The sequence below is a fragment of the Lissotriton vulgaris genome, chromosome 8, assembly GCF_964263255.1.
Source record: "Lissotriton vulgaris chromosome 8, aLisVul1.2, whole genome shotgun sequence".
Taxonomy (NCBI): Eukaryota; Metazoa; Chordata; class Amphibia; order Caudata; family Salamandridae; genus Lissotriton; species Lissotriton vulgaris.
In genome coordinates, this window is record NC_141696.1 from 1,376,143,828 (window position 1) to 1,376,288,006 (window position 144,179).

Here is a 144,179-nt window from a genome sequence, read left to right on the forward strand (position 1 = left end):
GACACTAGGGAAGGTGTTGGATAGTAAATTAAACTTATTCCTTATCCTAGACGCCCCCCAGTGTAATGCGTTGTAATGGTTTTCGTTGTAATACTTGCGTTGTAACAGCACTGCGTGGTAAAAGTTGCGTTGTAAAGGATGTTTCCCCTTCTCCCACCAGTGACTTCCACACAGCTATAACTTGACACAAACATGCCTGTGAATGTAAAAAGAGCACAATCGGTAGCTGAGAACATCACACACACACACACACACACACACACACAACACAGTGGCCAAATATTAGCACTTTAAGAGTAAGATAGACCAACATCTATGTTGGGTGCTCGAAGGAAGAAAAGTCACCACTTCCTCTTTAGTTGAATTAAACCTACCAAATGCAAAACATAATTCCAAGCACTCCACGACGTTGTAGTAATCTCCAATCAAGTAATTCTTACTTGTATGAGATTTGATCCTCAAACAAGTTCCATGATCTCCAATTTCAATGCTGGATAATCATAGCAATTATCACAGCATTTATAGCCAACACGTGTTTAGTCTGCGTCAATGATATCGTTGCAGACTTCCTCAGGGATATAATGTTAAAATGCAAGTTTTAGAAAACATTCTACAGTGTTTGGAATGCTAGTGCCTCCACCAAAATTTGCCACTCATACCACCTTGTGTGAAGATCGGAAAACATGCAGAAGACTTCACTGTGCCACCAATTCACGGTGCCCAATTATCACGATCGATGTAGCTATATTCAGCAAAATGAAAGTCTAAGATAGTAAAGGAGATTATAAGGGTAGTACAAACAAAACCAGAAAAGGAACCACCCTATTATGAAGATAAGCGTAAAGCAGCAAAACCACTCACCTTATACTAAATATCCAGCTCAACACCTAGTACAGTAAATTAATGGTCATTGGTGATGTAGAATAAATATATCACTGAAACGACAAAACTATACTAAGCTAAGTCTATTGAATACTCCCAAAGTATATGAATATCCATATGTGCTCACCTAAATCCAAAAATATATCTCACAAAAGTCACATTGTTGTCACTCAGTCTCTGTACATAAATGGATAAATCAGAGTGTATATATTACCCCAGTCTTGGGGCATACGCAAATGAACATCTGTAAAACAGTGTTAAATCCAGTTGTAAAACCACCCATTCACCCGTCTTTGATGCAGACAAAACACTTGTTGGCTATGGATGCTGTGAAAATTGCTGTCATTATCCTGTATTGAAAATCATGGAGTATGCCGGAGGATCAAATCTCATGCAAATAAAACGTACTTGGTTGGAATTTACTACAACGTCATGGAGTGCTTGGAATCCCTTTTGCATGCCTGTGAAAGTAGCAATAACACTAAGCAATTGTCATGAAGTAAAGTGCGTACAGTAAAATGAGTATTATGAAATAATACTGTAAAAGCATTTATATGGTTTCTAAGCCATAAGATTCTTAAAATGGATAAAATACATACAATGATAAAATAATGACTAAACGTACTCAACTGGTGTTTCTAAGATACGCCTACCCCAGTGTACCTAACCTAAGCCTAGTACAGGGAAGGAGTAGATGAGTTATCGGTTTTGCCAAGAATCTGAATCAAGAATTCTCTAAGGGTCTAATCAGCTCCGTACCTTGGTTATAGAATGAAGGAGGTCTTGTATCTTTCTCATGACTATCTCCCAGCAACGCGCAAGGGTGACAGGGAAACACAGGAGCTGGATTTCTCGGCAGGAGAGAAGACAGCGTCTCTCTCAGTTCGTCAGTGGGAGGGTCGGCTTCCTTCGGCACTCGCATCAGCAGGGCGTCGGGCAAGTAGATAGCCGATCTGCTCCAAACCACTGTGTGTTGCTTAAGGCAGATGCTGGTATATTTATACCTGGAAGGTGCAGAGTTTGACGTAAGGTTGGACATAATACGTCATTAAGAACTCACAGTTCTTTCAGGACTCCAGGAGTTCTACGAGAAATCAATACAGAAGCAGGGGGAATTCCCGGGCTGCTGGAGGCTTGGTTTGTTTAAGAACGCGTTGTGCTTTCCAGGAGTAGCCTTGCCGTATTTGGACTGCATTGGCTATGTCTTAATATGGGTATGATTCTTATGACTATAAGGATATGGTTTGATATAACCACATAAGGGCACGAAATCGGGAATATTTACTAGAGTCTTAGAATCATCTACAACAAACAAACTTCCCATTCTCTCCTATGGGGAACCGGTAGCCTTGCAATAGTGAAAAACTAACTTGGCTGTAATTCACTATCGGGACATTCCACACAAACCCGGGCATGTCCCCACTTTCGCATACACAGCACCCTGCCCACAGGGGTACCTTAGGGGTTCCTAACATGTAAGAAAAGAGAAGAGAGTTAGGGACTGGTAAGTGTGGGCACTGGCCAAGTCGACATGGCAGTTACAAACTGCGCGCAGACTCTGCAATGGCAGGTCTGAGGTACCTTTTCAGGGCTACTCACGTGGGTGGCAAAATCAGTGCTGCAGACCCAGGAGTAACATTTGATTCACAGGCCCTGGCACACTCAGTGCACTTTACTAGGGACTAACAAGTAAATCAAATACCCAATCGTGGAAACACCAATCCATAACACAATTGACACGGAGAGCGCCTGCACTTTAACACTAAGCAGCAGTGCGAAATGTGCACAGAAACGTTACGCCAGCAAAAATCAGAGTAAAAAACACAGAGGTCAGAAAGTAAAAATTCGGGGGAAAAGCGCCCAAAGATGCCAAGTCTAACACATGTTCCCTCCAGCTGAAACTAAGGCCGAAGAACCTGGACAGGCCATCTGCGTTGGTGTGCTCTGTGCCAGGGCAGTGTTCCACAGCAAAGTCCATTCCCTTTAGGGACATGGACCACCTCAGCAGTTTTGGATTCTCCCCCCTCATCTGCATTAACCATCGAAGGAGCCTATGGTTGGTCTGAACTCGGAAGCAAGTCCCAAACAGGTAGGGCCTCAGCTTCTTCAGTGCCCAGACCACAGCGAAAGCTTCCCTTTCTATGGCACTCCACCTCTGTTCCCTGGGCAGTAGTCTCCGGCTAGGGAAGACTACATGCTGGTCTAGGCCCTCTTCCTTCAGTTGCGAGAGCACTGCTCCCACTCCATGCTCTGACGCCTCAGTCTGCACGACAAATTCCTTTGAGAAGTCGCGGGCCATGCACATGGCGGCCTTCAGAGCATTGAATGCCTTCTGGCAGGACTCAGTCAAGATCACCTTTTTTGGCTGCTTCTTGGAAGTCAGCTCAGTTAAGGGGGCAACAATGGTACCGTATCCCTTAACAAACCTCCTGTAGTACTTGGTGAGTTCTAGGAAGGCACTCACCTCTATCAATCTTGGGCTGCAGGGGCACCACCTGGCCGCTCCCTACCTCGTGTCACAAGTACACCACCGAACCCTGTCCGATCTGGCACTTACTGGTCTTTATCGGGAGGCCTGCCATCTGCAGCACCTTCAACACTTCTACAAGGGGCTGCAGGTGTTCCTCCCAACTGGAACTGGACACCGCAATGTCATCCAGGTATGCAGCCCTGAATTCCTCCAGCCCAACCAACTCCTGGTTGACCAACCTCTGAAAGGTGGCAGGGGCATTCATCAACCCGAAGGGTATCACACTGAACTGGTAATGTCCCTCAGGGGTTCGAAATGCGGATCTTTCTTTGGCCCGCTCGGTTAGAGCAATCTGCCAGTATCCAGACATTTAATCAAACGTACTAAGGAATTTGGCAGCTCCCAACTGATCGATGAGCTCATCAGCTCTGGGGATGGGGTGTGCGTCCGTCCGAGTGACGGCATTGAGCCCCCGGTAGTCCACACAGAACCACAGTTCTGGTGTGGCACTGGGTGCTGTAGCCTTTAGGACCAAGGCCACGGGGCTGGCCCATGGACTGCTGGACAGCTCAACCACCCCAACATCTTCGAGACCTCCTCTTTGATGCTGGCTTTGACCCGGTCAGCCAACCTGTAAATCTGGTGTTTCACAGGGGGGCCGTCACCAGTGTCCACATGATGTGTACACCAGTGAGTAACACCTGGGATCAAGGAGAACAGCAGGGCAAACTGCCCCAGCAAATGGCGACACTTGCTCTGTTGCTCAACGGTCAGGGTCGGGAGAGGATCACACCATCCACCGACCGATCCCACTCTTGGAAAAACAAGAGGTTCGGTAGAGGCTCACTCTCTGCTTCCTCCCCGTTGTCCGTCGCCAAGAGCATGCTTACTTCGGACCTCTCAAAGTGGCGCTTGAGGCGGTTCACGTGGAGGACCCGTAAAGGGTTCTGGGGAGTCTACAAATCCACCAGGTAGGTGATTTCACTTTTGCACTCCACCACCTCAAAGGGCCCAGTCCACTTGTCCTGCAAGGCACAAGGTTCCACTGGGGCCATAACCTACATTTTTTGCCCAGTTGAAACTCGACCAGAGTGGCATTCTGGTCATACTACTTCTTTTCTTCCTGGCTGGCCTCGAGGTTCGCCTGAGCGAGTTTTCTGAAGCGGGCAGCTTGGTTTCGGAAGGCCAGCATGTAGCTAAACCCATCCTGAGGGGTTTTCCTGGGAGCGGCCTCCCAGCCTTCCTTCACCAAACTTAGAGGTCCTCGCACTTGGTGACCGTTCAGAAGCTCAAAGGGACTGAACCCGAGAGACTTCTGGGGGACCTCCTGGTACTCAAAGAGAAGGCATGGTAAGTGGACGTCCCACTTACGCCTCATGGGTTCAGTGGGACCCTTGATCACGCCCTTCAAGGTCTGGTTGAACCTTTCTACCAGACCATTACCTTGGGGGTGGTAAAGGATGGTGACCACAATCCTTCCACAGGGATGTAATATACTTCGAGAGGAAGTTGGTCCCCCTGTCAGAAAACACCTCTTTGGGGAACCCCACACAGAAAAAGATCCCCGCTAAGGCCCAGCCCACCACTGGTGCCGTCGTTGTCCTGAGAGCGATTGCCTCCTGGTACCGGGTGGCATGGTCCACCAAGACCAGGATGTCCCTGTTGCCCATGGCTGTCTTGGGATCCAGAAGCCCCACAATGTCTATGCCTACCCGTTCAAAGGGGGTCCCAACAATAGGGAACGGTTGGAGAGGAGATTTGACATTGCTCCTACTCTTGCCACTTGCCTGGCAAGTCCGACAATGCACATCGTACTGCCTTTGCATTTGAGGCCAGAAGAAGTGGGTGACAAGCCTGTCAAAGGTCTTTTCCTGCCCCAAATGTCCTGCCAAAGGCACATCGTGAGCCAGAGTCATTAGGAAGGTCCGGAAGCACTGGGGTTCCACCAGCACAGGGGCTGACCCAGGCTCTGTGACATAAGGCTCGCTGTACAGGAGATCATTCTCCCAATAGATCCAATGTGATCCAGATTGATCACCAGTCGCCTGGGCTGCGGCCTGCCGCCGCAGATCCTCAAGAGAAGGGCACTCTTTCTGCTCCTGGCAGAACTCCTCCCTGGTGGGACCCCCTTCTTGCTGCCAATGGGTCCGCTCAGAGAAATCCCCCAGTTCGGTTACCTGTTCCCCTGTAGGCACTGGGGCGTCCCCCTCAAGGTCTGCCTCCTCCCGGGCCGTGGGAACTTCGATGGCCAGTTTCCCGTGCCCCAGCCCTTTCTCTTGGCAGGGACCTGGGAACCTGTTTCAGGCTCTAGGTCCCTCTGATCACTCTCCCTGACCGCCATGGACAGTGTGGACACGCATGCCCACTCTGGCAACTCAAGCATCTCCAAGTGGGCCCTGAGCTCAACATCCTTCCACAAGGACTGTCCAGGTCATTACTGAGCAGACAATCGACAGGCATGGAAGGGCACACAATTACCCTAAAAGGACCTAAAACCCCCTATCCCCTCCGCCCCCTCGAAGGGAACCTGCGCCACCAGGCACTGGCGCTCTGAATTGTTGACTGCAATTACTTGGTGGAATGCCCCGGGGAATACCTGCCTCCCAGCGACCAGGTGACACCGAACAGAGGTCACACTGGTCCCAGTATCCCTGAGAGCCTCCACCCTTTTCCCATTGATGGTCACTCAGGTGCTGTATTTCTTTGTGCTAGGGGGCACCTGGGCCCATCTCACTGTCCCATAGTGAGACAAGGGTCATTTCTGCAGGGTCCCCACCCTCCAATGGGTACTCCTCCTCCTCAAGCGCTACACTAGCCAACACCTTGGACTGCCCACCGGTGGGTGGCTGTACCCCCTAGGAGCACCTAGGGTCTCCCTTCATGTGCCCAACCTGGTCGCATGCAAAACATTTATGGGGGCGGGTCTCAGCAGGCTTGCCTTGAGACCCCTTGCTTCTTAAGGATTGGGGGATGGGAACCTTTACCCTGGGTGTTATATTTTAGGGCCCTTTAGAGAACGTCTGGGTTTTGCCCTTGTTCTCCCCCCCCCACCTTTCTGCTAAGGACCCTGCCCACTTTTAGCTGAGTCTCCCCCAAACGCTTTCTTGTGGACCATGGTACCGCATCCATAGCAAGCTTCCTGGGGTCACTCAGCTTAGAATCAACAAGGTGCTGGCGCAGATCTGCAAAACAGACTGGACAGGTGCTCCCATGCAATCAAATTGTATAGCCCCTGAAAATCTGTCACATTACTGCCCTTTACCCAGCCATCCAATGATCGGCAAAACACATCCACACACTCCAACCACCTGTTGGCATCAGACTTCTTACTGGACCTAAACTGATCCCTGTACTTTTCAGGAGTCAGACCATACTTGGTGAGGAGGGCATCCTTCATGTCTGGATAGGTGAGGTGAGGTGATACCTTACCCAAAGTTATTAAAAGTATCCCTTGCTTCTTCGTGGAAGAGGGGCATAATCCTGCTCCCCAATTCTCTTCAGGGACCCCATTCCTATGGATTGCGGCTTTGTACCCCTGGAACCACCTCTGTACGTCCTCCCCCTTCTTGAACTCCTTGCCTACATTCTTGGGGATGTGCACGATTCCGTCTGCCTGCCATGATGAGTTACTGCCACCATGTGAGCTAGTTCTTTTCTCCCGATCCAGCTCCTTCATTCTGATTTCGTAATCTAATACCATTCTCTTCTCTACCATGGCTAATCAACTTTTTTCTAGTTCTGTGGCTACTTCCCTTGCTTCCAGTCCGTCCTCCAGCTTCTCTGGGGAAAGGCCACTGGTCTATTTAGCCCTTTCCTGACCCACCTAGACTATCTGGAGCCCCTCTGGCTCCCCATCCTTCTGTCATCCAAAACCCAGATATGCAATCTACATTCAAGTAGAGGCACATGGGATGACTGAGCAAGAAAATACCTACTTCCTAAAAGTGGTATTCTCAAACCCAGAATGTAAAAATCACCTTCATTAAAAGATGCATCTTTAGATTCTGAGTTCAGGCATACGATACTCCATTTTCCTACCGAATTCCCTGGGCCAGTTACGTTTATAAGAGGTTATAAACAAACCTCCCATTCTTTTCTATGGGGAACCGTAGCCTTGCAATAGTGAAAAACAAACTTGGCTGTAATTCACTATCGGAACATGCCACACACACCTGGGTATGACCCCCCCCTTTCACATACACTGCATCCTTCCCACAGGGGTACATTGGACCTACCTTAGGGGTGCTGGACATGTAAGAAAAGGAAAGGTTAGGGACTGGCAAGTGTTGGCACTGGCCAAGTCAACAGGGCAGTTACAAACTGCGCGCAGACTCTGCAATGGCAGGTCTGAGGTACCTTTTCAGGGCTACTCACATGGGTGGCACAATCAGCGCTGCAGGCCCACGAGTAGCATTTGATTCACAGGCCCTGGGCACACTCAGTGCACTTCACTAGGGACTAACTAGTAAATCAAATACCCAATCGTGGAAACACCAATCCATAACACAATTGACAAAGAGAGCGCCTGCACTTTACCACTGATCAGCAGTACACAAAGTGTACAGAAACGTTACACCAGCAAACACAGTCAAAGACCGGGAGGTCAGAAAGCAAAAATTCAGGGTAAACATTCCAAGTCTAACAATGATGTTGTGGCAATTCGTTTTTGCTCCTTTCATCACGCTCATTGTCACTAATCTATCCGGTCTCTTAAACATGGTGCCTCATCGTACGTGTACCGCATTGTGGAGCTGGTTGGTAAGATGACGGGACATATCTGTCAACCTTCTCATATAAACAGAGAGAAAAGAGGCCAGCTTAATCATTTCATCCCCTCAGAAGAAACTGGGCGGTGGGGTGAACAGTCTCCTCATGAAGCAGAGGTCAAAGCTGTGTACTAAAGAATAATACATTCTTAAAACAAACTAGGACGGTGTTGGGTCTCTTGATGTGCACCAAGGGGTGATCATCACATAAGTATCTTGCTAACAAAGAAAATCGATTGTACACACTCAACCTTCACAAGGTACACCGTCCTGCCCTCTGTAGAATACAATGAAAACCAGCAATTGAAGGGAGTATGGAGAGTAAAACACACTAGTTTATATACATTGAGGACATTTGAAAGTGTATAATTATTTGTAAACACAAATAAGGTTTAAAATTGGTAATTCTTTAATTCTGAAATTTGTATTCAATCTAGTCAGCTTCCAGAAGATAATAATAATTTTACATGATCAAGAATTTTTCAGTCAGCTTCTAGATGATATAACATTCATTTACAAGAAAAACAAAATTATGTAAGTATCCAGCAAATTAACAGCTAGCAAATTACCAGCCAACGCGTTTCGTCCCCAACTGGGACATCATCAGGGCTTATGTTTTTAAATTCGATGCGTAGTGTAACAACTGTTTAATTACTTCCAAGTAGTCGATTCTAATGCTTCTATTAACCGGTGTTGAGCACAGTCCTTAAGAGACAGCAATGAAGTGAGTCTTCTAAGTGATTGTTCCTCAATCATTCATCACTCGAATTGGTTTGAAAGTCTATATCCGCCTAAAATTAGTTCAAAACACTAAGTTCATCCAACGATCATCTTTGTTCCAGCACAAGTGTAGAGTCAAATTAAGCTGCCAGTCAAAAAGTTTTATATGCTCTGTTAAGTGTTTCCAAAACGTCAGCGTCAGCATCCGAACACCCGGTTCCCGGCCATGATAAATCCGGATTTATCATGGCCGGGAACCGGGTGTGCGGATGCTGACGCCGACGTTTTGGAAACACTTAACAGAGCATATAAAACTTTTTGACTGGCAGCTTATTTTGACTCGACACTGGTGCTGGAACAAAGATGATTGTTGGTTGAACTTAGCAGTGTTTTGAACTAACTTTAGGCGGATATAGGACTTTAAAACCAGTTCGAGTGATGAATGATTGAGGAACAATCACTTAAAAGACTCACTTCATTGCTGTTTTTTTAAGGACTGTGGACAACACCGGTTAATAGAAGCATTAGTATTGACTATTTGGAAGTAATTAAACAGTTGTTACACTACGCATCGAATTTAAAAACATAGCCCTGATGATGTCCCAGTTGGGGACGAAACGCGTTGGCTGTTAATTTGCAAGCTGTTAATTTGCTGGATACTTACATAATTTTGTTTTTCTTGTAAATGAATGCTATATCATCTGGAAGCGGACTGAAAAATTCTTGATGTTCATGTAAAATTATTATCTTCTGGAAGCTGACTAGATTGTTAATTCTTTCATTCTGAAATTTGTATTCAATGTTAATCCTTATTTGTGTTGACGAATAATTATATACATTGAGGACATTTGAAAGTGTATAAACTAGTGTGTTTTACTCAACATACTCCCTTCAATTGCTGGTTTTCATTGTACTAAAGAATAACACACTTGCTTGTCCTGGAGGAAGTGGCATGGTCATAAGGGTGTGATGCGATTAATGCTCCATGTAATTGCCAGTCATGAAATTGGTGCTGATCATACAGATGGGAAATACAAGTATTAGATGGCACAGAAGATCAACTTTGTGGTCAAACTGGAATGACGCCTAGCAACCAACCAGTGCAGAGGAAGCTACAGGATTTCTTTGTTAATGAATTGGCATATCACACAAGTTACACATGATCCTATTTGCCTTACTGCAACACTAAACCAACTCACTCATACCTAGTGTACATAGTAATCATAGCTTCCTTTGCAATACACCTCAGTGTTAGCCATCAGGTCACCAGCTCACGTCAGGTACCCTTATCTGGCTATGTATTACCCAAGCCTTGAGAATTAGTATAAGAACCTTAGAAAATAAATATTTCCTTTGGCAGAAGCCTAAATTCTTCAGCCCTTCTCCGTTCAGATTATCATCATTAGCAACTGGATTTGGACCTCAGTGAAAGGAGGGCAAAAGACAAACTTCGTTGTTGGGAATTTTAACCCCAAAATTCAATGCACTATAAAACAAGGTTTTGAAGAACAGGCATCAAGGCATTGTCGAAGCAGCACCGAAGTCTGTGGATAAGAGCACAAACCGATGGCTCATCGCTTTCCGATGGCAGTGGCCTAATGCTGGGGCTGCAGAGGCCACTGTTAAACCATAGGCTCACAAAGATTAATTTCCTTGAAATTGATCAAATGAGCACCTGTGATTGGGGAAACAACTGTATGTTAGCTAACCATATGGTACTGGAAGCAGAACTAGGTCTTTGTCATAAGCATCCATCTGTTTTTACCTAAACACACATATCGAGAACATTTTGTATTTTAAGAGTAAAGAGTAAAATAGATTATGTTTAAATGCTTTAATTTTTCATTGTGTACCAAAATTGCTCATTAATGTGTATATAGTGAATTAAGGAAACAGAAAATAAAGATATCTTGAAAATATAGTATCAGAAGGTACCAGTGCTGGTACTGCATAAGAAATTATTTGCACATCAAAGTAGCATACTTATTTCTACATTCTTGGTAATCTCTGGCAGAAAAGACCTCCCACTATTTGTAATAGGATTATATCTGTATATAAATGTAATGGGTTTAGACTCCCATCTAAAAATATAAAAGCAGGTGATGGAGAGAAACTAGAAACTTGTAATTCCACTCATGATGTGACAGGAGCAATGTAGAATAGTTTATTCCTGGGAGAAAGATCAACACACTCGTCTAGAGCAGCTGCATGTAGATTTGTGCTGGTAAGACAGCAGATACCTGGTTTCGTGGTTTCTGTAATACCTTGTGCAGCGGCAGGCATACAGGGAAATTTTTTATTTAGAGAAGAGAAACTTCCATGTACTGAAGTGGTCTCCGTGATAGGTTATTGCAAAAATATAGTAGCTGTAGAGTTCACTCGGCCTTTTTAAAAGGTCCGGGCTAGTGAGTCACACAAAAATTGGAAAGGGGAAAGATGAGTGGACACCATTTGTGATGAGAAAGGGGTTTTCATGAACTTCAATCAAGCTCTCGAGGGAAAGCTTAGTGTGCTTAACTCTGTGCTGAAGGTCTAAATACATTAGAATCCAGGTGACTATTGCAGACTGACTTGGTTAGGAGTCACTGGAGACTGGCTGAGATCCAGGTCAATGGAGACAGGATCATGGCTCACAACAGGTCAATCCCAAGCTCCACAAACATCATGACTTGGCTAATGTACGCTTTTGACTAGAACACGTATTTAAAAAAAAAAAAAGTGTGTAAACTAGTAATTCGCTTTTGTGGAAGCTTTTTTCAATTTCTCTATTTTTTTTTAAAGTGACCCAATAAATAAATACTTGGAGATCGTGACTGCCTAGAAGAACTCCCTCCTCTTTTTGTCCTACCAGAGAGGGAGAGGTACAGACTTGATTGTCACTGACCATCAGACAACCCTGCGGCTCTACACCTGGGCAGCCTGCAGTCCCAGCCCGCCCGAATGCCATCACACACCTCCAGAGACCAAAAGGAGGAACAACGGTGGAAGTTGTTGAGAAACTTGTCAATTTGACTAAGTGTTCATTCACTCCCTTAGTAGAACACACCAAGGCATCTCTAAAATGTCCTCATTAATTTGAAGTACAGCTGCATTAGGGTGTCATAAACACATTATTCCATCTACAAGCAAACCAAAGTGTATGAACATTTTTTTAAATTAGCAGATGTTTGTGCATCACGTGCATGCTAGACAAAGCAAATAATTGTAAAGAGTTAAATCATGTAAAATTAAACTTGTGCTACAAAAATGTAAAGTATTTGTGTATACATTCACATACTAATCAAATGTGTGACTAAAGAGAATGGAGTACACCATTGTGTTTGGAAGATTGCAGTAAGATGCACCCTATAAATCCTTAGACTGGTGTCCAAATCAATATGTGAGCTCAATGAGACCTTCTTACACCAGTGATATGGTTCTGTTGGCCGGGCTGTATAAGAGAGCCCGCATGTTTATGCTGAAGATCGGAGTACTGGTGCCTCTGTTGAGTTGGTTTGGTTCCATGAATGTAAAGACATCCTCAGACCCCTTTCCAGAGTGAACCGGTGGCGAATTGGCTAACATGGAGAAGGTATCACATGATGTCGGCGAGTCAACTGGTAGAGAACTGCTGCTCTCCATATTCTCCAGCACTTTCGCCATTTGCTGAACCAAGGTTGTGTCGTGATGCTCGGCTTCAGCATTATAAGTCATAAAGACATGGTCATCTGGCTTGTTCTCCAGCATAGTATTCAGCGTCATTAATGTCTTTAGGATAATGAAAATTCCAATCAGTCCAAAGACATACAGCCCATCGCCGATGAACGCCTGCAGTGGATATTTAATGCCGGTCTGGTTCTTCGAGTCAGCGGAATCCCTCTGGTTGAAGCAACTCAGGAGTGTGGGAGGCAAAGTGGTTTTATTCTTTGGATCCATCTTCAAAATCATCTAAACCCCAAACTGAAAAGAGATAGAAGTAAATGATGATGGTACAACCTTGCTATGTAAAGGCTTACTGGTGGCATTTCATATGCAGGTGTGTTTTTAACAAATAGCAACTGTAAAAATCTGTGCATTTGTTCAACATCCATTTTGTTTACCCCTCGCCCCAAATCTAGTGTTTATGCTACAGACTCACACGAGGGAATTTATGGTGAAACCCTACAGTCCACTGCAAGGCTTGATGCTACTACTGGAATGGAAATATTCATTATGAGGCACTAAAGACAGAAAAGGTTAAGGTTTTCTTTAAAAAATTTAGAGCCCTCTCAATTTTTATTAAAGTGGTAGGTTCTGTAAACTAAAGCCACTTTACTTCTTGCAGCGTTCCCAATACACTGGAAATAAAACCACACGCAGGGATTATCAAGTTGAATTAAAATGCCTACTGAGAGAAAACGTATCTTAAAATGGTGCATGTAAGATTATCAAAGGACTACAGGAAATTTAACAATCAGCACTACACCTCGTTCTCTTCCTCGTCACATTCCTTAAAAAGCAAGGTCGATCCTGACTTTAAGACAGGTTCCAGAAGAGAATGGCCAACACTTTTTTTGGTCATGGTCAGTCATGGCCAGGAACACACAGGCCAAATTCTCATTAGACTGAACCTATAGACCGTACTGTCCACCCTCCCTAATAAAAGAAACAGCACAAATAGACCTAGTGAGGTCCAATCAAATACTGTGGGTAATTGTGGCATTACTTTCTCAAAACTTTTCCTCATTCAACCCTTTATAAAACCAGGCAAAACGCAAGCTTTTAAACCTGGAACCCAGACCCGAAGGAGGATATCTTACCTCTTCCATTAGCTCTCTGCAGACACGCATGATTAAATCCACCACTGTAGGATCATAGCAAACAAAGAAGGTAGACTCCTGGCTGACCATTCAGGACAGTTCTGGCCCCTCTCTAAACCATGGATAACCCTGAATCTGCTAACACGTGCTTCGGACTATAAAGTTTAAAAAAGACTTTTCTAAATGTTTAAATAATATTTTTGGAAGCTACATTTGGACCACAAGTCAGACACACTCAGGTCAGGCACGGAAGATTGAAAAAGGGCTTAGGGGAACAGGGTGGTAACCATTACCTGAACCAGTAACGCGACCACACCAAAGACCTAGTACCAGATACGTCAACACCAATATTCAAACCATAAGTAAATAAACTTTCCTTCTGGGTATAAAGAGGGACACAAAGTCAGAGAAAGAAATAACTGACCCACGAAGGAAGGCAATTCCCCATTGTAACAGGATGCGCCTGCCTCAAAGTATCAGTCATTTTGGGGACAGCAGTTGGGAAAAAAGCCCATGCAAAGCAGAGATCCAAAGTGTCCCATTCTTGAAGAAATAACCTGCAGATATCAAAACCTTGAAAAGAGAATAAAGACAAATGCACTTATGTTGACAGCCCAAAACAGAGCAACCGATGAGACAATGTCCACACCCATGAACGGACAGTCTCCTAAATAAAGAATGGGAAAACCAAAATCCTAAAGATGGAATTAAAAATTTCCAGATTAGGAACCTGCCCTAACGTCCTCTGAAATGTCATATTTTCCGTACCCTGCAGTCTACGTATCAAATCCGCATAAACGAACAAGAAATTGAAGTAACAAAAGAATACCTGTGAAAGGGATTCCATCCCTGGAAGAATTCCACTCCTGTAGAATCACTGAAGATCCGCCCAACTCCATTGCAGATGACTGATTAAATGCGATCTGTAGCCCTCTGGAGAGTCATGGACTTGAAGAATACACCCTTGTAAGCTTGTCTCAAAAGATTATGGAGAGGAGGAAACAAGTAATCAAAAGATACCTCCGCTCTACCAGCACCAACACCAGTCTCCGCTCTAAGAACCAGCCAATCCTCAGCAAAAGAGGGACCAAAAAAAAGAAAATTAAATTCACTTGAGCTTCTTTGGTCCTAGTGCCAGGATCCGAGTGGGACCAAACACAAAGAGAAACCAACCAATACAACGGATTTGGGGTTCCAAATACCGCTGGCTGATTGACACCTGTTGTATATGTAGTAATACCACAGAACTATTTAGCACCCTCAGTGTTGCTGCTGCTCTCAGACCTCACCAATCTAATGCAATAAAGACACAGCAGAGAGGGTAATCCACAACAGGAACTCTGGAGTAGAAGCTGCTGCAGGCCATCCTTCACCGGGCTACAAAAAGGAACACATTGAAATACAGGTAACGAAGACTCAACTGTACATATAAGCACCCATGGAGGGGAACAAAGATTGACCCAAATGCCTGGCATCGCAAATGTAGGCACTGAAGTACATCTTAGGCACAAAATGAGTCATGCCAGGCAACATTCAAGCAGTAAAACAAGTGCCTCAACTCGAGAGATCATGGGACTTGCACAAAGAAACAAGTGGGCACATTTCCCCCACAGGGATCTGCAAGGCTTCTTCAAAACGACCTCTCCCGTACTTTAGTCCAGCTTATCTCAGCTTAACACAAGCAGCCCAGTCACCAGACGCCTCTCTAGTGGAGCAATACGACCTTCCCATTCCCTGCTTCTACCCTGTCCCCTACTTCAACAGCACACAGTGAATCCTAAGGCACTCTCACTTTCTAGTGGGATGTTCATGGGGGTCAAAAAAACATAAGAACTTAAAAGTATAAGGGAAAATGGAAGAGGGGAGGTAGAATGACGTCCTGAGTGGGAGGGTACGAAGGGCTTTGAGCATCTCTTATTCATGCCAAGAGACAATAGTAAAAGGAAGACCATAGAACAACTTATAAATTACTTTATGACATCTTGCAGAGGGTGAGATAGAGATAGAGATAGAGTTGACATGAAATATATATCCACATTTGTCACTTAAGGAATTACATCCAGGATGGACTGAACTACAGTGGTCAAACTCCTGTTGGTTTTAGCCTGGGACTGTGCCTGCCCTGGAGTATTACCTGTAAACTAGCTTGGACAAATACACCTGTACCATGCCTACACCGGTGAGGCCCGTACAGCTTAATAATGCAACTGTTGGATATGCCTGTAAACAGAATTATTCTGGGAGGGCTTGAGTAGTAGCTAAGACCCAAAAGAAGAAAGGGAACAATTAGAGCGCGAATGGCAGTACTTAATTTGTGCAGGTGTTTGCTGCTGCTCGGCCCAGGGGCTCTTTCTAAACACAGACACATTTATCAACCACATGGAGGCACTGTGTTTCTATATTTTTTTGGGCAATGTAAAATACTTGTTGAAAAGTATCATGTACGTACTGTTGTCACTGTCATTTTAAAGCAGTGGCAAGAGCTGGGGAGGAGCCAGTGGACTTCTGAGAAATACTTTGGACCCTGCCATTTAGCTTTTTTACAGACTGCCCATGCCAGGATGCTTTTTACCAGTGCTCAAACTGCCACAAAAGGAACATCTTAATAGAAACATGGATAAAATAAACTGAGCAACTAAAGCAGGTGCTCAGCAGCAAAGCAGATCCATAGGCCTAGTTTCTAATAAAGCAAAGTCACAGATTTAAGAAAACAAATCTTGCTTAAGTAAATTCGCATAAATCTTCATATACATGATAAACTGACCATGGGCCAAGTGCCCTATTTAATGCTCCCCCCACTTATCATGGGTAAATATGCTAAATCCCTTAGCTATTTACATAGCTCTGTCTCTGCGGAGAAAAGGGCAAGCAGCTACTGCCCATCCCCTAATTTAGGCCAAAGTCATAGGAATGTAGGGGTGTTATGACCCACCCCAGGACACTCTCGCAGTAGCTGCTGCATGCTTTATAAAACCCATCGTTCATTCCTACAGACTTGCCAGAGATTCTCTCGTAGAGTATTGATGAGGAACCGTAGCCCAGACCCTACTAAATCAGAACACATACACCTAGGTATTTATTAATTACTATTTTGATATGTGTATTTGAAACCAGGTTAGTGTTGAAACTGGAGACCTAGCAAGGTTGTTCAACAAGGAAGGTTTTATCTCCTAGTTGATTTTAAGAACAAACATCTGCAATGCAATAGGTCTTGCATTTACGAGCGTTTGAGCTATAGGCATTGTAAATGACAGTGCCTTTTATTTATGTTTTGGTTTTTAAAACATAAATAAAAGGCATTGTCATTTACAATGCCAATAGCTTAAACTCTCGCAAATGTGAGACCTATTGCATTCCAAAAGCTTGAAGGCATTGCTGAGTTGCCCCCTTCTGTCTCCCATGGCCCCTGAAGAGCTTCCAGTTTGCTCAGAGTTAAATAAACAAGCCAGTGGTCACAACTGCGCATGCGAGACCCTCCTGCAGTAAGATAATCATTAAAGAAAATAGTGCTTACAGACGAAAGAAGGAGGTACCGTGTAACAACCGTAGTAAAAGAGCCAGTCCTTATGGGAGGTTACAAATGAAGATAGGGCGGTACCAAGGAGGGACTAACAAACCTAACAAATCAGAAGCCAGCATTTAAGATGGACAGTGACACAAGCCAATGACAAATATGGGTGGAGTGTGGGTAGGCTTTAAGTACATACTCCAAACAATTCAGCATGGCTCGCAGAGCAGTGCATTGCCTGTCAAGGCTCAACCTAAAAACAGTGCAGAAGTCAAAAGTCTCTCTTCAAGTTGTTATTAATAATGAACAGTGTGGAGCAGAAGGCATGTGGAAATATGCAGACAAAGGTAAAAACAATTATTCTACAGTCCTGACCAAAGCAAAGAACAAAGTTTTGTTAAACAAATCCTCTCATTGTAAGGCCAAATGCAGGCTCATTCTAACTGAAGACACTTTGTTAAGGGCAAGTGGCTGTAATAATAGAAAGGGGCGTTGAAACACCACACACTGGAATATAAAAGATAAAAAACTATTTCCAAAAAGTTCAGAGTAAACATCACACGCTATATTCTGGTAGAGAGCTCACCCTGGCAAACATCTGAAGTAGTCATAGGACTGATAACGAATGGATTCAAAGCCTCAATGATCCTAAGAAATAAGTCAAACTAATTGTTTGACTTAACACTTAAATGAATTTAATGTTGAAGACATATTGCGCTCAGTAACTGGCATAACATTATAATAGCGAATGCTCTAAAAGCAAAAAACATGGGCGCCCTTAGAAATAGGACTTTAACATAGTTGAAGGATAACGGTGTTGCCGATGGTAGTTTAGAAACCTAGTCAGATAGGGTTTTAGAAGAGTTTGGATCACAAACAGAAGACCCAAAAATAATTTAGCAATATGGACTGTCGGAAGAGCAAAAACAGGGCACCAGACTACATAGTAATTGGTTGTAGGAAAAACCATGGGCGTTGGAAGTACGGATGCCTTCAATTGTTACTTGGTCATACCTGCTGTGCATTCAAAGGCAGAGGTCAATGTCAGAGTATGTCCTCAGTCAAATCCCTGCTTATTCCTTTAACATTGAGCTTAGGGTTTATAAAAGCCTCTTACTTTGTAGTCAGAAAAAAGTAAAAAGTGAAGTATGTTACAATCTTGCTGGAATACAGTAAAAGGAAAAGCTGGAGGTCAGTTGTTTTTCAACAACACATTTTAAATTTCTGTAAATGAACCCACCTAAGATTTTAGAGTAGATCAGCAGTTACATAAGCATTTGGGGGTTGGGGGTAAACAGTCAAGACCGTTGACATAAATGGCAAAAAAGTCTGGGAGTTTTTAATTCAAAGGAAAAAATCTGACCAAGTGGAAATTGTCCAGGCAACCTAAACACATTTGCGGATCAGTGCTTCAGACGCTTTCATGATCCAAGCAAATCGGTGTCTTCCCCTATAATTTTCAGATGGCTTTCACCCAGATGGGGCCCCTTTTCAAATAGACTTCTTTGCCTTGTGCTTAAACACCCAGCTCACTTTCATTTACAGTTGGACTCAGATCCCCAGGCCCTGGCAACAGGTGCCTTTCTCCAAGACTGGTCCCTAAATCAAAATTATGTTTTCTCCATTCATTGTGATATTTTGGGTCCTGGTTCAGGTTAGTTGACAGCCTCATTAGTGAGTTTGACCCACTTATGGCAAGCTCAACCTACCACTCCGGAGTGGTTAATAGTATACCCAATACTAATACCATCTTTTCTTAATCTACCTCTGGATCCATAGATCCAATTTTTTTTAATGATCCTCAGTCAGTCCCTAGTTTTGGTGGCTTGATACATTTAGGGTAGGCCTGGAGAATCTCAGGATCTCCTAACCATGGGGTCTTGGAATCAAAGCGTACTAATCCACTTGGATTGTATGGAATAGCTGGTGTTTGGACAGAGTTTCAGGTCCCTTTTCAGCAGATGTAATTATAATAGTAATTCTTTTTTTAGCCTCTTTAGCTTACCCAGGGAAAGCATACATACCCATAAACACCTACACATCAGCCATTTCACAGAACATGTGAGTTGATGGTAAACTGGCAGGAGAAGATTTGCTAGTTTGATGACTGTTAAAAGGAATACGATTTTCCAATCCACCTGTCCCCAAGTACAACCAGATCTGAGACGCTAGCCTGATATTGAAGTTGTTTATTGAATGGTCTGATAAAAGCTTTAAAGTTAATACAGCATTATCTCCTAAATAGACCATTCCGTTTTTAGCTTCTTTGAAACATATTTTTGATGTCAGAGCCTTGGATGTCACTTCAGTATACACCTTCAGGCGTTTCAATGTTTATAGATGAACCAAGACAAATTAATGTCGTCCATTATCATGATTTTTACGGTCAACAAAAACTCTGTGTGCATTCGCTTGAAGGCTTATATACAGAAAACAGCAGATCTGAGACTATCCACTTCAACACAGCCTCTTATTTTTCTTTAGGAGACCCCATAAACCAGAGTCCTCTTCCTCATTAGCTTACTCGGTCACATGGGTTGAAGGGCTCCTAGAGCTCATCGCATGAGAGGAGCTATGGCTGCCAAAGCATATTGTGCTTGAGCTGGTTTAGACCGCTTTCTCTGATCAGTAACCAGATCTAAGTAGTTTTAACTTTCATGAAATTTTACTATAAACCTATTCCTCACATAACTAATTCTGTTGTGGCTGTAGGAGAGTAGGGTCTGCTTTCCTATGGTCACCCCACTTCTTGCTTCACTGGTTTTCGACTTCATGTGGCTGTGGACCTGCTAATCAGACCCAAAGCCCAGCTGCGCTCTCTAAATTCACTACAATGTACTTTAGGTACATTACCAATTGGATACTAGGTCACCTTATGAGCCCCTGTACAGAGTACCATAGGTACTCGGGGCAGAGGTGCATCCAAGGCCTACCAGGGGCTGCAGCATATCTTTTGCCACCCCTGGCTGGCCATTCAAATCGACACAACTGGCTGATCACTCAGCTGGGGCTAGGTGGTGTAATCACCCCTTGCTAGTATACCTATATCTAACCTTATGTCAGGACACATATACACCTATAAGTCACTCCTATGGCAGGCCTTAACAATCCTGAAGGCAGAGTGCTTGGTTTTATGTGAGATGGTGCTCTAGCATGAGCTGAGCCTGCCAGCTTATAGCTGTTCTAGGATATTGCCATACCATATACTCTTAAGTGTATTATGAACCGCCCAGTTAAATGCCATCTATGCTTTGGCTTTATCAAAACATGTTGAGTAAGGGGTCATACGATTTGGAATACTACCCCCTGGCCAGTCCTGGCGACGGGGGTAGCATTCCACCCTTCGGGAATAGTAGGAACAACATGTCTTCTCCCTCTAGGTTAAAAGTTAACCAGAGCCTCAGCATCACAAAATGGATGCTGCTGCCACGGACACAAATCTGACCTCCTGCTGCTGGGAGTCCTTCCAGCGAGGGAGGCTTGGACAATAGGTTTCCTGCCTTGGGAGGTGCTAGCAACACCCCAGACAGGACTTTGTGTATTGGGACAGGGAGGGCTGAAATAATTGAGACACTGCCTGGGGCACACAAGGTGTCCCATGCATAGTCCAGTTCAAAGCGGTGCTGGGGCTTCCCTGCCCCAGCTCTGGCGCGAAACTGGACAAAGGGAAAGGGGTGTAACTGCCCCCTTCCCTGGTCCCACCCGTAGGAGGGACTTAGCAGGTAATCCAGACCCTAAGATTCGTATATAGGTAGGAGCAGAGTCTAGAGACTTTAGATTATCCTGACTGAAAGACTGAAACGAAACTCTGGACCTTCATCACTCTACTTTAGAAGAAGACGACTGAAGAATCTCCCTTGTGGTCAAGGAGTGACCACCCTGCACAAGCAGGCACCATCCAGCGATCGACTGGCCGCCGCCTCCCGCTGTTGCCCGAGCCCAGAGCCTGACCAGAACTGAATTCCCAGACATCCAACAGCCCGATCCACAGTCCCTGCAAAGCTGACACCCGTGAAGGCGACGAGAGACGTGGGACCGGCCTTCTTGAAAAGTCTGCGACCTGCTAACTGTGCAGCCCCCCCCCTTCCCCGAGACCTCTTCTAAGCTGTGCATTGGGGATTGAGAAGCCCCAGCCCCGAGCTGCATCTGCACCAAAGATCAGCCCTGCACACTCCATGAGTTCTGCGTGGGGCCCTTTTGCATTTTCCTGCTCGACGCGTGTGCCCGGTCACTTGCCCGTTAGCTAGTGGCCATCTTGGTGACGAATCAGAGAAACTGCACCGCTGGTCTGGTTGCTTCAGACTGGCCCTTGCTTCCCTCAAAAGAAACAGCCCCTCAGACCTTGCTGGTCTGAGTAAGCAGCCTACATAGATTCCTGCATGGGTTGCATTTGCCAAGGCTTATTGGCTCCAATCTTGAAGCAGACACCGCCGACAGCGAGAGCCTTCGTCAGACAGTCTGTGCCTCCATCCTGGTAGTAGACGACGCCTCCTGGTCCACGTGGCTGCAGAGACAAGCATCCCATCAGCACCTGATTGCAACAAGACATCACCTGGTTCCATCCTGGTCACTGGCTAGTGGCCCAGACTCTGTCCCCTCTGCTTTCAGGTCCTCTACATCTTTGGTCCACCCTTGGATCCACCCGGACTCTTCTCTTCTGGCTGCCTGCAGCATCTTTACTCCAAGGCTCCATAGATCTCCACGACGAAACCCGACACACTTGGGACCTATGCACCCGCTTCCTGTGGGTTAGGTAACGAGAGTACTACGGTGCTCCTGTAGAGGTTTACATCCCTAGTGCCCTAGTTTCAAGTGGTTGAGTTCTATTCCAGTCGGAAGACTCCTAAATCTTTAACTTTATAACTTTTACGCACCCATTGACTTCCACGTGTGAACTCGTGTGCTTTTAGACACTGCAAACGTATCCCGTGGGCCGCCTGCTCCCTAACCATGGTTAGTCCAGTGCAGCCCCAGCGATTCCCAAGGCCCTAGGCCTTACCATTGTTCGTGACGTGGCACTTATACCACTTTTTTGATATATGGTTTGACGGGCCACCCCTCCCTATCCATAATTGTGCAACATTTGTCTATTCTATTAAGTTACTTCTTTTGCGCTTGTGCTTCTGTGCTCATAAAGAGTCCTGGGGTTTGTTTAGAAATAAATACATATATATTTTGAATATATATCTTGTGTGGTGTCATTTCATTTGGTATTAAAGGGATTGCATATGGTAAAACAGCTGGCTTCACATGCCCTCTTGAGTTTAGCCTAAGACTGCTTTGTCCATGCTACCCCTAGGATAGCTGGTCTATAAGGTTGACTTTACAACCATCACCATAAGGGTTGTTTGGACTGGTGCATGGTGCTCACTAGAGCCAACTTCTCAGTGGCTATGCTTTAAAAATGAGCAAAATTGAAGTCCCTGGTCTTGTAGCAAAATGGAGATTTTCATAGCTTTAGGAAAGTCTTGATTTTATTAAAGATACAGAAGTGAGTTTTATCCCACCACCGTTTGGATTTTTTAATGCCTTCTCTTGCTAGTTTTATTGTCTTCTGGAACTACTCCCTCAACTTGATGTGGGGTTCTCCCTAATAACTTAGATCTATCCTCATGTAGTAGGGAAAGATGAAAAAACAACAATTGATGGACACTATGCAGAACAATGTTATACATTTACCCCAGCACAAAGATCTAGGCCTAAATCCATTGTTGTTTTGCTCACCATGCCATTCCAGTTTGGACCCAGCCATATGTAAATCAGTCTTGACCCTGCGCCCAATGTGAACAGTCCAGCCCGAACTGCCAGGCCAGGTCCTCACTGTACTGGAAACAAGCATCCTAGGACCGGGTTCAGGCTTCCAGCCCTCATCAGCCAGGATAGCTTGATTCCAGTGGCATGGAGAGCACGGTGACAAATGCTCCCTGTTCCACTATATTCTAGGTAGCCTGGCTGAAGAAGGGTGACCTACTCTGAAACCGATTCCAGGATGCTTTTTTTCCGATTCAGGGAGGGCCTGGCAGTTCGGTCTGAACTGTTCCCAAGGGCACAGAGTCAAGACTGATTAGCATATGGCTGGGTCCAAACTGGGGTGGCGGAGTGAGCAAAAGAACAATGGATTTAACCCAGCTCTTTTGACTGGGGGAGAATGTTTGCATTGTCAGCATTCCCTCCCAAAGTTCGCCAGACTATTGTTCAGGCGTCCATTCTTTCCAGGTTAGACTACGGCAATTCTTTATATCTGGACGCTAACAAAGCCAGCATTAAGCGCTTGCAGAGGGTTCGGAATGCAGCAGCGCAGCTTTTGGTGGCACTACCTAGATCATGCTCGGTGGCGCATGTGCTCCTCAAACTTCACTGGCTGCCGGTCGAAAAACGCATTCAGTTTAAGGTGCTGTGCATTTCACAGAAGATCCTGACGCACCAGGTCCAGTCAAGGTTATCTTGTTTGTTGATGCCCTATGTGCCTGGGCGTTCGCTGAGATCTGCCGACCTTGCGCTTCTTTGCACACCTAGAGTCTGGAGAGTGAGTGCCGAGGGACACTCGCTTTTTGGCGGCAAAACTTTGGAACTCGCGCCCAGCTCTTTTTAGAAGTAAGGTTTGGTCTGAGTTGAAACAGTATCAAATGATTTCCAACAAACACACACTCACCATAGAGTTTTTTTTAAAAAAAGGATGAGTCGGAATGAAAATGCAACTTATTCATTTATAAACATTTTGGCATTTTTGATCATGCACGGTCAGATTTGATCCAAAAACAACAAAAATTGAACAAAACATATTATAGTATCTACATGTACTCAAAACAATACATAAGGTATTCATCGGACGTGCTCTCAGAGAAAAGGAGGTAAAGTGAGTGGGTAAGTGAAAGGGACAGGGTAAAGGTGTGGTGACAAAGTGGTTACATCCAAATCGACACTTGAAAAACCTCTACTAGCAGGTTAATGAGCAAAGGTTCCCAAAGTCACATCACACATAGGGAACAAGAGTCCATCGTTTAGTTGGTTCCTATGGTGTGTAAAGTGAAGGCGTAGTTCTACGTTTCGACCCCTGGTTACGCTAAAGGGCTAGTTCAGAGCCTCCTGGTGGGGTCTTTCACCGTCGGCGTCCTGCATCCGAGTGAGCACACTCGGATGCAGGACGCCGACGGTGATACAGCACGGCTGTGCGTTCCCGTTTTTCAGCTTAAAGCTATACCGATACATCGAGGATCTATTCACCAGTGCCCATCGGCTGTGTGTCAACCCACATGCCAACACTCTGTGGAGCTCGAGGGAGCCCAGATTTCCCAGACTGAACATTTGATGGCCGTTTTTGACGACGCTCTCCATTTCTCTTCCTGATGAAGACCCCACCAGGAGGCTCTGAACTAGCCCTTTAGCGTAACCAGGGGTCGAAACGTAGAACTACGCCTTCACTTTACACACCATAGGAACCAACTAAACGATGGACTCTTGTTCCCTATGTGTGATGTGACTTTGGGAACCTTTGCTCATTAACCTGCTAGTAGAGGTTTTTCAAGTGTCGATTTGGATGTAACCACTTTGTCACCACACCTTTACCCTGTCCCTTTCACTTACCCACTCACTTTACCTCCTTTTCTCTGAGAGCACGTCCGATGAATACCTTATGTATTGTTTTGAGTACATGTAGATACTATAATATGTTTTGTTCAATTTTTGTTGTTTTTGGATCAAATCTGACCGTGCATGATCAAAAATGCCAAAATGTTTATAAATGAATAAGTTGCATTTTCATTCCGACTCATCCTTTTTTTAAAAAAAACTCTATGGTGAGTGTGTGTTTGTTGGAAATCATTTGATACTGTTTCAACTCAGACCAAACCTTATTTATACTGACCCACGGACCCAGGTCCTGAGTGTTTAGGGCCTTCCCCGTTAATACTCATACTTCAGCTCTTTTTAGAGGTATTCCAAACCTTCTGGTGTTTCGTAAAGCCATAAAGACCTGCCTTTTCCCTATGTCTGAGGTTTAATCACTAGGTTGGTCTCTTATGCTCTTGTCTCTGGTTTCGCTGGGACGCCTCGTTGCAAAGGCAGCCCTGCACAGTACAAATCCATAAATAAAAAATCAAACTCCAAATTTGTGCTTATAAAATTGAAAAACTGTACATTTCCACACATACAGCGCCACGAGAAGGCAGGTTTGCAATTTAGATAAATACTTCACGACATGAATTGGTTACAGAGGCAGGTACACTTTGGGTTTGGAAAAGCATGGGACTCCAATGGTGGTACCATTATAGGATTTTACTAAAGATTCTGAACTCAGGCACTATTCATAGGATGGGGAAGTGTTGGGAGCCTTTACAAGATCCCATATACACACAATAAGTTACACAATTACATTAAACATTTACAATTTTATGTGCAAGCTACTGAGTAATGGCTGGTTATCCCATCTGATAGATCATTTGTAAAATGTGTGACATCCAGGCAAACATGGCCTGTGTGAAAAAAGGGCTGTTAAGACAAGTCATGTGCCCTCACTAGATGGGGTAACTAATTCAAGACATGCCCTGCAGTGGCACCGATTCATAATTCATCCCATACCCTGCAGGGGCACCAATTACTCATTCAAATCATATCCTGCAGTGGCACTGTTGATTAATTCAACTCATAACCTACAGTGGCACCACTTACTAATTCAACTAATACCCTGAAGTGGTACTAATTACTCATTCAATGCATACCCTACAGTGGCACTAATTACTAAACCAATTCATGCCTTGCAAAGGCTCTTACTACTATTAAAGCAGTTAGAGTAAACCATTTGGGGTGGGGTGCTAACAATGTACATTAAGTTTGCCATTCAGCAATAGTCTAACTCTTGCAGCAATTTAATACTGAGAAGTACAGGATGTATAATTACCACAGTATTCTGATTTTTTTCACTTATGGCAAGGAGAAATACCAGGAAATTGCTTTTACTGAATGAAATTCTGTATGCAATTTCTGACTGCCAAGCTTTTGTTCGGGACAAACTTTGCCAGGATTCACCTGGTGAAAACTCTCCTCGGAGAAAACTGGATACAGTAAAACCACAACTTACATGTAATTTCCACACTACTTGTCCGATGGATGTGGGCAGGTACTCCCTTTGCATCATCATAATAAAACACGGTTCAATTGAGTAATGCCTTGGCATCGGGGCGTGGTAAAAAGAGTAATTGTATTATCTTGCTTTCCAAATAAAAGCTTTTTCTTATGATGCGCAGATAAAAGTGGAATGCTGGGGTGTAGGGGGTATGGGGGGGGGTGACGAGGCTTATTCTCTGCAGTCTCTGCAAATACCACAACTCAGGGCAATACTCTTATGCAGGAAAGAAGAGGACCTAGAAATGGCTGCCTAGAACTGACATGCAAGTTATGACAATAGGGTTGATGCAAGGGTAATCAGGCAATATTAGATTAACAATGCCTAAACTACTGCTCAGCTGTACTCAGAAAGGTTCTGGGGCTCACAAAACATCAAAATAATGGTCTCCACATCTTTAACTTTGGATGCCAGCACAAGTGGTTTCTTAGCCTTAAAAATTATAGCTCATGCTTCTAAACTTGCTGTATTCCTTTCACTAATGGGAGCAAGGTTGCAGGACAGATTGTGTGCCTTTTTTAAAGTATTCATGGTTATTGCAGCACCATGTAGAAGCATGATAGGAGCTGCAATTAACATGACTACTTTAAAAAAGGCACACAATCCGCCCTGCAGCTGAGCTCCTATTATCAAAAGGAATGGAAGACTAGAAGCATGACCTGTACTTTCAGAATAATTTCCTCAGAAGCTGTTTCTGTGCCATGCTCCCGATAATTTATTTTTAAAATCCCCGTCACAGAAGGGCAACCACAGCTCCTTGAAAAGCCAAGTGCAATCTGCTCCTCACACCAGAAGCGTCTCAAACCTTTACTGGGTGTTAGATCGGTAACAAGTTGTGCAACAATTAACCTTCCACGCAGGCATGAGGTCGTCCCCCCTGTGTCCCTATAAGGCAGTGGTCGAAGTGTTAAACAGTCAGAACAACGCGGCCTCAGCCACACGTGTTCCAGCATCGCAAGCACAACCACACTGGTCTAAACCATGCATATGCCTGGTTAATGCATCTAGCTACTGGAAGCTGGAAGACCTCGCCTGGAAGAGCCAGAGGACAGGATGAGGTAAGTGGGGCTCAGTTTTCAGGGCTGGGGTTAGATTTTAGGGCATGGAGGGTGTGGTAGTTTTTTCATTAGGGGTTAGGGTGTTCAGTCTAAGGGTGGGGTCCAGGGTAGTGTATGTTAAGGGGCAGGGGGAGGGGAATATGTAGTCCGTGTAGTTTTTAGGGTCGGGCGGGGTAGTATTTAGGGCTCCATTTGTATTTATTTTAAATTAGAGCTTAGGGATCCAGGACAAAGTGCAGTGGCAGGGGTGGGTGCAGTTTTAGGGACAGCACGGAGGGAGGGTCGGGGGAAGGTTTTGGGCCTCAGGACAAGGGGGATGTAGCTCAGAGCGGGGTCAGAGTAGTGGCAACCATAGCCAAGCATACCCCTTTACCATTCATGCCTTTACCATAAAAATGTGTGGTAAAGGAATGTATGGTAACGAATGCGTGGTTAAGACGCATTCATGGTTCGGGCTGCATGGTACAGGCACGCTGGGGGCCATGCGTGCCTCTATCATAAATCCGGTCGAAGTGCATTAAAAAAAAGTATGGGAGGTGATGCTATGTGCAAGGGGGTGGGGCAGGGTATGTGGGTGAGGGCGTGGCTAAAAACTAAATATTTTAACAGTCTTTCACCTTCCGGTAACTACATATAAAATAACAGCTTAAATGAAAAATGATATGTTAAAAAAAATCCCCCAAAAAAATCAGTGGGACACACACTACTGTACACTATGAAAGCTCCATTAGTTAGTGCACCACACTAAATCTTGGTGGATGTATTGTCTGTGACAGAAAGCATTGAACATGCAAGTCATTATTTTAAGCTTGCATTACACACAGTATAAGATAGGCTGCTACAAAATGTGCATAAACGTTTATGATAGAAAGTGTGTCCAAAGAATAGATTTTTTGCAGGCTATACATAGTGCAGTTTTTTTCTTTTAATTACTGTTAGACACGGCATCTTTTGGCGCGTTTCCCCTGTATTTTTGCTTTCTGACCTCCTGGTTTTGACTTTGTTTTTGCTGGTTTAGGGTCTCTGCGCACTGTCTCACTGCTGTTCAGTAAATTGGAATATGGATTGGTGATTCCATGTTTGGCATATTGGATTTACTGGTAAATCCCTAATAACGTGCACTAAGAGTGCCAGGGTAGGTAAATCAAATGCTGCTAGTGGGCCTGCAGCACGGTTTGTGCCACCTACATGAGCAGCCGTTCAAAGGGTTCGCAGACCTGCCACTGCAGTGTCTGGGCACAGTTTTACTGCCATGCCGACTTGGCAAGTTTACCCACTTGCCAAGCCCTAACCTTCCCCTTAATACACGTGAAAACTCTTAAGGTAGGCTCAAGGTACTCCTATGGGCAGAGTGCAGAGTATGAGAAAGCTAGGACATGTCATAGTGTGTCTGACATGCAGGGATCGTGAACTACAGTGTAATTCATTTTTCACTGTTGAAAGGCCATCTGTCCCATAGGATAGAATGGGGAATAAAATGGTTTGCCTGAACTCACAATGTCAAAATGCATCTTTTATTAAAGATTATATTTGTGTTCTGGTTTTAAAAATACCACTTTTAGAAAGTAGGTATTTTCTTGTTCAGCCATCCTGTGCGCCTCTGCTGGGTTGTTGAATGAATGTCTGAAGAGAATGCACATCCACAGCCAATGTCACTCCAAAGCCAGACAACCACTAGAGAGAAGGGGGCGGGGGGCATGGTTGTCGAGGTGTGTCCTGCCTTTCTTGGATGAGTCAGGCCAGGGCTGAATAGACCTAGACCGCATTTAGGGTAATGGAAGGAAATTTCCTTGCACCTGAATGGGCCTGGTCTGCCTTGGACAATGTGGTCTCCACCTCCTGCCAGGAAGCTGGGGCAGAGGGGACCAAACTGATTTGGGCTGAATACAGACACTTTCTGCGCAAGAGAACAAAGCGAAACAAAGTCCAAATATTGGGTCCCATACCCAGAACATTAGAACTCGCTTGGATCAAGGAACCTGCCAGGAAGAGCTGAAAGAACTGCCATGAGTACTGCCCCTTTGCAGTGAAGTTGCTTTGCTTGGTTGGCCTGCAGTTGCTGCTTCTGCCTTCGGCAGTGAAAGGACTGGACTGAACATTCTTTACTTGTTGCTCAAAGGGCTTGAAATAAAGCTTGCCTCCTGTTCACGAAGTCTCAGGGACAGCAAAGACTTCTTACCTCTGGGTACTGCCTCTGGAACCGTGGGTTTTAGTTGCCACAGAGGGGCAAAACAACCGACGGTAACTGATACCGCTACGTGCTCTGTGTCCTGAAGGCACAGCAGCAAGCACCACAGCACTTTGCACTGCAACCCTGGTCTTAAGACAATGGCAGAGCTGCTGCTTGCACTGCGGCCTGTGGGCACCACACTCCCCACTGCCTTGCTTCACTCCACCGCCCTGGTCTCACCAACGAGGTAGATGCCCGCGACACCCATGACGCACCGGTGGTTTGAAGGCGCCACTGAGTTACAGGATGCACCGCCTCGTCCCACACCGCAGTCTGGACCGACTGACGCCAGCCCAACGAGCACGGTCACTTGCACCGTGACCCGTTAGCACCACTACGAGCACCTCCTCACTCTGCACCGCAGCCCAGATCTCACTGATGCGGCTGGACAACCGTCACAGAGCCGCTGCCTGCACCGCAATCCTCACAGCTACGCTGCACATCGCAACAGTTGCCACAACCGGCCCACACCAACATGGTCAGCCGGAACCAAAGATATTGTTTAAGAGTCTGCTGACACTAAGGCAGGTCTGCACCAACGCGGTCGGCCGCAACTGTTGGATTCTGTTTTCTGCACTGCTTTAACCCTGGACAGAGCTACAAGCTTCAAGGAACTGCACTTTTAAGTCTTACTTGCTAAGTGTCTAGTATGGATTACTGTATGTTGGTCTTTTATCGTTTTGGTCTTTTATCGTTTTGGTCTTGTTTGCACAGATAAATATTGGTTATTTTTCTAAAACTGATGTGGTGTCCTTTTGAAGTGTTTTCACTGTATTACTGTTGGTTATGTGCAAATGCTTTACACACTGCCTTGGCTATAAGTAGGACTGCCCATGCCAACCTACCAATGGGGAGAGCAGGGGTTATTTAAATAGTGTATCCCCCTATCCTGACTGGAAGGAAGGGTCCCTATTTGGACAAAGGTGCAAACCATTGCCAACTAGAGACCCCCTTTTGAAACAATTACTGGCTTTTAAAAGCACACTTCACATCTTAGTGGTTAGCTCCCTTACAATACCTCTCTAAATTAATAAGTGTCACCAGGAAGGTTCAAGTGACTCCATTATTTAAAGCCACTACCGACTTCCACAAGCTAAGTACATTTGTAGATTGAACATTGAATGTGAAATGCTAGGTTCTTTTCTGCCCCACAGCTGAGCTCATGTGTACAAAAGAAATACAGCAAGTCTACAACCACGACGTGTTCTTTCAGACGATTCTGAAAGCACATGTCATGCTTCTAGACTTGCTGCATTCCTTTTGTTAATATACCGCAGGGCGATTGTGTGCTTTAGTAAACGTATTCATGTTAATTGCAGCGCTTGAAGGTGCTGCAATTAACATGAATACTTTCAGAAAGGCACACAATCATTCTGTAGCCATACTCTATGAAAAAAAGGAATGTAGCAAGTGCAGGAGCCACTTGCTGCTAAGCGCGTACCCCTCCTTAACCATAGGCTGTAGGAGGGACACTTACATGCCTGGTCTCTCGCAGAATGTGCACCCTTTATACATGACACTGCACGCTCGGGTGAGCATAGGTGTGCTCACCTTACAGGGAACAATGGTTATGAATCACTGCTATGTTTCCTCAGTGTGAGGCTGAGCAGGCAGCATTGGAGAAGGCTCAGAGGCTACACAGTGGAGGATTACAAATCGACCTTCCACCGTCTGTGCTCCTTCTCCCCTTCCCAGGTACTTCTTAATGGCGGCTGCAGTGCGGGTGCACTCCTGGCATGCCAATGTCACACCAAAGGCAAGCCAGTCTGCACCCATCACCAAGCACCCTGCTACTCCGCTTACCAAATGCTACCCTACCGCACTGCTGTCCCAGAACACGGAAGGAACACTTACAAGTCTCCTGCAAGTTCTCATGCACTTTGACACACCCTACACCCACTACTCCTGCACGAACAGCACCCAATTCACTCACACAAGCCAGCCACCCATTGACCCTCTCACACCAACCACCACCCACACAACACTCCACACTCGCGTGCATGCTCAACACATGCGCACCCTCCAAACATGCCACAGAAGTGCAAACCTGGGATAAGGGCACTATATCCCTCTAAATGATTACCTGGATATGTTACACAATAAAGTTTTTAACTTTAGAAATGGAAAATTAAGTGATTTGCCATTTAAAATTAATTCCCCAGTTCCAGAATTCGGTTCTACACTGACCAGAAAAGCAAGAAAGTAAGCACTGTGAAAGGTTAGCAGCCCGGTCGTTCTCCCGGCGAGAGGCCGGCAGTGTCGCATCACAACTTCAGGCCAGGCGTGGCCCGAGGGTATAAAGTAGGGAATGATCACTCGTGGTCACTGGCCTACTAATTATAGCATTGCCTCTGCATGTTATTATTGCCCTCACTGCATGAATTATCAGGCCTGCCCCAACCCCTTTCACCTTACAACTGATGACGATGCAGAGATGGGCCCACCAACCAACAACAGCGGAGGTCACCACTTAGTGCATCCACACATCAGCAGCAACAGAAAAGCCACCCGAGTCCTGCATGCGAACACTCGGCTCTCAGAAGCCGGAGACGTGATCATCACTTGACCGGCAACCTCTCCAGCTACAGAACAGGTATGATCCGCTTACACACACGAATCACTGTCCTGCTGCGCTCTGTCTCCAGCAGCGGTCCTGCACATGTGCGCTCATCCAGAATTCTCCTGCCTAATTGAAGCAGCCAGCCTAGCGTGAGCAGAGACACCCGGCAGGGCGCCACGCACTTACAAGCACCTGGCCCAGCGTAGTGAGGAGACCCAGCGCCTAAAGAAAAGAGCCAAAAGGACAGGAAGGAGGGGTGTGAATAAGAGCACAAAGGCTGAGAAAGCATTGGAAAAAAAAAAAAGAAAAAAGCACTCCAAGGCAGAGGACAGGTTGAAGCAAACAAATAGCACATACAAAATCCAAGTGAGGGCGATACCACCCATAAAAGGTCCAGAATCCTACGACATGGGGAGGAAGAGAATGCAGCCCTGTAAGCTAGCCTCGTCATAATGCAGCGTGAACTTACCGGCATACTACCCCCATTTAGTGAGCTCGCAGACCCCACCACAGCGTCCCCAAGGTGGAAGACCTGGTTAGGATGCCAGGAGAATTACTTCGTGGAGACAAGGGAGACGTAAGGTGCGGTCGAATGGTTGTTACTCCTATTATGCAGGAGAGGAAGTGTACCTCCTGTTCAAACATCTCCCAAACACAGGAGGACCCACTGATTATGCCGCCGCAACAGCACTCGATGCGCACTTCGATCCATAGTTAAACCCAGATTGAGTGAATTAAACTACGTGAGTCCCAACAGAGAGAAGGAGAGTCAATTGACGCGTTTTTGCATGACTGAGAGCTGGCAGCCACATATGCGACCAATGACAGGGCCCAAAAAATTTGTGTCCAGGTAATACAGGGGTGCTGCAGCAAGACCGGAGACCAAACGTAGCCCTGGATGAAATACTGATCCTAGCCAGGACACATGACCTCTTGGCGGCAAGTGTGGACGAGATGGACTTCGCCCGGACACGAGTATCAGAGAGAAGCATGGCCGTCAAGACTGAGTGAGCCGACGCTGTGAGATTACTAGACAAAGGAAGCAGACAGAGACAGTCAACCACAAGGTCCGAAAGGGAAGTGCGGGTAATGTGGGAGATAGGAACACCCCAAAGAAGAGTGCCCAGCACAAGTCTGAACGTGCATCCAATGAGGAATCCCAAATAATTTTGCATCGGTGTGCCGGAAGAAGAATCAAAGGGGAGACAACCGGAGCAACAAGCCCATAAGGAAAATGGTGCGCCAACTGTTGAACAATCAATCATGGTATTTGTATAGCGCACTACTCACCCGGAGGGTCTCAAGGCGCTTGGGGGAAGGGGGGTCTGCTATTGCTCGAACTGCCAGGTCTTTAGTTGTCTCCTGAAGGCGAGATGGTCCTGGGTCAGCCAGAGGTGGGTGGGGAGGGAGTTCCATGTCTTGGCCGCCAGGTAGGAGAAGGATCTTTCTCCGTCGGTGGCTCTTCGGATGCGAGATACGGTGGTGAGGGCGAGGCTTGCCGAGCGTAGCTGGCAGGTGGGCGTGTAGAAGGTCAGGCGGTCGTTGAGGTACTTGGGGCCCAGGTCGTGGAGGGTCTTGTGTGCGTGGGTGAGGAGTCTGAATGTGATTCTCTTGCTGACGGGGAGCCAGTGCAGGTCCCTCAGGTGTCCAGAGCTGTGGCTGCGTCGGGGGATGTCCAGGGTGAGTCGGGAGGAGGCGTTCTGGATGCGTTGGAGTCTTTTCTGTAGCTTGGCTGTGGTTCCGGCGTAGAGGGTGTTTCCGTAGTCCAGTCGGCTTGTGAAAAGTGTCTGGGTGACCGTCTTCCTGGTTTCGGTCGGGATCCATCGGAAGATCTTATGGAGCGTGCGTAGGTTGTTGAAGCATGATGAGGAGACGGCGTTGACTTTTCTGGTCATCGAGATGGAGTCCAGGATGAAGCCCAGGTTGCGCGAGTGGTCTGTTGGCTTGGGTGCGCTGCCTAGGGCCGGGGGCCACCAGGTGTCGTCCCAGGCGGAAGGTGATGGTCCCAGGATGAGGACTTCAGTCTTGTCTGAGTTCAGTTTCAGGCGGCTGTTCTTCATCCACTCGGTGACGTCTTTCATCCCTTCGTGTAGGCTAGTTCTGGCGTTGGCGGGGTCACTGGTGAGGGAGAGGATCAGTTGGGTGTCGTCAGCGTAGGAGATTATGTTGAGGTTGTGTTGGCGTGCGATGGCTGCAAGGGGTCTCATGTAGGCAATGAAGAGGGTGGGGATGAGTGATGATCTTTGCGGTACGCCGCAGATGACTTCGGTGGCCTTGGACCGAAACAGGGGGAGGCGGACTCTGTGTTCCTCCGGCGAGGAACGAGATGATCCATTCCAGAGCCTTCTCTTGGACACCTGTGTTGCTCAGGCGTTGGACTAGGGTGCGGTGGCAGACCGTGTCGAACACACCATGAACACAACGCTCATGCCAGGGATCAGTGCAAAGTTAAACGTGTGGACCTCATATAGAGTCGAAGACACATTAACAGAAGACTAGGGTGAAACATACCTAGTCTCTTTCACCCAGGGACTGAATAGGTGGAGAAGGCACTAGCCCATGTGTACTGTGAAGATAGCAGGGTCAGATATGAAGGCGGTCATTGACACAGGGGCCTCCGTAAACATCATGGGGCAGTGGGGATGGGGGAAGTCAAGGAATACAAATGACTGCACCCCAGACACATCCTAGTACCACCCCCCTCCCCAAGACATAAATCCTTGCCCACGGCTGTCAATCACCTCTGCCTCTATGAGAGGAGATGACCGTACCGATCCAGTCAGAGGAACACGAAATCAATGCAACTGTCCATGTCATCAACCAAGAGGCTGACCCACTACTTAGCAGTCACAGAGCAGAAGATCTAGGCCTGGGGACTTTTGCAAGAAGGGTGCTAGTTGATCAAACAAATTAACTACTGGAACAATTTCCGCAACCCTTAGGGCACCTAGGGTGTTTTAAACGACCTCCTGTGAAGCTTCATATTGATCCTCCGGTGACACCAATGGCACTCCGCCACAGACTACTCCTGTTCCACCTCCGGACACTGGTGGAGCAGGAATCACAGAAGCTCGAAGACCAAGGAGTAATCAAGAATGTGTCGGGGCCAACCCCCTGGCTGTCCTCTATGTCAATCTCAGAGAAACCTCAACAGCTGGGGAAAATCAAACTATGCATAGATATGCGCATCCCCAATGAGGGCATCCGTAAGGAGCGCCACATAACACAAACAATGAACGACAGTGGCTGACGTCAACGGATCCTGGTGGTTTTCAAAGTTAGACCTAAATGCAGGGTACCACCCACTAAGCCTGGCAGAAGAGAGCATATACATTACAAAGTTAATCACCCATCTGGGGCTGCAGCGATACAAGCGCCTCAACTTTGGGATATCCTCGGCCGCACAGTTGTTCCAGGACTTGATATGAGAAATCCTGACTAGGCTGCCAGGCGTACTAAACATCAGTGAAGATATTCTCATTCACTTCCCCAGGACGGATGAGCACTATCAGCATCTCACAGGCACTCTCAACGCCTAAAAGACTAGGAGGTCACTACACTGGGAGAAGTGCCGATTCTTCCTACGAGAAAGAGTTATTCGGATAGGTCTTCAACCAGAAGGGTTGATAGGTGGACCAGTGAAAATCTCAAGCCACAAAAGACGCGCCACCCCCCACAACAGTGCTGGACGTGCAGAGCTTCCTGGGGATGGCCACGTACGGTGGCTGTTTCATTCCTGACCTCGGCACCATCGCGGAGCTACTAAGGAACCTCACACTAGGAGACACCAAGTGGAAGTGGGAACAACAAGAGGAAGCAGCATTTCAGAGCATTAAGAGCACTATCCTTGACATCACCCTGGTGTACTTCAACCCCTCCAAGCATACAGAGCTCCTTGTTGATGCCAACCCGGTGGACCTAGGAGCGGTATTGGCACAGGAACAAGAACCAGGAAGATTGGCTGCCCCGGTGTCCACCAGCAAATCTCTCGCCTCCCGAAGCACGGTATGCCCGTATAGAGAAGGAGGCTCTAGCCATAAAGTGGGTGTGCAAGCACTTCCACCTTTACGTCTGCGGCCACCCCGTCAAGGTCATCACCGACCACCAGCCGCTGGTACCCCCTTCAGATGATCGGCACCTCATCCACCCCCTCGGATCGAGCGGGGTCATTGGTCTGCAGCAATACCAGATGGAGGTGATCTATCAACCAGGTGTTAAGAACCCAGCAGATTTCCTCTCTCGAAATCCAGCACCCTAGGAAGACGCGAAAAGGCTACCGGAAGTCGAAGCGATGGAGGTGCACATCAACATGATCTCTGTGGCTGCATGCTCCAGGCCCTAACCCTAGCCCTAGCAGACATTGCGAAAGCAGTATAAGCTAACCCAGTCATCATCAAGGTGTGCAACGCTGTCCAAGGGGAAGAGTGGCAACACTTCCTGAGGTATGCCAACAACTGTACAGGGCAAGAAAAATAACAACTCAGCAAGATGTGGAGATTACAGAGTGAGCCAAGTGTGACCCAGGAGGGAGTCCTGCTGCAGGGGTGCCACATTGTAGTGCTGGCAAACCTGCAATACCACGCCACCCAACTGGCTCATAGAGGACACTAAGGGGCCATGATGATGAAAGATAGAATGCAAGCGAATGTCTGGTTCCCAGGACTGGAGGAACAAGTGGAAGAGATTGCGAGACTGTCCAGCCAGCCAACTGAACATAGAGTCCGGTGCCCATTCAGACAGAAGAGCCTGCAAAGACACCATGGGAGAAAATAAGTATAGATTTCGGGAGCTTTCTGGATGGCTGGATGACGTAGGTTTTATTAGACAGTTATTCAAATTACCCTAAGGTCGAAGTCATCAGCTCCACCGCATTCCCTGTGTTGGAAAAGTTATTTGCGATGTTTGGGTGCCCCGACTAAGTCAAGAGCGATAATGGAACCCCTTTTCAAGGATTGGAATTTTGAGAGTTTATGCAGGCTCATGGAGTGCGACACTGCGGGATCACTTCCTAGTGACCGCAAGCAAAAGGAAAATCGAAAGGTTCATGTAGACACTCAATAAGACGCTGCGGATCGCAGTCGCAGAATGCAGAGACCCAGAGCGCCAACTGCAGCTGTTTCTGCTGGATTACCGGAACACACCCCACAGCACCACCCAACAAGCGCCCTGGACGCTCATATTCAATGGACCATGGAGAGACTTCATTCCCATGTGCCCTGGCTGGATATCAACCACGTACAACAAGGAGAAAGCCCAGGAGCGGCAAAATCGGGCAGCCAGCCACAAGAGAACAGCCAGGTACCGCAATTTACAACCAGGGTATCGAGTGATCATCAAGGATAGGAGGTCCAGGGAAAAGTTCCCGACTACATATGAACCCGGTCACTGTACATTGAGATGTAAAAGGGACTATAGTGATCGTGGAGAGAGATGAAGAACCGGTGACCAGGACTGGCTCCTGGTTCAAAGGAGTGCCCTTGACCCCAGCCTGAGAAAATGTCAGCAATGAGTGAGGGGGAACCAGGGGACGATGAATGCAGCCGGCAGGACGACCAGGGAGGTGGCCAACCCCCACCATTGGTTGAGGCCACCCAAACGCAGACAATGATGGACCCTGAGGCAGCCGAGTGCCCGGATGGCCGATGTCAGCACCCCAGGTACCGCCTGCGAGAAAATCCCCGCCCAAGCTCTCAGCTGAGAGATTTTGCATGCCACACCACAAGCCACTGTCTGAAGATCAGGAAAAAGAGACTGAGTTAGGGATGGGATGTGACAGATTAGCATTCCAGTTCTATGGGTGAGAGGCCGGAAGTGGTGCACTCTCACCCTCGGCCAGGTGTGGCCAGAGACTATAAATAACGGAGAGCATGATCGCTAGAGTTCATTGGACCACTAAATACAGCATTGCCTCTGCTTGTTAGGATTGCCCTCACTGTGTGAATTATCAGGCATGCCTCAACCCCTTTCACCTTACAACAGGCGCCAACCCTCACTATACTATTTTTTTACAGCAGATTAAAAAAGCAAATTATCAATCAAGAGAGAAAGAGAAAATAGAACGAGGAACAGTGGCTCCTCCATCAAAGAGTCGAGACAAAGGGCCCGATTCACAGAATGAATTTAAGACTCAATCCTAAAATTACTACTATTTTGGTATTCACAGAATGCACTTACTACTTTTGGCATTCACAGAGTAAACTTACTACTTTTGGTATTCACAGAAGTTAGGATTTTGTCTTAAATTTGTCTTAAGACAAACCTAATACAGACTTAAGACAAAATCCTAACTTCTGTGAAAACCAAAAGTAGTAAGTGCATTCTGTGAATACCAAAATAGTAGTAAGTTTAGGATTGAGTCTTAAGTTCATTCTGTGAATCGGGCCCAAAGAGGCCAAGTCATACAACTATCAGTCCTTGAGGGCTTACGCGAAGCACAATAAATATCCATTTATATAAAAATGAGTGTTAAAAGTTTTCGTATTTTCTCTTACACTAGGACAGCCCCAAAGTAGCTGTAGTATTGTTACCATATGATAATCAGCAAAGTCTGCTGTGGGGTAGCTCTTGCACATAATTTTTTATTTTTTTGCAATTTTATAATGCGCAAACCGGAACCGAATGTATCAAAGCACTTTACATGAGCATGGTTTGCATTAGACGTGAATATTCAAAGTCGGCCTCTCTAGCCGTTAAGCGACATCCTTTTTTGCCCACTTTACATGAGCATGGTTTGCATTAGACGTGAATATTCAAAGTCGGCCTCTCTAGCCGTTAAGCGACATCCTTTTTTGCCCATCGCCTCCTGAAGTCTTTTCTTGGACTCAACCGGCAGCGCATTTCTTTGATGCGGAAACTGTTTTAGCATTGGTTTAACACTGAAGATGTCACAAGGGTCTGCCAGTGAGCAACATTTTCTATTGATCTGTTTTTTAAAAACAAAAAGCCCCTGCTATATCCCGAGACTTGACGGACAAAACAATTGGAAGTTATAAGAATTTGATACACTTTTGTTATGTTTTTAATTACCCGAGCAACAGGGCTTTACGTGGGGGGGGGGGTCTGTGGGGGGCTGAGCCCCCCCAGTTTTTTTGGAAGACCTCTAAAGGGGGCTCTATTTTCGGGCCTCAAAGGTCAAAGGTAGGGTGAGCAAACGTCCCGGTTTTTGTTTGGTGTTACTAGTGTCGGTAACATGTCTTGATAGTGAAATACTGCCAATTTCGTTTTTCACTATTGAAAGGCTATCTTGCCCATTGGATAACATGGGGGAATGCTGTGTAACATGTTTACCTGCATTTCTTCCCATAACAGCAAGATAGACATATGGAATCTAGTTCAAGTTCAGGAATTTGTATAGCGCACTACTCACCCAGAGGGTCTCAAGGCGCTTGAGGGAGGGGGTGTATTAATTGTCGAATAGCCAGGTTTTAAGTTCCTTTCTGAATGAAATGTGGTTCTGTGTGAGGCAGAGGTGAGTGGGGAGAGAATTCCAGGTCTTAGCCGCCAGGTAGGAGAAGGATCTTCCTCCCATGGTGGATTTGTGGATGCGCGGAACTGCGGCGAGAGCTTGATTGGAGGATCTTAGTTGGCGGGTGGGTGTGTAGAAGGACAGTCGTGTGTTGAGGCATTCGGGTCCTATTTTGTAGAGGGCTTTGTGTGCGTGGGTGAGGAGACGGAACGTTATTCTCTTGTTGACGGGAAGCCAGTGGAGGTCTTTCAGGTGGCCGGTAATGTGAGCTTGGCGAGGGATGTTTAGTATGAGTCTGGCTGATGCATTTTGTATGCGTTGGAGTTTTTTCTCAGACTCAGGCGCGCAACACCCATCAGACTCCAGCCCCCCCGCCCCCCCAATCATGTGTGGCAGCCCGGGATGACTCTTCCCGGGCACACACACAGCCGCACCCGAGCACTTCACAGGTCTTTAAAAGACCATTTGCATATTAATGAAGAATTGTTGTTTCACCCCTTCTAAGAGCCCCTGCAGCTCCACTCTGACTATTGCTTAAAAATTCAGCTACCCCGCCCCCGAAATTTTTTCTTAGGCCCCCCCCCCCCCTGAAATTTGGCTCTAGTTGCGCCTCTGCCTGAACTCAGAATTTAATAACACATCCTTTAGTGAAGATCTTTTTTAAATTCCAAGTTTGGAAATAGCAAATGTTTGTTTAAAGTGTTTGGTATTTTATGGCTTATACTTAATAAATATACTTTTTTGCCTATTTTATTATCCTTTGCTGGATGCGACTTCATGATTTTAAGCACAGAATGCTAGTTATTTTGATTTAGACCACGCCCTTACTCTGGTAGGCCACACCCCTTTAATGTATGCATGTATGTATAGGCATTTATATAGCGCACTACTTACCCGGAGGGTCCCAAGGCGCTTCGACCGCTGCGAAACCCTTCCTGGCTTCCCTGAGAGATGGTCCCTTAATGGGTATCTCCAGGGTGAGACCAGGCGTCCCCGGCGGTCTGGTGGGGCCGTTAGTGAAGATGAGGCAAGCTAATGCCCAGAGTTGCCGAGTGTGATCGCTGATCAGAGTGGGCATCGAGGCGAGAGAATTATCGAGTCCGCTGACCCTGGCCCAGAAACCTGCCGCGCCGGGAATCGAACCCTGGTCCCGGGCCGTCCTCTGCTCTCGGGTCTGCCGCCTCTAACCAGTGAGCCACACTACCTCACTTTAAGACATTTGCCACGCCCCTTTTAGAGCACCCCAGGTTTTTTTCCCCACTTAAAGCCCTGCCGAGCAATACATTTCTCATTCACTTAAGTGCCAGTCCGCACATCTCCTCACTTCCTTGCAATTAGCAAACTGGTCACATAGTGGCCAAAAACATGTGTGTGAATCCACAAACACTCCATAGAGAATGGGCGAGTTCCTGCTAGACCAGCTGAGCAACGAAACAAATGCAGAGGGAGCCACCATGTGGTTGGCTGAGTCTAAGCAACGGAACTCATGAATATGTGCTGGAGCTCGTAAATAGGTACCAGTCTGTCAAACATCTACAATTACGAGGTGGTATCTTTCTCAGACATGTCCCTCGGGATCATCCTGTTATTCAATGCAAGTTCCACACAAGCTCATTTTCCACTGTTAGCAAAAGAGGTGGAATGCATATATGTAGAAGCAGTTCTATCATACTGGTTTCTTGCTGATCTGGTGGACTGATTCATTCATCTGCATTCCACTTGCACACAGCTGGAGTAGGTGAAGTACTTCAATAAATAAATAAAGTATTGGCAATGCAATAAGTCTCGCATTTACAAGAGTTTAAGCTATTGTCATTGTAAATGACAATGTCTTTTATTTAGGTTTTAAAAACGAAAACAAAAATAAAAGGCATTATTATTTGCCATGTCAGTAGTTCAAACTCATGTAAATGTGAGACCTATTGCATTGCAATTGCTTGTATTAGTGAGTAGAAATGCTCCCTTTCGGCCCATGCAGCAAAGTAATTAAATAAACAAGCGCAGTCGCTAAAGTAAAAGCGGACAGCACTGCAAATTTAAAAAAAAATACAATAAAATAAAATTGTGCTTACTGACTTATGAAGGAGACTAACTCCACAAGTAAAATATCCAGTCCTCATGGGAGGCAACAAATAGCGACAGGGCAGTAATAAGGAGGGACTAACCAGCCTCATTATCAATCAGAAGCCAGCATTTACCAGGGACATTGACACCAGCCAATCAAAAATATGGGCGGAGAGAAGGTGAGGCTTCCACAGCATACTCTACTACTGCATGCCTCACAGAGCGAGTAGTGCATGCCTGCTGCCGCTAGGCTCAACCTAAAAAAGGAGTAAAAAAATGAATACAAATATAAGTTATCCCTGATACAGACTGAACAAGGTACGCAGCAGGCATCTTTCCAATGGACCCAACGTCCACGGTAGTGGGCAAACCACAGGTGGCCAGAAACTCCACTGGACACAGTGTGCTAGAATCACACAGAATTAAACTACAATTTTGCGAGATTCAAAGGAATTATGCAAGAACAGCAATTCTGTATGTTTGCACCATTTTACTACCTCAAAAAATGCCCTCTTATGTCAGAAATGGTGTTTAAAAAATAGCACTAATACAAGATAACATGAATAGCGAGCAAGCTATTTGTGCACTTGGTATAGGATTTCCCCTCAACTTACTCCCAACATTTAGCACTATTTTCCTAACCAGTTGCGCTCTCTAAACGACTCTTGCGGGATAAGATCCCCCCCCCTCCCCCAGCCCCCCAAATTTCACGAACGAGCATAATGAGGTTATTATTGGTAACTAAGCTTTCTCAGAGTAATGCAGAATTACTTATTATTATTATTATATTTCAATTTATAGAGCGCACAGCTACCCGAAGGATTCCCGGTGCTAGTGACCTAATGAGTGAGTGTACCAGCCAAGAGACTCAAGAAGAGAGCAGATTATTGGTTAAATAGCCAAGTTTTAACCTCCCTGCGAAACTTAAGATAGCAGGGTTCAGTTCGCAGGGCAAGAGGAAGGGGGTTCCATAAGGAAGGGGCCAAGCAGGAGAAGGAGCGGCCACCCATTCTGACTCTTTTTATCCGAGGGACCTGGAATCTATGCTGATTGGATGAACGAAGGGTGCGGGGCGGGCAGTACAGGTGAACTAGTGATCTCAGATAGAGTGGAGCCCTGCCAGCATTGATTCTATGCATAAAACAGAGGGCCTTAAATTTGGAACGGCTTTCTATACGAGCCAATGCAGGCTTAGTAGAGAAGTGGAAGTGGGAAATTTGTTAGGAAGTTTGCAGAGCAGTCGGACTGCCATATTCTGGACTGTCTGTTGTTTACGGGTCACTTCCTTGCATGCCCCCAGGAAGAGAACGTTGCCGTAGTCCAGTCTGGAAGTAATTAAGGCATGGACCACGGTTTTCTGAGTCTCCTGAGGGAGCATCCAGATAATCTTTCTAAGCCACTTGATGATCGTGATGAAAGTAGGAGAGGTTTTGATCACATGCTGCTTCATGGACAGTTGATCGTCAAAGATGATGCTGAGATTTCGTGCTGTTCTAGAAGGGACAGGTGGTGGGCCCATTTGCGCCGGCCAGTGGTGGGGACCCCATAAGGAAGTATTGTGGCCAAACTGAAGAAGCTCCGTTTTCCCCCGTTCAATTTTAATTTGTTTTCCTACACGGAGGGATGATGGAGAGGAGTGATGACACATGGAAAGAGAGTAGATGATCTGAGTGTCATCGGCATACGAGTAAATGGAGAGCCCAGCTTGCTCCGCGATGGTGGCCAGTGGTCTGACCTGCAAGTAAAAAAGTAGGGGGCTCAAAACAGAGCCTTGAGGGACGCCACGAGCAGATTTATGAATTTGAGAAGCAGATGAAGAAGAAAAAAACTTGAAAAGTGCAGTCTGAAAGAAAGCTCGGAAGCCAGTTGACGGCGGAGCCATTGATGCCAGATGACTTAAGAGCTTTCAAAAGGATGGGATGGGAAACCGTGTCAAACGCGGCACTTAAGTCTAGCAATATAAGGGCCACGGTTTCCCCTTTGTCCACTCGGCATCGAATGGTCTCAGAGACCCACAACAAAGTTGATTCAGTCGAGAAGCCAGACCTAAAGCCGGACTGGGATAGTGAAGAAAGTTACTAGATTCCACATGATGAGTAAGCTGTGTGTTAATGTGTTTCTCCAAAATTTTTGAGAAAATCGGAAGGAGTGAAATGGGACGAAAGTTGGATGGGTTATTAGGGTCAGCATTCGCTTTTTTAATAGGGGCACTATCATCGCATGTTTCCATGCAGAGGGCACTATGGCTTCGCTGAGAGAGGTATTGAGTAATTCCAGGATGAGGTTAAAAGAGGAAGTGTCCAAGGCTTGTAGAGTTTGTGGGGGAAAGGATCCAGTGGGGAGCCAGATTTGATATTACCAATAATGTCAAGAAGTGTAATGCTGGTAAGGGGGTCCCAGGTACAGATCTGCTGTGAGGGGTGTGTGTCCTCTGATCACTCGGATACAGAGGAGATTGCAGGATCCGGCGACACAAAGGAAGGGTGGAGGGGGATCGGGCCTCCAAAATCAGTATAAATGGTGTCAATTTTGGAAATGAAAAATTCTGCCAAGGAGTTGCATTGGGATTTGTCAAGGCATGGGGCTTTGGGCTGACATGATATGCCCGAAAGTTCCTGTACAACCTTAAAAATCGCTTTTGGGCGATTTTGTGCCTTGAGTATAGTTAAGTTCACATATTCGGCTTTGGCTGTATAGCAGAGTGAGTGATATTTGGCTAAGGCAGTTTTATAAATCTGCTTAGAATCTGCGTCATAATGTATACGCCACTTGCGCTCAAGGTTTTTGCAGGTGGTTGTCTCCATTTTCAGCGAGTCTGTAAACCATGGGGCAGGTGGGTGGTGCAGATTATACTTATGCTTACGCTGAGGTAGACACGCGTTAGCAGCAGAAGTTAGCCAATCATAAATGACAGCCTCCTCCTTGATACTGGTAACATTTGTGAGGGGCTTAGTGTCCTCAAGACAGGAGTTAAATTTAGTAACATCCAATTTTTTCCAGTTTCTGGATATTTTTGGTTCAGTGGGGATTACTGGGTTTTTAGAAAAACGATCAGTAGTAACGGAAAAATCTACCCTATAGTGGTCTGACCATGAGATGGGTAAGGACGGCCTACATGTTATGGTATCTAAGTTGGAGAATATAGGGTCCAGTAGGTTCCCGGCCTTGTGAGTAGGGCCAGAGTTATGTAGAGTGATGTTCAATGCCGCTAAATCCTGCATAAGATTGGTGCTAATGGAGCAGGATGTATCGTTCAAATGTATATTCAAATCCCCAACGACCAAGAAGTTGCTGGCATTCAGGAGTAAAGGTGCTACGTGCTCAGGGAAGGCAGTGGCCCAGGTACAGGCTGGGCCAGGTGGGCGGTAGATGAGAACGCCAGAGAGGGTGAAGTTAGGAGATATCAAGAGTTTAAACAAGCCAACTTCACTGTTTGGCATATCCAGATCCTCCCATTTACAAGAATATATGTTCTGTTGAAGACTATAGCTATCCCACCACCCTCTTTTCCCACTAGATTTTTACCAATGTAGGTATAGTTATCGGGGAGGGCAGATGCTATGTTGGGCCGGAGCGGTCTTTTAGCCAAGTCTCTGTAAGAAATAGAGTAGCTGGTTGGGAAGAAGTGAGTAGGTCAAAGATGTCTCATGTTTGGGTAATGACCTACATTTTAAACTGACAAAAGAAAATTCTTGAAGGGGGTCTAGAGGTTTAAACATTAACGGACGCTGCGGAAAGTTACATGTGGCTATGTTGATATGGGAGGGAAGAGATAAAACGGAAAGGTTGCAGTCTGAGCAAGTGGTTGGAGCCTGATCACAACACAGGGGTGGGCTCCGTAGGCAATGTGTGGCCTAAGCCTTAATAGAGCATCTCTAGAGGATGTAAGAGTTACCATAAGATGTTTAATAGGCGAGGGATTGGCCCCTGTTTCCGGCCTGTCGCGGACGGGCGCAGACGGGCAGGACTCTGGCACGACTCCAGCGCGCGACTGTCGCGCGTCGCCCGACACATCGGTTAAGTAGGGAGGCGGCAGTCTAGAAACTAGAACGCTCCCCCCTTCCGCCAGAAGTGAGCAAAGAGAGCAAAGTGATAGAAAAAACTCCCTCCACACAACGAACTCGGCTGGGGGTGGAACGTGGAGTGGGAGGTACACAGGTGAATCCAGTGACTGATAGGAGAGTTGAATTTCGGGCAAGTAAAGTTTTTTTAAAATAAGCGCAGTGCAGGCACCTGAGATCGTGCTTACTGCTTTCTCACAGAAGCAGCGCCAGAGACAGGAACAGGTATTGCACAAGGGAACATGTTAAAAGTTTAGCCGCAGTACGAGCACCTAACTCGTGCCCCCTGCCAGTAGCAAATAACAATTTTTACAGTACATGCAGCAGTGCGGGCACCTAACTTGTGCCCCCTGCCAGCAGCAAATAGCAATTTTTAAAATACACGCAGCAGTGTGAGCACCTAACTCGTGCCCCTTGTAAAAGATAAACTGGCGAAATAATGGCTGTGGTCTCGATAGTGCAGCAGCACACGTACCCTCAATCCGATTACTCCAGCGGAATAGAAATTCCTCCCAGGCCTACTATTTTCTTTAGCCCCATTGCTTAGTCCATAAGCAGGCAGAAATTCAGCAGTGACCAGGTCAGCTCTTCCCATTTTTCCTTAACGGGTGAAGCAAATATGGTCTTGGCCTCTACTGAGCCACCTCCCACCAATTTTTACTTCAGAATGTACGCAAAGCATACAGGACTACTTCTAGTAGGGGGAATCCCACAGATCATATCCAGTCCTAATTAGGACGTTGAAAGTTTATTTCCTAGATAAAAACCAATGGGGGGGGGGGAAGGGGGGGGGAAGGGTTAGTAACCCCTTTGCTCCTCGTCACATCCAAGCAAAGGCCATGTATCTCCCCCACCTAACCCCTCATGATTGTCCAGCAAGGAAGAGCAGATGTTCACCAACAGTCACATCATTTGTTGATGGGCTCACTGTTGCACGCAAGCAATAAAGCCTTTAACTACTGAATCGCTGTGGAAAAATACAAATTGTTTGCCACTTAGAATTTTAGAGATATAGCAATGGTTACAGGTTCTCCAGCCAAATTATCTAAGCATTCAGTCTTTAAAAAACATAACTAAGTGGTGTCCCTGTGAACTAGAACAATTTAAAGTATACCACAGTGGTCCCGAAGGGTTGTTTGTGAGCCTAAAATGTTGCTCGCCAGTGATTTCATAACATATTAGAATATTGGGAGCCCCACTGAAAACAATGTAGTGCTCCGAGCTTCCAATTGCCAGTAGAAGCCTGGAACTCTAACATTCCAATGTTTATTTACAGCTCCTGCTGGTAACAAATGAATTCAAGGAACCCTGTTTTACAAACTAGAACATTCTGCCTTCCATAGCACAAATTATTTGTGTGAACGAAGGCAAATTGAGTCTTTCAAATTACATCCTTCCCGAGGCTTCTCGGACAACTGTTTAGAAACAGTATGTCAAGGCAGAAACAGAATTTTCCAGGTTCTCTGGGCTCTGGGGAGTATGGCTGCTGCTCAGTAGTAGCGGATTGCGATTAAAAGGAACCTGAATCCTTCTGCTGAATTCTCAGATGGAGTCCGCAAGATCGATCAGGTGGGAGACAATAAGACTATAGAACCAGGGTTGGATTGGTAAGGTGGGCACTCTAAGGGCTGGTATCGAAATTCCAGCTGTGGGCGTAATCTTTTGGCAGCCAAAGGGGGCAGATTTGGACTGAATCTGGTGTTTTCAGATGTCATCAACGGCCCAGTGGGGCCCAGAGTGGCCCAGATTGGCCTTTCTGGGGGCAGATGGGCGTCCATTACCTCCCTTTTATCAACGGGCAGAGGTGTCACTCCCTTTCTCTCACTGGGCCGGCCAATTAATGTGTGCGTACTGAGCAGGAGCAGGAGGCCTGAGCCGAAGTGGCATCACTTGTTTTCAGGTGTATATAAAAAACTTCGCTGAAGCAGTGTTTTGCGGAAAGGCAATATGCAAATGAACCCTGTATATAACCCCCTTTCATGTTTGTGTAAAGAACGAGAATATGCTATGATGCAGTAAAAAAAAAAAACAAAAAAAAAAAAAAGACCATTAATACAGACCAATTATATGTAAACTACAAGGTGGATTACTCGTGCTGCAAGTTTCTCTTTTTTTACTACTCATTGATTAAACACCAGACTGTGCTCCAAAAGAACATCTAATGAGCCACGGCCTACCAGTCAGGGTAACATCGTCCATTCTGTTAATTGCAGCAGTAATAACTTTACATTGTGTCCTTATCACCAGCTTTATGGAAAGCCCAGCACAATGTAATAGCTGACCCATTATAAAGATTCCAGTGTGTGTCGAGTTCAGGTTTATGGAAAATGGGTATACTAGAAAACAGCAAAGCCTACTATATGTGGAATTCTGAAAACCTAAAACATGTCCTTACAGAGTCTATGTGGAAACTTGCAGAGTGCTCCCTTCGCAGATGTAATCAGAAGGCAATACATGGTTCTACCTTGGGCACTAGGGAGTTAGGCAAGGGTACATACAAGGAGCATAATGGAAGTTTCCAAGGTAAAACATGCCAAACACAGGCATAATTTAAACCTGCACCTTGAAAGTTGTACCAACATTGGTTTGCTGCCCCAGGCTACGGCCAATTTGAAAGTATTCAGACTATTTGTGCAATGAGGAGTTATCAATGTATGAACCTAAATGCACAGACTCCATTCATTGTAAACAAACAAAGGCCACTGAAATTATGGGACTGTGTGGCGATTTTCGCATTGTTAAAAATTTGCAGCTTAATTCATCATCTGCCTCAATCTGCAGATTTTAACAATCAAAAAAAGAATGGTTTCTAGCTCGTTCAAAATTAATCAAAATGCAGCAACACGTGCTGCCACACAGTGGAAGCCCCTTTGCGAAGCTGGACTGATCACCTTCTGTTGCTTAAAGGTGTGTTTGAGTGCCAAACTGGTACTAATGAGGCTCAACCAATGCCCATACTGTGTTACCAAGTTCAAAAAGCATTTGCAATACAAAAAAAGTTGCATTTGCGAGAGTTACAGCTATTGGTATTGTAAATGGCAATGTTTTATCGATGTGTTTCGTAGTTAAGTAGAGGAGTTGGCCTGACGGCTAGGGCGCTCGACCTCGGACCTGGGGATCTGGGTTAGAGTCTCGGTAACGACGCCAACCATCCTGTAATTCTGGGCAAATCACTTTATCTCCCCGTGCCTAACAAAAATGAATGTGTATGTCCTCATGTAACGTAACTGGTGCTATGTACCAGATTCGGTTCGGGTCAAGTTTGCGCTATATAAAACTCTGAAGAGAAGAAAAAAAATATATATATATGGTTTGTGTGGGTTGAATTGGGTTTGGAGTGGAATTATGTGTGTTGAATTGGAACTGCTATTTGTGGAATAGTGTAGGGTTGAATTGTGTGGTGTATAGTGCATTTGTGTTTCGGAATAATGTGATATGGTGAATAGATAGGTGTGAGTGCTGCATAGAATAGATGGAAGAAAGGGTGATAGGTAGTTTGTGCACAGAATAGTGTATACATTCTAGCAGAGCAGCAGAACAGTGTGTGAGAAAAGAGAATAAAGGGGAAGAGCATGGCATACACGCATCAATAGGGAGCACCTGTGTATGCAGAAGAAAGCTTAAGAAAAAGAGGAGAGCGTGTGTTGGAGGGACGGAAACGTTGATAAAACATAGAAAAGAAATTGTGCTTGAAGACCTGTAGAGAATATTAGAGTGGTGGGAAGAGTGCATGAGAGAGTGTATCAGAGAGAGCGAAGAGTACGAGGGGCACCTAGAGGGTGGAGTGACGAAAGGTGGACTTTTGCACAGTGCGAGGTGGTAGAGGAAGGTAGTATATGGGACCAGGTAGTATAGAGAGGATATAGGTAGTGGGAAGGTGGGATGAGAAGTGGCAGTGTAAAGGAGAGATAAGAAGGTCCGTGGGTTGTGTTGGAGAGGATAGGGTTGGTAGAAGTGAGAGTTTGAGATGTGTTTTGGAATGGTTTGTTGTGGAATTGTGTGGTGTGGATAGTAATTAAATGGTATTAACTCTAGTGTAATTATTTAAAGTGTGAATTTGTGTTATGGAGTTATGTGAAAATGTATTGTGTGTTGTGTAGTAGCATGTTGTGGGCTTGCGGTTACATTTTGTGGCGTGATGTGGGAATTTGTGGTGTGTATTGCAGGTATGTGGTGTGTTGTGGAATTGTAATGTGTAACCCACATCCTCTCTCCGGATAGCAAATGCTGTGGTAAGACAAGATAGAAGGTTAAGGTGTTGGATGCATGCAGAGAGAGAATGGTGAATAGGGCTACTGTGGTGAGAGAAAATGAAGGCAGGAAGAAGATACAAAAGAGGAGAAATGTGTAGGAGAGCGAGTCATGGAGTGAGATGAGGAAAGAGGATGTTGGGAAGAGATGAGAAAGTTTAATAAAGCTGGAGACTGCAGCTAGGAGAAGAACCTCCAACTATGCCCTGCATCACATGGCATGTGGATTGATGTGCTGAAGCCTCTTTTCCACATCCCTGTGCTAGGGAACACTCACCAGAGTTCACTGCTGAAAAAGTAAAGTGAACTCGGTTACTGTTAGAGATGACTAATGAAAGGCCAAGGGAGAGAGGAGCATGGGGCGACATTGGCATTTTAAGGGAGGTCAAAGGGCAAGGAGGGTAAACCTCCCACCCACAGAAAGTGAGAGGAGCAACACAAAGTGAAAGAACTTAAAACTATTGTTAGAAGCTGGTGTTCCAGCATGCACCGTTGTTTTTAAGTGGGCATCACGGACCCCCCGCTCCCACGTTAGGCCAAGAAAGGACCTCGTCCGAGTCAGCCCTGCTCACCCCCTTAGTAGCTTGACATGAACAGCCAGGCTTATCTCCAAGGCACGAGTGTTCAGTATGTGCAACCACGCCCACAGCAATCCCAATGAGGTCACCACAAATGGGCTCCACACGAGTTCATATAAAAAGAGTATACTTTATATAGAAAGATATACGAAATTACCACACAATACAACTTCCACACATATACAATGGGTAATATGGTTTCCGGTGGGTTGGGCAGTTCTAATCCCCAACCACCGCTTCTAACCAATAGTTACGCAGACTTTTAACAGTTCAACAGGTTAGGTACGTCATATCACTAGAATCACACATGTTGCAAAATACAAGAAATACTGCACTAAACAATGGGTTCCTGTACAGTGCCACAGTGAAACAATCAATGCGTAGCGTCACAATCATGTACTGAGTCAACACAAGCTAATGCAACTCAGTTCACTACCAGCATGCCCTGCTCAAGGAAGAAATACAGCAATGAGTCATCTGCAATTACGTACAGTGCAATAAGAAGGCAATGCAATGCATTTTGCCACCAGCATCAACAATGACACCCAAGTTCCTAGCCGTCCGAGTCCAGCACTGGCCGATATCTGGGCCGAAGCAACAGGCCCGCACACAGCTGCCAGCAGCGAGAGGCAGAGAGAGAGTGTCCCTCCGAGCCCCTACTCTGCCCCAGGCGATGATCTACTTTACCTGGGGGGGGGGGGGGGGGGCACGACCCCACTCCTCTCCTGCCGCAGCGGATTGGCCTCACTTCAAAACCTTGTCACTACGGGAAAGGCGCACTCGGGCCGGTAGTTCTGCTCCTGCGGGGCTGCCGGGCCGGTAGTTCAGCTCCTGCAGGGCTGCCGGTCCAGGCCACCAACGTTCAGCACAAACTCCTTCCACGAAGCCTTCCAAACGCTGCTGGTGCCACCCCACATTGCCTTAGAGGGCCTAATCACTTGGCCCTCCTCTCCAGTGTTGTTCGGATTTCCTTGCACCCCGGTGCTCACCGCTCCCGGGTACTCCTCACCAGCACCTCCGGTGGCACCTTCGACAAGCACCCCCGGCGTGTCCGAGACTCACTCCTCCTCCAGCCTGATGACCAGGTGCACCTCACTGCGCCTCGGCTGGCACCTTGACACGCACCCTGTGTGTCCGAGTCTTGCTCCGTCTCCAGGTGCACACGATCTTCAGGCACTCTCCTCTAGTGCCGCAGCTGCACACCCACATGCACCCTGCCTGCTGGAGACCCACATAGTTTCTTGGTGCACACGATGAACCAGGCGCTCTCCATTAACGCCCAGTTCGCACCACGGCCTGCACACTGCGTCTGAGTCTCACCTCTCTTCCTGGTGCTCAAAGGTACCAGGCACTCTCCACTAACGCCCTGGCTGCGCCACCACACGCCGACTCGCATGTCGAAGACAGGTCAAAGCAGCCAGAGACTCGACCAGTCCATGGCGTCTTCAAAGTGCTCCCAGTACTTCTCTGAATGATACAGAGACCGTTCGACATCATCAACATAACCAAAGTCTTGGGGGTTACAGTTCTTTCAGTTATACCCTTCATTATCTTTGAGGTTTCTTTGTGCTCAGGGGTCCCTGAACCCTCCATAAATGAGTCTTGTGTATTCCCCCCACCCCATCCCAGGGTCACCATTTTCTCTTTGATACTGGGGGCCTGGATCTTTATTTTAATCACTCAGAGGAAGATGGGTCTATTGTTTTATGGCTTTGACCCAGGCCTCTTCACCTCGCAAAGCCTCTCCTTCTCCCCACTCCAGGTGCAGGGTAGCCTGGCGCCATTTCTAACCCTCCCCTGGGGCACGACCTCCCTCAGCCTCACACCTCTCCCAGATCCAGGCAGGCAATTCACATTCTTCTCAGACAAAAAAAGGTCTAAAGCACAAACTCTGCCATTTTCGCAAAGAGCGGTTTCTGAACATACAGCGACAAAACCATCTACCCAAAAAGTTCACACATACCAAACTTCACTGTTCCATTTCCAATTCTTGGGAAACTATGCTAAGAATACCACACCCATCCTCCCTCATTCTGTCCTATGGGCAGGATGGCCGTTCACCAGGGAAAATGAAATGGAGTATTTTCCACTGTCCGGGCCTAGCACTCACACTGGCACCGGCCCTGCTTTTTACCTACACAGCGCCTTGCCTAGGGGTTACCCAGGACGTGTGTAAAAGGGAAAGTCAGGCCTTATCAGGACAACATGCTAATTTAGCATAATGCGTGCAGGCCCTACACTAAAGACCTATGTTCCCTCTCTGTGCATTTCTTTAGTACTAGCCCTAGCACACACAGTGCACAGCACTTGGGATCTTGCCAGTAAGGCAAACATACCAACCAGAGACAACCAATCGTCACTACAATTTATACGGGGAACAACTGTACTTGCACACTGATTAGCAGTGGCAAGTACCTACAGCATCTAACTTCACAACTCTGTCAGGAAAACAAGTCTAGGGAAATAGAAAAAAGTTTAAGTGAACTTTAGCCAACAAGGCCAAGTCCAACAACTATTTTTTTTTTTTTTAATATAAAAGCAGGCTCGACCTAAAAAGAGAAAATGAATAGTACATAGTAGGAACACAGAGAAAGAAGAAGAGCAGATCCAGGGACGAGGGAGAAAAGAGAAACAAATAAAGTAGGCTTGGACTAGACATGGCAAAGAGACAAAGACCTGTAGAGAACTGGAGATCAAAAATATTGTAGACCACCAAAAGGATTAGGTTTTACATAGCTTTGAAAGAATTATTGGTGATATATTCATGTAGCTTATTAGATCTTGAAAGGATCGCGAAACGTCATTGCGTGTAATCTTACAGCCGCGGCCCGTGGAGGAAGTTGCGGTGGGGCAGGGAGGCGATGCAGCGCGTGCTACGAAATTAGTTTTATTAATTAAATTGTTTACTTACCTCCAAGTATCCATATGCCAGTTTTTATTACCCCCCCCCCCCACCCCCCACCCTGCCCATCCCCCGTCCCGCCTCCCTGCCCCACCGCAACTCCCTCCACAGACCGTGGCTGAGAGTGGCAGGGGTGAACAATACCACACATATTCAACTAATGGAGAGTTGGCCTCCTGGATAAAATGCATTTCCTTTTAGAGTTGTTAGCATTGGGCAGTTAGATGTATAGCTTAAAAGTAGGTAAGTTGACCAGTGGTTGAACAATACGATTGGTGGGTGGGCGCCTAGATAGCTTAGCAGATAGGCGAGTTAGTGGAGTTTAGAGGGTTAGCAGATGGAGTTGATGGATTGACAGACATAGGATTGTATAGATGCGTGCATAGAAAAGTTGGTAAATGGATACATTAGTAAATGGATGGTCAAAAAGAAAAGTAAATTTAAGTTTCAAATGAGGGAAATATGCAGGAGGGCGAGTAGAAGAACGTCTTCTTGTGCACTTCAACAATCCTAAGACATGTTACTAGTGAAATTGTAGTGTGTCTCTTACGCCAGAAGTTATGGGCTCCGCAGCAGCCCCTGCACCTGTTCTTCCACAAGGAGAACATGATAGTTGTTTTTCTTCCCGCCTGCAACCTTGGATCTGGCAGAACTCCGCGTTCTGCAGTTGGTCCCGGAAGGGAAGGAAGTTGGCAAATAAATGCCTTTGCATAATGTATTCTGAAATTGCCCAGAGCGATTAGTTCACATGCCTGGTGTCATTACATTTGAGGGATAGTTGGGCTATTCATAAACATATTTCAGGCAGTTCAGAGACCCAGTTTTATGTTTTATGGACACGGTCGTGAAATTGTGACTTTTCAAAACATTAATTTGGGGAAATCTAATAATATACTGCAGTGTCTTTCTGTAAGATGGGGCTGTGGACGGAAAAACTCGGAAAAATGACACTCGTGTCAAGGTTATTCAAGTGGGGGGGGGGGTGGGGGGGGGGCTTCAAACCTGGGGATACCGGAGATCTGTGTTCTTATATGGCGTTTTTTCATAGCACAAACCTGTTACCATGAGCATTTGGGAGCTTTACAGCAGAACTAGACTGTTACTCGTAGTTTTCTCTTTTTCGACCACAGTGAGATGGAGTGATTTGTCCAGAGCCACACTGCGTTGAGCCGGCAGCCGAGGCCGGAATTGGAGCTTGGTTTCCCTTATTGCAATGTTGGCATCCGGAGGCTCCCCGTGTCCCTAGTTGAACTGCGTTGTGGGCAAGAGTCGTCAAATTTGCCCAAAGCGGAAACGGCTTCATCTCCTCTTGTAATATTTATAAACCACATCAAATTAAGGGAAATTTGGAGACTATTTTATTGAAACCTTCCAACGTTTGGCCTTTCCTTGCTGTGGAAGTGATAGTGAGTAAATGATTGATTAAATACATTTTGTACTTTAAGCTGAAGAGGTGCCTTTATATCACCATCGCGCTCTTACTTTATCTACATGTAGCTCCCAAAAACACTCACCAGTAGGTTTAAAAACGTGCCGAAATGCCGTACGCAGAAAAGGAATAACGTTTTCTAAATTATTGCTTCGAATAGTGAGAGAACTGCCTGATAGATGGCGTGGTTCGGGCGTGGGAAAATGATGACGGCCAGGCCAGCGACCACAAGCAAGCAGAGGGCTTTGTAGTGTGGCTCCTGTGATCAGGGGCATCGAGGGTCAATTGTTAGAGCGCCAACAGGGGTGGTATGTTTGTTCCTATAGAAGCCCCCCAATTACCACTCGGACACCTTGTAGGGTTAGAAACGTATTTATTCCCCGGAGCGCCGGGAACTACTTCTTGTCGCTTCGCGGTCGGCGCCAATACACAAAATGGCCGCCTTCCGCTTCCTGCCCGGCCCTTCCGTTTCCGGGTGACGGAACGCTAGACGGTCACCACATATCTCCCCCCTTTATGCAATAACAAACAATACAATTCTAATCGTTTACTTGCGGTTCATATCAAAGTCCTTGAACTTCTTTGGTACCTTTACAACTCTCCCGGCTCTCATCTTCGTCACTCCGTCTCCTCCTTCACTTCTCTGTTCCATCATGTCACTGCTCATTCCAGTTCCTTCCGTGTCACTTCTCATCACCTCCTTATCCACTCCTTTCTTGCCCCAGCTTCTCGTTCTTTCCGTCACTCCGTTCTCTTCGTCCTCTTCTACACTCCTCTCATCCACTTGCTGCGTACCTTCTACTTTCTCCCTGTTCCTTTCGCTACTTCCTTCTCCATCGTCTACATACTCTGCTCCTTCCTCGGTCTCTTCTCCCCACTTCAGGATCTTGCTACATTTCGCCATTCTGTCCTGCGACCACACCTTTCCGTCGCTAAGCAGGGCCGACCTGGCATAGGGTTCTAATACTTGTAGGGGAGGTGAGAACTTGCTCTCCCCCTTCCTTTTTAGGATTGCCAGCTTCACCCTTACCCAGTCGCCCTTCTCCAGTGTCACTCCTTGTATGCTATGTCTCTTATTGAAGTGTTCAGTGTACACCTTCTGCGCTCTCTCCAGGTTCCTCCTGACCACAGCAGGTGACCATTTACTTTGCACCACCATTTTCCTCCACACCATGTTGTCTTTTGTAAAAGCATCTCTCCCCCTCAGTACCTTGAAGGGACTGTATCCCGTGCTGCCCGGGGTGATTCGGTAGGCCCATATCATCTTCCGTAATTCCTTCTCCCAGTCCAGTCCATCATTGATGGCAGCTTGAATGCTACCCATAATCACTCGGTTGAAGCGTTCTATTTGTCCATTTCCCGCGGGGTGATATATGGGGGTGTGTTTAACCTCTATCCCATTTCTAGATGTAAACGCCTACAATTTCCCTGAAGTGAACTGCGGCCCATTGTCGCACGTGATGATTTTTGGAATTCCTTCCCTGACAAATATGGTGCGCAAGAAATTCACCACCACGTCGGTATCAACGGTCTCCTTCACTTCCACCTCAGGCCATTTGGAATACTTGTCAATCAGGACAAGGGCATACTTCTGTATTCCTTCTTTGTTGAGAATGGGTCCCATTCTGTCTACTGACACCATTTCCCACGGTCCATCGGGTACTGGGAACTTTCCCAAAGGTGGTCTCAGCATACTCTGGGATTTGTCCGCCTCGGCGCATGACTCACATTGTCTCACGTGTCGTTCTACCTGGGCATCAATGGCCTGCCACCAGTACGCTTGCCGGGCCAGAGCCTTGGTTTTTGTGATTCATTGGTGCCCTTCGTGTAGCAGAACCATTAAGTGATCAATAATGCCTTGCGGTGGAATCACTTTGTCGCCTCTTAGGAGGAATATTGGATTCTCTGCCAGTGATAGTTTGTCTCTTACCTCCCAGTACCGTCTTAGTGCTTCCTTGTGATGTCTCTTTTCCGGCCACCCATGGACGACATATCCTTTAATCGCTTCCATTTCTTCATCTGCTTTGTAGGCTTCTTCCCATTCATGTGCACTGATCACCTTCTCCATATCCTGAATGGTGGCTACTACATATCCTTCCCACCTTGGGCGCTCTTGATCGTCTACCTCCTCCATGTCCGCCGCACGACTCAGAAAGTCAGCCACTTTGTTCTGCGGCCCTGGTATGTGCTCTACATCGTACACAAAGTCCAATAAGTGCAGTGTCATTTTTGCGATTCTGGCGTCGCATGAGCATGGCCACTGGACGTCAGCACCTTGACCAGAGGCTTGTGGTCTGTTCTCACCAAAAATTTGGCACCCCATAGATACTGCCTGAACCTCTCCATCACCCATACTACGGCCAGCATCTCTTTTTCTATGACGCTGAACTTTTCTTCGTTGGGCGCCAGGGATCTTGAAGCAAAGCTAACCATCGATATCTCTCCCTTCTCTGACCGCTGCAATAACACTGCTCCCAGGCCACGGTCATTCGCATCAGTTGTCAGAATGGACTCCGCATCCGGGTCAAACCCCTTCAGTGGTATGGCCTGCTCATCTCCCGTTTCAATGTATCGAATTCTTCTTGTTCCTCCTGGTTCCACTGGAAACCATTCTTTTCCTTCAGAAGTTGGTGCAAATAGTGCGTCTTGGTGGCAAAGTGAGGAATGAACTTGCAATAATATTCAGCCATCCCCAGGAATGACCTAACATCCTCCTTCTTACCTGGGGTAGGCGCATCCAGGATGGCTTTCATGTTGGCTATTTTAGGCTCAATACCTTTCCCGCTCACCTCAAGGCTAAGGTACGTGATCGACTGCACCCCAAATCTGAATTTTGATAACTCTGTCAATCCGTTTTCCTGCAACGTGCGTAGTACTGTGTGCAGCTTCTCATTGTGTTCCTGTTTGGACTCTCCCATGACCAGGATGTCGTCCTGGAAGAACTAAACACCCTCTACCTTCCAGAAAAGTCTGTGCATAAGCTTCTGGAATACCGCGGCCGCTGAGGCCAGGCCAAACAGCATCCTTACGAACTCTTAACAACCGAAAGGTGTGATAAACGATGTGAGGGGACTGCACGATGGATGTAGCTTAACTTGGTGGTAGGCTGACGACAAGTCCACCGTGGAGAACCACTTGATGCCTTTAGTTTTCGCTAGCATCTCATTGATGCGGGGCAGGGGAAACTTGTCGACCAGGATATTTTTGTTGAGTTCTCCGAGATCGACGCACAGCCGCACCTTTCCATTCGGTTTCTGTACTACCACTAAGGGTGAAAGCCACTCCGCGCTCGCGATTGCCCTCATCACACCTTCTCCTTCCAGTCTATCGAGTTCTGCTTGCACTGCTTCTCTACACCGGAAGGGGATATTCCTTACTTTGTGGACGACTGGTTTCACTCCCTCTTTCAGTTTAATGAGGTGTTTGTACTTGGCCAGTTCGCCTATTTGTCCACTAAACACTTTGGGGTATGCCCTGTGCCAGGCTTCATCGTTGTCCTTTTCCTCTATGTCCATTAGCATGATTTGCTCTATGCCACCTGGATTCAACAGTATTCCTAGAGCCTCTTGGTCCTTCCAGCTGAGTACGGACGGGCCCTTTTCGGCAATGTACAGTTTGCAGTTTGCTTGACGGCCTCTGAACTCAAACAGCAAGGGGCAGTACCTAACATTGGAATCCTTTGCCCCGTGTACGTAACCGGTCGTAAGTCCATCGGGCGCAAGTCTCCTTCCATCTTTGGCAGGAATTTCTCTTCCCACACTCGCCTCTGTACTATGGTGATGGGCGCTCCACTGTCTGCGATCATCTCTATAGGCACACCTCCTATGTGCATGTTCAGCTTGGGTTTTTCTGACTCCGCCCCTTCCATTTCCAATATCTGGACATCAATATAGAGTACTTCCTCTAGGTTCTCTTCCTCCTCATGGCTGCTTCTTGTTGTTCTTGGTCTACGTATCTGACCATGGCCCCTTTGGGTTTCCGGCGGCAGACCTTTTCATAATGCCCGAACACACTGCAGAAGGAGCATTTCGCACTGAATGCCGGGCACGCTTTGTCGTTTCCTAAATGCGACACACTCCCACATCTGTAGCAACTCGGGCGTCTGCCTCTTCCTGTTCTTTGCTCGGTGTGGCTGGTTTGAGGGGTCAGTTTATTGTCTTGGCCCCTTTGTTGGTCTCTCTGCTTTGCTCTGTCGCCTTTCCCCGGCGCCATGATCTTGCAGACAGTCTGTGTCCCACCTGCCTCCTTTCTGGCAGCTTGTGTGCATCGCTTGGACAGTTCTGCCTTCTTCACTAAGGCCCAGACTTCCTTTAGGGGGGCATCTCAGTTGACCCACAGTTTCTCCTGGACGTGGGTGCTGGTCGTGTGCATAATGATCTTGTCTCTTATTAGGTCATCATGCAGCGTGCCAAACTTACACGTCAGAGCTAACTTCAGTAGTGCCACTATATACTCGTCCACCGACTCTCCACTATTCTGCTTCCTCTGGAAGAAGTTGTGTCTGTTGATTGCTACGCACACTACTGGCCTGTAGTGCGCGTCGAGGTCTGCGATGGCATGGCCGAACACATCTGTCTGCTGCGTCCCTCGTGCCCTTGACGATGGTGTCATACACTCTAATCCCCTCCGGGCCCAAATTGTGCAGTAGTATCTTCTTTCTCCTCAGGCTCGAGAACGGTGCGTCGCCCTCCTCATCTAGAGCTTCCAAGTAGTTGAGGAAATTCCGTTTCCAGTCTTCCCACTGCATCTCCGGCTCACCGCTCTTTGATAGAACCAGCACCATCTGGGTGAGGGAGGTGGACTGGGTAGCCATCTTGATGTTACCTCTGGGGCCCGCTTGATCAGGGATGAGCCTGCCAGGTGGGCTCCCCGGCATCAGTTGTACGTCCATGTCCTCGTCACTGTGCTCACTGCCTGTCGCTTCGTCCCTCACCGCTCCCTCAGTGATTGGGAGAGCTTGCTGACTGTCCCCTTGCTCTGTGTCTGCCGTGCTTGACACGCCCCCATGTCTTTGCTGTGCCGCCAGCGTGCTGTGCCGGGCCACTGCTTAGTGGGTAGTTAGTTACGTCGTGGGCCGTGTTTCTCCACGTGTCTGAGCCCCAAATCTAGCTGTTCGGCGCTGTCCCCGGGCTGCGGCGCACCCTGTGGTTAGGTGTGCCTGGTCGTTGTACCTCTGTTGCTGTGCGGACCCCTGTCCAGTCTGGTGCGTCCTGGTGCCTTCAATCGGGACAGCCTTGTGTCCACTGCCACGCTCCGGGTGTGCTGTTTTCTCTGTTGTCCTGTTCTTCGTGTGGTTTTTTTTCGGCGGTGAGTTGGGGGGGGGCGGGTCTTACATCCCATGCCTCGTCGCCATTATAGAAGCCCCCAATTACCACTCGGACACCTTGTAGGGTTAGAAACTTATTTATTCCCTGGAGCGCCGGGAACAACTTCTTGTCGCTTCGCGGTCGGCGCCAATACACAATTGGCACGGCAGCACATATTGAGTACAACTAAGTCTGCTACAATAAACCTGGCATATGTGCATTTCAAATGGCCTGGATGCAGAGTGTGTGCAGACACAATATGGATGGAGCGTCAGGGCCCATAATTAAGGACAGTGGAGACTTTCCAGTGGTGCCTTGGATTACGCTTGAGGGAGGCTGATGCAGCATGCTGGATACTTCTAGATTGAACAAGGCTATGACCTAGCTACAAAACTCACATCCAAGTGGGTGGCTAGTAAAGAGTCAGTGCAAGTGGCGCCCAATTCTAATCCACACCATGGCAATAATAGCGCCCGTGGAGCTGTTCACAGTTGAAGGCAACACTGCACAAGCCCCAAAATGGAAGGAGTGGGTAGAAAGAGTACTATTTTCTTTGAAGCCACAAAAGTAGACGATGCATACATTTATTTGGGGATGGGGGATATCTATAAAATATCTAAAGTCCAATAATGAAGTAGCTCCCAAGGCACATCTTACCCTCATAGCAGGTCTCCCGGCGCACTTTGAACCAATGGCGAATCGAGACTATGAGAGGTTGGTATTTCGTCAAGCAAGACAGCAAGGTGAGTAGCACATTGATGTCTTCCATGCCCACCTTAAGGAACTTGTCAGCCCATGTGGGTTTAACAATGAAAACTAGGAGATACGAGGTCGGAGCATACAAAAGTATCTGGAAAATCCCCAGAGGATAGTTTAACGCTGGGCAGGACCAAGGAAATGTCCAGAGCTCTAGCTGCCCACATGAAAGCGGCCTTACTTGCCTCAGTGAAGACTGAGCCCATTAATACCATCACACAACATCCTACAGCTAAACCAGGTTGGAGAAACAGCAGCAGAACATAAACCCGCAGATACTGTGGTGGAAGTAGCCATCGCCCTTCTTAATGCCCGGCGAGAGGAAAGAAGTGTGCTGGGTTTGGCAAACTCAATTTCATGAGTGTGTAACTCGGGTGGGGAGTGGGGGGGGATGGGGGGAGGGGGGAAATCGGGGACAGCGCTCTGCAGTAAACATACTCCCGGAATTAAAAGGGGGAGGCAGCGACATGGATGATGGTAACACTGAAGAACATACTGTCCACTCGGTTTTCACCATTGGCACCACTGCTCAAATCACACGTTGGCTGCCACAATGCCAGATACAGGTCGGAGATCAGGTCACAGCTACCGTTGTAGACACTGGAGCAACAGTTATGTCTGCGGAGGACTATAGAATTGTGAAACCTGCTTCACATTTGGATCCTGCAACGATCCAGGTGTTCGCTTATGATCAAGACAAACCTCTTGTAATGCAAAGTAAATTCAAGATGACCACTACCTATGGCTCCAAGTCTGTGGAATTTCAAGTATACGTTGCTGAATTGTCTCGGACTACATTGTGCATTATGTACTTAACCACTTTTCAAAAACAATGTATTTTGTATTGTTGCAAGGAGTAATCACTATGCCGTTTTGATGTGTATCAATGTGAAAATGGAAAATAAAGTTTAATTTAAAAAAAGGTATATGTTGCTGAAGGCGGCGATGGAATGTCCCAGGGATGCAAGGTGGCTGAAGACCTTGGCATTGTTACCTTTGCTTTTGGATTCCATCAGGAAGCCATCACACACATCTTGGTATTATTTTCTGCCATCTTTGAAGGAATTTGGTGCTTGAAAGGCAAAGAGATCCATCTGCAGATCCATCTGCATATCGATCAGTCTGTGCAGCCCATAGACTTACGTCATCGATCTACTGCTTTCCATCAGCGACCATTAGTGGGAAAGGAATTGGCCAAGCTGGAGGCTGCCGGCATCATCGAAAAAGTATCAGGATCCTCCCCATAGGTCTTGTCAATCATGGTAACCCAAAAACTCAAGCAGCCTGTTGGTGCGAATATGTGTGGACATGCGCATGCCAAATGTTGCGATAAAAAGGGAACATCTCACACCCACAATTGACGACTTGATTGGAGAATTGAGTGGAGCCATCTGGTTTTCGAAACTAGATCTGCGTTCGGGATATCACCAGTTAGTCCTGGGTGAGGAGTCGGAATAAATCACAAGACTTTTCAACTCATGCAGACCTGATGAGCTACAGACATTTAAGTTTCGGGATCTCCAGTTCGGCCGAGGTGTTTCAGAACACTATTCAGGAACTTTTGACTGACCTCCCTGGTGGTGATAGTGTCAGCGATGATAGAAGGTACTGAGGATTCAAGAGGCTGGTCTGACACTTCACCACAACAAATGAGAGTTCTTACAGCAGAAGTTGCTTCTCTTTGGATAAGTGTTCTCGTCTGCAAGAGTGAACAGGATCCAGACAAAATCCAAGATATTAAGGAAGCCCCTGCTCCCGCCACTGACTGAGCTGTACTGTTTAGCGATGGTCAGTTATTGCTGCAGTTTCATTCAGGACCTTACAACCATAATGCAGCACCTACGTAAAATCACCAAAATGTCCGTTGCCCTGGTCGTGGGGCCCTGCACAGGAAGCTGCTTTTCAGGTCACTAAGGATGCCCTACATTGGCCTAGTTTGACTCCCAAAAGGACACCACAATCACAGTGGATGCCAGCCCCAAAGGTTTAGGGGGGCGGGGGGGGGGGGGGAGGGGAGTACTAATGCAGCGTTCCACTGAAGATCGCCAGTCCCTCTTTAACTAACACAGAGCAGAGAGATTCTCAAATTGTGGAGGGAGAGATAGCCATTACCTGGGGATGCCAACTTTTCCACCTGTATGTATGTCAACTCGTTCACAGTAACAACTGATCACAAACTGCTCATTCCTTTAATTGAGGGCACTGCTGCTAAGCCACCTCAGCGAATTGAAAAATGGATGCTCCAACTTCAGGAGAAAGTTGTCAGGTGGCGTACCATCCTGAATCTCATAACCCTGTGGATTATTTGTCTCAACATCTTAGAGCAGCCAATCCTGAAGAGGAACCGGACGCTGATGAGACGGAAGAGTATGTCCGGTATGTAACAGCCCAATCTTGCCCTATTGCACTCTCCATGGAAGTCCTGTGACAAGTTAACCAGCGACGATAAAGGTTTTTACAAAGACTTGGAGACCATAAAAACCAACCAGTGGCAGAAGTTCAAGAAGAAGGACTGGGTTTTGCTTACCCTGGAAGCACGACGTGTCATGGAGAGTTTATATCATTTCTTTAAAACATTGGTTTATTGGCATTTCCAAAAATATAATCACCACATTACAGGATGGTTGCAGATCAGTCTGGATGCCACACTACATCTTTACTTCAGTATACTTTATGACTTAGCAGCTTTTAGGCACTCAATGCTTTATCTTCAACATTACAAATTTTACTGCATTACATTCATACCTATATCCCTTGTCCGCTATTTCAGGATCTATTGTCCTCCAGCTGGATTAGGCTCATAATTACTCGCTCTATGTCGACATTGTAGTTGTAGTCTTACTTCTCCAATATCGTGTGGGAATCAGCCATAAACAACTGAGAACCTTTTAACTTACTAACTGGGTCTTAACTTATCTCCGCTTCTATGTGTCCTATTGCTGGTATATTTATTGGGGTATGCAGGTGGGTGAGCAGGGTTCACGCTAGGTGAAGGGTAGTTTCAGTTATCTACCAGTGGGAACCTCGTGGGATCATTTACCCCTGACCCTCAAAGTGCTATTGGTACCCGCCTATTTAGTGCTTATTGACTGCTGTAATCAGCTGTGGCTGCTGCAGGTGAGAGTGGAGGGGTCAGCCGGGGGCAGTATTTAGAGAGACAGCCACAAGGGAAAATTTATTATTTAATTTTCTCTACTGGTCATCTCTCGAAATCCCCCCAGCCGGCTGGTGCCCCTGTGGCTCCTTCTTAGTCGGATTCCTTGTTGGACTTCCAAGCCATTGCAACCTATCTTTTGGCCAGAGCCATGGCTAGATTGATAAATGTGTTCCCTACTTTTCGATTCGGTGGTCAGGGAAATAGGCCCAACAGGAATACCTCTACAGTGCCATCCAGATTCCCTCCCCAGTGCTATCCAGAACCCTCCCCAGAGTCTCCTCTGTCAATTGTACTACCTCAGACCAGAAGGGGTTCAGACTCCGGCAATTCCGCACCATATGGATAAAGTCTACATCTTGTTGATTACACCTCGGGTACTCGCGCATCTCCCCTCCGTGTATTCTTCGAAGCCTGTGTGGAATCAGGTAAGTCATATGTACATAGTTGAACGGGATGTACATCAGTCTTGTATTGCGGGATACTTTCTTGGGGCAAACCACAACTCCCTCCCGTTCATGATCAGTCAGGGCCGGCGCTAGGCATGGGCAGTATGGGCAGCCGCCCAGGGCCTCGCGCTCAGGTGAGAGGCAGGGGGCCCCCATGCTCCACCAGGCCCCTTCCCCACACATTACAATACACATCAGAGATGTCTGGTGTCGACGACCGCGAGGTGGCATTCCTGGGGGTGCAGGGGTGGGGGGGAGGGACAGAGTGGGGAAGTCAAAGCGGCAGGGCCAGCAATTAGGGCTCAGAGTGTCAGGGGCGAGGCAACACCTCTCTTAAGTACCAGCCATTCCCGGTCTGCATTTTGTTGCTAGGTGACAGAAGGCCCCTTTGTTTCCAGGACCAGCCGGACACAGGTTAGAAGCAGTGGGTGAGGGGAGGAGGGAGCAGCCAGAGAAACTGGTGCTGGGGCAGTGTTTTGAGAAAGGCCTAGTTACTGCTTCAGGCCCAGGGATGGTGGCCCCCTTTCCCTGGGCCTCGAAGCACTAGAGCAAGCTGCAAGGTCCAGGTGTGGGGTCCCCTTTCCCTGGGTCTCTAAGCACTATAGATATCTGCAAGGTCAGGGTGTGGGGCCCCCTTCCCAGCGCCTTGTAGCCACTACTCCCTCTTTATTTTCCTTTCCTTTATTTGTTCCCCTGTGAAATGAATCCAAAAAAGAAAAACTTTTTTGCTGGAAAGGTCATCTTTTTTGTGACATTTTTCACTTCCAAAGTGCAGCCTTGGGAAAGAGAAATTAAAAATTCAAACTGTAAAAAATAACTAAAGCAAGACAGAGTGGGTCGAAAAGGGGCCAGATTGATTTTATTCACACCCAAATCACATTAGTGCCACTACACAGAGTTTACCAGTGAAGCGCTACTTTTGTTTTCTTGTCTTTCTCTAAACAGCATTGTTTTCCCCAGGTGGGGGAAGTGCACCATTTCTGGATGTACTGCAATACCTCCTTGATGGGCGGACTGGAAAATAAAGTGCATACCGCTGCTCTGTATTCACAAATGTGGTCTTTTGAAACCATATTGCTTTTGTTTTGTAAGGATATATTCAATGGGCATTGAAGCAGGTCCGTTCTGGCCCTGTAGTCATGGCCTTAACTTTTCATGCAAAAGCACTCCTTGATTTCTGAATAATAATAAGTGCTAAAGCGTTAAGGTAACCATGTTGTTCCTGCTTACATTTCACATGCTTTAATCAATCTTACATTCTTACTTTCCAGAATGTTGTCACTTTTTTTTAGGCAGCATATTGCTCTCGTCTAGTGCGTAATTTGAAATGAGTCGCCTCTAGATGTTAGTAGCGTGGCACAATTGGGTTGTAGTTGAAGGCAGTGCGAGTTTCTCTCAGTGGGGTAGTATGGTGTTCAGTGGTGAGAGGATGTGGCACTATGGTCAGAGCTGTCGAATTTGGAACTGGGGAGCCAGGTTCAGCCTTCATGACCAGTCCACCAGACCAAATTCCCTGAGGGAGCAAATTTCCATGCTAGACCTTGGAAGGACCCGCACGACCTTAGAAGCCCCAGTGTCTTAGCAGTGGCAAGTGTGGGCTAACCTTGAAGGGCTGTCTACCACAATCCCTATTGAAGCCCACCGCAAGTCTTTTGGGCAGGCCTACGAAGCAGCACACCCTAGAGCATTTTTATTTTATTATTTTATTTATTTATTTATTTAATTTATGTGCTTGTATAGCGCCTGAATAGACCCCTGAAGGGGTATCTCCGTGCTTTTGCCAGTGGAAGGAGACTATACTGTACCAGGTCACTTCAGAAGTAGCAAGGGCATGAAGAAAGTTTACTAGTGAAAAGGTGGGTCTTGAGGGTTTTACGGAAGGATAGGTGATTTGTAATGAGTTTTAGTGTAGGGGGGAGGGAGTTCCAGAGAGCGGGTCCAGTGTGTGCCAGAGCACGGCCTCCCTGACGAGACTTTTTTATTTTAGGGACCTGTAGTAGATGGAGGTTACTGGATCGTAAGGAGCGGCCTGGGACGTAGGGTTGGAAGGCCTTAGTAAGATATTTGGGGACCTTTCCTATCAGACATTTGTGGATAGTACATAGAATTTTAAACTTAGTGCGTTGCCGCACTGGCAGCCAGTGGAGTTTAACCAGTAGAGGTCGGGAGGGAGTTCTGGATGGAACATTAAGGACTAACCTCGCCGCCGTGTTTTGGACTACTTGCAGTTTGTTCAATTGGCCTTCATTGGTTGACAAAAGAAGGCCATTGCAGTAGTCCAATCTACTGATAACTAGTGCCTGGACTAGAGTCTTCCTGTGGTTGTCAGGTAGATAGGGGAACACCCTTTTCAACAGTCCAATGGCCCTAAAACATGTGCCAGCAACTTGGTTGACATGATGTTTAAATGTCAGGGCTTGATCGAATAACACTCCTACGTTTTTCACATTCTGCTTTGGGATGGGTACTGGTCCCAGTTCTAAAGGCCACCACTCACCAGACCACAATGTCGCCGCTTCCCCAAATAGTAGGACTTCTGTTTTGTCCACATTACATTGTAGGCAGTTCTCAGCCATCCACTTTGACACTGCCCTCTGCAAAAGATTTTTGCAAAGCAGGTGTAAAGGTTTTAAAAGGGAACAGAAGTTGGGTGTCATCGGCGTAGGACACCGGGGTAAACCCAAAGGACCTCACTAAGTCGGCCAGGGGGGCCACATACACATTAAATAATGTGGGGCTTAGGCATGAGCCCTGTGGCACACCCCTGGTGAGCTCCCTAGAGATGGATTTATGGGAGCCCAGCCTGACTTCTTGAGAGCGGCAGGAGAGAAAGCTTTCCATCCAGGACAGGGCTACACCTCCCAGCCCTACATCCCTCAGACGGCCGAGAAGCACTTCGTGAGACACCGTATCGAAGGTAGCGGACAAATTTAAACAGCACCAGAATCATAGACCCCCCACCATCCAGTGTCATCCTGATGTTATTGGTCACTGCTAGTAGGGCTGATTCGGTGCTGTGATTTGGCCTGAACCCAGATTGTGAAGGGTCCAGGCCTTCCGCTGCCTCGATATGATTTGATAAATGGATGTTCACGTGCTTCTCTGTCATCTTACCGATGTAAGGTAGGAGGGAAATGGGCCGGAGGTTAGAAAGATCTGTCCAGGGGGAGGCTGCTTTTTTCCTTATAGGGTTTACCACCGCTATCTTCCATTCCCTCGTGACTCTGTCATTGAGGTCATAGGACCCTTGAGCAGGGAGGCTCTAGGGCGGTGCAAATGGTGAGATCGCATTGAGTGCTGACTTTGGGTCATGTTTGCGAATATAACACTAAAACACTTGCTGCCTCCTTCCTGGTCTCCAGGATTTTTCGGCAACAACAAAAATGTCATGAAACTCCGGTGATCAATAATATACATCTTTGTGAGACCTGCACCTAGCTTTTCCGTCTAATGAGACAAATGAAATCCATTTAACAGTTTTAAAATATATGGACTTATTTCATTTGTATATTTATCTTTTTGCCCATGTTACTGATATCCACGTTGGGTCTCTTCAGGGATTCCAAATAAGATCAATAGTCCTGCGATGTCACTTTGTGGCAGGGTATACCCAGGGCTGGTAAATTAAATGCTACTGGTGGACATGAGTCCCTTTCTCACTGCACCATCAGGATTCAAGCAAGCCGGGCCGAAGACGGCTGAAATGCCAGAAACCGGTCCCCGGTAGCTTGTCTCCTTTCTGGTGAAGAATTGGCTTGGTAGTTTAGTCTGCCCTGTTCCCATGATGCACTGGGCCAGGGACAGACTGATTTGCTTATAGCCAGGTTCTGAGCTGGGATGGTGCAGTGAGATAAATAACGGTGATGGATCAAGCCCTGATCTTTGGACTGGGTAAGAGTGGTCTGCTTAATTCAGACACTCTGTTCATCACCACCCCCTTTTCTGAATTGTCACTTTCTATGATGTCACTTCTTGTGATGTTACCAAGGGCGGCTCCTTCACTAGGGCGGAGGAGCGACGCCCCGCTACTTTCTCGCAAAAGCAGAAACACAAAATGCTAAAACGACCATTTTATGTTTCTGCTTCTAGCACTGCGAGAAAGCAGAAGTGTTTCCTTGGGGGCAGGCGGGTCTGTTTTAGGGCAGGAGAGGATTGCCTTGCCAACTGCTAAGGGCGCTGACTGTTCGGCCAAACCAGTCATGCGCACTCTGGCCTTTCTCTATGTAGGCTGCAATACAGCCTACATGGGGAAAATGGCCTCCCCATAGGCGCCTGGCTGGTCGGTGTCCTGATCAATCACAACGCTGCCATTGCAGCATTATGATTGGCTTAGGGGAGGAGAGGGTGGCTGCCTGCTTCCTGTTCTCCACCCCCCCTTCCGAACTCCCGCGAGATTCTCCACCCGCGAGTCATGCCGGTTGCGACTGGAAGATACATGCAAATTAGAGGGGTCTCACATCTTCTCTTTCGCCCGGGGCCCCAGGAGTGCTAGGACCGGCCTTGTGATCAGTGAATTACCTATTTAGGGTAAGCATGGGCGAATTTTGCGGATCTCGCGTTCGCGAATTTTGCGGATTTGCGGATTCGCAATCCGCAAAATCCGCGAATTCCCGCGAATTTGCGGATTTTTTTTTTTTTTTGTGTTCGCCCGTGTTTCTGCCAGTTCGCGAGGGTTTTTACAATTTCGCAATTTGCGAACTTACCTGTCGGGTCGCAAGTTTTGCGAACTTGTTGTTTCTACATGTCCAGCCTGTTTGGGACACTCTTCTTCATCACTGCCACTCTCTGTCACCACTGCCACTCTCTGACTACTCATGCCACCCTCTGGCCCACCCATGCCACCCTCTGTTTCATCACCACACCCTCTGGTTGTCCAGTGTACATTATTTTCGGCAAAGCAAAGCACACCTTCCCTGCCTCAAGTGACCTGAATTAATTTGGGGCTGATTAATGTGTCACAGAATATTTTTTTAGCTGGCACCTGCTTCCTTAGTGCGCCCTGATTAGTGATCTTTTGCACTTGCTAAGTGCTTTCATTGTTGCAAAATTAGTTACAACACCTGCCCTGCCCCAACTGACAATAATGAATTAGGGGCTAATTAATGTGTCACTGAAAGAATTTAAAGTTCCAGCCTGGCACCTGCTGGTCTGCTCCTTTAGCTGTAAATCAGGACCTTTGTGGCATACAGTTAAGGTCAGAGCAGGGTCACACAATAGTTGCAAGCAGGCAACCGAATTCTGGAGGGCCCCCTCAGGAAGCAATACAAAGAATCGTTACAAATCATGAGGTTGACCTTTTGCACCTGCTCATTGCTTTTGCTGAAATCGTTTTGCGGTTTTTTTCGCGCTATTCGCGGGGCGCGGCGTCGTGCGAAACCGACCGCGGAAGCCGCCAATTCGTGCGAATGAGCATTTTATTTTTTTGCGGCTTGTTGTTTCGCGAGTTTTTTTGCAGTATTCGCGAGCCGCTTGCAGCGCAACACGCGAATTTACCCCAAGGTCGAGTACGGGCGCGGCCATTTTGTTTGCGTGACGTATTTCCGTTTCCGCCCGCTATGTATAATCTCGCGCAGTAAGCGCATTGCGAGTAGAGGTTCGCACGAGATCGCGCGGGAAATCTAGAGGTTCGCACGAGATCGCGAGGAAAATCTCGCGCGAACTGACTTTCGCGCTCGGAAACGGGCGCCGGCCATCTTGTTTTTCATTCATTTCCTGTGTCTGGGCATGGTGTTTAATCCTCTTGATATCTTTCCCATCCTTTGCTTGTTTTCAGTTTTTTTTTTACGATTTTGCTTCTTATCTATCCCTCTCTTTTCCTAGCTGTATATTTTTGTCTTTTCTGCTATTTTTCTTTACTTTTAAACTACTTTTGTAAACTCTTTTCTTTTCTTCTTCCCTATCCTATTCTTTCTTAATTTTCTACTTCTTCCTACCTTACCTGCCCAGACCATGGTCAAGCCAGGCGCCGTGAAGCTGCCCAGGCACTTGAGGGCCGCAGCAGCGGCGGGGAGTAGTGCTGGACCCAGTGGCAGGACAGCAGGCGTGAGATCGAGGGGGGAGCAGGTGACGCGCCGGGAGATATTCAGCCCGGAGGAAGTGGGCGCGCTGGTCTACTTCGTCCAGCGCCGCCTGCCCAGGACCATCGCGGGAGGCGGCAGGATCGCGGCCGGCGGCTACAACATGCGGGAGCGCCGGAAGCGGTGGGAGAAGGTGTGCTGGGCCATATCCCACCTCTACGGGGTCCAGCGCACCTACAGCCAGGTCACCCATCGCTGGACGGACCTCCTGGACCGCGAGCGCGACCTGCTGGACCAGCTCGGCTTGGAGATCCCCGGGCTTGGTGAGTAGTAGTAGCCATTGGCATTTAATCACTCACTACTATGATGTTTTCTCCTGCTCTGTGTTGTTGTATTGCAAATATTTGTTTTTTACATGGAGCAAGCCAATAATGCCGCTGATGACGATTACATTGTAGTTAAATTATATTTCAAAATCTTCTGTGCATTTCAGGTGCACTGCTCTCCTTCTCAGTGGGGTTGCTACTATGCTTATTTGTTTTCTATTTCGTGGTCTCATTGGCCTGAGTAACTATTATGTATGAGTGTACTTAACAGAACTGCGTAATGCTAGACACTAGGGGGCAGATTACATTTACAAGCCCCTTGCGCCACGTTTACGTTGCCTTGCGTGACGCAACAGCGGCGTAAACGTGCCGCATCCCTGCAAGTCATTTACAGCATGACGCATCTAGGGAGATGCGTCACGTTATAAAGCCATGGGCCTGCACCACAATGGGTGCGTTCCTAGTACGCAGGGTGGGCGGTCCAGCGGCTGTGCGCCTCGCAAAATTGCCTGCGTGAAATCTACAAGATTTAACGCAGGCACTTCTGCGACGCTGCTACGTCAATTCAATTCCTTATGTCTGCTCGAAGCAGGCGAAAGGACTGACACAGCATCTAAAGTATTGGGTGGCCCTGAGCATTACTGGAGTTGCATTGCGTTGGCGACGTGACTCCAGCGATGCGCCGCTCTTACGTGACGAGATGCGTCACGCAAGTGCCTACCCTTGCGCCAGGGCGCGCCGCATTGTAAATGAGGCACATCTGCCGTGTCGCAAGGGTAGTTTTGCGTGACGCATTTGATCTGGCGCATCTCTGGAGATGCGCCAGAACGCGTAAGTAAGTATGCCCCTAAGGGGCAGAATTGCAATTACCGTCGCATCCCTGCAAAGTAGCAGGGATGCGCCATTAATTGTGCGGCCCGCTACCACCACCAAACATGGTGCGCCGTATTTGCAATGCGGCGCCCCATGGGCCCAAAACGTCACCGAAGCTTTACTGCTGGAGTTGCGTCGCAACGATGGCGCAGCTCCATCAATGCTCTGGGGTACCCTATCTCCCCAATGCTGGGTCAAGCCGTACGTCTGCTTCAAGCAGGTGCAGGGTTTGTGTGACGCATCATTGTCCTAAAGGTGACTGATTGATATTTTGTAGATTTCCCTCAGCCACTATTAGGATGTGTTCCAGCGCAGGAATGCCCTCCCTTGCGCCGGAACGCCCCCTGATGGCGCAGGGCTTTATAACGGGATGCATCTCCCAAATGCGTCACGTTGTTATAATATTATACGTTGCACCATGGCGCCCTTTTTTGTTTAGCTGCTGCGTCACAAAAGTCACGCAAGAACGGCGCAAAAGAGCCGCAAGGGCTTAAATCTGCCCCTTCCTTTGTAACCCTGACAATAAGAAAAATAGTGGCGGTGGATTGATAGTTTGACTATTTAAATGACTGGTAATGTAGCAGGCAACTGTTAGTGTTGTCACTGATCTGACTGAAATCACAATGGAGTTTGTCTGTCACTTTGCGTCTTGCCTGCGGACTGCTGCCTGCCAGTCCTAGGTGAACGTTTCAGTACTTTGTTTAGTGAGTTACGTGACTTTCGAAGTCACAGGTCCGCAAATAAATAAAAAGTAACCCTAATCAATATAATTTCGCGGAAATATTTTGTTATTGTTCTTTTGAAATGTTTGATTTGGTTGACATTGACAAGCAACAATCATCCATGTTTTCTGTTCTTTCTTTCATGTTGTACGTCAGCTCCCCCCAGGGGCGAGAGGAGGACACAGGAGCAGCAGGCGGCGGATGCTGTTCAACAGGGCCAGGATCGGGCAGGCGAGGGCTCCTCTGCTGGCCCCAGTAAGTTTTCATTTTAGACTAGTACCTATTTTTCCTAGCGTTCCTCATTTGAATTTTTTCAAAATTGTCTTTGCTCTTCTTGTAGACTGTATCTAAATTCTTATCCTGCCTCTACTATGACTCCCTGTGGTATTACTAGATTATTCTTATTAGTCTGTCTGTGTAGCTAACTAAGATTGCACGGTTGGCGAAACTCCCATGATTCTAGTCAGCAATAGCTCTATCAACTTAGTGCAGTCCTCTGGGATTGTCCATAATGTCTTTTGAAGTGTTCTATCTGGACTCATGCTTGCAAAAATTGCAAAACCTTTCGCTCAGTCACTCTAGTCTGGAGGACCAAAAAACACAGATTGTATTTAAATTTAAAAGCTTTATTAAAAGTAAACACATTTATTAAAATGAAGTCATAATAAAACTAAACGTTTAACTGATAATGGAAAAGTGGTTAGTGCTGACGATTAATTGAAGACATTTCTTGTGGTCGAGCCGAGCTCTCACCTGGTTTCAACTTGATCTTGTTGTTAGAAGTCCATCTTCTGTCTGTGTGGAGAAAAATGGTGCGTGTTAAAAAATCAGCCTTCATCAGTTGTGCCAAAAAGTGCAGCAAGACAACCTTCCCTGGAAAAAGGGACATTTTTTTTAACTTTAACGTAGACAGTCACAAATTACATTGTTTTCACATGTCTTCATTCCTAGACCAAATACTAGTGACTAGTGAGTGCTTTATTCTAAGATTCTTAAATGTACTTTGTAGGTGGAACATCTGGTGGCGGGGCCAGTGTGGTGGTGGTGCTCGACACGGAGGCGGAGGGCAATTCATCAGGGGAGGAGGCGGCGGCGGCGGCTGTGAGAGTTGAGACGGTGGTGGCGGCCAGAGGTAAGCTCTTATATATTCCTTACTTATTGAGATTGAAGACTAGCTGGGAAGGCAAGAATATGAGATGCATGGCTGGGTGAATGATGAAGCAATGATGGGTGGAAGGACAACAGCCTGGGTGGGTGACACAGAAACTGTATGTGTCCATATACCTGGATCATGCTACTATCTGACTCTTAGATAGCATATGTGTATCTAGAGCAGGGGTACTCATAGTACGGCCCGCGGGCCGGTGGTGGCCCGGCAAGCCTTCCTTGGTGGTGCGCAGACCTTGCAGACAATCACTGCTCCCCCGGCCCCCACAGAGCAGAGGCTTTTTTGTATTTCACCTGTTAGCGCCCCTGCATCTCCACTCTGACAATCACTGCTCCCCCGGCCCCCACAGAGCAGAGTGGAGATGCAAGGCCACAAAGAGGTGAAATAGAACAAAGCCTCTGCTCTGTGGGGCCGGGCAAGCAGTGATTGTCAGGGTGGAGAAGCAGGGGCGCTAAAACAAACAAAGCCTCAATAATATGTTAATGGTCTTTTAAAGACCTGTTAAGTACTTTGGTGTTGTTGTCTGTGTGTGCGCGTTGAGGAAGCGGTCTCAACCCGGGCTGAAGGCTGACACAGATAGACACACACACAGTGAGATGACAGAGGGAGAGGGAGGGCAGGAGGGAGAGAGAGATGGAGGGAGGGCAGGAGGGACAGCAGGAGGGAGAGAGATGTATGTAAATGCTGGGTCTGGTGGCTCAGTGGATGAGGGCATCTGCTGCAGGGACCTGTGTGCAACCTCATGGTCACAAGTTATCGTTTTGCTTTAGCCCCGCCCCCTCTGACTCCGCCCCCACCAGTGCGGCCCTCGGCCCCAAACTACACTGTAAATGTAGCCCCTGAGAGAAAGTTTGTGAGTACCCATGATCTAGAGAGAGTAGATGGTCAGTGGATGAACTAAGTGTAACTTTGAAGAGCATGTAACACTGCACCCGCACGTCCGTTCCAGTGTAGGAAAGGCAAGGAAAAGAACTTTTAATTTTGTCCAAATACTACCATAAGTAGTAGCAGTAGTTTGTATTGCAAGCACTGCATAGATCCGGTTATTATGGTGGCCACTCCCTACCTCTCTTAATAAGTTTAGTAGTACTCAGTCATTCATGTGTGGATGTATCACTGCCTGTCACTCAATAAAAAGCAAAGCACCTAAAGTCATCCCATATATAAGCAAAAACATCCCATGTGAAGTGATAGATAATCAGATTATTTATCTTCTTCAATTTTCCATTTCTAGTACTCATTTCCACTGTAGGGTGAAAGTTAAATTAATTAAGCAGTAGCCCTTGAGTTGTAACAGAGTATTCTCAGTGCCACCCGTAATAGAAAAGTAAGAGATTCACCACCTGCATGTACTGGACGGGTACAGTAACGCAACGGCAACGCAAGTCTAGGTCACTCCTCATGGCGTGCGTCTCTTTTTCTCGGGTGCAAGTTTACCGCGCTGGCATTATGCCGGCTTGCAGAAAATAACGTACCAATTTTCCAAAACAAGAGACAACAAGAATTAATAAGACTGGTGTACTTTCATAGTCGACTCCAATGGAAGTCCACAGTGCTCATAGAATTTGTTCCTTAAACTCCCACTAATGTTAGAGCAAGGATGAAGAAGTGTGAGGTTAGATAGATACTGGCCTCAATAGTTATGTAATGCGCTTGCAAGTTGCTAGTTGTACTGCAGCACACATTTCTGCTGAATGATTGAGTTAATCTTAAAGAGCATTGGTTACAGACTATGTCTTTCTTTCTTCATATAGGTTCTCCTTCCAAACGAACAAGGAGGAAGGAGCTGGCTAGAGCGGCCCGGCAACGGAGAATCGAGGCCACTGTTGCGGAATATCGGCGGCTGGTGGCCCTGGAGGACGAGGAAAGTGTGCGGTCGACAACGACAACGTCGTCTGCATCGGCCTCCGTGGCCTCACCGGCTGCCACCCAGCACAGTGGTCCACCGAGACTGAGCCGGGCTGCCAAAGGCAAACGCCACCGCCGAGCAGCAAGGCCAACAGCTGCTTCTCACAGGCCTTGCACCTGCAAGGCAGTGAAGGCACGCCTGCGCCGCACTACCCTGATGGTGTCCCGCCTTCAGCAGGAGCTCGCCTTGCTCCGCGAGGAGCATGATGCCCTGGCCCAAAAAGTTAACAGCATCCACCCATAGTGTCCCTTGCCCCTTTTTTAGAGACTTTTGGGGGGTGGGAATTGGGAGTTGGGTTTTTGGGGACTTTTGAAGGACAATCGTTGGGGTTAGGGAGGGTCTTGCGGGAGATTATTTTGTTAGGGATATAAATATACTTTTTCAAACTTTATCTGAGCATACCTGTTTTTTACTGCTTGCCTGGTGGGTGGGGGTTTAACGTTGACTGTTTTCCTGAAAGTTTAGTTCCATTTTCTTCCTTTAAGTGTAAATGCCCAAATGTTTTCAACACTAAGTGCCTCTCACAGACTAAGTGAAGTGAATCCAAGAGTCCTAGGACTTTAGTAGTACTACCTTCAGTCTCTCGTCTCTCGTACTAATACTCCATTATACCCCCAAACCACCAAACGCTTATCTTACCTGTAATTTGTGTTTGAAAGTAGGGCTAGGCCCAGGGCTGGCTCCACGGGAAACACCGAATAACGTTGGCAATCTTGGTCGGATAAAATTTCCTCATAGCGGTGGTACTAGTGGTGTGACACAGTGGCAGTTGCATGCCTATGAAAAAAAAGAAAATGAAATCTGGTTTGTCCTCCTGAGCAATTCAACGGTACAACTGAGAATATAGCAGGTGACAGAAGTACAGTAGAGCAGTGCCACATTGTAGCCTAACAAATGGTAAAGTATAACTACTAATTCGGTTGAAGTTCTTTCACATTAGCAATGGTTCTTTGTCAAGCAGAGTAAGAATATATCATCGACAACTGTGGAAAGAAAGAATGCGACAGTACAGGGCCTGTGTGGAATTATTGATAACTATATTCAACATAAGGTCTCTGTAGCCAGATACCCGAGAGCCTTGCTGGTCACTATAAATCCATTCACAACAACACTCAATGGGGTTGGTCTGGAAGGTGTCACGTTTACTCCCCGTGATCCAGTCGATGCAAATATGGTTCCACCTCCAAATGTCACCAACACCCAGAAGTGTAAACACAGGGTGTTCGAGGCATTAGGCGAGGGAGAAAAATAACAAACTAAAATAAAAAATGTGGGATGGGTAAAGGTAGGGTCAGCAGGGAAAGGATACCTGTAAGAGAAGACAAGACAGGCATCAGTGAAGTGATGTCCTAACATACAAGGGTACTCTCATATAGTCTCACTAAATAGTCTGCAAGTCTCCCGCCTACTCATGGGAAATGTAGTTTCATAGTACGGTAGGCGCTTAGGGGCTGCGTAACCTGACAGAAGGTATAGTAGATAGAAAAGGAGAAATTGCTTTTTTTCTAGGTGTCCCCTCACTCACCAGGGTTGCCCCTTGGTGACATGCTTCATCATTGGGGCCATCCCAGTCCTCTACGGCCTGGGGCGTGCTGCGACTTGCGAATTACGTAGGAGCACTTACAAATGACTATGTGTGGTGCAGATAGTGGAGTGGACTAAGTGATGTGTTAAGGGATCAATGTAGAAGCCGAGAGAGAGCAAAGAAATGCAGTCACAGTCAGAGAAAAAGGCAAGGGATACTGTATCTATGTGGTTGTAGTGGTCCTGTTGGAAGTGGTAAGTAAGTTGCCCGCAGAAAAAAAATCCTCCTATTAGCGGCACTCCTCCATTGCAGCCGACGCTTCGTCCACCGATGTTGGTCACCAGAAGACACCCTGTCCACTGCCTGCCTGATGCTGAATTGTGGCTCGCTACTGTGAAGCCTGACTCCATCCTTTTTTCCCCATTGCAGAGACTGAAACCCGGCCTGTAATTATTCAACGAAAAACAGGAAGTGATATAATATTACAACACCACTGATAAATAAATATAAGGTATGTAGGCTGTGGAGTGCAAAAAGTCACAATTTGTTTTTCCTAGTAGACAGACAGTACAATGTTTTTGAAAGTGCGTACTCTGAGTCACCTTTTGAAGGATAAATAAGTATGGGCAAATTAATGTAGCGGATCTTGCCCCTCAAGCTAGGTGTACTGTAAACTGTGTTTTAGAACAAAAATAGATCTTCCTAGCAGTGCTCCCACCCAAAAAACGAGGCCTAGCAGAAAACTGGAGACAAAACTTACTTTGAAAGTAAAAGTAGGCCGAAGTACCCTAATTACCCATTACCCCCCGTGGATTGTATTCAAACCACTTGCAAGCAACCAAGCAAAAGTAGCCATAGCCAGCATCGCTCCAAGACTCGAAATCCCCCCCACTCAAACACATGCAATAGAAATACTGCTAACCCTAACGAACCCTAAGTTAAGAATAGTGGCAAAGGCTTTCTTTAACTATGCCAAATCCCCCCTTTCCCACCATGGATTTTCTTCAAATGACTTGCAACCAAAATTACACATTCTCACGAGTGCTCTAAGACCCCAGAACTCAGTTTGAAAAATCTAGAACACCCCGATACACATGCAATCCTGCTGCTAGGGCTAACCCTAACGAACCCTAAGTTACAAAAAGTGCCAAAACTAAAGGCTTTTCCGCGCGGATTTTGTCCCAACCACTTCTACCCGGTATTAGACCTTCCCAGGAATGCCCCAAGACCCAGCAACCCACCCGCCAAGAAGCATAACACCCCCAAACAGGACAAAAGCAAAATCTCATACTTGCAATATTTCTGGGCCTTCGGTCCAAACGCGCTGCGTAGCTAGGCCATAAGTCGGGGTTGGCAGGCACGACGGATTTCCTGAAAAGCAAATGCAATCAAGATTAGAGTGTCCCAGCAGTGCTCCCAGACCACGAAACTCACCCAGAAACACCAGGAAGCCCCCCAAACAGGCCCCCGAAAACGCTACATAGAGCAAAATGTCAGAAATAGCCCCAAAAAAAATCGGCCTGGATTTAGTCCCAACCACTTCTACCCGGTATTAGACCTTCCCAGGAATGCCCCAAGACCCGGCAACCCACCCGCCAAGAAGTATAACACCCCCAAACAGGCCAAAAGCAAACTCTCATACTTGCAATATTTCTGGGCCTTCGGTCCAAACGCGCTGCGTAGCTGGGCCATAAGTCGGGGTTGGCACGACGGATTTCCTGAAAAGCAAATGCAATCAAGATTAGAGTGTCCCAGCAATGCTCCCAGACCACGAAACTCACCCACAAACAGACGGAACCCCCCCTAAGAGCACCTCAAAGGCAAGCAAGTCATCAAAAACACAAAAAAATTTCCGCCTGGGATTTGGTCCAAAACACTTTTATCCGGTATTAGAGCTTCCCAGCAATGGCCCCAGAGCCGTCAACCCAGGAGAAAACGAGTAGAAGACCCCCAAACAGCCAAAGAGCAAAAGTACAAAAATGGGGACTTAGTCAATTTTTCACAAATTTCCCAAATCACTCCGCGCGCGCTCTGCAGCTAGGCCCTAAGTCCCCTCTGCCACCATGGATTTGCTTCAAACCTCTTGCAAAGTAAAGTAGATATAGCCAGCAGTGCTCCCAGACCACGAAACTCACCCAGAAACACCAGGAAGCCCCCCAAACAGGCCCCCGAAAACGCTACATAGAGCAAAATGTCAGAAATAGCCCAAAAAAAAATCGGCCTGGATTTAGTCCCAACCACTTCTACCCGGTATTAGACCTTCCCAGGAATGCCCCAAGACCCGGCAACCCACCCGCCAAGAAGTATAACACCCCCAAACAGGCCAAAAGCAAACTCTCATACTTGCAATATTTCTGGGCCTTCGGTCCAAACGCGCTGCGTAGCTAGGCCATAAGTCGGGGTTGGCACGACGGATTTCCTGAAAAGCAAATGCAATCAAGATTAGAGTGTCCCAGCAGTGCTCCCAGACCACGAAACTCACCCGCAAACACCAGGAAGCCCCCCAAACAGGCCCCCGAAAACGCTACATAGAGCAAAATGTCTGAAATAGCCCAAAAAAAAATCGGCCTGGATTTTGTCCCAACCACTTCTACCCGGTATTAGACCTTCCCAGGAATGCCCCAAGACCCGGCAACCCACCCGCCAAGAAGCATAACACCCCCAAACAGGACAAAAGCAAAATCTCATACTTGCAATATTTCTGGGCCTTCGGTCCAAACGCGCTGCGTAGCTAGGCCATAAGTCGGGGTTGGCACGACGGATTTCCTGAAAAGCAAATGCAATCAAGATTAGAGTGTCCCAGCAATGCTCTCAGACCACGAAACTCACCCACAAACAGACGGAACCCCCCCTAAGAGCACCTCAAAGGCAAGCAAGTCATCAAAAACACAAAAAAATTTCCGCCTCGGATTTGGCACAAACCAATTTTAGTGCTTCCCAGCAATGGCCCCAGACCCGTCAACTCACCTGCAAAGAGGTAGAACAACACCCCCACAAGTGCTGAGTCTTTCTTCATTGGGCGTAAACCAGCCCTCTGCTTTGATGGAAATAGGAGTCTGGAGGAGGAGGATAGAGGAGCATGTTCTTCTGAACTTGTGAACCTGAGGAATGCAGACTGCGGCACCTTCAAATAAATTAGCAAACAAGTGAAGACAGTTCTGCTGATGGGCTTGTCTTTGTGATTATCTGATTAAAGTTTGAATTATATTAACTGTGCACAACAAAGAAAGACAGACACACAGGAATAAAAGTGAATAAGGATGAAAAAGAAAGTTATTGATTCGTTGTCTCATTTTCAGGGCTCGAAGTCGGTATCACGGTCCAGGAATAAGAATAAGGCTTCGTCATCATACTCTGCGAATTCAGCCAGGGTGAGGTCAGTGCCGCCTGACAGAGTAGAAATTCCCTCATCTATGGTGCTGGCCACCTCCTCTTCATCCGGCACGCTCTCTCGTACTCTTATATCTGGTGGTATGAGGTGCTGATTCATCTTGATCATTGTAAACCTCTCCACATTTTTGGGCGAGAGGCGGCTCCGTTTGGGAGTTACAATCCCACCAGCCGCACTGAAAACCCGTTCAGAAGACACACTTGCGAGTGGGCAAGACAAGTAGTTTAAAGCCAGGTTGGTGAGCTGTGGCCACAATTCTTTTTTCCCATGCCAATACGCCAATGGGTCAGAATTAACATAGACCTCTGTGGAGTCATTCAGATAGTCCTTCACCATCGACTCAAGGTCCTCCTCCAAGGTTCCTCCACTTTGCGTAGCTCTTGCTGTGCCTCTGACCTTTTGAGAACCAAACCCACGCAGAGCTAGCCAATCCTCTTCAGCCTCCAATGTTTCTGTTGTCTTTCGTGCAGATGATCCGGTTGCCGGTGTCTTTAACGGCTGAGAGGTCACTTGTGCCACAGCCACAGGTGCAGAAGTGGATTGTTTTGACTGGGGATGGCCTGCTGATGTACTGCCATTTCCTTCAATTTCCAGCCGTTCTGTTTCAAACTTCTTGGCTGACAAGGCTAGCCAACGTTTGTACTTTGTAACATCTTCATCAGCAAAAGGAAAGAATGCTCTGCCTGCCAGCGCCTTTTTGTAGCGTGGATCCAGAATAGTAGCACAAATGTAATGCTGTTCTGAGTGGATCTTTTGAAGACGTTCATCACCTTGTAGGAGCTCTAATAATTGCTCAGCCAGAAGCAAAGAAGAGTCTTTCTTTTTGTCATCTTTTCGAAACACAGAACACACCTCCTTCAGTTGGTCCTCCAGCATGTACAACAATGGGATAGCTTTTCCCAAATTAGAGTCCTCCTTGCTGACTGCACGCGTGAAGACCTCAAAAGGACGAAGCATGCGTGTTAGGCTTTCAACTATGTTCCTTTGCGGCCCACCCATCCTCAGCTCCTCTATACCCTCTTTCAAGAAATATTGATCGAGTTGCGTATACTGCTCATACAGACGCTCAAGCATGTAGAAGGTTGAGTTCCAACGTGTTACCACCTCCTGGATGAGTGCTTTCACTGGCATTTGACATTGATATAGCATGCTCCTCAGCTGCTTGCGGGCCTTAAAAGAATGCCTGAAATGCTTGCAAATTTTTCGGCAGTTCTCCAATACACTGTACGCTGCACTGCGTTTATTACCCAAGAATTTTTGGACAACCAGGTTTATACAGTGCGCCAAACACGGCACTCTGAAATAGTAACCGTCCCTCATGGCCTTAACTATATTGGAGCCATTGTCCGTGGAAACATAACCAACCTTGCGTTTTAGTGGGGACAGACAGTTAAGGACCTTTGTGTTAAAGACATCCAAAATGTTTTCTGCTGTGTGACGTTTCTCCAAACCAAACATGGCTAGTGTTGCATGTTTCCGAGCACCTTTAAAAACAATGTTAGTGTCAACACCTGAGTTTAGCTTTGCTTTAGCCCCTGAAAAAGAGACCCAGTGTGCAGTGATGCACATGTAATCAGCGCCTGCGCCACTGGTCCACATGTCTGTTGTCAGATGTATAGTGTGAACAGCACTCTTCTGCAAAGCTGCCCCAATCGCCTTCAGAACATCTTCATGTAGTGCTGGAACCGCAACTCGGGCAAAATAGAACCGGCTAGGAACCTTCCATTTAGGGCAGAGCGCTGTCACTAATTCTAGAAAACCAACCCCTTCGACAAAAGAAAAAGGGAGAAGGTCCAGAGCTAGCATTTTAGCCAGCTTAGTGTTATACAGACGGGTCATTGGGTGGTTGCGTTCATATTGCGCTTCTGTAAACAACATCTTTTTAATGTTGCCCTGGACCAATGATTTACGGGATGATGATGATCTCTTCGACCCAGTTACGCTCGCTGATGAACTTTTCCGCATTGATGTCTCACTCTCTCCCACACTCTTAGTGTGGCTCCCATGGGGTGTGCTGCTGACATGGGAACTGGGTGTAAGTGAAGTGTTTGAATCGTCTTCTTCTACCTCCTCGTCATCAGCAGATGACAAATCAACGTTTTCATTACGTGCAATTCCGGCTTTCTTGACCGCCTCTAGGTGCGGAAACCATTGGACAGCGTGCCTTCTCTCAAGATGACCTCTCTGGCCTCCGGTACCATAGTTAGAACCAAGCTTACCACGACTAAATCGAAGCTTACAAAGGCTACAAATGGCTACGTTTTCCTTTTTTGGGCAAACACTAAAGAAGTCCCAAACTGGAGACTTGAAATGTCTTCGGGGGCCGCCGCCGGAGGAGGCGGCGATACTGGTGGTGGTGGTCCTGCTGCTAATGACAGATGAAGTGGAGGATGTGGATTGCCGAACTTCAGTACGTTTTGCACTTTCACCACCACGAATTGAGGTCGAGGACGAGGTGGGTACCTTCTTGCGAAGAAATATGGAAGCGGTAGGTTTTGGTGTACTACTTAACTCCAAATCTAATGATTCCATTTCCATTGCCTCCTCGCCGACATCATCATCACGCTCAGCAGCTTCTCGGGATAGGGTCAAAATGTCTCTTTGCTGCATGCCCGGTGGGGCTGCAGTGACCTTTGTGATGACTGGCTCGTCGTCATCGTGAGAGGCTTCATCACCAGCAGTATCTGTCACTTCTTGTTGAGCCTCATCACACTCCATAGGTTTGAGTTTTTGGACGACCTTCCTTTTACGCTTAGGAGGTACCGGTGTCAGATCATGGTGTGCCTCTGCCTCACTGTCAGACCGCAGTTGTGGTTCCCAAGACAGATCACTTGCACCAGAACGAGGTGGGCTTGAAGAAGATGTAGACACCCCCCTTGATCTTTTCCTTGCTAGGGATGTGGAAGACAATGAATGATCATCAGGAGGAGTGGCTTCCAATGATACCTCAGCTTCAATGTCGATTTCCAAATGTGCCCCTACTTCGGGAGGAACAACTATTGTGGGCACTTGTGAACGTCCATGCACCTTTGCTTGCGCATCTCCTTTTGCTGCCTCTCCTTCCACATGTACTTGGGCGTGTACTTGCACATGGTGTTGTTGTTGCGGCTGTGGTTGTTCAACACTTGTCAGATGAGTTACAACAACCTGTGTTGATTCAGGGACATTGCTGCTACTTTCTTGCGATGAGCCAACATCACTGGTCGATGGTGATTGGAGAAGTACACTGACTGCCTCTGAAGCACTCAAGGGCTTTGACTTAAGTTGGCGTGGTGGTGGAGGCACTGAACCCAATGGAGCAGGGGTGCTGCTCTCAGGTTGGTCCCCAGCAGATCCTGCTGCTGCAGGCGTACTTTTTTTTTTGCTCCCAAAAAAAGTGGCGGGTGGCACACCAGCCTCCTTGGTAACTTGCTTCTTCTGCTCCTTACTAGCAACTTTCTTGCTAGAGGAGCTACGGAGAACTTTCTTTGGGGCCATCTTCTTCAGAGCAGGTCAGACAGCAGGCCGCAGTTGCACGAATTGTAGAGTTGTCTGAGGCCAGACGTGACGTCGCGTGACGTTATGCTGCACACACACACCGCTGCAGGACTTCTTCCTGGCACTGGTGGTTCTCTTGAGTCTTGTGCACCTAAAAAAAATGGAAGACAGAGGAACATCAGTTCAGTTATAGAGCACAAAAAAATCGAAAAACACTGCAAAATCAGCACAATCCCAATCCATCCATGCCCTCCATAATGTTTAAATTCAAGACAACCCACAGAAAGACTAGGCCCATGCAAGACTCACTACCCCTGGCATAAATAAAGGTTGAAAAGTAGGCAAAATGGTTGGAGGCCTAACAACAAAGCCTGCATTCAAAATGGCCACTTGCCTGCCAGCACATGGCCAGTGCCTGTAGCTGCACTCAAAATGGCCACCAGCCACATGGCATGTCCCTCCCCATGAACACCCCCAAAAATCGAAAAACACTGCAAAATCAGCACAATCCCATTCCATCCATGGCCTCCATGATGTTTAAATTCAAGACAGCCCACAGAAAGACTAGGCCCATGCTAGACTCAAATACCCCTGGTGAAAAGGCCACAAGTACAGGCCCAAAAATCGAAAAACACTGCAAAATCAGCACAATCCCATTCCATCCATGGCCTCTCCATGATGTTTAAATTCAAGACAGCCCACAGAAAGACTAGGCCCATGCTAGACTCAAATACCCCTGGTGAAAAGGCCACAAGTACAGGCCCAAAAATCGAAAAACACTGCAAAATCAGCACAATCCCATTCCATCCATGGCCTCCATGATGTTTAAATTCAAGACAGCCCACAGAAAGACTAGGCCCATGCTAGACTCAAATACCCCTGGTGAAAAGGCCACAAGTACAGGCCCAAAAATCGAAAAACACTGCAAAATCAGCACAATCCCATTCCATCCATGGCCTCTCCATGATGTTTAAATTCAAGACAGCCCACAGAAAGACTAGGCCCATGCTAGACTCAAATACCCCTGGTGAAAAGGCCACAAGTACAGGCCCAAAAATCGAAAAACACTGCAAAATCAGCACAATCCCATTCCATCCGTGGCCTCTCCATGATGTTTAAATTCAAGACAGCCCACAGAAAGACTAGGCCCATGCTAGACTCAAATACCCCTGGTGAAAAGGCCACAAGTACAGGCCCAAAAATCGAAAAACACTGCAAAATCAGCACAATCCCATTCCATCCGTGGCCTCTCCATGATGTTTAAATTCAAGACAGCCCACAGAAAGACTAGGCCCATGCTAGACTCAAATACCCCTGGTGAAAAGGCCACAAGTACAGGCCCAAAAATCGAAAAACACTGCAAAATCATCACAATCCCATTCAATCCATGGCCTCCATGATGTTTAAATTCAAGACAGCCCACAGAAAGACTAGGCCCATGCTAGACTCAAATACCCCTGGTGAAAAGGCCACAAGTACAGGCCCAAAAATCGAAAAACACTGCAAAATCAGCACAATCCCATTCCATCCATGGCCTCTCCATGATGTTTAAATTCAAGACAGCCCACAGAAAGACTAGGCCCATGCTAGACTCAAATACCCCTGGTGAAAAGGCCACAAGTACAGGCCCAAAAATCGAAAAACACTGCAAAATCAGCACAATCCCATTCCATCCGTGGCCTCTCCATGATGTTTAAATTCAAGACAGCCCACAGAAAGACTAGGCCCATGCTAGACTCAAATACCCCTGGTGAAAAGGCCACAAGTACAGGCCCAAAAATCGAAAAACACTGCAAAATCATCACAATCCCATTCAATCCATGGCCTCCATGATGTTTAAATTCAAGACAACCCACAGAAATACTAGGCCCATGCAAGACTCACTACCCCTGGCATAAATAAAGGTTGAAAAGTAGGCAAAATGGTTGGAGGCCTAACAACAAAGCCTGCATTCAAAATGGCCACTTGCCTGCCAGCACATGGCCAGTGCCTGTAGCTGCACTCAAAATGGCCACCAGCCACATGGCATGTCCCTCCCCATGAACACCCCCAAAAATCGAAAAACACTGCAAAATCAGCACAATCCCATTCCATCCATGGCCTCCATGATGTTTAAATTCAAGACAGCCCACAGAAAGACTAGGCCCATGCTAGACTCAAATACCCCTGGTCAAGGCCCCAACAACAGGTCAAAAATCGAAAAACACAAAATTTTACAAAAAAAAAAAAATCGAAAAACACAGAAAAATCAGCACAATCCCAATTCATCTATGGCCTCCATGATGTTTAAGTTCAAGACAACCCACAGAAAGAATCAGTCCACCCACCACTGAGTACCCCTGGGAAAAGGCCCCAAAACAGCCCAAAAATCGAAAATCCCAAAATTTTAGTTGCAGCAACTGTAATGCCCCAAACAAACTTACTTGTAAAATTTCTAATCCAACAGTGATCCAAAGAAAGTCAAAAAGGCCTCAAATCCAAAGATCCAGCAGCATCCACAAAAGGTAATCCTTCCAGGTCCACATCCGAATGAAAAGTGACCAGGAGATGGACAAAGCACTGGGAGGAGCCTGCTGAACAGGAACAGGAAGTTGAAGACTATGGGGCACTTCCTTCCTCCCACCCCCCTGCCCCCCTCCCCAAAATGGACTCCTCGCTAAAAAAGTGCAGGCAAATGTCAAACTAAGGAGTTATTCACATAAAAATCATCATTTCTAGAAGGTTTATGCTGCTTGCTGGTGGATTTCTTGTGCAGAATTGCAAATTTATATTTTCGCGCGCCGCATCTCAAATCTCGCAATTGCGAAGTACTGCGAGACGTGATCTCGTCGTACTCGCGTTGACAAACTATCGCTGGCAAGCCGCGATGACGTAATCGCGCTCGCCAATTCCCGCGGGATCACACAGCAAGATCCAAAATGGCGCAGCACTCGCAAACTATCGAAAAAAACAACTCGGCAAACGATGATAAACGCCGCGCGCCGCAAAAATTGTATCACCAACGCCGCGCGCCGCCAAAAAAATCCGCTGCGTGCGAATTTGCGGATTTTGCGGGAAATCCGCAAATCTCGCGGATTGCGGATTTCCCGAAAATCCGCAAAATCCGCGAGCGGAACGGATTTTCCGCCCACGCTTAATTTAGGGCCTCTTCCCAGAAGTCTCTGGTCTTGGGAAATGGTGTCAGCGATGGCTCTACTACGGTCTTATAAACCCACTTAACCTGGTGTTTAGCATCTCCCAGGGTGAGCAATACATGCAGCAAAGGATGTGTGTACGCGCCATTACTGGCAGTTTCAGTGAGCTCCAGAATGTTGCACATGATCCGAGCGTGCGAACGGCTCAGTCCAGGTTGCCCTAGAGCATATCTGTCAAAGCTTGGTAGCTATGTACACTAAAGCATTTAAATGTGGTTTGGGCCCAGTTAATGTCCTCTCGGAGTGCCAAGGGTCTAGTCAATGGCCCTGGGATCAGGAAGAGGTAAGTCTTATTTCTGTTAACCTGCAGTCCTGTCAGGATGGCAAATCTATCCAAGTGACCCACAGCCGTACCCGACCTCACTCAAATAGACCGGGTGTCATCGGCATATAGGGAGATAATGTGCGGTCGCCCATCACGTAGCAACCCCATCCCAGTCCCCCCTTAGCAAAACAGAGCCGCAAGCGGCTCCATTACCAGAGCAAGCAATACAGGTGACAACAACAAACCCTGTCTAATAACACGAGAGATCACATATTGGGCGGAAGCTGCTCCACCCGTTTTGACTCTCGCAGTTGGTCGGGCATATAATATTTTAACCCATTCAATCCAGCCCTCCTCAATTCCAGCTAACTGTATCAAAAGCCTTTTCAAGGTCTATCAATAGTATTGCCTCCCATTTGTGCGTTTTGGCCTCGGGTGGTATTGAATGGAGTATTAAATGGAGTAGAGTCTCCTTCGATTATATGAGGTATTTCGCAAAGGAATGAGCCCATTCTGGTCTGTGTGGATCAGCGCCAGCAAATGTGGGATCAATCTCAGTGCAAGTACCTTGCTTAAGATATTAAAATCCATCTGGAGTCTGAAGTCTTCTACTCAAGCCCCTGGGGTAGATGACTTGGGGTGCAGGATTACTATGGCGCTTTGTCCAGGAGTCGTCCCAGACTTAGTGACTTTGCATACATGGTGTCTAGGCGGGCGCCAGTTTAGAGGCAATGGTAGAATAACACTCAGTTGGTAGACCATCTGGGCCCTGTGTCTTTCCCGTGGCCATTGATGCTTTGGCTTGTTGCATCTCGGTCGGTGTCACCAAACCACCTAGTGATTCCTGGTGTTCTCAGTCTAGAGTTGATAGTTGAACGGGCATCAGAAATTCCCTGTGTCTTGGAGGGGGGAGGGTGGGGATGGAGCAGTGTATAACCCTTTGTAATATTCCCAGAAGAAGGCATTAACCTTCTCGGTTTCATACAAGATCGTGCCCGTAGTGTTACTGGATGTGTGCAATTTGGGACCCTTGTGTTTCCGGTTTGATCAATCTAGCTAGCAGTCTGTCTGATTTACCCTCTTCATCATGTACTCTAGACAGGTAAGCCTTATAGTCAAATTTTCATAAGCGTTCCGGTGTCTCATTATAGAAGGATCTGGCATCTAAGAGTGTCGCTGGTGCCATCGCATCCTTCCCCTGAATGTTGTCAAGTGTATGCAGGTGCTTCTCAAGCTCATCTAGCTCCCTGCATAGGGTGCTCCGCACCCTCACTGTCTGACTCACAGTGCCCACAGACCCCCACTTTGAGAGCTTCCCATTTAATTAATTCCGTGGAGGCAGAGTGCGAGTTTGTAGTGAACTAAGTCGATACAGGAGCCCAGTGACTCTTTAACGGGTTCATCTTCTAACATCGCAGGTCTGAACCTCCATATTGGGATCAGGGGTCTAGTTATTTGGGGGCTCGATGGAGCAACAGCAGTGGGCTATGCTCCAAGAAGGTACGCCCCAGATACACAGTGTGCGTGACAGTCTTGTGGAAGTCTACAAAGCAGAGGAATGAATCTATCCTAGTATGTAACTGATGGACGGGGGGGAAAGAACGAGTATTCCTTATTGTGACATGCTTCAGCCTCCAATTGTCAACCAGTCCCCAATGATTACTCCACTCCTGAAACCCCGTTGATATGCAGTGTGGCTGGGTCCAAGGAAGAGGGGGGGGGGGGGGGGGGGGTGCAAGCGATCTAACTACATCCTTCACACAATTAAAATCCCACCCAATATTGTGGCCCTTTTCATCTGGTCTCCTAATTGGGCAGAAAGTTCCCGCAGGAAAGTTAACGGGTCATGGTATGGGGTATAAATACTGCCAATGGTGATGCCCCTGCCACACAGTTTCCCAGAAAGCAGTACACCTCTCCTCCTTGTCAATCTTGGCACTGGTAACATCTATAGGGACCCCGGGGCTTATCCATGGGCGCAGGGTCCAGACTGATTTGCATATGGCTGGTCCCAATGTGAAAGTTGACGAAATTGATGTACATAGACAGCATTCATTCCCCTTCTTCTCCCACTCCTCTCCCTGTGAGCACCATGAATACCGTAAACTATTGACAGTATCACTCTGCCAGTAAGAGCCCATACCCCTATGCATATGTACAGCCATTCTAGGCACCCTGGCCTTTTACCCATTGGAATCCCCGGCTTCCCTCCCGCGCATATCCTAAACCCCCTCTCTCATGCGTAGGCCATGAAACCCTCTCCCCCTGCGCGACCCTGCTGCGAAAGGCAACTCTCCTGTTTGACCCACACGAAACCCCCCCCATTCCCTCTTGAAGAGGCATCCTTCGCCTTGGCTGACGTAGCCCTCCCCAGCTGCACCTGACTGCCCCCGCTCTCTCATGTACGGGTCATCAGATCTCTCTCTCTCTCTCTCTCTCTGTGCGACTCCGTCCCTGTGTCCACCCTGGCTACCCCTCCCTTCTCCTCACATGGGCAAGTCGTAAACCTTCTTCTGCAAGGCCCTGTCCTTGAGAGTCACGGCCGCGCCTGACCAACACCTCCTTTCCTTCCATGAATACCCCTCTGTTGACGAGCCTTCCCTCCGCGCTCGATTGTCCACGCAGCATGAATACCACTCCTTTGATGACCCCTTCCCCCGAGCCCAGCTGACCACACATGTCCGAGGCCATCGCCTAAGCCAGGAGATACCATTTACTGCCCTTATTGTATGAAGTCACTCCCCTTCAAAGGATCCACTGTTGATCCTGGCCGTCCCATCCCCTGGGCTATGATCAGGCGCACACATCCAAACAGTTGACAGAACACTCAGCTGCGTGATTGCCCTCCCCTCTTATCAGCAGGTCAAGGGTCCCTATTGTGAACTTATGTGGGGTAGGATTGACACGAGGATTATAGGGATGTCTTTTCCTTTGCGTCACACTGTCCTGATTGTACTCTCAAGTGTTTTGTAAAGTATAAAAGCCAGAGTCTCAGCTCACTTGTTAAAGCACCTCCCGATGACACCTTGCTTCGTGTCTGAAATGACTGGCTCTCCTCATGAGAATTAAACTCTGTTCTTGATTCCTGCATCCAGCGCCCGTCTCTTTATTTGATAACTATTCAGAATGGGAACTAAGAGGCGTCTTGCGCCAGCAGCCTGGGCATCGATAGCAATGCGGGCTCATTTTCTACAATTGGCGTCCCAACGCGGGGTCCATCAGTGACATAAGGTTCGGTAAGAGAGATCCAGACGAAGAAGCGAACATCTAAAATGATCGGAGTATACCTGCCTTGAGAGGGCCCTAGCCCGGCTGCCGATCAAAAGAACTTCGCCAATTCTGAACGGACCTCTCTTGAGTGACCTATTGTCCTGACTGGAATCCCACAGGAATGCTACAAGGAGTAAGAGAACGATCGGGCGCTGGAAGGAGGAAGGCGAAGAACTGCCCACACGGTCCGGTCCGGGTAAGGTCGCGTAAATGCGACAAATTGTGAAATGATTGTTTTGGATAATACTAGTATTACGCTTTGATTGAAACCCTCTGGAGATTCACTGTCTGCAAACGGAGAAAACAACAGGCTCTCTCTCTGCAAGCAGTGAAGGATAGGTAACGCAGACTTTTGTCCCCATTGTAATCCGTCGTGCTTATCTTCCTCCCCCACTGTTTCCCGAACTGTCGTTCGTGGATTATTGTCTGGAGATTCTTTGTCTGCAAACAGGGAAGAACAAGGTCTCTCTTTGCAGGTAGAGAAAGAGTGGGTAGCGATAACTTTTCGTGCCCACTTATTCTCCCCACTGAATTGTTTGATTGGCCGATTGATTCGGTATTGGTTCGTTTGAGGTATTCACCGCCGCCAAACAACGGAGAATAGAAATATTCTGCCTAGTCTTTGCCCGCAGTGATAAGATAGGTAATGCAGACTTTTGTCCCCGTTGTAATCCGTCATGCCTATCTTCTCCCCATTGGTTGGTAGCCTGTTTAGCCCGGACCGCTTATTAGAGTCGAACCATCCAGCTCCACTGGAGGGCACATCTAATAAGGACCTGTTCATTAAAGTGTGGACTAGTCGCTATAGCTTATAATAGGTTATGGCATAAAAATAAAAAGAAAAGGAGTTGAGCGAAATCAGTAGGCCACTGAGGAGTTATCAACTTCGCTAAAAATAAAATAAGAAACGTTAGAAATAACCCGTAATAAGAAACATAAAAATGGCGAGGGAAGACAAGCTTGACACCAAGGCAAGCCACGAGGTAATTAGGTTCCGTTGCCTATTCCTGCCCTAAAACATGTCTGCCTCATTGCCCACCACGCCCAAATAGCGGTCACATGAAATAGATACAAATCAATAGGTACCTACCCCCATTCCGGAAACTCCCGAAATGCCGCAGGTCCGCGGATACGCCCATCCGGTAGGCGAGGCCTCGAGGCATGCGGGGCTCGCCTGGACGCAGTCGGAAGGGGAGGCTGTGGGGCGGACGGCCCAGAAAACGGTGATGGCCTCTCCTTCTCTCCTCTTCTGCTGCCCTGCGGGCCACGGGGGGGGGGAGCTGTCTTGCTTCAGCCACCGACCCCCCCCCCCTCCCCCTCCTCTGTCTCTCGCCTGGACCGGCCCGCGAAGAAGGCCGAAGCCACAAACAAGAGCGGCGGCGCTTACATGTAGTCCCGCCACATGTCCACGCCTGGAAGTTACAGGTAGCCCAGCCACACGACAACGCCTGGACAGTTACAGGTAGTCCCGCCACATGTCAAAAAGGGGGGGGGGCTGTCTTGCCTCAGCCGCCGACCACCCCCCCCCATCTTCAATAGCCGGCACGGCCAATATCGAAACGGCGGAGCCGAGGATCGGCGAGGGGTCGCTGGAAGGGGGAGGTGACGCGAACGAGCCTCCCCCACCTCCCTCCAGGTGGAGGCTTCCAGCGACACCCCAACGCTCGTACTTAAAGAGGGTCCACATCGAAAAGCGGTCTTTTGCCCGGGGCGGGCACATGCCCCATACCGTCTCTCCTCGACCTTGAAGATTCTATAAGAACCGGGGGGCTCCCGACCCCTCTGCATGGGTGCCCCCGTCCCCCCTCATTGGGACCCGCGACATCGACACGCTCCTGCCGGCACCAGCCTCGGTTTGGAAATGGCTAAAATGCAGCCACGGCACAGACTTGTTCAGTTCCGGAGGAACACCAGAATGACCCGGTAGGAAAATTGTTGCCGCCCTTCCCACTCTTTGACTGTTGTTGGACTGTTACCACATTGTACAAAACTTTTTGAACTTCCAACGGAAGGTTCTGGTCCAACCATGAGTCATTGGAGAACACTCTGACTGTACTGGAACTCGCCTGACCCCACCCAAAATGGCGCCGACACAAAATGAGACTTTTTGAATAAACTTTGTTGCACCCTGACCACGCGGCTTTTTGCACCGAGATATGTATGTAGTTTTCTTGGATAATGAAAGTAGATACGAAGGATCTTGAGTATGTGTTTGGACAATGAACTGACTTAGGGTGGGTACTGATTATGATTTGGAAAATGAAGTGGTATAACTTAGGTAATGAATGAACATTGGATAATGAATTTATGAAATTATTAAAAATGAATTACTGACATGCATCATGCTTGCTCTGTAGGGAAGTTTAATACGATTTTATTGCACTGCTGCACTTTATGCAATGAACTGCCACCAACTTCGTTCTTCTTATGCACAGTTTCAATCTGCTTCGTAGCCGGCCCACTGAGTTGTAGGCCTGTATTTATACATCAACACTTTTTTATTAAAGGTATTTTGAAAAAGAAAGCATGGTTGTAGCAGTTGCATTAATGAGTTTTGGATGTCTTACTACTGTGAGCGAGGAATAAGTATGATGAAAGATTTAGATCAAAAAGGATCAGATATTTAGCAGCTACATTATGTGTCACAGGCAGCCAGAAAAGTGTTTTAGACACCCTTAAAACGACACCACAGAAATGCCACCTGACCGTCACCCTTGCACCCGACAAAGAGGGTTACGACCAAGCAACTCATGTAGATACGCAGATCGTCAATGATTATCTATCTGACATTACTGGTCCCTCTGGGCTTAAACGCCGAGATGGTAAAGAAATGCAGTACGTGGAGATAGGTCGAGTATGTGGTAGGTAAAAACATTTTCGGACTACTGCACGCTGATGTACTTTGAATTCTGCCCCCCACCCCTTCTTTTCCCTCCCTTCTGCAGGTCACGTCAGAACGTCAGCCGAAATATGGGAGAGCGATGGTCGAACCACCGACGAAAAGGGAAGGAGGGAATATGTGCATAGTCCTCATAACAATAAGTTTTTAAAAGACGTAGACTTAAACATGACCGTTCCTCCTTAGATCATAGCAACTGGGAGGATGGACCGACGTAGAAACTGGACAGGTACTGAATGACGAAAAATTGACTAGAAATGACGCGTTAAATAATGTAACTGGACGTTTGATTAGGTAGGGAAAGGACAAAGAAAAATATACGGGTAACGGTTACCACGGCACCACCCGTCTGGGAAGTTAGAAATGTTGCTGATGTTCAAAAATGTACTGCTTCCCCCTTCTCATACTCTTATAGATCTAGCCAAGCTGTCCGACTGTTCTCCCGATCAATACTTGCCGTTGCATCAGCCGGAAGAACTTCCGACCAAAGGAAGAAACTGGAGAATGGTTTAAAATCCAACCATGGGTAAATAGCGCGACCAGGTTCATTTCTGATCGACTAACCAAGGTGTAAGTATTGGCAATTGAGAACGCTCGAAAAGATAACAGGCGAGCAGGAAATGGGAGGGAAAGGTAGAAAGAGCTAAGCACGTAGGTAAATAGGATAGTAAAAAGATAAATAGGATATATAAAATAAAAAAAATATATATATATATATAGATCTTGTTGGCCAACTATTGCTTTATGTTTTTGTTGTGAATGTCTTATGTATGTAATACATGTACTGTCTTCCTTCGTCTGAGTGTGTGTGTGTGTGTACTGTAGGGGTTTGTGTTCTTTCTTTGTTTACGTCTCTCCGTTACCTGACCCCCTACTGTTCTGTGTTGTGAGTGCACTAAATGACCTATTTTCGTACACGTCTCTCTCTCTCTCTCTCTCTCTCTCTCTCACCACCCCCTTATCTCTCTCTCTCTCTCTCCCTCTCTCTACATGTCATACGTGTACCGAATGGCTCGTTTAGATTGCGGACGACTCACTCTCTATGAGAGTCTCCCTATTTTTCTCTCCCTCTTTTTGGTAAAATTGTGCCCCACCGGCACCAGTCTGATTTGATACATATTGAACGCGAAGGTGTTCAACGAAATTGACCGAAACTAAAATGATTGTATCTCGCCATATTATTGCCTCTCCTTTCTGCAAAATGAATGAACTTGAATTGGCTGAGAAGGAAAGGACAGGTAAGACGACTAAAGTCCCCCAAATCTGGCCATTTATAGGGGAATTGTATGTCAATGGCACCTTATGTCTGTTCTTCAGAGACGAACGCCAACGTCTAGATTGAACCCCAATGCCCAGATTGCCCCACCCCTTTGCACCCAAGCGCAAGCGCCCGAAGCATCCCCGCCCCATTTTTGATAGACCCCAGTTGCTGTCCCGAATATAAAAATGACGACCATGAGTAGCTGTTGACCCCCGAGAAAACCCTGTTTTGCCTGACTCTCGATGATGGCATCCCCGCCCTGTTTGAAAAGATTAGCCAGTCCTGAAGTGAAATGCTCCGTAATGTTGAATATGATGAAATGCACAGTTGATGGGAATATCATTTACCCTCACTTGAGTTATAAATAGGACGATGAATAAACCTGCCATGAACTCAGTAGGAATGCTGACACATGCACTGCTTGGTAATGGACCTCTGACTGTGACCAATGAGCGTATCTCCCAAATGCATAGAATTGAGGGAGGAATTCACATGCGTAGATATCTTCTGCCATTTTCTCTAAAACCTTGTCTTGTACCTATTCAAAGATTCACGATCACCGAAGGAGATGGGTCAGATGTGACGTACAGCCTGACTGCGGATCTTGGGACACGTGTGACCTCGACCAAAGGTGGAGCCGCAGAGCAACAGGATACGGGACGAGACCGCAATTTCAACGTGGAAACTGAAAAACGATGGGCCGCCTTGAAGCCCTCCGTCTGCTAACCCACGTGTGCCTGGAGTCTCCGTCCCCCCTTCTCTGGGCCCGATTGATGGGCCTGCCTGCTTGTTATCCCTTGCTCCCTTGGTCCCTTTTGTGTGTCCCAGGAACTCTGACCCAACTCCGCTCTCTCTCCTATCGACTATTTGAACCACCCTCACCCTCTTTTCCACGTGACTTTTTGCCAAAAGGAAGAACTGCATTCATATGGGAATAGGGTGTTGCCACAGAACTATAGGTGCCGAGCATAAGGCGCCGCCAAACGGATTGTTTAGGGAACAGGACTGTGGTCTAACAGCAGAGGACTGACCGCACCCTGCAACGCGAAAGGATAGAACTGAGCTGGACCTATAGCTCCACCGCCGGTGCTGAACAGCGCCAACGAAAGTACTCGGACTAGAGCCTACCAGTGATGGCTCAATGATAAAAAGACACTGACGAAGAAATCTTGTGTATTGAACTGAATTCCGCTCTCAACTACCTGGTCAAAACTGTTCATTGGTCACATTTTTAAGTTAGAAAGATTTATGCTATGTAGTGCGTTTAATTGTCAGGAACACAACGAAAATGCAATTTCCTATGTGCTGCATTCTGCCCATCGCCTCGACTGTCTATGATTGTACGCCCAATGTTAGTATCGACAAAATGCTAATTCATCAACGATGCCTGTTTACCTGTAAACCCATCAATTGCAAAAATGACTGCTGTTATGTAAAAAGGGGCGACTGTGAAAGTTGACGAAATTGATGTACATAGACAGCATTCATTCCCCTTCTTCTCCCACTCCTCTCCCTGTGAGCACCATGAATACCGTAAACTATTGACAGTATCACTCTGCCAGTAAGAGCCCATACCCCTATGCATATGTACAGCCATTCTAGGCACCCTGGCCTTTTACCCATTGGAATCCCCGGCTTCCCTCCCGCGCATATCCTAAACCCCCTCTCTCATGCGTAGGCCATGAAACCCTCTCCCCCTGCGCGACCCTGCTGCGAAAGGCAACTCTCCTGTTTGACCCACACGAAACCCCCCCCCATTCCCTCTTGAAGAGGCATCCTTCGCCTTGGCTGACGTAGCCCTCCCCAGCTGCACCTGACTGCCCCCGCTCTCTCATGTACGGGTCATCAGATCTCTCTCTCTCTCTCTCTCTGTGCGACTCCGTCCCTGTGTCCACCCTGGCTACCCCTCCCTTCTCCTCACATGGGCAAGTCGTAAACCTTCTTCTTCTGCAAGGCCCTGTCCTTGAGAGTCACGGCCGCGCCTGACCAACACCTCCTTTCCTTCCATGAATACCCCTCTGTTGACGAGCCTTCCCTCCGCGCTCGATTGTCCACGCAGCATGAATACCACTCCTTTGATGACCCCTTCCCCCGAGCCCAGCTGACCACACATGTCCGAGGCCATCGCCTAAGCCAGGAGATACCATTTACTGCCCTTATTGTATGAAGTCACTCCCCTTCAAAGGATCCACTGTTGATCCTGGCCGTCCCATCCCCTGGGCTATGATCAGGCGCACACATCCAAACAGTTGACAGAACACTCAGCTGCGTGATTGCCCTCCCCTCTTATCAGCAGGTCAAGGGTCCCTATTGTGAACTTATGTGGGGTAGGATTGACACGAGGATTATAGGGATGTCTTTTCCTTTGCGTCACACTGTCCTGATTGTACTCTCAAGTGTTTTGTAAAGTATAAAAGCCAGAGTCTCAGCTCACTTGTTAAAGCACCTCCCGATGACACCTTGCTTCGTGTCTGAAATGACTGGCTCTCCTCATGAGAATTAAACTCTGTTCTTGATTCCTGCATCCAGCGCCCGTCTCTTTATTTGATAACTATTCAGAATGGGACCTAAGAGGCGTGTTGCGCCAGCAGCCTGGGCATCGATAGCAATGCGGGCTCATTTTCTACACCAAACTGGAATGGCATGGTGAGCAGAAAAACAATGGATTTAGGCCCAGATCTCTGTACTGGGGTGAATTTATGACATGGTTCTGCATTCTGTCCATCAATAGTTCTTTTTGCACTTATCCATATCAGGAAACCCAGAGTGAAGGCCGAGTAACTTGTTGCATATATCAATCCCCTCCATCATTTATGCAATTTCTTAATTTCACTCTGTATGTGATGTGTTTCTTGGAGTAAGGCAATTTAGATCCCTCTGCTCTTCAAGTAGCCATGCACTTATTATCTCATATTCATGGACCCCAAACCCCTTACTATGTAATTGTCCCTAGTTCAGCCACCATAGTCAATAGTAACTTGGAACTGCACTGTTCCCCGAAACACCCACCCCTCAAACTACTTCGGTGTCTCAAGCCCACCCCTATCTTGCTGAGAAAAACAACAATGCATGAAAATCCAACTTCCCATGACTAACAACTCCCTTATACCAGAGCGGCTCAACAACTGTTGGCTGCCAAAAGTTTGCCCAAGTCACTAACCTCCAATGTAGGGCAGGAACCATTGTCGAACCCACCAGTTTGAGGGGGAGTGGGGGAAGACGACCAGTATAGCAAATTTAGCATTTCACCCTGTTGCATCAGCCCAGACAGTGTCTGAGCAGGGTCAGCCTCCACAGGATCCGCATGCGCTAGATCTCCCCTCTTATCCCATCCGGTCCCATCTTTTTTTCCAGCTATTGATGGAATTAGGTCATCTGTCCCAGGGGTTACCGTCAGTAGCACCACACTACTGACCCCGTAAGCCTCGGACTCCAAGCCCTCAGTTTCTTTAGCGGAGCCAATTTCCAATGGGGTCGCAGCACTTTGCATTATCTCGGCCACCGTTCGCAATGATGCTGCCCTTTCTTTCTCGGTCTGCGATGGGCTGGGCTTTTTCGGTTGTTCCCACCGGCCTTTTTCTGTTCTCTGCTGGGTAGTCTCTGGGAATGTCTTGCTAATGATTTTGTAGGTCTCTGTCCAGTCCCATGCCAATTTAGGGTCATCACAGAAGTGCGATTGACCATCTAGTAAGATGCGGAGGCTGGCTGGGTACATTAATGGATACTGAAGCCCCTCGTCTTGCAGAGCTTTCTTCACTTCCAGATATGTTGCCCTCTTTCTTTGGACCTCCAGTGTATAATTTGGGAAGATGGAGACCTTGCTATTGTTCACCAGGAATGTACCATCTGAACGGGCCCTCTGCAGGAGTAGTTCTCTGTCTTGTAGTGCAACAGTCTGACCACCACTGGGCGCCGGGTCCCCCCGGGCCGTAGGTCTTCGCTGGATCAAATGAGCTCTCTCCAACGAGTAGTGTGCAGACAGCCCCTAGGGCAGGACTACTGTTTGAAGCAATGCTGCGAGGTAGCCGATCATGTCTCCGTCTTCCACGTTTTCCGGTAGATCAACCAAACTAATGTTATTCCTTCTATTGTGGCCCTCTGTATCTTCCACTTGTCGCTAGAGTGTGTGCATTCTGGCCAACAGGCCCGACACCTAGTGCGACAGTGCTGCTTACACCGGGGTTCGGTCCGCAATTGTCAACTCTGCAGATTTGACACTTTCAGAGAGTTTGTGGTGTTCAGCCGAGAGGAGCCCCTGGCCCACTGAGAAAGTTCGAATGTCCTGGTGCAGTGGCCCTTGTTGTAGGCTATGGCCTCCAAAATTTTGGCTAACTGCTGCTGCACCGGATCTATTGGCATGTTCGGTTGTTGGGGGGGGTGGGGGGGGGGAGGGGGATCTAGGGAGTCCTCCTCTTGCAGCAACGGAGCTCCCACCGACTGCCATGGCCTTGACCATTTTGGTGGGACCGGTCCTCCCGTCTGGTGGCTCCACAGCTCAGGGGTCTGATTTAGAGTTTCTACCCAGGCAGGCCGCCGGCTTGGAGAGAGGTAATTCGTACCCTGTCTTCCACAGGTGTCTAGTTCCCAGGCCTCTAGTGTCCCTCGGGGGACGCGATCCACTTTAGTATTGACCAATTGGTGTAGGCGTTCAATCATTCACCCCGGTATCTGCTTGCGGTGTACGCCGCTCTTCTATCTCAAATTGTTCATGAGAGTTTATATCATATTCGCCAGGAGTGGAGTGGGGACTCCTCTGGGAGCCTATAGAGAGGACATCGCCTTGTCATGTCCACTGCCCTCACGGATGGAGTTATTCTTCTTGCCCATGCGGGACATCAAGGCATGGTTAAAACTAAGAATAGATTGTGAACCAAAAAGTGTGGCTCCCCTTGAGGGAAGAAAAGGTTAAGGCGGTGATCAGGTCCTGTTTATGGTGCCAGGCCTGTGGCCAGGCCAGTCCTCCCTCCCCTGTAATAATGAATGAGAAAGGACCGCAATGTCCCTGGAAGTGTACTAGTCTTGACTTTGGGAGTCTGCCGGATGGAAGACATACATTTGTAATGATTGAGGACTACTACAAGTAACCGGAGGTAGAGGTTGTCTCATTGTTGAGTGCTAGTGAGGTGATCCCCAAATTAAAGAAGGTAATGACCACTCACGGTTTGATAAAAGAACTATGAACTAATAATTGCCTTCCACTGACAGGAGATGGCTGCCTATCTGACTTCCCTCTGCATCACTCACAAGACAATTACCCTGCGGTGGCCCCAGGCAAATGGGGAGGCTGAAAGATTCATGCAAACTTTGAACAAGGTCATTCGGATTGTCGCTGCGTGTCAAGAACCTCTGGAACCTGCAATATACTCTTTCCTTCGTGAAGATCACAAGAGGTCTCATTCCACCACTGGCTGTGCCCCTGGGCACTTCTCCATGGGCAGGGTCATGGTAGATTCCATTCTGCAATAAATCAAAAAGGAGAGAGAGGGTGACCTAAGAGCCAGTTATCGTCCAGTGTCCATGCTCCTTAAATTGAATATCAAAACACAAAAGGACACTGTTCGTCAGGCTGGGTCCAACACTACCCACATTCCTTCAAAAAGAGAAAAGGAAAGGAAATAAGGAGAAAGACCTATGTTAAGGCGGACCCACCAGGAGGGGGGTGAGGGGGGGGGGGGAGAACAAGTCTTGCCTACTGTTGCACTCACACATCCCTAAGGATGTCATGCTTCATCATCGGGCATTTGCTCCTCCCAGTACCGGGGCTGCAATCCCCTGCGGGTCACTTTATCGAAGTTCTTTTCAACAAATGATGGTGCCTGCTGGTGTGGAGACTTACCCATTTGTGATTCACTTGTGGGATGTTATTATGATACTGTTTGGATGTTGTAATGGTTTTTATTTTTTATTTTGGGGAGGAATTTAGTGTTGCTCCTTGAATGTAACAGGGCGTCGAGGGTCAATTGATTGAGCTCCGACAACAAGGGTGTTCGGTTGGTTTCCCTCTGCAATGGTCTGCACAGGTGGTTAGTTCTGCACCATGTAGTGCAAGGTTGATAAATATGACCATGGCCGGATAGGAGGAGAGGAGACATCCGGCCGCGCCAAGCACCTCATATGCTGTGTCTGTGTGATTCAATGCTGCGCCTTGAGTATCGACTACGCAAATTAATTATGACATGGTACACTCCATAATTACATGATCCTTACAACAGTACAGGCTTTGGAGGAAAGCGCTGAAGAGCACATGAATACCGACAGAAGAGAATCTGGATATTGTGCCCTGGCCAGCGTAACCCCCTTTTCCCATTGCATTGGTATCTTCTATTTTTTACCATCCTGCCACAAATTGGATTAGGTGCTGTGGAATTTAAAGGGCCAGCGGGAGAACATTGGTCTTGTTACTTGGAGACTGCAGAGTACTTACATCCAGTCATTAGAAAACACTGATTATTAGTCTGTTTTCCAGCCATAATTCCAGTAGTGCCTGGTTTTACATGCACTGACTTCTGCGGGCATTTAATATAGCGTTTATCAAAGCTCTTCGCTCCCCCTTTAGCAAGTAGGTCTCCCCATTGTCATTGTAAGTGTATTTATATAGTGCTTACTACACTCATGTGTGCTCCATGTACGAGATAACCTGCTGGCTGCACTGAGGGGGTCCAGCTGAAACTGAAAGAGCTTCAAACACACAATTGAGCTGGGGAATTGGTGTGAGTTTCACCAGCATGCCAGACGGTGCTCCAAGCATGAAATAGTCGGCTGGCTTCACTGCTGGGGGTTTTCAGCTGCACACGCATAAACTATATTTGCTCCAAGCATTGGAATGGCCCACAGACTGCAGGAGATACTCCTCTGAAGCTCAGAGACCAGGACGCTCGTTCCTTTTGCAAGCCACTGCATCCTGTCTATTTGATCACTGAGCAGGGCTCTGCTCGACATGCCTCATTAATGAGCACAGCTTTTGTTCTTGGCCTTCACCACAAAGACGGTCTTTTGTCAGTGTCCAATGCGAGCACACATCTAGCGGTTTCTGGGTGCGATAATAACTAAGTCGCTCTGTAAGAGGGCGGGATATCCAGGGCGCAGCAAGGTGACTTGAGCCATCGTTACCTTACCTGTGAGTGGGGGACAGAGGGTCACGGGCGGTGGAGGCAGGGATGACGTAAATTGCCTCAACTGTAATGCACTGCATGTGCAGCCATCTGTCTAGGCGATAACCTTGTGGGGCAATTTGTTATTAAATAATTTTTAAAATGATGCCGTGAAAAAAAAGTGGGGTATGAGGGGCATATGAAGGAAGTTCATGATGCGTTGTGGGTTTCCTGTGGAAGGTCAATGTGTGAGGGAAACTTTGCTAGTGATGCAGAGAAGCTTGGCGGAGCTCTATTGAGTCCCAGTGGGAGGCAAATGAAACTTATCAACATGATCACACCAGCGCCTGTCTCCACTCAAGGATGCCTGTTGTGGAGCAAAGGAAGTCATGCGATGCAAGAGAGAAGAACCAGGACTGGATTAGGGGGACCATATAAACAGATGCCATCGGCACAAAGGTTTTTGCATAAGTTCTTTTAGTTACGCACATGGAGACCCGTGAAGCAGCCAACATGGCAATAAAAAAAAATAATGAAAGCAGGCGCCATACTCCAAGCACAGTGCCCGTCCACATAAAAGATTTAAAAAAAAACAACAAAAAACACCAAAGTAAAGAAATAGTCCCTACACTAAACACAAAGGCCTACATTGTAAGTAGGCTGTAGTGGCCGGTGCTCCTTGCCAGAAATCGTAAGTGAATTATCTGGAGCATCTACCAATAGAAAGCCAGGAAAGAAGAGGGACACAGGAGTGAACCAATGGCAAGCAGCAGGTGAAATGTCAATCCGTATACTGATTACAGCAGGTCTTCCAGACAGCGCATGCGCGCTGCCTAAGCTCGACCGAAAAAGGATGGAATAATGAAGTTATATCACAAACCATGTAGTCAGGAAAACAAGGGGACCCAGATATGTGAACCTGGGGTAGATTACTGTTTTAGAACAACAATGGATCTGATATGGCCAAAAAAGGTCCAATGAAGGTAGTCTGCCATATGGGGACAATGTACTAGAGTCCTAATTGATAATTAATATCTTCGGGAGAGATAAGTAATATGCACAGGGCAATGCAAATCAAAATAACATGCGATTTATTTTTTTAAGATAATGCAAAAAAAGGATTTAGGTGCTCACATTGGTAAGTGACAACAAGCGTGACATGTAAAGGGAGGGTGACTTTTAACCCCTTTCCCGTGGGGCTAATTCCCCAAAGGTGCGGGGGGTGGGGGAGGGGAGGTACGGGGGGGGCACATGGTGCTGCGGTGCTCGTGACGAGCTCAACTCGTCACGCTGCACAGTGGAGCTGTGCTCATGACGAGCTGAGCTTGTCACGACTCCGCCCACTCAATGGAACGCCCCGCAGAGGAGGGGGAATTATCCCCGCGTGGTGGTTCAGCAGCGGTTATGAAGAGCTCAGCTCGTTATGAGCACAGCTCCACTGTGCCTCATGAGCTGAGCTCATGAGCGTCGAACGAGTTAAACATCACATTTACAACATATAGGGAAACTCCTCACAAAGTTATACAAAGTGTAACGAGTTCTTGCATGATCTTAAAAAAAAATTAACAGACGTTATTTTGACTTACATGTCCCTGTGCATATCACTTATCGCTCTGAAGATATTAATGATCAATAACGACTCTAGTACATTGTCCCCATAGGACTACTTCCTTGGACCTTTTTTGGCCACATCAGAACCATTGTTTTTCTAAAATAAAATATTACAAACCATGGCTCATTATGGCATATAATTTGCCTGTTTTTGGAACATAATTCACTCAAATCTGCCACATTATTAGGCCCTCTCCTGTCGCACAATTAGTGTCCCCGACAATGGTACCCTTGGAGACCTGTTGCCAATGCTCTGTTCAATTTCATCTGCTACGATCCTTGTGATAACATTTTCACTGTTTATACCTGTGGTAATTTTTATGTACTCTTTGCAAAAACATTGGGTTTCGGCATCCCTGCTTGCTAAAGTAGTCACTCAGTCTTGTAGCTAAGTTGTTGACTTTTATACCAGGATAAAGTGGTTCAAATGGCAGTTATAGCATTTGACTTAAGTAGTGGACACTGGGAAAATCACAATCTCTCTCTCTCTGCATAAAATATTAAATATATGAATTGTAATTCAATAAAAAAGTGAGATGTAAAAGATTTATTGGTGGAACCCCCCAAAATCCCTGGTACACCATTATTTGAGCTCCAGCATGTTTTACCAAGGTTAGTGACAAAATTACTCTTGGAAAGCATTCTGTGTGGCTGCATTTCCTAAAGAAACAATTGAGCAATGCCACCATTACCTTTTAGTAAGTGGTCTTCAAACCCTTTCATTTTTCACCAAGTTACTTCAAACACATTGTGGCAAAATGTTTCCCAGAATCTTTAGGTAGAACATCCCAAATCTTCAAAGCCTACCCTATTTTGCCCGTTTAGGCTTTAAAGAGTAAAAATGTCCATAATTTTACAAACACCGACTTAGTAATAACCTTTGGCACCTGGCAGATCGGTTTTCAAGTCAAATTGCAATCAGTGTTACAGGTCTGTACTAGAAGTAAAAATACATTTTAAGTAGGATTTTGCCATTGTTTCAATTGTTTTACCATTTATTTTGTGGTTCTGATTTTGCTCTTTACATTTCACACTCCAATGTCGCTCATCGCCTAGCAAATGTTGGCATCCATGGTATACTATTTGTTTTTTTCGGAGCAAGGTGAATTCGATTCGTAAGAGCTAAACAATAGTTGCCTTATTTATTGGAAAGGATGTTGCAGAAGATAAATAACTTGCTCCTTTTATACCGTCACCAATTTAACTAATATTTTCAATCATCAAATTCTGCATGATGCTCAATGGTTTAATGCCTAGTTTTGCCAGCCACCTACTTCTTGCAGTCCTAAAATTTTAATACATCAAGTGTCATTTGGGCCTCCTGGGTAGGATGTTTTTTTTTTTTTTGTTTTGTAGAACTTTCCGAATTTTCCCGTTATTCAGGCCCAGCGCATCCTCTTTATCAAGAAGAGTAAGGAGACACACCCGACACGTTTACTACAGTGTATAAACATAACTATCCACTCAAAAAGGCTCTTATATATTTAGGATTATGACCGACAGCTTTCCAACTTTCGTTGTATACATAGTTTCAGGTTTAAGGATCCGAAGGTTCAAAGGAACTTACCAAGACCACAATTCCCAGAATGCACGAGGATAGTAATAGAAAGCATGGAACCGACGAGCAAGAAGCCATGTAACATGAAGTCAGATCATATCACTGGTTATTTCAAGGAAATTAACAACAAGAACACATTTCTTCCTACCACCGATGACACTAATACAAGTACAAAGGGGACGAAATAAAATGCTAAAAGAACAGCAGGTACCAGCATCTGAGGGCCTACGTTAATTAGATCAGGTTGTTGTTAAAAATAAACACACATTCTGCAACATTGTAATCTGACACAGCAGAGACCTTGCCAAGTTTCCTAGGCCTACCTACTCTACTCCAGGTGTTTTTGTTCGTTTTGCATTCTGGTATTAGCAGTTTCGTTTAGCCCACTATTAAAACCAGTCCGAGGCAGCAGAGACAAAAAAAAAACTTGGATTAGAAAAGATAGTCGCGAATGGGACACTTTTGACAGCTGTGGAGTATTCACCCTTTCACCCGGTAGTTTTAAAGACCAGTGACTACCAAGGCAACTTTTCATGTGTCCTTGTGGATAATTCGCTCAAACGTGAGCTCACGGTGGTAGTGTTTTCCAGATTAGAAAGTGGAGCAAACAGTCGTGTGTAAAAAAAGAGACCGTTTCTACTAAACGCCACCCTTTCCGAGGGCGCACAAAGCCAGGCGTTGCTCGTCACATAGGACGCACTGTGGAAGATACGATCCCATTCTCCGTATTAACAATGAGGTACTCACGGGCGGGAGGTTTTCGAATGTGAGCCTTCGACCTCACGGCTGTCGTCTTCCTCCACTCAGACCTAAACTCTACGCTGCCATCTGCTGATCGAGTCCAAGACCGAGCCGCAGCCTCACTCACTCCTTTATCTGGTGAGCCTGACGTGTTGGCGGAGACGACTTCCTGTATCCTGTCAGTATCCAATAAATCCGGGCCTTTCTCAGTTCAATTTAAGTCTCATTCAAGAACACGCCCGCCACCTCTGGGGATATACCTGTCCCCAGGCATGTTTAATTTTTTTTTTTTATTAATGTTTATCAAAAAGGAGAACTTTAACACAGTGGCCTAATAGCTGTCTTCCATATGAGACTCATTCAGCCATTCTTGTCTTCCTAGCCAACAGTTCTCTGAAAAGTCTCACATTTCCCAGATTCGTGCAGGGGTGGCTTACCTAGATCAGGATTTTCTTTAAATTCTAAGACTTGTAGAATGTATTAAACAATGGGGGAAAAGGACTAAAAGTCCCAGAATGCAAAGAAGAAATATTGGCCAAGATGATTTGAGAAGTTATAGCTGCTCCGCCTTTTGAGACTTGAGTTTCACATTTCCCCTTTAAGTTCACATTAGGAGTATGCACGTTAGTACCCAGTACTATTATGTTTAGCATTTTTTGTTTTTTCTTGCCCTTAGCAACGGTGACCTTCCTCGTATAGTAAAGACTGGGACGATGATGAGGGACGTACAGGTAATGCAGAACTCTCCTGCAACACTTACATATCTCAATCTCACACGTGATATATCTCACCATGCGCGCACATATGCATTTATAATAAACAAAACAGTTTTTACATGAACGCAAAAAAACCATTGCATGTGCCACACATACATTCTGACCAGGTTACCCGGATCCGTGCTCCATTCCAGTTTTTTACACAATCCATGGACCGGGAGACATGGCAGCTGCGCACATCCCTAATCTTCTTCATATTCGATGCCTTCAGCCCAGCCCCGATTTATTAGCATAGCTATTTTTTCAAACTAGGATTTGTAATCTGGTGGTTAAAGCACAAGTAAAAATACCGAAATGAGACATAGTTTTGATTTACAAGTCCGGGCTGTATGATACAGCGCCACCTGGAGCCTATGCCTGCGAATCGCCCAAATGTCATTTGTGAAAAATAATTAAACCCAAACTGCAATTCAACATGTTTCTAATACCAAATCGCTCTGTTTCCTGTCACTTAAATATATCTTGATGTCAGTGGTCGAGTCTGATGTATCTTTGATATACCTATAGCAGAATTTTCACTTTTTTACGTGCCGGTTTTGAGGATTTATCCACTTCGGGTTGTCTCTTAGCCTTTTTCCTAATTCCTAAAATGTTACTTTCTAGTTAGGAAGTAATAGCTACTGGCTGAAGAGGGCTGAGCCACGGTGGGCAAAATGTAAATGGGACTTGAACAGAGCAAAACATGAGATGGCTGACCCATAGCCCCTTTATGTATGTGTAGATGTATGCACTTTTTATTTATGTTTTTTCAATTAAACGAGACTAGAGAGACAACTAACTTGGTCTTTGACTAGCACCTAAAAGAACTGGTTTGTAAATACAATGTATGGATGAAATAAATAATTGAATGTATAACGAGAGCTACATTTCAGTGTAACATAGTCCCTTTGCATTCCAAAGGAGACAAAAAGCTACACCTAAACAACCAATAGAAAGAAAGCGATGAGTTCATTGTGAACATTTGTTGAAAGCTATAAAGCAAGTGTTCCCTGGGCTAGAGTCAACAACCCATTCAAAACAACATGACTGGAGCTGATTAGACTGAAAAGAGCAACGTTTTCAGTTTGTGTAGGGAAATAAGATGATGAGAGTTTAAATGTCAAATAAAGAGAGGGTAAGGTCATTCCAGAGCGATGGAGGCTGGAAAGTTCATTGCAAAAAGGCTTTCTTTAAACTGTCTACTAAAAAATGCTCAATCACTTAAAAAAAAACAAGTATAACATCTACGACAATCCACCTGACGCACAACCTGCCTTACTCTTCATAATTGAATTATAGTTGGAAGATGACATGGCTCCAGTGTTAAATTAAACTGCTCCTCTAGGCTATCAAACTGTCACACAAAATCATATAGGGAGACAAGGAGGTAGCCTAGCTGTTTTACTCAAGCAAACATTACATTTCACTAAAGCTGACTATGTCTCCAAACAAGGTGGTGAAGCCCTCTTCACATGATGCAACCCTACACCCTCTTATTCCTGTAACTTCCTACTCCTCTACAGACCTCCACCTAGCTATGAAACAATACCAGACACACTTCTAGACACAGTTTCAAACCTGATAACACCTACAACCTATGCATTCTTGATGACCAAAACATTTGGTTTTTACAAACCAAATATGCCTCATCCAAAAACAATAATCACTGGCCTATACACATTGAACCCACATCAGATCATCCACAAACCCACACACACAACTCAACACATCCTAGATATCATTTTTGCAAATACAGAACTAGTTACCTTTCAAACTATTACTCCAGTCACATGGGCAGACCACCATTTGATTGCTTTCCGAAATATAACACCACAAAATCACCACACCTAAAACCACCCTACGTGCTTCCTCCTATCAACCGTGGAACAAACTCAATTTTGATCACTTAGAAACACAACTAACATCGAATACAAATCTAGACAGAATAAAGTCCATTAAAAAACGATATGAGTGGCTACAGGAAGCTTTTGATATGCTAATACAACTAAGAACAACACAACAAAACAAAAGAAAACAGGCACCTTCGAGAAATACAAGCTAAAAGAGATAAAACAGCAAATTAGAAAGCTGCAACGCATCTCGCTCAAAACAAACACCAATCAAGACAAACACATCATGGTGCTTTTTTTTCCTGCACCCTTCTAATGAGCTAAGACACCTGATGGAATATTACTACTGTTTTTTGCGCAGTAATGTCCCTAATGCAACTCATGGACTAATTTGCATTTACAGTGGTTCTGCAACCGAAGCCCTAATATGTCGCTTCGAATATCCCTGCGTAGTTTATGACTATTCTCCCTCCCTCCTTTTTTTGGTTTCTAGCTTTTTGTTCTTTCCCATATGTTGTGATTGAAAAAACCCCACAATAAATTTTTTTAAAAAAAGACAAGCATCACATTCAGAAACTAAACGGATTATACACTTCAGCAATCAAAAAGGCTAAGAAAAGATACTATTCAGACAGAAGTCAAAATGCTAAATGTCCAAATAAAGAATTCTATAAAAATTCTCACAGAATTTTGTAAACCAAATTGCCTAGAAGGAGATCATCCCATTACTCAAAAATTCACAGACAAACTGACAAATCATTACACAAACAAAGCAGACACATTGGACTCCTATTTAAAACAAAGAAAAACCACAAGCATCAACCCTTTTTCTAAAGAAAACCTCAGAGAGTAGGCTAACCCAGCCTCTGCATTCCTTCCAACAACTTTTGCACAATTAATATATGGACCTGGTCAAAACAAGCAGGTCTGCCGGCAGACCTTCTGACCCATGTCCACAATAAATCTTCAAGAAAAATCTTCTGACCTCTGCTGCCACACCAGTAAGAAGATTTATCTACAATTCCTTAACTACGGGAATATTTCCAGAAGACCAAAAAAAGTAATACACACACCCATTACTAAAGATAGCAAACCTGGACCCATTTAACCCCGCCAACTACAGACTGATTACAAATGTAACTTTCTTTGCCAAACTTATTTATTTTATTTATTTATTTAAAGAGTTTTATATAGCGTTGGCTAGACCCGGAGGTATCAGAGCGCTTTACATGAGAATTATCAATGTAATATAAAAAGTTCAATAATTACACAATAAATCCCCCCCCCCCAAAAATATGCAATACAATTAGGAGAGCAGATAAAGGAGAGAGATAAGTAGTGGAGGGGGCAGGGGAGGTGAAAATGGGAGGATAAGGGAAGAGACAGTACAGAGAGACGAAAAGAAGTCTGTCTACAGACCGACTGGGTAGGTGAAGACCAAGGAGGGAATCCACGGCCCATCTCACCTATAGCTAAACCAGGTAGCTCCATCGGGTATCATACAAAAAAGTTCAGTCTCAGTACAGTGAGAGAGGGGAGAAGGAGAGCCATAAATAGAGGGAGGATGCGGGAGGAGACGACAGGAGGGACGAAAGGAAGTGCAACAATGTGGATTAACAGTGTAATAGAAAAAGATCAACAATTCAAAATTTGCAAACATACGTGACAAGAATTTTCAATTCTATTAAGGACAAGGAGGCGAGGATTATGCTTTTCTCATTTCTTTAATGAAATGCTCATCAGCCAATATAAAAACAAAAACTACATTTCCCATGAACACTAGGGAATAACCATAGAGTATGCAGTATAAAAGGGCACAACACTAGTCCTTCTTCCTCTTTCTTTGTTGAGGAAACAGTTCAAGTTCAAAAGGCAATCCAACGTAGACCAATAGGAACAAGGCCAAGCACGCCGCAGAAATCCAAAGGAACTGGACGCAGACAGTAGAAGAACGTTGAGACGGATGAGACCGGCAAACTCTCCTTCTGGTCGGAACCTGAAAAGAGATATAGAGCCGTTATACCCAAATAGTTCAAGTAAAAATGCAAATTCGGGGGGGTAAAAAAGCAAGAGAAGAGACAATTGTGCAACATCATCAGTACATTTTACAGCAAATAACAATGCAAATCAATAACAATGGGTGGGATAATCCTCGCCTCCTTGTCCTTAATAGAATTGAAAATTCTTGTCACGTATGTTTGCAAATTTTGAATTCTATGTCAGGACAGGAGGCTCCGATTATGCTTGTTCAAAGCTGATCCACCACCACAGAAGCAATATGATCAATGGGTTTATAATAAAACGTTTTAAAAACTGAGTCATATGACCAATCCGCTGCTTTCATAATGTCAAAAAGAGTGACACCCAAGGAGAAAGCTTTAGAAGCCATCGCCCCACGAGCAGAATGTGCACCAAACACACACACATCAATGCCAGGCTCTGACATGAGCCATCTCACCAAGCGTGCCTAGGTAGCTGGATTCATAGGGCGAAAAGGTTTTTGTAAAGCAATCAACAATTGATCCTGCATATCTGAACGTAAAGAAGCAGTACTTACTTCATAATCCTTGAGGCACTGCACAACGCAAAGGTTGGGATGAGCGGGAAAAGAGGGATACGTGATCACCTCAGTATTAGATTTTGTACGCCTGGAAAGACAAAATGTAACGCCTTCCGGCGTAAAACAGGGACCCGCAAGGTCCAACGCACGGACATCCGACACACGTTTACAAGAGACAAGACACAACAACATGGTCAACTTTGCAGACAACTGCTTACGGGATAACAACGGGTTAGAAGGCCATGCCTCCAAGAACCGCAAAACAATGGAAACATCCCATAAAGAGACATACTTAGGAGTTGGTGGTTTCGAGAGACGAATACCCTTAAGTAATTTGGAAATGAAAGGGTGTTCACCAGCAGGCTTTCCATCAATCTGGATATGGCCAGCCGAGATAGCGGAACGAAAATTGTTGACTGTCCTATAAGCTAGACCTGAAGAGGCTAGGGGTGCCAGAAAGTTAATTATCAAAGAGACATCTGCTGAAACAGGATCAACTTCCCGTTGAACACACCAATCACACCAGCGCTTCCAAGCACCCTTGTATCGTTTGGGAGTATTGGGAGACCAGGCCTCACTGATGAACTTGGAAGCGTCGCTAGAAATGCCTGGGATCGTCCAGCGGTCCCCGAGATCCGCCACGCCAGCAACTGGAGGGATCCGGACAGAATCAGGGGATGCGGACCTTCTAGAGGATCCAGCAAAAGATTCCACTTCTGGGGAAGAAGGAGAGGAGCCTCGCAACACATTTCCAGGAGAACCGGGAACCACGCTTGAGCCCTCCAGAGTGGAGTAATCAGAATCAGATCCGCTCGAAACCGTGTGGCGTAAGCTAGAAACCTGGGGATCATCATGAATGGGGGAAACGCATAGCACAGAGTCGAAGGCCAAGCTTGGAGAAAGGCATCCGTGGCTAGGGCCAGCGGATCCGGTCTCCAACTGTAAAACAGCGGAAGCTGTGTGTTGAGGCGAGAAGCAAACAGGTCTATGTGACACTGGCCCCAACGCCGAAGAAGAGAGCGGAACACGTGAGGGTGAAGCCTCCAGTCGCTGAAGTCCCGAAGATGCCTCGAATGCCAATCCGCAATTTGATTGTGACGACCCGGAAGATACTCTGCTATAACAGTGATCTTCCGCTGCAGGCAAGAATGGCAAAAGTCCTTGGCGATCTCCGCAAGCACCTTGGACCGAGTCTTGTCCAGCTTGTTGACATAACGGACTGCAGACACGTTGTCCATCCGTAGAAGAATGCAGCAGTTGGACTGATGGGGAGTAAAGCACTTGATCGCAAAAGAACCTGCCAGGAGTTCCAGACAGTTTATGTGGAGAGATAACTCCTGAGGAGACCAGCGACCCCCTGTCGAGACTGGGCCGCAGCGGGCTCCCCAGCGACTGGCATCGGATTCGATCACTAGTTCCGGCGATGCACCGAAGAGAGCTCGACCATTCCAGGCCTCCATGTGGTCCAGCCACCATTGCATCTCCCACCTCACCTCCTCCGACAGAGGAATCTGATCCGAGTACCTGAGGCCTTTGCGGAGATGTTGAATTTTGAGACGCTGCATTGCTCGGTAATGCAGCGGTCCCGGGAAGATCGCCTGAATGGAAGATGCTAACAGACCTACTACACCTGCCAACGATCTCAATGACACAGTCTGTCTGGAAATAACAGACGTCAACTCCCTCTTGATGTAACAAATTTTCTGAGCGGGTAAGAGAAGCTGACAGGCAACTGAATCTATCTTGAAACCCAGAAAATCTATTGATTGCGTTGGAGTCAAGACCGATTTCGGAACGTTGATCAGAAAACCGAGAGATTGCAAAAGATCGATGGACCACTCCAGATGAGTCAGGAGCCTGAGTGGGCAATCTGCCATTAGGAGAATATCGTCCAAATAAATAATCAGACGTATACCTCGAGCGCGGAGATGTTCCACAACCGGCCTCAGAAGTTTCGTGAAGCACCACGGTGCCGACAAAAGGCCGAACGGGAAAACCTGATATTCGTACCAAACTCCCTTCCATTGAAACTGGAGGAACCGACGATGAGGCTTGTAGATTGGAATCAACAGATACGCGTCTTTGAGGTCCAGACGGACCATCCAGTCTCCTTCACGAAGGAGATCCCGCAAGAGATGGATGCCCTCCATCTTGGAGTGTCGGTACACAACCCCTCCGTTGAAGTCTTTCAGGTTGAGAACCAGGCGAGACCCGCCTCCCTTCTTCTCGACCAGAAAGACTGAGCTCGCAAATCCCTTCGGATGACCGGCGGTCGGAAGAATCGCTCCCTTTTGTAGTAGAACGTTGATTTCCTCTGAAAGGCAAGCTTGATCTGGAAGGGAAAAACTTAAAGGAGGGGGAAGACGGGTCTGATGCAGAGGGTGATAGAACTCTATTTTGAACCCTTGAACGGTTTCTAGCACCCATGCATCGTTGGAGATCATGCACCAGTTGTCGAGGAAAAACTGCACTCTGCCACCCAAAATCACATCGCAAGCATGAATCAGGCTCACCTGCAGAGTTGGGGTCCTGGTAATGACCCTGCTGTCGGAACGACCTTTTCCATATTGTCCTTTCCCCTTGCGGGAGGGGTAGAAGTTCGCTCTGGTGGAATATCCGGAGTCGTGTCCCCCACCACGTTGAGAGGAGTTACCTCGCTGGGACTGTTGGTTTGACCCTCGGCCGAACGAGCGTCCACGATGTCGTCCGGCCTTGGCAAAAAGCGGACACATAGCCTGGCGTAAGGAAGCCTGCGCTTTGTTGATGCCACTGAAGGTCGAGACAAATTTGGTAAGCTCCTTCAAGAAAGGCTGCCCAAATAAAAGACCTTGCGCTTCCGGACCCGACTCAGAGGTCGAAAGCTCCGCTAGTTTCGGGTCCAACTTTAACAGAATTGATCGGCGCCGCTCAGAGGAAACAGCACAATTTGCGTTACCTAATTGGCAGACAGCTCTCTGCGCCCATTCTATCAGTTCATCAGGGTCCACAAGAGCCGAGGCCTTCTTTGCTTGCAAGCCAAGATCCAGAATTTTGGTCAGAGGACCAAGCATATCAAGTAATTTGTCTTGGCAAGACCTCCAAGACCGTTCAAGCCCCTTCTTTGGGTCCTTAGCATTTTTTTTCAAATAGGTGACCATCATGGGATCCACTTCAGGCGTATCAGCTAAATGATCCGCGAGATCAGGCGTCGGGCATTCAGAACGGAGTCTGGCTCTAACAGAGGCATCAAATGGCTGACGAATGTGAGCCTGAACATAAGCTGCAACAGCAGGCGAGGGCAACCATGAGGAAGAATTAGGATGGACGATATCCGCGGGTTCAAAGTTCAACACCGATGGACGCTCAGGAGCGTCAACAAAATGTTCCTTGCGAACACGCTTTCTGGGCAGGGGTGAGTCTTGCTCAGAAGCGGAAGTATGCCCATCATCTGAAACGTCGGTGTTCTGAGGCGCAGAAGACTTTGAAGCCTCAGCCGCCAAAGTTTTAGCCAGTTTCTGGAAATCAGATTTGTGGGGATTGACAGGAGACTTGGAGGACTTCTTGGACGTAGGCAACCAACCCTGTTGCTGCGCATATTGATTTAAATGATGCTTAAGTGGATTAATGGCACGAACAAGTGCCTTATTGACAGATTGCTGGACACCTTTATCCAGCTGCTCCACCAAATTTTGTTCTAGAGAATCATCATCCTCATCCCCATAGTAAGAGTCATCTTCTGCGTCATAATAATCCACCATGATACCCAAGGGTAGCAATTCAGAGCCCACAAGATGACAATAACAATATTGGAGTATCAAAGATACAATTCAGGGGGAGTGTGAAACCCCACAGCAGGCCAAAAGAGCAGGCTCAAACCTGACTCTAAATATAATAAAGCGTGGAGGGAGATAAGCCTGCCGAGACTTAAAGCACACTCTGGCAGAGCCTATGCAACAATATTACTACTGAAGCCCTTTCCTGAACTCCAGCGTCGAACGGGGTCAAAAGTACACAGGCTGTGGGCGTGCAAGAAGACGACCGTTCACTCAACCGGCGCTGTGAGGAGTCACAGAAGCCGGAAATAAGGCAATGCGCATGCGCGACACCGCCGCCCGTGTAAACACGGCTCGAGAGCGCTCGCCCTCCTTGCGCGAGCCGGCAACCCCTTCTCCCGCTCCACAATAATAGCAGGGCAACACACCGGTGCCCAGGCACAGGGAGGCGAACACACGCTCCCAATTGAACACGCTGCAGAACGGGACGAACTCAAGCGATAACGAGAACAACCGGAGCCGGAGAGCTCCAACAAAGTGCAAGCACAGCGCGCTGAAAACGCCAAAGCACTACTCAAAGTAAGTGACAAAGTCAACAGTTATGCATGAAATACAGCACATAAGCATGTAAATACAAAGAAAGGCACTTAACTGGCTGCGGAGCAGCAAAGAAAGAGGAAGAAGGACTAGTGTTGTGCCCTTTCATACTGCATACTCTATGGTTATTCCCTAGTGTTCATGGGAAATGTAGTTTTTGTTTTTATATTGGCTGCTGAGCATTTCATTAAAGAAATGAGAAAAGCATAATCGGAGCCTCCTGTCCTGACATAGAATTACACATTGCATCAAACAATCAGCAATACATTAGGAGAGGAGAGAAAGGAGAGAGAAAAGAAGTGGGGGTAGGTGAGGTGAGAAGGAGAGGATAAGGGAAGAGACAACCGTAGAGGCGAGAGGAAGACTATCTAAAGACTAAGCATGGGCGAATTTTGCGAATCTGGCGTTCGCGAATTTTGCGAATTTGCGAATTCGCAATCCGCAAAATCCGCGAATTCCCGCGAATTTGCGGATTTTTTTTGTGTTTGCAAGTGTTTCTGCCAGTTCGCGAGGATTTGATACTAGTTCGCAATTGCGAACTTACTTGTCGGCTCGCAACGGTCGCGACTATGTTGTTTCTACGTCTGGTTCATCACAACAGCCTCCCAGCACCCTCTGTTTCACCACTGCCACCCTCTCTTTGACCCATGCCACCCTCTGTTACATCAATGCCACCCTCTAGTTCATCATCACTGTAGAAGATGGGGGGGAAAAGCAAGCCCACCTGCCCTGCTTGAACTGACATGAATCAATTTGGGGTTAGTTTATTAACAACACCTGCCCTGCCCCAACTGACAATAATGAATTAGGGGCTAATTAATGTGTCACTGAATTTGAAGTTCCAGCCTGGCACCTGCTTGTCTGCTCCCTTAGCTGTAAATCAGGACCTTTGTGGCATACAGTTAAGGTCAGAGCAGGGTCACACAATAGTTGCAAGCAGGCAACCGAATTCTGGAGGGCCCCCTCAGGAAGCACTACAGGGAATCGTTGCAACTGATGAGGTTGACCTTTTGCACCTGCTCATTGCTTTTGCAAAAATCGTTTTTCGTTTTTTTCGCGCTATTCGCGAGGCGCGGCGTCGTGCGAAACCGACCACGGAAGCCGCCAATTCATGCGAATGAGCTTTATATTTTTTTGCGGCTTGTTGTTTCGCAGGTTTTTTTGCAGTATTCGCGAGCCGCTTGCAGCGCAACACGCGAATTTACCCCAAGGTCGAGTACGGGCGCGGCCATTTTGTTTGCGTGACGTAGTTCCGTTTCCGCCCGCTATATATAATCTCGCAAAGTTAGCGCATTGCGAGTTCAAGTTCGCACGAGATCGCGAGGAAAATCTCGTGGGAACTTACTTTCGCGCTCGTGAACGGGCGGCGGCCATCTTGTTTTTCATTCATTTCCTGTGTCTGGGCATGGTGTTTAATCCTCTTGCTATCTTTGCCATCCTTTGCTTGTTTTCAGTTTTTTTTGAACGATTTTGCTTCTTATCTATCCCTCTCTTTTCCTAGCTGTATATTTTTGTCTTTTCTGCTATTTTTCTTTACTTTTAAACTACTTTTTGAAACTCTTTTCTTTTCTTCTTCCCTATCCTATTCCTTCTTAATTTTCTACTTCCTACCTTACCTGCCCAGACCATGGTGAAGCCAGGCGCCGTGAAGCTGCCCAGGCACTTGAGGGCCGCAGTGGCGGCGGGGAGGAGGAGTCCTGGACCCCGTGCCAGGACAGCATGCGGTCGAGTGAGGGGGGAGCAGGAGACGCGACGGGAGATCTTCAGCCCGGAGGAAGTGGGCGCGCTGGTCTACTTCGTCCAGCGCCGCCTGCCCAGGACCATCGCGGGAGGCGATAGGATCGCGGCCGGCGGCTACAACATCCGGGAGCGCCGGAAGCGGTGGGAGTAGGTGTGCTGGGCCATGTCCTACCTCTACGGGGTCCAGCGCACCTACAGCCAGGCCACCCACCGCTGGACGGACCTCCTGGACCGGGAGCGCGACCTGCTGGACCAGCTCGGCTTGGAGATCCCCGGGCTTGGTGAGTAGTAGTAGCTATATCACTCACTACTATGTTTTCTCCTGCTCTGTGTTGTTGTATTGCAAATTTTTTTTTTTTTACATGGAGCAAGCCAATAATGCCGCTGATGACGATTACATTGTAGTTAAATTATATTTCAAAATCTTCTGTGCATTTCAGGTGCACTGCTCTCCTTCTCAGTGGCGTTGCTACTATGCTTATTTGTTTTCTATTTTGTGGTCTCATTGGCCTGAGTAACTATTATGTATGAGTGTACTTTACAGAACTGCGTAATGCTAGACACTAGGAGGCAGATTACATTTACAAGCCCCTTGCGCCATGTTTACGTTGCCTTGCGTGACGCAACAGCGACGTAAATGTGGCGCATCCCTGCAAGTCATTTACAGCGTGACGCATCTAGGGAGATGCATCACGTTATAAAGCCATGGGCCTGCACCACAATGGGTGCGTTCCTAGTACGCAGGGTGGGCATGGTCCGGCGGCTGTGCGCCTCGCAAAAGTGCCTGCGTGAAATCTACAAGATTTAACGCAGGCACTTCTGCGACGCTGCTACGTCAATTCAATTCCTTATGCCTGCTTGAAGCAGGCGTAAGGACTGACACAGCATGTTAAGTATTGGGTGGCCCTGAGCATTACTGGAGTTGCATTGCGTTGGCGACGTGACTCCAGCGATGCGCCGCTCTTACGTGACGAGATGCGTCACGCAAGTGCCTACCCTTGCGCCAGGGCGTGCCGCATTGTAAATGAGGCGCATCTGCCGTGTCGCAAGGGTAGTTTTGCGTGACGCATTTGATCTGGCGAAGTATGCCCCTAAGGGGCAGAATTGCAATTACCGTCGCATCCCTGCAAAGTAGCAGGGATGCGCCATTAATTGTGCGGCCCGCTACCACCACCAAACATGGTGCGCCGTATTTGCAATGTGGCGCACCATGGGCCCAAAACGTCACCGAAGCTTTACTGCTGGAGTTGCGTCGCAACGATGGCGCAGCAACAGCAATGCTCTGGGGTACCCTATCTCCCCAATGCTGGGTCAAGCCGTACGTCTGCTTCAATATAATATTATACGCCGCACCATGGCGCCTCTTTTGTTTAGCTGCTGCGTCACAAAAGTCACGCAAGAACGGAGCAAAAGAGCCGCAAGGGGCTTAAATCTGCCCCTTCCTTTGTACCCTTGACAATAAGAAAAATAGTGGTGGTGGATTGATAGTTTGACTATTTAAATGACTGGTTATGTAGCAGGCAACTGTTAGTGTGGTCACTGATCTGACTGAAATCACAATGGAGTTTGTCTGTCACTTTGCGTCTTGCCTGCAGACTGCTGCCTGCCAGTCCTAGGTGAACCTTTCAGTACTTTGTTTAGTGAGTTACGTGACTTTAGAAGTCGCAGGTCCGCAAATCAATGAAAACTAACCCTAATCAATGTAATTTCGCGGAAATATTTTGTTATTGTTGTTTTGAAATGTTTGATTTGGTTGACATTGACAAGCAACAATCATCGATGTTTGCTGTTCTTTCTTTCATGTTGTACGTCAGCTCCCCCCAGGGGCGAGGGGAGGACACAGGAGCAGCAGGCAGCGGATGCTGTTGAACAGGGCCAGGATCGGGCAGGCGAGGGCTCCTTTGCTGGCCCCAGTAAGTTTTCATTTTAGACTAGTACCTATTTTTCCTAGCGTTCCTCATTTGATTTTTTCAAAATCGTCTTTGATCTTCTTGTAGACTGTATCTAAATTCTTATCCTGCCTCTACTATGACTCCCTGTGGTATTACTAGATTATTCTTATTAGTCTGTCTGTGTAGCTAACTAAGATTGCACGGTTGGCGAAACTCCCATTCTAGTCAGCAATAGCTCTATCAACTTAGTGCAGTCCTCTGGGATTGTCCATAATGTCTTTTGAAGTGTTCTATCTGGACTCATGCTTGCAAAAATTGCAAAACCTTTCGCTCAGTCACTCTAGTCTGGACAAAAAAACACAGAGTCTATTTAAGTTTAAAAGCTTTATTAAAATGTAAATGTAAATGTAAATGTAGGTATACTTATCTAGCGCAACCTGTCACCACAAAGGGCATCCTGGCGCTTGCCTAAAAGTAAAACACATTTATTAAAATGAAGTCATAATAAAACTAAACGTTTAACTGATAATGGAAAAGTGGTTAGTGCTGACGATTAATTGAAGACATTTCTTGTGGTCGAGCCGATCTCTCACCTGGTTTAAACTTGATCTTGTTGTTAGAAGTCCATCTTCTGTCTGTGTGGAGAAAAATGGTGCGTGTTAAAAAACCAGCCTTCATCAGTTGTGGCAAAAAGTGCAGCAAGACAACCTTCCCTGGAAAAAGGGAAATTTTTCTTAACTTTAAAGTAGACAGTCACAAATTACATTGTTTTCACATGTCTTCATTCCTAGACCAAATACTAGTGAGTGCTTTATTCTAACATTATTAAATGTACTTTGTAGGTGGAACATCTGGTGGCGGGGCCAGCGTGGAGGTGGTGGTGCTCGACACGGAGGCGGAGGGCAATTCTTCAGGGGAGGAGGCGGCGGCTGTGAGAGTTGAGACGGTGGTGGTGGCGGCCAGAGGTAAGCTCTTATATATTCCTTACTTATTGAGATTGAAGACGTGGCTGGGAAGGCAAGAATATGAGATGCATGGCTGGGTGAATGATGAAGCAATGATGGGTGGAAGGACAACAGCCTGGGTGGGTGACACAGAAACTGTATGTGTCCATATACCTGGATCATGCTACTATCTGACTCTTAGATAGCATATGTGTATCTAGAGCAGGGGTACTCATAGTACGGCCCGCGGGCCGGTGGTGGCCCGGCAAGCCTTCCTTGGCGGTGCGCAGACCTTGCAGACAATCACTGCTCCCCCGGCCCCCACAGAGCAGAGGCTTTGTTGTATTTCACCTGTTAGCGCCCCTGCATCTCCACTCTGACAATCACTCCTCCCCCGGCCCCCACAGAGCAGAGTGGAGATGCAGGGCCACAAAGAGGTGAAATAGAACAAAGCCTCTGCTCTGTGGGGCCGGGCAAGCCGTGATTGTCAGGGTGGAGATGCAGCGGCGCTACAAGTACAACAAACAAAGCCTCAATAATATGTTAATGGTCTTTTAAAGACCTGTTAAGTACTTTGGTGTGGTTGTCTGTGTGGGCGCGTTGAGGAAGCGGTCTCAGCCCGGGCTGAAGGCTGACACAGACAGACACACACACAGTGAGATGACAGAGGGGGAGGGAGAGGGAGGGCAGGAGGGAGAGAGAGATGGAGAGGGAGGGCAGGAGGGAGAGCAGGAGGGAGAGAGATGTATGTAAATGCTGGGTCTGGTGGCTCAGTGGATGAAGGCATCTGCTACAGGGACCTGTGTGCGTTTTGCTTTAGCCCCGCCCCCTCTGACTCCGCCCCCACCAGTGCGGCCCTCGGCCACAAACTACACTGTAAATTTAGCCCCTGAGAGAAAGTTTGTGAGTACCCATGATCTAGAGAGAGTAGATGGTCAGTGGATGAACTAAGTGTAACTTTGAAGAGCATGTAACACTGCACCCGCACGTCCGTTCCAGTGTAGGAAAGGCAAGGAAAAGAAGTTTTAATTTTGTCCAAATACAACCATCAATAGTAGCAGTAGTTTGTATTGCAAGCACAGCATAGATCTGGTTATTACGGTGGCCACGCCCTACCTCTCTTAATAAGTTTAGTAGTACTCAGTCATTCATGTGTGGATGTATCACTGGTCACTCAATAAAAAGCAAAGCACCTAAAGTCATCCCATATATAAGCAAAAACATCCCATGTGAAGTGATAGATAATCAGATTATTTATCTTCTTCAATTTTCCATTTCTAGTACTCATTTGCACTGTAGGGTGAAAGTTAAATTAATTAAGCAGTAGCCCTTGTAACAGAGTATGCTCAGTGCCACCCGTAATAGAAAAGTAAGAGCTTCACCACCTGCATGTACTGGACGGGTACAGTAACGCAATGAAGTCTAGGTCACTCATCATGGCGTGCGTCTCTTTTTCTCGGGTGCAAGTTCACTGCGCTGGCATTATGCCGGCTTGCAGAAGATAACGTACGAATTTTCCTAAACAAGAGACAAGAAGAAGAATAAGACTGGTGTACTTTCATAGTCGACTCCAATGGAAGTCCATAGTGCTCATAGAATTTGTTCCTTAAACTCCCACTTATGTTAGAGCAAGGATGAAGAAGTGGGAGGTTAGATAGATACTGGCCTCAATGGTTATGTAATGCGCTTGCAAGTTGCTAGTTGTACTGCAACACAAATTTCTGCTGAATGATTGAGTTACAGACTATGTCTTTCTTTCTTCATATAGATGCTCCTTCCAAACCAACAAGGAGGAAGGAGCTGGCTAGAGCGGCCCGGCAACGGAGGATCGATGCCACTGTTGCGGAATATCGGCGGCTGGTGGCCCTGGAGGACGAAGAAAGTGTGCAGTCGACCACAACAACGTCGTCTGCATCGGCCTCCGTGCCCCCACGGGCTGCCACCCAGCACAGTGCTCCACCCAGACTGAGCCGGGCTGCCAAAGCCAAATGCCACAGCCGAGCAGCAAGGACAACAGCTGCCTCTCACAGCCATTGCACCTGCAGGGCAGTGAAGGCACGCCTGCGCCGCAGTACCCTGATGGTGTCCCCTCAGTGCTGCTTGCTGAGAGGTTGCTCCCCAGTCTCCCTGGCGAGACCTGGTATCGTAAAAGCTGTCTGTATTGTAGTGCTCTGGGCGCTGCTTCGCCTCGCTTCTGCTGCAACTGTATTGTATATTTAAAAGTGTGTCTGTATTGTAGTGCTCTGGACGCTGCTTCGCCTCGCTTCTGCTGCAACTGTATTGTATATTTAAAAGTGTGTCTGTATTGTAGTGCTCTGGGCGCTGCTTCACCTCGCTTCTGCTGCAACTGTATTGTATATTTAAAAGTGTGTCTGTATTGTATTGCACTGGGCGCTGATCCGCCTCGCTTCCGCTGCCATTAATTCAACTTTAGTGCGCTTTTACCCCCGGCGCTGTGCTCTGCCCTCCCCCCACTGCCATCTTGTTTATTTGGTTGTTGTCCTCGGTCTGCGTCCTCGTGAGTCCGCCCCGCCTCCCAGCTGAGCCGCCCTCGCCCCGCCCCCTTTCCACCATCCATATATGACTGATGAGCTTCCGCGCAGCGTTCACGCGCAGCGATCGCGCCCCAGTCGCGCCAAAGGTGCGCCAAAGGTAAGCCCGTCTATGCCCGTCCGCGCCTGGACCGCGCCCAGCGCCAGAGCCCCTGGTCCTCGTTTTGTCCACCCCTCCCGGATTACTTACGATGCCACCACCCTCCTAGCCCTTAACCCCGGCCGTTCCCCTATCTGCGTCCAAGCCGCTCCTGGACACACCCATGGACCCTTCTCTTGCAACTCCTGCAAGTTCGACGGCACCAAGAACAACTCCTCATCTACGAACACACAACAGATATCCGACCCCAACCACCTACAATGCATCCTGCTCAACACCCGCTCGGTCCACAGGCACGCAATCGACCTCTGGAATCTACTAGACACCATCTCTCCGGACGTCGCCTTCCTAACAGAAACATGGATGAACACCTCCTCAGCCCCAGACATCACCATTGCCATCCCGGAAGGCTATAAGATCATCCGTAAGGACCGCACTGGCCACACAGGAGGAGGCATCGCTATCGTCCATAAGAAATCCATCCGCCTCTCAACCAGCTCAGACGTCAATCTCGCCAACTCTGAACACCTTCACTTCCAGATCCACATCAACCCCAAGACCACACTCAGAGGCACCCTCCTTTACAGGCCACCAGGACCTCGCGCACAATTTAGTGAAGACATCACAGACTTCATCACCCCACACGCGCTCCCCTCCGAAGATTACATCCTTTTGGGAGACCTCAACTTTCACCTTGAAAAGAACAACGACCGCAACACCACCACCATTTTGGACAACCTCGCCAACCTCGGACTTAAACAACTTGTCACTACCCCCACCCACATCGCAGGTCACACACTCAACCCTATCTTCACCTCCAGCAAACATGTCTCCTTCAGCCACACCACAGCTCTCCTTTGGACTGACCACAGCTGCGTTCACTTTACCTACAACAAGCCCACTTCCAACAACCACCCCCAACCCACTCTGCAAAGAAACTGGAACAAAATCACCACCAAACAGATCTCCTCATCGCTTCTTCAAAACCCCCCAGCCCACTCCTCAAACCCAGACCAAGCAGCCACCAACCTCACCCAATGGTTATCCAACAGCGCCGACATCCTAGCACCACTGAAAAAACGACAAAGCAAACTAGGCAGCAAGAAGGCCTCCTGGTTCAACGATGATCTTAAGAAATCCAAGAAACTTTGTCGCTCCCTTGAGAAGGCCTGGAAAAAAGACCCAACAACCAGCACCAAGGACGCCTTCAAAAACGCCACCCGCATACACCACCAACTGATCAGGAATGCCAAAAAAGCCGCTTTCAAGGACCGACTAGATAACAACGCCCACAACAGCAAGGAATTATTCAACATCGTCAAGGAATTTACCAACCCCTCAGCCAACTCCAACGACATCACCCCCTCTCAAGCCCTCTGCGACTCCCTAGCCTCATTCTTCCACAACAAAATTGCAGACATCCACAACAGCTTCGACAACCGACCCAAAGACCAACCCACCCAACGCCCTGCAGAACCCCCACCCCTCCTGAACACCCTAAATGATTGGAAGCCAATCTCCACTGAGGACACCATCCGTCTGATGAACTCCATCCACTCAGGATCTCCCACAGACCCATGCCCTCACCACATCTTTAACAAAGCAGACTCCATCATAGCACCGCACCTCCGAGACGTCATCAACTGCTCCCTCAACTCCGCAACCTTCCCGGAAAGCTGGAAACATGCCGAACTCAGCGCCCTCCTGAAAAAACCCACAGCTGACCCCTCCGAACTCAAAAACTACCGTCCTATCTCACTCCTTCCTTTCCCAGCCAAAGTCATCGAGAAAGCGGTCAACAACCAACTCGCCGCCTTCCTTGAAACCAACAAATCCCTCCACTCCTCACAATCCGGCTTCCGAGCCAAGCACAGCACCGAAACCGCCCTCATCGCAGCAACAGACGACATTCGAACTCTAATGGACAATGGAGACACTGTCGCCCTCATCCTCCTCGACCTCTCCGCTGCCTTCGACACGGTCTGCCATAACACTCTTTTACAACGCCTCAAAAACATCGGAATCCAAGGAAAAGCACTGGAATGGATCACCTCATTCCTCACCGGAAGAACACAGAGAGTCCGCCTTCCACCATTCAAGTCAGAGGCCACTGAAGTCATCTGCGGCGTCCCACAAGGATCTTCACTCAGCCCCACCCTCTTCAACGTATACATGAGCCCCCTCGCGGTCATCGCACGCCAACACAACCTCAACATCATCTCCTACGCCGACGACACTCAACTGATCCTATCACTAACCAGAGACGCTAACACTGCCAAAACCAACTTGCATGAAGGAATGAAAGAAGTAGCAGAATGGATGAAGCACAGCCGTCTGAAACTGAACTCAGACAAAACAGAAGCCCTCATCCTAGGCACCTCCCCCTCCGCCTGGGATGACTCTTGGTGGCCAGAGGCCCTTGGGAAAGCACCCATCCCGACGGACCACGCACGGAACCTGGGCGTCATCCTGGATTCCTCTCTCTCAATGAACAGACAAGTCAACGCCGTTTCTTCATCTTGCTTCAACATTCTTCACATGCTCAAAAAAACATTTCGCTGGATCCCCACCGAAACTAGAAAAACAGTCACCCACGCTCTGGTCACGAGCCGCCTGGACTACGGAAACACCCTCTACGCTGGTACCACCGCAAAACTCCAGAAAAAACTCCAACGCATCCAGAACGCTTCAGCCAGGCTCATATTAGACATCCCGCGTAAAGAACACATCTCTGGTCACCTGAAAAACCTCCACTGGCTCCCCGTCAATAAGAGGATTACTTTCCGGCTCCTAACCCACGCACACAAAGCACTCTACGATATCGGACCTGAATGCCTCAACACACGACTGTCCTTCTACTCCCCCCCCGCCAGCTACGATCCTCCAACCAAGCCCTCGCCACTGTACCTCGCATCAACAAAACCACCATGGGAGGTAGATCCTTCTCCTACCTGGCAGCTAAAACCTGGAACTCACTTCCCACTCACCTTCGCCTTACTCAGAACCACCTAGCATTTAGAAAGCAACTTAAAACGTGGTTATTTGACAATTAATTCCCCATCCTTCCTCAAGTGCCTTGAGACCCTCTGGGTATGTAGCGCGCTATATAAATTTATTGACTTGACTTGTCCCGCCTTCAGCAGGAGCTCCACCACTTTACAAACGTGTTGGAGGGGCTCCGCGTAAGAGCACGCCTTGCTCCGCCAGGAGCATGATGCCCTGGCCCAAAAAGTAAACAGCATCCACCCATCGTGTCCCTTGCCCCTTTTTTAGAGACTTTTGGGGGGTGGGAATTGGGAGTTGGGTTTTTGGGGACTTTTGAAGGACAATCGTTGGGGTTAGGGAGGGTCTTGCGGGAGATTATTTTGTTAGGGATATAAATATACTTTTTCAAACTTTATCTGAGCATACCTGTTTTTTACTGCTTGCCTGGTGGGTGGGGGTTTAACAGTGACTTTGTTTTCCTGAAAGTTTAGTTCCATTTTCTTCCTTTAAGTGTAAATGCCCAAATGTTTTCAACACTAAGTGCCTCTCACAGAGTAAGTGAAGTGAATTCAAGAGTCCTAGGACTTTAGTAGTACTACCGTCAGTCTCTCATCTCTCCTAATACTCCATTATACTCCCAAACCACCAAACGCTTATCTTACCTGTAATTTGTGTTTGAAAGTAGGGCTAGACCCAGGGCTGGCTCCACGGGAAACAGCGAATAAGGTTGGCAATCCTGGGCGGATAAAATTTCCTCATAGCGGTGGTACTAGTGGTGTGACACAGTGGCAGTTGCATGCCTATGAAAAAAAAGAAAATTAAATCTGGTTTGTCCTCCTGAGCAACCCAACGATACAATAGAGAATATAGCAGGTGACAGAAGTACATTAGAACAGTGCCACATTGTAGCCTAACAAATAGTAAAGTATAACTACTAATTCGGTTGAAGTTCTTTGACATTAGCCATGGGTCTTTGTCAAGCAGAGTAAGAATATATCCTCGGATTTCTTCACCAGCCTGTTGCTATCACCTTATCCTCCCCAGCAAGTGTGTGGATTTATTGCTGTAATTTAGTCACACATCAATCAAAACCACACAGCCCGGGGGAAGAGGGTTAGGGTTTGAAAAATGGATGGGTACAGGGGTTTTTGGGAAAGGTTTTGGGAGACAAGAAAAAATAGCACAGCATGGACAAACAATTGTGAACATAAACAAATCTTTGAGTACAAACCAATCCATCAATCTTTGAAAGTGCATGCACTATTGCATGCATGTCAGTGAAAAGTAAGTAGTACTTTCGACAACTGTGGAAGAAAGAATGCGACAGTACAGGGCGTGTGTGGAATTATTGATAACTATATTCAACATAAGGTCTCTGTTGCCAGATACCTGAGAGCCTTGCTGGTCACTATAAATCCATTCACAACACTCAATGGGGTTGGTCTGGAAGGTATAGTAGATAGAAAAGGAGAAATTGCTCTTTTTCTAGGTGTCCCCTCACTCACCAGGGTTGCCTCTTGGTGACATGCTTCATCATTGGGGCCATCCCAGTCCTCTACGGGCTGGGGCGTGCTGCGACTTGCGAATTACGTAGGAGCACTTACAAATGACTATGTGTGGTGCAGATGTGATTGTGGAGTGGACTAAGTGATGTGTTAAGGGATCAATTTAGAAGCAGAGAGAGATCCAAGAAATGCAGTCACAGTCTTAGAAAAACACAAAGGATACTGTATCTGTATGTTGTTGTAGTTGTCCTGTTGAATTTGGTAAGTAAGTTGCATGCAGAAAAAAGTTCCTCTCATTAGCGGCACTCCTCCATTGCAGCTGACGCTTCGTCCATCAATGTTGGTGACCAGAAGACACCCTGTCCACTGCCTGCCTGATGCTAAATTGTGGCTCGCTAATGTGAAGCCTGACTCCATCCTTTTTTCCCCATTGCACAGACTGAAACCCGGCCTGTAATTATTCAACGAAAAACAGGAAGTGATATAATATTATAACACCACTGATAAATAAATATAAGGTATGTAGGCTGTGGAGTGCAAAAAGTCACACTTTGATTTTCCTAGTAGACAGTACAATATTTTTGAAAGTGCGTACTCTGTCTGAGTCACCTTTTGAAGGATAATTAAGTATGGGCAAATTAATGTCGCGGATCTTTCCCCTCAAGCTAGGTGTACTGTAAACTGTGTTTTAGAACAAAATTAGATCTTCCCAGCAGTGCTCCCACCCAGACCCTTACTAAAGCCAGTCGCAAAAATGTAGAAGACCCCCAATCAAATCTCAAAAAACGAGGCCTAGCAGAAAACTGGTGACAAAACGTACTTTGAAAGTAAAAGTAGGCCCAAGTACCCCCTTACCCACCGTGGATTGCATTCAAACCACTTGCAAGCAACCAAGCAAAAGTTTCCATAGCCAGCATCGCTCCAAGACTCGAAAACCCCCCCACCCAAACACATGCAATAGAAATACTGCTAACCCTAACGAACCCTAAGTTAAGAATAGTGGCAAAGGCTTTCTTTAACTATGCCAAATCCCCCCTTTCCCACCATGGATTTTCTTCAAATGACTTGCAACCAAAATTACACATTCTCACGAGTGCTCTAAGACCCCAGAACTCAGTTGCAAAAATCTAGAACACCCCGAAAGACATGCAATCCTGCTGCTAGGGCTAACCCTAACAAACCCTAAGTTACAAAAAGTGCCAAAAGGCTTTTCCGCGAGGATTTTGTCCCAACCACTTCTACCCGGTATTAGACCTTCCCAGGAATGCCCCAAGACCCGCCAACCCACCCGCCAAAAAGCATAACACCCCCAAACAGGCCAAAAGCAAAATCTCCTACTTGCAATATTTCTCGGCCTTCGGTCCAAACGCGCTGCGTAGCTAGGCCATAGGTCCGGTTTGCCACCACGGATTTCCTGAAAAGCAAATGCAATCAAGATTAGAGTGTCCCAGCAGTGCTCCCAGACCCCGAAACTCACCCACAAATACCAGGAAGCCCCCCAAACAGGCCCCCGAAAACGCTGCATTGAGCAAAATGTCAGAAATAGCAAAAAAATATCGGCGTGGATTTTGTCCAAACCACTTTTATCCGGTATTAGAGCTTCCCAGCAATGGCCCCAGAGCCGTCAACCCAGGAGAAAACGAGTAGAAGACCCCCAAACAGCCAAAGAGCAAAAGTACAAAAATGGGGACTTAGTCATTTTTTTCCAAATTTCCCAAATCACTCCGCGCGCGCTCTGCAGCTAGGTCCTAACTCCCCTCTGCCACCATGGATTTGCTTCAAACCTCTTGCAAAGTAAAGTATATATAGCCAGCAGTGCGCCCAGACCCCGAAACCCACCCACAAACACCAGGAAGCCCCCCCAAACAGGCCCCCGAAAACGCTACATTGAGCAAAATGTCAGAAATAGCAACAAAAAAAATCGGCCTGGATTTTGTCCCAACCACTTCTACCTGGTATTAGACCTTCCCAGGAATGCCCCAAGACCCGCCAACCCACCCGCCAAAAAGCATAACACCCCCAAACAGGCCAAAAGCAACATCTCCTACTTACAATATTTCTCGGCCTTCGGTCCAAACGCGCTGCGTAGCTAGGCCATAAGTCGGGTTGCCACCACGGATTTCCTGAAAAGCAAATGCAATCAAGATTAGAGTGTCCCAGCAGTGCTGACAGACCCCGAAACTCACCCACAAACAGACGGAACCCCCCCTAAGAGCACCTCAAAGGCAAGCAAGTCAGCAAAAACACTAAAAAATATGCGCCTCTGATTTGGTCCAAACCACTTTTATCCGGTATTAGAGCTTCCCAACAATGGCCCCAGAGTGTCAACTCACCTGCAAAGAGGTAGAACAACACCTCCACAAGTGCTGAGTCTTTCTTCATTGGGCGTAAACCAGCCCTCTGCTTTGATGGAAATAGGAGTCTGGAGGAGGAGGATAGAGGAGCATGTTCTTCTGAACTTGTGAACCTGAGGAATGCAGATTGCGGCACCTTCAAATCAATTAGCAAACAAGTGAAGACAGTTCTGCTGATGGGCTTGTTTTTGTGATTATCTGATTAAAGTTTGAATTATATTAACTGTGCACAACAAAGAAAGACAGACACACAGGAATAAAAGTGAATAAGGACGAAAAAGAAAGTTATTGATTCGTTGTCTCATTTTCAGGGCTCGGTATCACGGTCCAGGAATAAGAATAAGGCTTCGTCATCATACTCTGCGAATTCAGGCAGGGTGAGCTCAGTGTCACCTGACAGAGTAGAAATTCCCTCATCTATGTTGCTGGCCACCTCGTCTTCATCCGGTGCGCTTTCTCGTACTCTGAAATCTGGTGGTATGAGGTGCTGATTCATCTTGATCATTGTTAACCTCTCCACATTTTTGGGCGAGAGGCGGCTCCGTTTGGAAGTTACAATGCCACCAGCAGCACTGAAAACACGTTCAGAAGACACGCTTGCGAGTGGGCAAGACAAGTAGTTTAAAGCCAGGTTGGTGAGCTGTGGCCACAATTCTTTTTTCCCATGCCAATACGCCAATGGGTCAGCATTAACATAGACCTCTGTTGAGTCATTCAGATAGTCCTTCACCATCGACCCAAGGTCCTCATCCAAGGTTCCTCCACTTTGCTTAGCTGTTGCTGTGCCTCTGACCTTTTGAGAACCAAACCCAAGCCGAGCTAGCCAATCCTCTTCCGCCTCCAATGTTTCTGTTGTGTCTGGTGCAGATGATCCGGTTTCCGGTGTCTTTAACGGCTGAGAGGTCACTTGTGCCACAGCCACAGGTGCAGAAGTGGATTGTTTTGACTGGGGATGGCCTGCTGATGCTGATGTACTGCCTTTTCCTTCAATTTTCTGCCGTTCTCTTTCAAACCTCTTGGCTGACAAGGCTAGCCAACGTTTGTACTTTGGAACATGTTCATCATCAAAAGAAAAGAATGCTTGGCCTGCCAGGGCCTTTTTGTAGCGTGGATCCAGAATAGTAGCACAAATGTAATGCTGTTCTGAGTGGATCATTTTAAGACGTTCATCACCTTGTAGGAGCTCTAATAATTTCTCAGCCAGAACAAAAGAGTCTTGGTTTTTTACATCTTTTCAAACACAGAACACACCTCCTTCAGTTGGTGCTCCAGCATGTACAACAATGGGATAGCTTTTCCCAAATTACAGTCCTCCTTGCTGACTGCACGCGTGAAGAACTCAAAAGGACGAAGCATGCGTGTCAGGCTTTGAACTATGTTCCATTGTGCCGCACCCATCCTCAGGTCCTCCTGAGCTGTACCCTCTGTTAAGAAATATTGATCGAGTACCGTATACTGCTCATACAGACGCTCAAGCATGTAGAAGGTTGAGTTCCAACGTGTTACCACCTCCTGGATGAGTGCTTTCACTGGCATTTGACGTTGATATAGCAGGCTCCTCAGCTGCTTCCGGGCCTTAAAAGAATGGCTGAAATGGTTGCACATTTTTCGGCAGGTGTCCAATACTCTGTATGCTGCACTGTCTTTATTACCCAAGAATTTTTGGACAACCAGGTTTATACAGTGCGCCAAACACGGCACTCTGAAATACTCACCCAGCCTCATGGCCTTAACTATATTGGCGCCATTGTCCGTGGAAACATAACCAACCTGGCGTTTTTTTGGGGACAGCCAGTTAAGGACCTTTGTGTTAAAGACATCCAAAATGTTTTCTGCTGTGTGACGTTTCTCCAAACCAAACATGGCTAGTGTTGCATGTTTCCGAGCAGCTTTACAAACAATGTTAGGGTCAACACCTGTGTTTAGCTTTGCTTTAGCCCCTGAAAAAGAGACCCAGTGTGCAGTGATGCACATGTAATCAGCGCCTGCGCCACTGGTCCACATGTCTGTTGTCAGATGTATAGCGTGAACAGCACTCTTCTGCAAAGCTGCCCCAATCACCTCCAGAACATCTTCATGTAGTGCTGGAACCGCAACTCGGGCAAAATAGAACCGGCTGGGAACCTTCCATTTAGGGCAGAGCGCTGCCACTAATTCTAGAAAACCAACCCCTTCTACAAAAGAAAAAGGGAGAAGGTCCAGAGCTAGCATTTTAGCCAGCTTAGTGTTATACAGACGCATCAGTGGGTGGTTGCGTTCATATTGCGCTTCTGTAAACAACATCTTTTTAATGTTGCCCTGGACCAAGGATTTACGGGTTGATGATGATGATATCTACGACCCAGTTACGCTCGCTGATGAACTTTTTCGCATTGGTGTCTCACTCTCTCCCACACTCTTAGTGTGGCTCACATGTGGTGTGCTGCTGACAGGGGTACTGGGTGTAAGTGAAGTGTTTGACACGTCTTCTTCCTCCTTGTCATCATCAGATGAAACATCAACGTTTTCATTTCGTGCAATTCGGGCTTCCTGGATCGCCTGTAGGTGCGCAAACCATTGGACAGCGTGCTGTCTCTCAAGATGACCTCTCTGGCCTCCGGTACCATAGTTGGTACCAAACTTACCACGACTAACTCGAAGCTTACAAATGCTACAAATGGCTACGTGTTCCTTTTTTGGGCAAACACTAAAGAAGTCCCAAACTGCAGACTTGAAATGTCTTTGGGGGCCGGAGGAGGCGGCGATACTGGTGGTGGTGTTCCTGCTGCTAATGCCAGATGAAGTGGAGGATGTGGATTGCCGAACTTCAGTACGTTTTGCACTTTCACCACCACTAGCTGAGGTCGAGGTGGATGGAGGTCCCACTCCCTTCTTGCGAGGAAGAAATATGGAAGCGGTAGGTGTTGGTGTACTAGTTAACTCCAAATCCAATGATTGTTGTGTTTCCATTGACTCCTCGTCGACATCATCATCACGCTCAGCAGCTTCTCGGGATAGGGTCAAAATGTCTCTTTGCTGCATGCCCGCTGGGGCTGCAGTCACCATTATGATGACTGGATCGTCGTCGTGAAGGGCTTCATCAGCAGCAGTATGCGTCACTTCTTGTTGAGCCTCATCACACTCCATAGGTATGAGTTTTTCGACGACCTTCCTTTTACGCTTAGGTATCTTTGTCAGATCATGGTGTGCCTCACTCTCAGACAGCCTTGGTGGTTCCCCATCTTCATCCCGATCATCAGAAGGAGGTGTGCTTGAAGAAGGTGTAGACCTCACCCTTGATCTCTTCCTTGCTAGGGGTGTGGAAGACAATGAATGATCATCAGGAGGAGTGGCTTCCTCAAATGATACCTCGCCTTGATTGTCGATTTCCTGATGTGCCCCTACGTCAGGAGGAACAACTATTGTGGGCACTTGTGACCCTCCATGCACCTCTGCTTGCGCATCTCCTTGCGCTGCCTCTCCTTCCACATGTACTTGGGCTTGTACTTGCACATGATGTTGTTGTTGCGGCTGTGGTTGTTCAACACTTGTCAGATGACTTACAACAACCTGTGTTGATTCAGGGACATTGCTGCTACTTTCTTGCGATGAGCCAACATCACTGGTCGATGGTGATTGGAGAAGTACACTGACTGCCTCTGAAGCACTCAAGGGCTTTGACTTAAGTTGGCGTGGTGGTGGAGGCACTGAACCCAATGGAGCGGGGGTGCTGCTCCCAGCTTGGTCCCCAGCAGATCCTGCTGCTGCAGGCGTACTTTTTTTTTTGCTCCCAAAAAACGTGGCGGTTGGCACACCAGCCTCCTTGGTAACTTGCTTCTTCTGCTCCTTACTAGCAACTTTCTTGCTAGAGGAGCTACGGAGACCTTTTTTTGGGACCATCTTCTTCAGAGCAGGTCAGACAGCAGGCCGCAGTTGCACGAATTGTAGAGTTGTCTGAGGCCAGACGTGACGTCGCGTGACGTTATGCTGCACACACACACCGCTGCAGGACTTCTTTCTGGCACTGGTGGTTCTCTTGAGTCTTGTGCACCTAAAAACAATGGAAGACAGAGGAACATCAGTTCAGCTATACACCCCCAAAAAATCGAAAAAACCCAGAAAAATCAGCACAATCCCATTCCATACATGCCCTCCATGATGTTTAAGTTCAAGACACCCCACAGAAAGACTAGGCCCATGCAAGACTCAATACCCCTGGTGAAAAGGCCACAAGTACAGCCCCAAAAAACGAAAATCACTGAAAAATCAGCACAATCCCATTCCATCCATGCCCTCCATGATGTTTAAGTTCAAGACACCCCACAGAAAGACTAGGCCCATGCTAGACTCAAATACCCCTGGTGAAAAGGCCACAGGTACAGCCCCCCAAAACGAAAATCACTGAAAAATCAGCACAATCCCATTCCATCCATGCCCTCCATGATGTTTAAATTCAAGACACCCCACAGAAAGACTAGGCCCATGCAAGACTCACTACCCCTGGGCATAAAGGTTGAAAAGTAGGCAAAATGGTTGCAGGCCTAACAACAATGCCTGCATTCAAAATGGCCACTTGCCTCCCAGCACATGGCCAGGGCCTGTAGCAGCACTCAAAATGGCCCCCAGCCACATGGCCTGTCCCTCCCCATGAACACCCCCAAAAATCGAAAAACACTGAAAAATCAGCACAATCCCATTCCATCCATGCCCTCCATGATGTTTAAGTTCAAGACACCCCACAAAAAGACTAGGCCCATGCTAGACTCAATACCCCTGGTGAAAAGGCCACAAGTACAGCCCCCAAAAACGAAAATCACTGAAAGATCAGCACAATCCCATTCCATCCATGCCCTCCATGATGTTTAAGTTCAAGACACCCCACAGAAAGACTAGGCCCATGCAAGACTCAATACCCCTGGTGAAAAGGCCACAAGTACAGCCCCAAAAAACGAAAATCACTGAAAAATCAGCACAATCCCATTCCATCCATGCCCTCCATGATGTTTAAGTTCAAGACACCCCACAGAAAGACTAGGCCCATGCTAGACTCAAATACCCCTGGTGAAAAGGCCACAAGTACAGCCCCCAAAAACGAAAATCACTGAAAAATCAGCACAATCCCATTCCATCCATGCCCTCCATGATGTTTAAATTCAAGACACCCCACAGAAAGACTAGGCCCATGCAGGACTCACTACCCCTGGGCATAAAGGTTGAAAAGTAGGCAAAATGGTTGCAGGCCTAACAACAATGCCTGCATTCAAAATGGCCAATTGCCTCCCAGCACATGGCCAGGGCCTGTAGCAGCACTCAAAATGGCCCCCAGCCACATGGCCTGTCCCTCCCCATGAACACCCCCAAAAATCGAAAAACACTGAAAAATCAGCTCAATCCCATTCCATCCATGCCCTCCATGATGTTTAAGTTCAAGACACCCCACAAAAAGACTAGGCCCATGCTAGACTCAATACCCCTGGTGAAAAGGCCACAAGTACAGCCCCCAAAAACGAAAATCACTGAAAAATCAGCACAATCCCATTCCATCCATGCCCTCCGTGATGTTTAAATTAAAGACACCCCACAGAAAGACTAGGCCCATGCAAGACTCACTACCCCTGGGCATAAAGGTTGCAAAGTAGGCAAAATGGTTGCAGGCCTAACAACAATGCCTGCATTCAAAATGGCCACTTGCCTCCCAGCACATGGCCAGGGCCTGTAGCAGCACTCAAAATGGCCCCCAGCCACATGGCCTGTCCCTCCCCATGAACACCCCCAAAAATCGAAAATCACTGAAAAATCAGCACAATCCCATTCCATCCATGCCCTCCATGATGTTTAAATTCAAGACAACCCACAGAAAGACTAGGCCCATGCAAGACTCACTACCCCTGGGCATAAAGGTTGAAAAATAGGCAAAATGGTTGCAGGCCTAACAACAATGCCTGCATTCAAAATGGCCCCTTGCCTCCATGCACATGGCCAGGGCCGGTAGCAGCACTCAAAATGGCCCCCAGCCACATGGCCTGTCCCTCCCCATGAACACCCCCAAAAATCGAAAATCACTGAAAAATCAGCACAATCCCATTCCATCCATGCCCTCCATGATGTTTAAATTCAAGACACCCCACAGAAAGACTAGGCCCATGCAAGACTCACTACCCCTGGGCATAAAGGTTGAAAAGTAGGCAAAATGGTTGCAGGCCTAACAACAATACCTGCATTCAAAATGGCCACTTGCCTCCCAGCACATGGCCAGGGCCTGTAGTAGCACTCAAAATGGCCCCCAGCCACATGGCCTGTCCCTCCCCATGAACACCCCCAAAAATCGAATAACACTGAAAAATCAGCACAATCCCATTCCATCCATGCCCTCCATGATGTTTAAGTTCAAGACACCCCACAAAAAGACTAGGCCCATGCTAGACTCAATACCCCTGGTGAAAAGGCCACAAGTACAGCCACCAAAAACGAAAATCACTGAAAAATCAGCACAATCCCATTCCATGCATGCCCTCCATGATGTTTAAATTCAAGACAACCCACAGAAAGACTAGGCCCATGCAAGACTCACTACCCCTGGGCATAAAGGTTGAAAAGTAGGCAAAATGGTTGCAGGCCTAACAACAATGCCTGCATTCAAAATGGCCCCTTGCCTCCATGCACATGGCCAGGGCCGGTAGCAGCACTCAAAATGGCCCCCAGCCACATGGCCTGTCCCTCCCCATGAACACCCCCAAAAATCGAAAAACACTGAAAAATCAGCACAATCCCATTCCATCCATGCCCTCCATGATGTTTAAGTTCAAGACACCCCACAAAAAGACTAGGCCCATGCTAGACTCAATACCCCTGGTGAAAAGGCCACAAGTACAGCCCCCAAAAACGAAAATCACTGAAAGATCAGCACAATCCCATTCCATCCATGCCCTCCATGATGTTTAAGTTCAAGACACCCCACAGAAAGACTAGGCCCATGCAAGACTCAATACCCCTGGTGAAAAGGCCACAAGTACAGCCCCAAAAAACGAAAATCACTGAAAAATCAGCACAATCCCATTCCATCCATGCCCTCCATGATGTTTAAGTTCAAGACACCCCACAGAAAGACTAGGCCCATGCTAGACTCAAATACCCCTGGTGAAAAGGCCACAAGTACAGCCCCCAAAAACGAAAATCACTGAAAAATCAGCACAATCCCATTCCATCCATGCCCTCCATGATGTTTAAATTCAAGACACCCCACAGAAAGACTAGGCCCATGCAAGACTCACTACCCCTGGGCATAAAGGTTGAAAAGTAGGCAAAATTGTTGCAGGCCTAACAACAATGCCTGCATTCAAAAAGGCCACTTGCCTCCCAGCACATGGCCAGGGCCTGTAGCAGCACTCAAAATGGCCCCCAGCCACATGGCCTGTCCCTCCCCATGAACACCCCCAAAAATCGAAAAACACTGAAAAATCAGCACAATCCCATTCCATCCATGCCCTCCATGATGTTTAAGTTCAAGACACCCCACAAAAAGACTTGGCCCATGCTAGACTCAATACCCCTGGTGAAAAGGCCACAAGTACAGCCCCCAAAAACGAAAATCACTGAAAAATCAGCACAATCCCATTCCATCCATGCCCTCCGTGATGTTTAAATTAAAGACACCCCACAGAAAGACTAGGCCCATGCAAGACTCACTACCCCTGGGCATAAAGGTTGAAAAGTAGGCAAAATGGTTGCAGGCCTAACAACAATGCCTGCATTCAAAATGGCCACTTGCCTCCCAGCACATGGCCAGGGCCTGTAGCAGCACTCAAAATGGCCCCCAGCCACATGGCCTGTCCCTCCCCATGAACACCCCCAAAAATCGAAAATCACTGAAAAATCAGCACAATCCCATTCCATCCATGCCCTCCATGATGTTTAAATTCAAGACACCCCACAGAAAGACTAGGCCCATGCAAGACTCACTACCCCTGGGCATAAAGGTTGAAAAGTAGGCAAAATGGTTGCAGGCCTAACAACAATACCTGCATTCAAAATGGCCACTTGCCTCCCAGCACATGGCCAGGGCCTGTAGTAGCACTCAAAATGGCCCCCAGCCACATGGCCTGTCCCTCCCCATGAACACCCCCAAAAATCGAATAACACTGAAAAATCAGCACAATCCCATTCCATCCATGCCCTCCATGATGTTTAAGTTCAAGACACCCCACAAAAAGACTAGGCCCATGCTAGACTCAATACCCCTGGTGAAAAGGCCACAAGTACAGCCCCCAAAAACGAAAATCACTGAAAAATCAGCACAATCCCATTCCATCCATGCCCTCCATGATGTTTAAATTCAAGACAACCCACAGAAAGACTAGGCCCATGCAAGACTCACTACCCCTGGGCATAAAGGTTGAAAAGTAGGCAAAATGGTTGCAGGCCTAACAACAATGCCTGCATTCAAAATGGCCCCTTGCCTCCATGCACATGGCCAGGGCCGGTAGCAGCACTCAAAATGGCCCCCAGCCACATGGCCTGTCCCTCCCCATGAACACCCCCAAAAATCGAAAATCACTGAAAAATCAGCACAATCCCATTCCATCCATGCCCTCCATGATGTTTAAATTCAAGACAACGCACAGAAAGACTAGGCCCATGCAAGACTCACTACCCCTGGGCATAAAGGTTGAAAAGTAGGCAAAATGGTTGCAGGCCTAACAACAATGCCTGCATTCAAAATGGCCACTTGACTCCCTGCACATGGCCAGGGCCTGTAGCAGCACTCAAAATGGCCCCCACCACATGGCCTGTCCCTCCCCATGAACACACCCAAAAATCGAAAAACACTGAAAAATCAGCACAATCCCATTCCATCCATGCCCTCCATGATGTTTAAGTTCAAGACACCCCACAAAAAGACTAGGCCCATGCTAGACTCAATACCCCTGGTGGAAAGGCCACAAGTACAGCCCCCAAAAACGAAAATCACTGAAAAATCAGCACAATCCCATTCCATCCATGCCCTCCATGATGTTTAAATTCAAGACAACCCACAGAAAGACTAGGCCCATGCAAGACTCACTACCCCTGGGCATAAAGGTTGAAAAGTAGGCAAAATGGTTGCAGGCCTAACAACAATGCCTACATTCAAAATGGCCACTTGCCTCCCGGCACATGGCCAGGGCCTGTAGCAGCACTCAAAATGGCCCCCAGCCACATGGCCTGTCCCTCCCCATGAACACCCCCAAAAATCGAAAATCACTGAAAAATCAGCACAATCCCATTCCATCCATGCCCTCCATGATGTTTAAGTTCAAGACACCCCACAGAAAGACTAGGCCCATGCTAGACTCAAATACCCCTGGTGAAAAGGCCACAAGTACAGCCCCAAAAAACGAAAATCACTGAAAAATCAGCACAATCCCAATCCATCCATGCCCTCCATGATGTTTAAGTTCAAGACACCCCACAGAAAGACTCAGTCCACCCACCACTGAGTACCCCTGGGCAAAAGGCCCCAAAACAGCCCAAAAATCGAAAATTCCAAAATTGTAGTTGCAGCAACTGTAATGCCCCAAACAAACTTACTTGTAAAATTTCTAATCCAAAAGTGATCCAAAGAAAGTCAAAAAGGCCTCAAATCCAAATATCCAGCAGCATCCACAAAAAGTAATCCATCCAGCTCCAGATCCAAATGAAAAGTGACCAGGAGATGGACAAAGCACTGGGAGGAGCCTGCTGGACAGGAACAGGAAGTTGAAGACTGTGGGGCACTTCCTTCCTCCCACCCCCTCGCCCCCTCCCCAAAATGGACTCCTCGCAAAAAAAGTGCAGGCAAATGTCAACCTAAGGAGTTATTCAGATAAAAATCATCATTTCAAGAAGGTTTATGCTGCTTGCTGGTGGATTTCTTGTGCAGAATTGCAAATTTTATATTTTCGCGTGTGCGAGATTGTTGCTGCTCGCCGCATCTCGAAGCTCGCAATTGCGAAGTACCGCGAGACGTGATCTCGGCGTACTCGCGTTGACAAACGCTCGCTGCAAAAGTTGGCAAGCCGCGATTACGTAATCGCGCTTGCCAAATTCCCGCGGGATCCCGCAGCAAGATCCAAAATGGCGCAGCACTCGCAAAATATCGAGAAAAACAACTCGGCAAACGATGATAAACGCCGCGCGCCGCAAAATTGTATCACCAAGAAAAAAAAAAATCCGCTGCGTGCGAATTTGCGGATTTTGCGGGAAATTCGCAAATCTCGCGGATTGCGAATTTACCGAAAATCCGCAAAATCCGCGAGCGTAACGGATTTTCCGCCCATACTTACTAAAGACCGACTGGGATAGGTGACGAAAAAGGAGGGAATCCACGGCCCATCTCCCCTATAGCTAAACCAGGTAGCTCCATCAGGCATCAGACAAAGTAGTTCGGTCTCAAGTGTCGAGGGAAGAGTGTAAAGATTATTCCAACGCTGAAATATTGGTTGAAGATCTTTAATGTACCATAAGAAGTAACAGGACCTTCAGCAGCTTCCACTGTAGTTTCTTCACTGACCACTTCAATGAATAACATTCCACATCACTTAGCAACCTACAACATTCTTACAAGAACAAATCCCCACATATCTCCCCCCTTGCATAAAACAAATACAATAAAATTAAAATTAATAATGTACAACTTATCCACAGATTAATAATGAATGAAGTGCTATATTATTAAGGTGGAGGAGCATAACACTTAGATACATTTCCACAACTCCAAGCTGAACCATCAGCCAGAATCAGAATGTTCTTCTTTACACTTTTGACTTGTAAGGGTTTAGAAAATTTACTTTCACCTTTAGTAACAACTCCTCCCCTCTTCACAACAACCCAATCACCAACAACGAAATTTAGAACCTTAACACCTTTCCTCAAATTGTAGTGATCCGTGGCTGCTCTTTGTTGCTCCTTAACATCACTCTCAACAGCAGCACGATCCACCCACACACACTCTCTATTTTTCAGCCATCCTGGAACCTCTTTCATACCTGGTTCACGTCCCTTCAAGGAAACGAACGGGGACACTCCAGTCACAGCATGTGGTGTGACCCTGTAAGACCACACCAGTTTTTTAAGCTCCTCTGACCATGCTAGACCATTAGCCAACGAAAGCTGAATGTTTTCCATCAACAAGCGGTTAATTCTTTCCTCTAGACCATTCGCCTGAGGTCTGAACAAAGCCACCTTTTCATGAACAATTCCCATTCCATTTTAAAAACTCTTTCATCTTTCTCGAAACTAATTGGACCCCATTATCCGATACTAACGTTTTTGGAATCCCTTCATTTAAAAATACTCTCTCCATAAAACTAATAACCTTTCCAGTCTCAATACAATCGGTAGATTCTACAACGAACCACTTTGAGTGATAGTCCACCAAAACCATCAAAAACCTGTTTCGGGATCCTAACCTAGCTATGGGTCCCAAAAAATCAATAGCTAACCTTTCCCACGGCCGTTTGGGAAATTCACTACATGCAAGTGGTGGTTGTCTCACAACCTTAGTTTTATCACTCATGGCACACGCATGACACTCTCTTACAAGACCTTCAATATCGCCATCCATTCCTGGCCACCAAAAAGAATGCTGAATACGCCTCTTAGTCATATTCCTTCCAAGATGTCCTTCATGCGCTATGCTCATAATTTTGCATCTCAGTGTAGCTGGAGGCACTAACTTCGCTCTTCTCCATAATTTCCCATCACTGACACTCAACTCATCTTCTACATGAATAATACTCTTGAAACGAACATCCTCCAAAATTTCTTTTGGCCACCCTTCTGATACACAATTCATCACTTTCAACAAAAGATCATCTTTAGACATACTGTTATCCCATTCCTCCTTGTCAAAAACTTGTACCTCACTACACCTAATTACATCCACCAGATCCTCCAAATCATCTTTAGTGGCATCTACTGGCATCCTAGATTAACAATCCGCCACAATGTTCTTCAACCCCTTCACATACTCCACTTGAAAATTGTACTCAAGAACAGATAGTATCCACCTAGAAATTCTGGGGGTGACATTCCCTTCCAAACCTCTACCACCTTTAAACAAGTGTACCAAGGGTCTGTGATCATTACGCACTTTGAAAGGCAATCCCCAGACAAAATAACGAAAATGCTTAATGCCCCAGGAACACGCTAGGGCCTCTCGCTCAATCGTGGAATATGAAACTTCTGCTCCTTGAAGCCTCTTGGAGCCAAAACCAATTATTCTCTCCACTACATCTTGAAACTGAGACAGGACAGCACCGATTCCAACAGCACTTGCATCAGTGGTAATATATGTTCTCTCTTTGACATTAAAATGACCAAGTGTGGGTGCACGTAAAATACCTTTTTTTACACACAAATATGCATTGTTACAAGATTCATCCCATTGAAAATTAACACCATTTTTCATCAACAATCTAAGGGGTTCCACAACTTCTGTGAAATTCTTTATAAACTTAGAGCAGTACTCTGCAAGTCCTAAGAAAGATTTTAACTGCTCTTTGTTAAGAGGAACAGGAGCATCATTGATAGCTGTGATAATGCTTTTTTTAGGCCTAATTCCCATCTTAGATATTTCGGGCTAGATGTAGGTAGAATAGATTTACCGATTTTTAATTACCGAATTTTACCGATTCGGAAATTAAAAATCGGTAAATCTAAGGGGCGGGTATGTAGGTATTCCAGATGTGCAGGAATACCGAATCGGAAGAATTCGGTATTTACCGATTCGGTATTTACCGAATCGGTAATGCCCATTCATTCCTATGGGCTTTGAAGCCCATAGGAATGAATGGGCATTACCGATTCGGTATTTACCGAATCGGTAAATACCGAATTTCACAAGGGTGCAGGGGGTGTCACTTTGACACCCTCTGGCACCCCAAAAATAGGCATGTGCGCCATGTGGCACACAGACATGCCCTAAGGGCATGTCTGTCTGTCACATGGCTAGGTGTGCATGCACACATATGTGCGCACACCTGAATTCGGTATTTTAACACCCAATTGGATTGGGTGGTAAAATACCGAATTTGTAGGGCCTTTGGGACTCAGAAGAGTCCCACCTACATCTGTGAATTACCGAATCGGTAAAAATACCGATTCGGTATTTTACAGATTCTGTAAATTTACCGATTCGGTAAATTTACAGAATCTGTAAAATCTGGCCCCCTACATCTCAAGATGCCAAATACCGGTCGGAAACGGCCAAATTCGGCCGTTTCCGACCAGTATTTGTCACCTACATCGGGCCCATGATTCCCTAAATAGTTTACCCAATTTTTTTTAATTGGCACTTTTCTTTCTTAAAGGTTAAACCATTCTTTTCCATCCGATTCAAGACCTCAATTAAGACCTCATCATGATGATTACCATTCTTTCCCACAGTTAGCACATCATCTTGAAAGCATAAGACGTGATCCAAAGCACCAAATACCTGGTGCATGACTCTTTGGAACACCGCTGAGGCAGATGCCAACCCAAATGGCATTCTCAAATAACGAAATGCTCCCAGCGGTGTTACAAAGGAGGTGAAATGTCTTGATTCCACGTCCAGATCAATTTGGTGATATGCGGCGGACATATCTATCACACTAAAAATTTCTCCTCCACCCATACCCGTTAACATCTAAGAAATATTGGGCAGAGGTTGTCTGTCAACCCAGATGTTCTTATTAAGATCGCGTAAATCAACACATAGACAAAAAATTTTTCCACCATCCTTAGGCGCGACCACAATGGGCGCAAGCCATGCAGAGCTCTCAATAGGCTCAATAATCTTCAATTTCAGCAATTTGTTTAGCTCTTCTTGAAGAGGAGCCCTTATAAGATAAGGCACATTTCTTACTTTGTAGACAACGTGTATTGCATTTTTCTTCAGCACAATTTTGTGGGAAAAACCTACCAATTTCCCTAAACTGTCAGAAAAAACATTGGAAAATTGTATCATAATGTTTACTTCATAATCATCCACTTCAAGCACAGGTAAGGACACAACTGGTTCAAGTGCATTTGGATTAAGCATGATCCCTAAATCTTTTTGGTGACGCCAGCCAAGTAAATTTGAACCTTGTTTCGTCAAATATACTCGCCCAAAAACTTTCCTATTTGAAAGACCTATAACCATCCATTTAAGTCCCAAAATGTCAATTGTTTTGCCGCCATAACCCACGACCCTGATATCAGGAGCGTTCCAAGAATCCACACAAGAATCACTCCCCCATACTTGAAGATGCATGTCTTTAGACAGCAATGTATACAAACTTCCTGAGTCAATTAACATTTTGACTTCTTTTCCATCAAAACTAATAATTGAATGTGGTTTTTCTAATTTATCAGAACTTTCAGTAACAATTTTAATCTCACAAGAACCACTACAAGTACTGACCTCATAAAAAGATCCAAAGGATTTATCTTGTTGGACTGCAACTCCATCAATACATAGCATAAATTCAGAAAAGATGCAGGTCTGCAAGCTCGAGTCTCTCTGCACGCGTCAATCCAGTACAGGTAACGGTACAAACAGAGATAATGGCAGTAAACCACTGTAATTTAAGGCAAAAGTCTCCAAAAATCGGCACTGTAAATACACAGCAAACTTCGTAGAAATGTCAATACTGTAAATAATATCCCTTGAAAGTCGTCACAACAGTCACAGATGAATCTTTGGCAAAATCAAAATTAATGTAAAAGAAAACATGCTTCTTGGGTCGTATTAAGCACAAAGAAAGTACATACCAAAGAAAAAAAATGACGTGGTGAAGATCAGTAATATCTTGAAATCCAGAAGTAT

At 46.9% G+C, this 144,179-nt stretch overlaps 1 protein-coding gene across 1 annotated transcript; it reads right to left on the reverse strand.

Moving 5' to 3' along the window:
• Nucleotides 1-12,102: 12,102 nt before the first annotated feature.
• On the reverse strand, nt 12,103-105,932 carry LOC147698773 (uncharacterized). Its single transcript, XM_086935365.1, has 2 exons — nt 105,812-105,932; nt 12,103-12,777 (listed from the first exon to the last, which is right to left on the reverse strand). The coding sequence occupies exon 2, from the start codon at nt 12,763-12,765 to the stop codon at nt 12,238-12,240; it is 528 nt and encodes a 175-aa protein (XP_086791491.1). The 5' UTR covers nt 12,766-12,777; nt 105,812-105,932; the 3' UTR covers nt 12,103-12,237.
• Nucleotides 105,933-144,179: the final 38,247 nt, after the last annotated feature.

Excerpts from the sequence above, each read along its gene's own strand:
- LOC147698773 (XM_086935365.1), bottom strand. The coding sequence starts at position 12,765 with ATGATTTTGAAGATGGATCCAAAGAATAAAACCACTTTGCCTCCCACA.